The sequence below is a fragment of the Lissotriton helveticus genome, chromosome 6 (assembly GCF_964261635.1).
Source record: "Lissotriton helveticus chromosome 6, aLisHel1.1, whole genome shotgun sequence".
NCBI lineage: Eukaryota > Metazoa > Chordata > Amphibia > Caudata > Salamandridae > Lissotriton > Lissotriton helveticus.
In genome coordinates this window covers 190239195-190383373 of record NC_136067.1, presented here as the reverse complement: position 1 = coordinate 190383373, position 144179 = coordinate 190239195, and positions in this window count along the sequence as shown.

The window sequence follows — 144179 nt, the reverse complement described above, 5'->3', positions numbered from 1 at the left end:
AGGCTGGGCTGAATAGACCTAGCCCTCATTTAGAGTAGTGGGAGGAGATTTCCTTGTGCCTGATGGGCCTGGTCTACCTTGGACAATGCTGTCTCTTCCACCTGCCAGGAAGCTGGGCCAGAGAGGACCAAACTGGTGTTTACCGAGCCCGGAAACTCTCTGCCCAAGAGAATCCATCAATCAATCAATCAATCAAGCAATTTGTAGAGCGCGCAACTCACCCGTGAGGGTCTCAAGGCGCTGGGGGGGGGGGAGGTCGCTACTGCTCGAACAGCCAGGTCTTGAGTTGTTTCCTGAAGGCGAGATGGTCCTGGGTCAGCCGGAGGTGGGTGGGGAGGGCGTTCCATGTCTTGGCTGCCAGATAGGAGAAGGATCTTCCTCCGGCAGTGGCTTTGCGAATTCGTGGGATGGTGGCGAGGGCGAGGCTGGCGGAGCTGGCGGGTTGGTGTGTAGAGTGCGAGGCGGTTGTTGAGGTAGCTGGGGAAACAAATAAATAAAGAGAAACTGAGTATAAATATAGGGGCCCAGACCCCAGAACTGTAGAACTTGCTTGGATCAAAGAAACTGCCAAGAAGAAGAGCTTAAAGAACTACCAGGAGGAATACTGCCCCTTTGATGTGTTGTTGCTACAAGGAACTGCATTTTAAAGTCATTCTTGCAAAGTACATATTTTTGATTACTGTATGTTGGTCTTTTATTGTTTTGGTCTTGTTTCCACAGAAAAATTGTGGTTATTTTTCTAAAAATTGCATGTTTTGTACCGGTATTTATAGAGCGCACAGCTACTTCCCTGAGGTAGTGTCCCGGCGCTGTCCGTATACCACTTAGGAACCCTTCCAGGTTTTCCCTGTGAGTGTCCACTCCTGGGCACCCCCAGGGTGAAGTCAGGCATCCCAGCGCTTTTGGGGCCGTTGTGGAGATTAAGCAAGCTATTGCCCAGAGTCGCAGAGTGGGACCCATGGTTAGAATAGGCACCGAGGCAAGAATTATCAGGTCCGAGGAAATTGAGCCCAAGACCCGCCGAGGCAGGTATTGAACCCTGGTCCCAGGCCAGACCTCTGCATCAGGGTCTGCCGCTCTAACCATTTGAGCCACACTTCTCCGAGTCCTGAAGGCACTGCCGCAATTCGCACCACCACCCTGGTCTCAACGACAACGACGACCGCCACCGAGCCGCAGGTTGCACCACAACCTATTGGCACCAAACTCCGCATTTCTAACAATCTCCCTTACCTGTCTCAATCAATATTGCCACATTTATTATTCAGTACCTTGTAAACCTACCAGGTTTCATCATGGGCAGTTCTCTCGGTCTGTATTCATATTGCTCTATCTGAGCACACAATATTGCTAACTTCTTGCTTCTGCTGAATATTTACAGAGCAGTGATTCCCAACCTTTTGCCCATGGCAACAATCCTAACGTGGTGTTTCATATCTCCAGGAACTAGTATCTATGAAAAGGTTTATGGTACAGAAACACATAATAGTGAAAGTGCATTCATTCCATATTCATCTACATTCTACAATCTGCCACAGCCATATGAAAATACTGCTACATGGGTGGGATTTTAAATGTAAAGAAACAATCAATGCTTTGGTAAATATTCTACTTACAATGGAAAGGCGACAAATATACAAAATAGTGAATTACCGTGAAGTGCACAAAGCACCACAGGTGAAATCACTCAAATAAGTTGCTCTGAGTATCTCTATTGAAATCTGTGATACCACACTGTTTCTTAAAGACTGATCCTCTTGGACAACTGTCACTCTTAAATACAGAAAATAAATCTTCTTGGACAATCTGGTACACAATGCTGCAGAGGAAAGTTGCTCTGCAGCACTATTTATTTTCATCTGTGTAGAGTACTGGGAACTGTTCCTGCTACCTCACTGAATTTGCTGAAATAGCCTTATGAATAGCCAAAAGTCTGTAATGATGATAATTCTATTTCAGATTACTTTATCCTCCTATCCTTCAAATGTCATAGACTCTTCCATCCTGATGAAGATCTCACTTGACTGTATTATTTATACTGGTTGAAACATTGACTTTCTTTCTCCTGGATTGCCTCTTTTAATCTTCATGGTCTTGATCCTCTCATACAAGACACATGTTTTGGCACCATCCATCCTGTTGGATTGTGATGAACTCAATTGGCAGCCTACCTCTGTGATTGTTTGTGATCACTCTTGTAGGCAGACTGAAGATCTGCAATAGTAAAGAAAAGGAAGATTGGCTACTTCATGAATGAGATAGAGGTCAGTAAGTGTATGAAAATTACTTCACCTACTTTGAACCACATACTGGTTTAAAATGACAGGACTTAAAATAATCCGGATAAACCAGGGCATCGTTTCAATGGACATTAAAATTTAAAGAAATGAAGACATGTCTTTCTTAAGTACTGTTGGCAGGTTGTAAATGCACATTAGGTAGTTGTATATTTTAAACATTTGCTCAAATGCTACTGTAAACACTTTAGGGCATTTCAAGTGTGCTTCAGAATTACATTTAAACAGGTATCCAGAGTAGAACCTGGGCTGTGTCCAAGTCAAATGTTTCATTTAAGAACCATGGCTAAAGTTTAATAATAAAGTTGTTAAAGGCCATGCTTTCTTTTTACAAATGTTTAGAGATGCGTTGCCAGGCCTGAAGCTGGCTAGCATACCTTATTTCATGTGAGCATTCCAAAACCTTTTTTACAGATCTTATAAGACACACTAGGGCCCGGATTTACAAACATTTCATTCAATGTAATTTAACAAGTGAATTTGCTGTGCTGCGTTGTGCAAAGAGAGAATAGCTCTGCCATAATCTTCAAAGACATGGTACAGTTTTGCTCTCTCCTTGCACTGGCACACATTGGGCTGCCTAGCACCAATGCAGGCACTCATGCACCATAGTGCAAGGGGTGCCTGCGTTATGTCAGGATAGTGCACAAAAACTGTCCTTGGAGGCTTTTACTCCTTGTATCTGTGCTGCAAGAGGAAATAGGGAGGAGAAATAAAGGCATTTTTCCTTGTTAGGCTAGCCACAGGCAGGCACACCATTTTGTCGCAAAACCCATGTCTACAATACTTTGTAATTGTGGGTTTCCATCAAAATCCACTTGTGAATGCACTGGAATGCTCATATAGAACCCACGGAACGTCGCTCTAATGCACAGCACCAGCGTAATGCCTGTGTGTTGCATTACTTTGTTTTTCACTAAGGAACACAAAATAACATTCATGGTGCCTTGTAAATACTAAAATGGGTTTTGCATCGGGTCTGCATCAAAAAAGTGACTCACACTCCACTTAAAAGCTTTGGGAATCTGGGCCTGCAAGACTATTAACAGGTGGGCCACTTATGGGAGATCAGCCAACTGGCTGACATTTGATGTATAAACTTACATGAGGCCATTCAACCAGCTTTGATTCTTGTTGATGGGAAAATTCAATAACCAAATTGACCACCTCTACATTGCAAACAAGAAAAATGGTCAACTCAAGCTGGCCTCTCTTGAACCACCCAGCATTGGATCACAGAGGACAGTGAAGAACAGTGAATTCAAAGATCAAGATACAAGGTTTACTAGGGTGGTGACATTTAATGAAAAACTTACTTGTACAAATGTCACTCTAAGCTGCTAGAACACTAAATACAGTATAGTGCTGAACAACCACAAAACGTCCACGTGTGATATGATGACAATTAAATAACCGAGTAACAAGCTGGGTTGCAGGGACCAAGTGCTTTGCCGGTGCAATCACATTGCATAAATGGTGTATATGAGCAAAGCAAAAACATACAAAATTACTCACACATTGTGACACCCAGAACTGTAAAAGGACAAATGATTCACTCACCCAGTGTCTGCACTGTTTTGCTAGTATCATGAATGTGCACCTTCATTCATAGCTTCAACTCAAGCAGGCATAGCTCAGGATTTCATTAAAACCCGGACCCATTGCTTATCCTGAATAATAATTATTTTTTTAGGGATAAAAGCACGACTGTTTGCAGATATATCCGATGCTGTCTCTCTGTACTGATTAGAATCCAATTCAAGAAACAATATCCATAATGTTATTACAATTTACCGAGCAGTACAGAGGGCTGCGCCTAGAACCAGTCACTACCGTCTTCCAGGCTAGGAGTTAGAGTAGCAATGTTTCTATGTACTAGCATACATTAAAACAGTATTAATAAGCATAATATCTTGTGGTACAGTACATTATAGTATAGAGAATGCAAAAGTATATTAGATCAAAACGTTTTTATGAAAAGGTTTAATATAAATGGGCAATTTCAACCATTTGCTTTCACTACCGTTACCCAGATCCTAGTATGAATAAGTGTTGATTGTGGGATGCGCTAAATTCTAGACAAAGCAGTAGACTAGGTGGCAGATGCACACAGCATTATGTTGCATCATGCGTCTGTACCACCACAAGGCCAAAGAATGTGACAGCACAGTGGGGCATATTTACAAGGGAATTGCGCCACAGGAACGTCCCTTTTAACAACGTTCCGGTGGTGCGATGCCCTCCTTTATCTTTACAAAGTGGCATTAAGCCACTTTTTGTGGCTTGACGCTGTTTTGTAAATATAGTACCCTTTCACGCAGGTATCTGTGTGAAGGGGGTGTGCAATGAGTGTTGCCGTGGACGTTCAACGGCAACACCCATTGCTCTTTTTGACACTGCCCCAGATTTGCAAAGATCTGTAAATCTGAGGCAGAGCCAAAAACAAATGCTATGCAAGAGCAGGCATTAGAATAGCGAAACTAGGAGAAATTCTTTTATTTGACCTCATTTTTGCTTTTTCTGTGTGTTCTGCATTCTGCAGCACAAATAGAAAGAGCAAAACGCCATAACAATTGTTTATGTGCAGAAAGGTCTCCTCACCTGCACATAAACAATCATTAAATAATTACGATTTGCCTCTTCTATGTGTGCTGCAGCACACATAGAAATAAACAAATCGTCATTATTGATTGTTTATGTGCAGGAAGAGACACCTTCCTGCACATAAACAATCATTCCCCCAAACACAGGCGCCCTTGCTCCAAGGGTGCCTGTGTTGGCACTAGGCAGCCAATATTAGCACCAGCGCTAGGGAAAACACAGGGGTGAACGTATTGTTGTAAATATGGTGCATCTCTGCATTTTGGAAATGGAGCTTGGCGCTGCCAGATGTGGCGCAGCTCCACGCTCTGACTTTTCCTTGTGCATATGACCTTGGGTCTGCAAATCCCACTGCATGGAAGACTATTCTGTCGGTCACTCCCATAGCCTTACCATCTTCCTGTCTGCACTTGTTGTGTGACTGATGGACAAGGGAGATCGACTTGCATATTGTCAGAGTATGTGAGGACTTTCAACCATGGAGAGGAGAGCGGTCCTCCTTAAACCTCACTGTATTCAGAACAATAGCAGTCAAAGCCATGTGAGCGAGCCGGGGGTATTTGCTATTTTATCTTATGCCATGTCTTATTATGCTGTGCCATGTTTTAATATGTGATGTTATGTCATATTGTACTATGTTACGGTATGTATCGTTTTGAGATCCATGTAATGATTAATTTTTTTTACTGCTGCCCCCAGTCCTGCCTTTCCCTCAGTACATTCACCTTTTAGTTTAAAATCTTGTTAATATAAGATAGGCATTATGCAGAAGACTTGGCATAAACCAAAAACAGGTTCCCTTGGAATTTGTCTTCATTTTTCACCCATTTTAAACACTTAACAAGTCGCTGAGCTCAGACCAAAACATGGCCTAGGTATCCATACCTACCTTTCCACTTACATACATCCTTTTCATTACTGTTTGTGCCTCAGATCCCTGGCGTTTGATATCTAGAGAAAGCCTTTCCATTAATCCATAAACATGTTGCTTTATATGAATAGCTTATTTGGTCCTGCCTTTTCCTTTCTATCTCTGTGCTCCTCATCCTTCATACAGCGCTAGACTACCGGAAATGACGGTGTATTTTAACCACGCTGAATGGAAAACTCATATTTGATTGGCTAGAAAAATGGCAGGAGAAGCATAAGTAAATGGAGATATGCTGCCTACCGTGTCATATAGATTGGGACACAAGGGACGGTCTCTGCACAATTCCTGGGTTCCCAAATATACTAAATAATGTCTAAAGATATATTTCAGCTTCACCGTTGACCCTAAAACATGTCAACAACAACAGCGGCGTTGGCTTTCGAACAGGACAGGAGGAATGAGTAATTCCTACCCCTAATTTGTTTTTGATGCGTTTTACAAGCCGAGGTAGAAACCAGATTCCTGAGACGGGAGGGAGGCCTGCTCCTGCAAGTACAAACGGAATTTTCAGACGTGGCCCGAGGACAAAATGGCTGCAACTGTCAGCCTCCTGAAAGAAAAATAGAGCAGTCTGGGATGTTCCATCACGCGGGGACGACGCGGAGGTAGCGCGTGTCACTGACCCTGGTGTGTGCGGAGCATTCTTCACCCTGCTTAAGATTAATGACAGAGGTACTTAGGGAACTTTAACGACAGCTGCTAAAAGGACGTCGCAGCTCAGGTTTTTTCCCCCTTAATTGCACGTATTTATACAGTTAAAAAGTCCTAAATGCATTGCCCATGGCATACAACAGTTGTGAGCGTTTATAAGATCCATTGCAATTAACAGTCTAAACTTTCAAATGATTCCAGCTGGCACACTGATGAACAATTGTACAGTAGGCATGTACTATCGGCAAATCTGAGACTCGGAGAAGTATAGGGGGCTTTTTTCGTAGAAGTGTAAACTTAATGGATTGGTAAATCTATTAGGCTGGGGACTGTGCTGTTAGAGGTAGACATACAAATCTCAATTTCCAACTGTCCAACTAAAAAAAGCATAAGTGCTGTCTCTGGTTGTGGGCCAGCTAGTTAGCTTTGAAGAGTTGGCACAGACCTGTTCTACCTTTACCAGTTTAAATTAGGTCGGGGAAAAAAACTCTCCCTTCTCTGAAAGGTGTGGCTGTCTAGGAAATTGTGCTTCTGAGAACATTCATGGAGAGGAACCTTTCCTACCACACATTGACTTTATATTTGAGTTTGACTTCCTTATGCCATTTTGGCTTGGTTTGTGTTAATCAAATACAAAATACATTTTTCAAAATTCTACATTCACACTCTGTGACGGAGCAGGCTTAACCTACTGCTGTTGGGCACTTGGATAAAATGGAGGAATGTGAAGTTATGCAGCCATTCTGCTCAACATCCAGTTTGTGAGGTATTCTGCGGCAATTGAGTAATTTTCTGCAGGAATGACTTGCTTAATTCCACCACTCTCCACTTGTAGGCAGTCTTGCAAAATCCTTGTCAACCTCACTGAGCAATTGATACCTGGATGCTAGTTGAGTAACTGGTTGGTTGACAGTTTGTGAGACCATTCACATACACTGCATCACTGAAATTGCATTGCCAGCTCCATGTGAACCACATGTATAGACATATTGATCCATGCATAGATATTAGGCAACAGCACTACCATCTTTAAGAATGCTTGTGCCATCCGCAGCCCTGGTGTTAATGTTTGCTGGATGGGTTTTGCTACATATGGGGTTAGAAATAGCAAATATTATTTTTGTAACTCTTGTGTGAAATTTCTGTTGTAAGAGCTTTCCCCTAGTTATGAGCCTGAATACAATTGAAGCTAGAATATGTGAAAGCTGGAAGGAGTACCTTTGTCACAATCATGTACTGCTCAAAAGGGATTTACACCTTCTTTTCACCAGATTTTGCATCTCGGGTCTCATACTGAGCCCTTTGGGTTTAACTGCTAATGAATTCGCCCTTGAAAAGTCTGTCACTGCACCTGGTGTTTTACCCAGCACTGATTTTATCTTCACCGTCTGAAATTGTGAACTTAAAATGAGGGATGGCCCACAGAGATGGAGTTCATGCATCCTTATTTAGGGAATTTTGCCAAAATATCATGGACCTAAATACTGTCTGACACAAATAATCTGAAATAAATACTTCTTACAAAAATGCCCCAGCATTGGAGTTAATTATAGAAAATCTATACTCTCTGGAGTGATACTTTTATTAATAAAATGTAAGCCACTATATTAACCTCAGATTTTTTTTTCTAATTGATATTCTGACACACATCCATATTATCATATTCTCCCCATTAGGAACTGTCTTCCACTTGCAGATTTAACCAGGTAATAACCACACAACTCAGAATACCCTGATCGGCTGCAAACAGTGTTCGTTCAGGACCGCGGTATATAACTGCAACTAGGGCCGGCTTTAGGGCGGTGCAACTGGTGCGGCCTCACTGGGCTCTGACCATGATGGGTGGCACTGACCTCAGGGGTGGATGCTGTGGTTAGCAATAACATAGGATTTAAAAACACCTGCTGCAGAGTTACTTGTATGTCCAGCTTACTGACAGCAAAAAAAACCATCAAGAATATGCTTGTGGTTGTGGCAAAAAATATAAAATAGGAGTTCGGGGTAATTTCTTAACCAAAAAGTCATACTCCTTTCGACCCAAACCCCTTCCTCTATGCCCACTTGTAGTGTTCCATGTATTGAATCTTGGATTGACTGCACCGGATCATCTTTGACATGTCGGTACCAAGTTGTGTTATTCACCTGGTTCCTCCCTTCGCTAAGATACATGTCACGTGGCCAGGTCACTACCGCCTGCCTTTGTCTGCATGCTTAATAATAACAGATGTGTCTGCTTTAAGGCTCTGAATTGCTGCTTGTTGTTTTATACTGATATTCCTTTGAACGTATGTCTTTGTTTTTTCCAGTATATTAATTGATGACAGCAATGTTTGTTAAAATGCAATTATCTCCTTAGGAATATTTTGCATTGGAACAAATTTCGATTTGTTCCTCAAGCCAGTCACCTCTTTATCTGTAGAACCTTCTACAGATAGAGAGGTGACTGGCTTGAGGAACAAATCAATATTTGTTCCAATGCAAAATATTCCGAACCCCTATTTTATATTTTTTGCCCAAGATTCATAAAAATCTGGAGGAGCCCCCAGGGAGACCAATTGTCTCGGGTTGTGACTCTATATTAGAGCCCATCTCTAAGTATGTGGACTTCTTTTTAAAGCCATTCTTGAAAGACGTACATTCATACTTAAGAGACACAACAGATTTCCTCAATAGAGTAGAAGGAATGCCCTTTGATGAAGACACACAATTGATGGTCACACTAGACGTGACATCGTTGTACACACATATCCCTCAAGAGGAGGCACTAGAGGTAATGGAGCTGTATCTAGAAAGCAGAGAACAGCCACATAGGGTTCCAACTTCCTTTATCCTAAAACTTGCAGAAATAGCTCTAAAAAAGAACTATTTTAAATTCGAGGATCAATTCTTTGTGCAGGTGAAGGGCACTGCCATGGGATGTCCTTATGCCCCACAAATGGCAGTGCTCTTTATGGCGCAGTATGACGAAAGATTTGTTGAAAATAATAACCCCTTTCAAGATAAGATCAAACAATGGGTTCGTTACATTGACAACATCTGGCTTCTGTGGCAGGGAAGCCACACAGAGTTAATGGAATTTCATGAGTGGTTAAACCACAGACATGAGGATATTAAGTTTTCCATACAGTGGAGTAAAACGAAAATGACTTTCTTAGATGTTGAAATAACTTGCGCAGGAAATCATCTTAAAACATCTCTTTATAAAAAAGAGACGGACAAAAACACGATCCTACATCACAAGAGCGCCCATCCTATAAGCTTGAAGGAGAACCTTCCATATGGGCAACTCCTTAGAATAAGGAGAAATTGCACAGAGATGAATGGCTTCAAACATCATGCAACAGAATTCTGCAAAGAAATGAATCAAAGGGGTTATCCGAGAAAATTGTTGAACCATTCTTTAAAAAGAGCTAAGTTTACACCCAAGGAAACTCTCCTACAAGTGAAGGAGAAAAAAGAACTTGATAAACTTGTTTGTGTTACAACCTTCGGACCTGACACTAACAAGTTTAAACAGATCGTACTCAAGAATTGGCACCTCCTTGAGAATCTAGAATGTCCTATCCAAAACACAATATTTGCGATGAAGAAAAATCCGAATATAGGCCAACAAATAGTAAGGGCAGATACTTCTTTACCTAAACCGCAAAGTGATTTGTTTTCCCAATGGAATCTGAAACCCGTGCAAGGTCATTGCAAATGTGACAATTGCGTGGCTTGTACAAATAAATCGAAGGTACAGAATTTAACCATCAGGGAGTAGTGTGGAAACATTCTGGTTTTACAAATTGTAAAACCAGAAACGTAATTTACGCCATACTCTGTCCCTGCATGATGTTATACATAGGTAAAACCAACCAGCAGATGAAGGCACGGATTACACAACACAGATCGAGGGTAAAAAAGAAAGTACTCCCTGCCCCAATGGTCGAACATTTCATTGAGAAGGCACACACCGAGAATGATTTTAAATGGACAGTTCTAACCAGTATCAATGCAATTAAGCATCAACTAGATGTTGAGAAAGCACTTTTGCAAAAAGAAGCATATCTAAGTATAAAATTTAATAGTGCTCTGACTGGATTAAACAGTGTGTCGGAGATCACTAGAATATGAAGAAATTCTGAAATGCCTACTGACAGAAAACCACTTTGGTCTTATGCAATGCTATAGAAAGGTAAAGAGTTGTCTGACAAACATCAATGTATTCAGAATTAAAACTTTTTCCATATGAAGAATATTTCGGTGTAAATTAGGCAAATTGACTTTTTAATTGTCGATAACACATAGCAAAGATCATTCCAGTAATGCAGAGTAAATACCAGCCGACACCACGAACACCAACGAAGCAGCCCACAACCTCGCACAGTGGATCACCTACTGCGCCGACAACCTCGCCCCACTGAAGAACCCCCAAACAAGACCGGCAACAGGAAAACATCATGTTTCACAGATGCCCTCAAAGAATCAAAGAAATCCTACCGAACCCTCGAAAAAACCTGGCGCCACGAACGGACAACAGAAAACCTGACAGCCCTCAAGAACGCCACTCGCGAACACCACCAGCTGATCCGCACCACCAAAAGGGCATCATTCAAAGAGCGGCTAGACAACAACACCCACAACAGTAGGGAACTCTTCAGCATCATCAAAGAGCTCTCCAACCCCAGCGCCAGCAACAGCGACATCACACCATCACAAGACCTCTGCAACTCCCTTGCCACATTCTTCCACCGCAAGTTCACAGTTATACACGACAGCTTCGGACCTCAGACTCCGCCTCCAGTCACCGAACCAATGACCCCCACCACCACCCTCAGCACCTGGACCCCCATCAGCACCGAAGACACCACCCACGTCATGAACACCATCCACCCCGGCTCCCCCTCGGACCCATGCCCCCATCATATCTTCAACAAAGCCGACATCATCATCGCACCCTACCTCCGGAACGTCATTAACAACTCCTTCACGTCAGCCACCTTCCCTGAGAGCTGGAAGCATGCAGAAATCACCCACCTTCTGAAGAAACCCACGGCAGACCCCAAAGACCTAAAAAAACTTCTGCCCCATTTCTCTTCTTCCCTTCCCGGCTAAAGTCATCGAGAAGACCGTCAATAAACAGCTCACTGCATTCCTCGAGGCAAACAACTCGCTCGACCCGTCCCAGTCCGGATTTTGAGCCAACCACAGCACCAAGACCGCCCTCATCGCAGCCACCGACGACATCAGGAACATGATGGACAATGGAGAAACAACTGCTCTCATCCTCCTGGACCACTCGGCAGCCTTTGATACCGTATGCCACCGCACCCTAATAACCCGCCTCTTCAACACTGGGATCCAAGGAAAGGCCCTGGACTGGATCACCTCATTCCTCTCCGGCAGAACCCAGAGAGGCCGCCTCCCTCCCTTCCGCTCAGCGGCCACCGAGATCATCTGCGGCGTCCCTCAAGGCTCCTCGCTCAGCCCAACCCTCTTCAATATCTACATGACCCCCCTCGCCGCCATCGCACGCAAACACAACATTAATATCATCTCCTATGCCGACGACACCCAGCTGATACTCTCTCTCACCAAAGACCCAGCCACCGCCAAAAACAACCTCCAGGAAGGAATGAAAGACGTCGCTGAATGGATGAAGCTCAGCCGCCTGAAGCTGAACTCAGACAAGACGGAAGTCCTCATCCTCGTATAATTCCCATCCGCCTGGGACGACTCTTGGTGGCCCACGGCGCTGAGCTCCGCGCCAACACCCTCGGACCACGCTCGCAACCTGGGATTCATCCTGGACTCCTCCCTCTCAATGACCAAGGAAGTCAACGCCGTCTCGTCCTCTTGCTCTAACACCCTGTGCATGCTCCGAAAAATCTTCAAGTGGATCCCCACCGAAACCAGAAAGACCATCACCCAGGCCCTCGTCATAAGCCGACTGGACTAAGGAAACGCCCTATACGCAGGAACCACCGCCAAACTCCAGAAACGACTACAACGCATACAGAACGCCTCCGCACGACTCATCCTCGGCATCCCTCGCCACAGCCACATACCCGCCCACCTGAGAAACCTGCACTGGCTCCCCGTCAGCAAGAGGATCACGTTCAGGCTGCTCACCCACGCACACAAAGCGCTCCACGACATGGGCCCCGAATACCTCAACAACCGCCTCTCGATTCACACTCCCACCCGCCAGCTCCGCTCCGCCAGCCTCACCCTTGCCACCGTCCCACGGATTTGCAGAACCCCACCGGAGGAAGATCGTTCTCCTACCTGGCAGCCACAACATGGAACTCCCTCCCTGCACACCTACGACTGACCCAGGACCACCTCACCTTCAGAAAACACCTCAAGACCTAGCTATTCGAGCAGTAGCAGCACCATCTCCCCCCTTCCCCTCAGCGCCTTGAGACCCTCACGGGTGAGTAGCGTGCTCTATAAATGCATTGATTGATTGAATGATTGATATGGGGTTTGAAAAATTATTAGTCAGATGTCATACACACACAGTAATAGACTTGTAATATTAGCTACTAGAGGGATAGTGAAGTCTATGTTTTGTCATGACACAATTGATCAACTACATGCCCCAGAATGCAGCGCTAGCGTGAGATCACATGAGAAGTGACGTGGTGTAACTGATAAACTTAGTACCTCCCCACAAGATGTCTGCCATGACATTCAGGCAAACGCGAGGGGAAAAGAACTCCATTTGTGAAACAAGGTAACTAAGATTGAATCACAAACGCTTTATTCACAATTGCATGTGGTGGATAGGTCGTTTAGATAGACCTGGTAACACTCGATCTGTGTTGTAGGACCTGCGAAAAACTGCTGAGATAAACAGAAGCTAGTCGAACCCGCACAAATTGGGGTATGTGCTTGACTGCAACAAGTTACAATTGTTTGAAAGAAAGTTACAATTGTTTGAAACAAAGTTGCAGAGTGAAGATTTCTAATTATAAGTTTTGCCATCAGTTTCAGAAGGACAAATGCCAGCTGGTGGCATCTACCATGAATATAACCAAGTTTGTGTGAATAGAACAAACCAAAAGGTACGATTTTGATTCAAACAGTCGAGAATAAAATAAACGCCTCACACAAGTGCAAAGTGTAATGCGAATCTGTTATTCACTTTAGATAGTCAAGTGCGGCCCGATATGACGGAAGTCAAGAAAAAGTGAGAATTGCTTCCCAGTTGTGAGAAACACTATCACATCCCTAATAAGAGACCCCAGGAGGTATGATTTAGAATAAGAGGAGCGTCAGATGCGTCTGTATGTATATATCACTGACAATGACCCTCTGTGTTTTTAACAGAGAACCCCCAACTGAAAGGGTAATCCTCAATTTTTAATAAAAAGAAAAACAGAGGGAGAGATAAAGATCACCCCAGGTGTAAAAAAAAAGTGATGCGAGGAGAGAGTAGAAGTTGTTTAGAGAAAGATTCTTATTTTTTCACTTAAAAAATCTTTTATTTTTCCATACCTTTTGTACAGAGAATCAGAGAGTCCTGATGAGAATCTAGATATTGATTATCCTTGATTCGTAACGCGTCGGCAAAGGAGCATAGAAGAACAAAGGATATTTTCCTATTCTCATGAATTAAATGTTTAACGACTATATGCTCTTACAGTTACATAGATATTAGATTTAAAATCTATGTTTTCTTGATTCATGCATTGCACAAATTGCACTTTAATTCACCAATTTGTTTTTCATGGTATTTGTATATAGCTGTATGTATTGTGATGGAGTATGTATAATAAGTTGTATGTAAATGAATGCAAATGTATTTGTAATATATGTACATTTTGCACTATTTTTCCTTTTCACTACCCTAAAAAACTTGATAAGAAAGTAATTTTCCTAAAAAAAGTTTAAATAAAATAGAGGTACAAACATAAAGAAATGTGTTTGGCTTATGAGCAAAAGGGATAAAAGCTCCAAAATAGTAGAGAGTGCTGCACATTGTGTAGTTTTTGCATTTACGTGGCCCTGCCTGACTCTTGTTCCTCCGGGCCAAACTCCTCGTGTTAGACAAACTTTTAGAAAGTGGGCATTTTCTTGCTTTACCATTCTGTGTGCCTCTGCCTGTTGTGTATTCACTGTTTGGTTTTGCAGTGACAGGAGCTGAGGTTGTGCATTCATTCTAGACAGTCATGAGGGGGGTTGAGGTGTGTCCTGCCTTGCCTGGGTGACTCATCGCTAGGCTGAATATACCTGGTCTGTATTTAGAGTGGTGGGAGGAGTTTCGCTAACACCTGGATAGGCTGTGTCTCTGTTGCACAATACTGTCTCCACCCCCTGTAGTCATGCTGGACCAGGGAGGACAGGAATGGTTTTGACTGGGCTCAGCCACTCTTGCCACAAGAGAACAATAAGAAAATGGGGTATAAGCATTGGACCTAAAGCCCCAAGACTTTAGATTACTCCAGTAAACAAGAGGACTGTGCCAAGAACAGCTGAAGAGCTGAAGAGCTGAAGAGCTGTGTGAGAAGTGCTACATTTTCGGTGCGAGGGGTGGATTAGCCAGCTGCTTATGTCTGTGGTGGAGGAAAATGACTGACCCTTTTTGACCTGCTGTGGTATCCTGCTTGTGAAGAATCTCCAAGGGCTTGTGTGTGGTTGTCTCCTGTTGGAAGTCTCAGGGAGATCAAAGACTTCAAGTAAAATCCTTGCAGGATCTCAAAGGAACCTGCCTCGAAGGAGGGCTGGAAGATGTGTGAGGAGTGTTGCCCCTGATGTGTGTGGGGTGGATTGGCCTGCAGTTGCTGATCCTTTCTAGAGCAGAAGAAGGACTGGACAGCCCTGTTCCTTTAAAACATGCAAGGAGCGCCGTATTCTTTGTCAGCTCAGTGTAGGGGAAGTGCTTTTCTTTTGCTCCCGCCTGCTGTGATAACAATAGCACTGTTCTTCCCAGCCTAGAGCGTGTGGAGAGCTCTTTGCCTGTGGTAAGCAGATGCTAAGAGCTACATTGAGGGAATCCATTTTCATCTACAATTAAGTGTGTGGTGGGCGCTTCCATTCCTTTTTAAAGAGTGACCACCGCACTGTGTAAATCCAAGCAGGACCCAGTTTCCGAGGCGGCCGCATCAGGAGGGGCAGGGGCCTGTGTCCAAAGCTGTCGTTCCAAAATGAGCCTGGATACGACCTCCTCAGCAGTTATAAGGAAGCCAGAGGAGAAAGCGGATGAGCTGTGTTGATCTCCCGTTGTGGGTGGGGCCCATAAAGGAGGCCCACCTGCAGTTTGGTGAGACCCTGAGCCCTGCGAGAGCGTGGGCCCAGTGGACGACTCCACACCCAGGGCTAACCTGCCTGATTTATTTCCAGCTGCAGTCTCTTGTGCAGCCGCATGATGCTGAGGGGGATGGAAGGAGGGGGACCCAGCAAGGTCTCCCCATTGCTCAGAGGGCATTTGTTCAGTGTGGAGGTATTGCAGGGGGGGAACCCTGACAGAGGCCCCTAGTCCCCTGGAAGAGTTATGGACACAGGCCTACAATTACGGCGGATCTCTCCACTACCAGTCACATGTTTCTTTTCGTTATGGGTCATGTGCCCTGTCACTCATGTGTGGTGAGAAGGACCGTGATCCACCTGATGAAGAGATGGGAGTAATGTGCATAAGGTGCTGCCTGTGCAGCAGGACATGGTAATAAATGGATTCTATCCCAAATCTGACCGCCTTCATTTCGTGCTCATAGGTGGTAATAAGTGTCATTTTATGCGTCACTAAAAAAGAATAAAAAGTACTAGTCTCAGAAACTGCATATTATATACAGTGATGGTGTAAGGTGTTATTTTTATATGCTTTACACATTATCTCTGGGATAAGCCTGACTGCTCTGCCAAGCTACCAAGGGGGCGATCAGGAGTTATCTTATCATGACTAGGGTGGTGGGTTCTGCCTGGCTTAGGTGCATACCCTAGGCAACCAGAAACCCCAGTTCTAACAGTTACAAAAAAATCCCTTTGTTAACGGCCTGAAAATTGTATTAGAACATTTCAATTCAATTCCTGGAAATACTCAATGAAAGTTTTTGATATGCATAGCTAACTTTCAAGGTATGATTTCCATGAAGGTACTTTACATTTCAGTGTGTCATCATTTCAAGCCCTAGATTGTTTCAGGGATTCTGGTCTTAGAAACAGAACTACCCCTGGGACCACAGAATATCAGCATGTAGGAACTGAGGGGCATATTATCAAGGGGGTTTATCTCCGCTTTTTTGGCTTTAAAAGCCAAGAAAGCGGAGATAAAATTATCTCCCTATTACCAAGCTGTCGCTAACACCAGTTAGTGACAGCTAATAGGAGATAGCGACCATCTTGGGCCCCGCTTTGCATGTCAGTGATATTTATCACTAATGACATGCAAAGTGGGCGTGCCAAGATGTTAGCGACTGGAAACAGTCGCTAACATCGCTATCTCCTATTACCAGTTCTTCACCATGTTATCCAATGGGAGGTGGATAACATGGCTAAGAGCATTTGCTCGATAATGCATGAATATCGCTGACTTTTCAGCGATATTCATGCATTGCGGCCGTTTTTATCGCATTTGCGATAAACCTTGCTAATAGCAAGGTTTATCTGCGATAAAAATCGCCGATGTGCGGCGATAATTTTTGTCTCTAAACAAGTTAGAGACAAAAATTATCGCTAGTTGTTGGTAATATGCCCCTGAGTCCCCATACTACATCAGTACCTATGGGTCCAAATCCAGACTAGCTCATAGTGCCATACTTGCTCTCCTAACCTTTCCAGAGCAACAAATAAACTGGCACACCAGAGCACAACACTCTAGACCCTCCAAGGGATCATGGTAGCAGGCCATCACCTTTTGTTCTGTCACTCATACTTGTCTACAATAAACAGAATAGAGAATCTAAAAATTGCTTACAATATTTATTGAAACGATTGTGCTTTATTTTGTAATAACTGTGCTGCAATTAAAAGACATTTACAGGTCAAAACTATGATTATCATAATCAACAGACTGTACAGAATAAAAGGTCCTGTCATATTGAAAGACAGATCTGCCAAAGCCTACCCTCACTATTGAAATACAGTGTTATATTTTAGATTTCTGGGATTAGTGGGGGACCCTATACCTGCCATAAATAGGTAGTTGTTCTACATTTGAGGCAGCAGAGCTCTCTCGTTTGGAAACCTTAGCTCTGTGAGAATTTTTCCACTCTGTTTTCAAAATGACAAGTCCCAGCTTATTTGATAAGTGTTCAGAAGACCAGTTGGATTTTTCTATTATGTCTAGATGTTAGTGTCCGATCATAGAGAAAACTGAGCACAGTGTTTTTCGACCTTGTATGAAATTTTCGGTCGGAATCCCAGGAGAAGAACTAAGTAAAAAACATGTGCAGCCTCTCTGAAAAATAAATGTGTAGCACAAAACAAGTGTGTTCCTTTGCAATGTGTGCAAAGCAAATGCTGGCTATTATGTGCAGTTAGGCTATCTTAAGGGAAAAGTGTCTCTAGGAAATACACAACAAGACCAATATAATGAATCTAAACACACATAGAATTATAGATAGGTGACAGGGATGACTAACAGGGATGTGTTCACTGAGGGGCTCTGAGTGACAATAAGTAGACAAGAAGAGTGAAAAACCCCAAGGTGAAAAATATGCCCTTAATTTACTTTTAGCACATACAAAACGTGTTATTATGTATAGCTGCTAAAATCATCCATGCCTCCTTTCAATAGTAGAGGCAGAGGAGCAATGGGAAGCCGAACATACTATGGTTTTCCCTCTCTCTCCCAAATGTAAACAAAACTGGCTACCCACCCCCATCTGTGCTTTCCCTCCCCACCCACCCCTTCTGAAGCTGTGCTTTCTGCTTTACAGCATTGACCTGATAGGTTCTCAGAGAACCATGTCAGAACAGGCTGGAATTCCTTTATGACGCATCAATAATGTTAAACAACAATTGTTTACCACTATTACTACATCATACCAATGATTAACCAGATTTAGAACCTGGTATTTATGAGAGGGGTGCTCAGTGCGAGCCATACATACCAAATTGAATTATCGATGGGTATCGGTGAATAATGGGGATGTTTTCTACCAAGGGTTTCTTAGTGATGTAACTTGGAACACTGAGGTGAAGAAGCTCCCAGTTATTTACTGATAACATATCTATATTTGTATACTACGTATGGCCCTCACCTGTCTCAGCTTTCAGCTGATACACAAGGACAGAGGAGTAATGAGGAATCCATTCATAAAATGGCCACTCTTCCTTGCTAGATAACAAAATAGCTTCCTGCCAACCACCCATACCACCCTCTATGCCTTCCTGTCCTTTCCTGATGTGCTCCCTGCTTTGCCAGTGCTGCACTAACAAGCTCTTTGAGAGCCCTTCCACAATACCCAGGATTTCCTTTTTTTTAAATCAAGAAGGAGTTTATAAAGTGCAGCACTCACATGTGAGGGTCTCAAGGCGCTGATGGGGGAAAGGGTGGTGCTGATCCGTCTGGGCCTGGAGATTCAGTCGAAGAGCCAGGTCTCAAGGTCCTTCCTGAATTGGGTCAACAACGGGGATTGCCTGGAGTGGAGGGGCAGGGTGTTCCCAGTCTTGGCAGTAAAGTAGGAGAAGGATCTTCCTCCGGTTCTGGCCTTGTGGATCCATGGTGTTGAGGCCAAGGAAAGTTGGGTGGAACGGAGTTGTCTGACATATATGTGGAACGCGAGGTGAGGGTGGCAAATTGGGACCTGCCTCATGAACATTAATGAGGCAGGTCTCTAGTGACCCATTTGGGAATCGCCAACAGTGTCTGAGACACTGTTGTACATCAGGTTTTTTAACTCACAAATTTCAAGTCGCAAAAATCACAGTTTGCGAGTCGTAAATGTGGCCACTAGTTACCACCAGCTGGCTGTTAAAATAAGAGGGCAAAACGGATGCAAAACATGCTTTTCCAGTGTTACCATTGAAGTCACAATAAGCAACATATGCACTACCAATGAAAATTGATGTAGCACATATGTTCAGTGAACTGATGCCTCAAAGTGCTGTTAATTGCATGTTTACCATTTTATCATTGCATACACAAACTAGCCTCCTATGTTGCAGAACAGAAGGATGTCCCAAGAAGTACATATGTAAATAAGCAAAGAAAATATATAATAGCTATTTAACTAAGACACATATATAACACTTTAAATACTCTTCATAATGTCATCACTATTTACGCAGTGTCATCCTCTTCTTGATTTGTGTGAAGCAAACAGATTCCTGATTTCAACTGGAACATTATCCTATCACTATACCCTGGCAACCTACAGGAGTTCGACACCAAAGGTATACTTTTAATTGCTGGAATGTGCAGCAGGTGATTAATACTTTTTTTAAATCAAGCATAAATAAACATGGCCTACCATCACCATATTCTCTGGAGGGTCCATTTGCAGCCCCTTCTCACTCATCAGGTGACTGTGGGCTTACTCAAATTAGGAGAAAAGGCACTAATTAATAGTCCCAACTACAGTAACATCACATACTTGAGAAAAATAGTTCTTTACTTTGCCTGTAAAAGAGTTATTGCAAAGCCTGGAGAAGCAGCTACAAGCAAGTTGTTGCCCTTCTTCCTGTGTCATCTTGCCACTAATGCTGACTAAAAAGCATAAGATAAAGAACAAAAATGAAAACACGTTAAACCCCCTACAAAGAAGGATGAACATTTAAAAAAACAGCAGCAGGAAAGAAATGGCACAAAAATAAAAACAACTGGCAAGGAAATTAAAAAAAGAACACAAAAAACATACAGAAGCATGACAAGGGATCAGCAGTAGCAATCAGGGACTTGACAAAATAATTGACTCATGCTTCACCCATGCACACGCCATTTGAGGCAGAGCCTTAGCGCTGGTGGCACCCGGTGGGACAATCTTTTTGGCACCGCCCCCAGGACCTCCTCCACAAATTCCTTCGCTAACACCTTCCAACAGTGCCCTTCATCTCTCCCTGACATACATTTCATTTTTTATAGTGCTACTCATAGTTTACTCACTCTCAGCACTGTGATTCGCATGGTACACATTCTTTGCAGTACGCACATTAACCCTCTGTGCTACTTTACAATGAGTCAGGACTGCACCTAGACAAAACTCAATGTCTCTCCAGCAAGAATATTAATCATCAGAGTTACCTTGACATTTTTATTGTTGCTCCAAAACTGCTGGGACACGAGAGGCCCGATTCATGAAGCAGAGTACTTTTAGTATAGTTATGACTGCTGAGTCTCCGTACTCGGGATGGAGTCTCTGCACTCGGGGAAGAATCTCTGCACTACGCAATGCAGCAGAGCGCAAGTGTGGAGATTCCCTCCCGAGTGCAGAGATTCTGCACCGAGTGCAGCAACTCCACCCGAGTGCAGAGATTCCACCCCGAGTGTGGACATTTAACCTCGAGTGCAGAGATCCTGCACCGAGCGCAGCGATTCCACCCCGAGTGTGGAGATTCCCTCCCGAGTGCAGAGATTCTGCACCGAGTGCAGCAACTCCACCCACATGCAGAGATTCCACCCCGAGTGTGGAGATTCCACCCCGAGTGAAGACTCCACCTGAGTGCAGAGATCCTGCACCGAGCGCAGCGATTCCACCCCGAGTGTGGAGAGTCCGTCACATGTGCAGAAATTCTCTCCGAGTACAGAGACTCGGTCCGAGTGCGTAGACTCTGCATTCGTAACTTTACTAGTTTTAAGTACCATTGTGAATCAGGTCCGCAAGGAACTCTGCAGCAGGCGCCTTTAAATCTATGTTATTTGTAAACAGTGCACCCCCCACGCCTCTCCCAGGTTAGTGTCAGGTGTAGCTGCAGGTATCGCACAGTCATAAAGCCGGCCATGATTTGAGGGTATTTCATATGCTTTTGAAGCCAGCGCATTACTCGCATACATTTACATTGCTAATGATAGCAAAGTAAAGCTAACCAAAGTCCTTTACAGTTACAAACGTGTTGAAAATGGGTATCTTGTGATGAAAAGAATTATGATTGAGTTCTTAATTCCACATCACAAGATTTGTAGTGGATTGCATTTTCCAAATCACATGATTTCCACAAGCTACACCTGAAAAAAATCTATGGGACTTCGTCTACCCAGAAATAGTATGCAATGGAAAACGATGGCATTGTATAACTCGGAAGACGCTATGTGAATCACAAAATTCATTTAAAAAACCTTGTAAAATCGGTATACCCATTCAGTGTCACCGAGTATTTTGCACCATACTGGCCTTGTGCCAGCACAGACTATCACTACATCTGGACCGCATTGAAATACACATCTGGGCAATCTTACTGCTGGCGGAAATGCTTAGATAGCAGTGCACAGAAGTATTCAAGGAAAGAGACTGATAGGATTAAACAGTGACATTTTAAACCACCTTTTGCTTTAAAACGGTCTCTGAACAAACACGCACTTTGTTAGTTATGTCAATATTTCCACGTTGTCTCTTTCTTCCTAAAAGCACTTTTAAGAAGTTAAGTACACATCGTTTTGGAAATTGTAACAACAAATTTAGATGTGTAGAAGGGCAAAGGCATAAAGTGTATAATTAATGGTTGTAGGTTGTAATCCTGGCAAGGGTGCTTAAGCATTTTCATGCTTTGGTGTCTCTAAAGACAAAATTTTTTACTTTTGTGCGAAGTTAAACAAAAAATGATGAAGGCCATTTTATATAAATGATTGCTTTTCTAAAACTGTGCTGTTTTCTAATATATCCCCAGTGCTATTGGATGGGAAAACACATTTTAAAATATTGCTAGCAATATATCTTATTGTTTGTTCATTTACTTACTTTCTTTGATGGCGAATGCTCTAATTCTTTTATATCATATCCTCGTCGTTATTGCATGTTAAAAACATTTTAAAATATTTTTTTATTTTCTATTTATTTATTTATTTACTTAATTTGGTGTCTTATCAACCATTAAAAGTATGCAAGATCTCAAGTGAAGCAGTGATTTTGCATTATGAAAAATTTGTAAAACTGTTGCCATATAGTTTTTGGCACAAGGGCTGGTCGGAAAACTCTTATAGGAGACATTTATTCTCCCTGAACCAGTCTTCTCTGATATTTTGCTTGACATTTTTATAAGGGGTATGCACAAGTGTCCCACAACATACTGACCAACAATGTTTCAGACAATATGCATGATTTTGCAAACATGCATATTTGACGGAAATAGTATAATTTAGCACGCTCCTAGTATGAAGGGGCACCTCCTTTCATGGTGGGCACAAATAATTTCATAGGCCTACACCAGTGGTCCAGTCAGACAATTCTCCTACTCACTATGAAATAAATCATCTACATTCCATCTCATAACTGTACAGACATGACTGTTAACACAGAGATTGCTACACTGGAATGTACTGGAACCTCGCCACATAAGGAACCACTACTTTCATTAATGTTAAAAGGTGGCTTTCTGCTGACATTTTCAGGTCTGTGTAGACTGCACAGCTGTCGCCAGTCCTTAAGTGAGCACCAGAAATTAGCTTTAAGAAGAAATACAGAGAGAGAGGCTTAGGATCTGCCCAAATGTTGAACTTATTTTCTATAGCCGGGTAGCTCAGTGGACTAATATGCCCACTGTACAGGCCTGTGTTTAACATCATAGTCACAGGTTCAAATCCTGGTAGGTCCACTCAGCCTTTCATCTTTCTGAGATTGATAAAATGAATAACATTTGGGGTATGGCTCCGATTGATTCTCTGCAAACAACTGAGAGTAAATTCTTCAAGTCTCTGGTGTCCCTCCCGCAATCGTACTCAAACTACATACTACATATCGAGTTCTGCTTATCCCACATTAATGACTCAATCAGGCTAGCCCCGATCCTCCTGTAGCTCTCCATATGGTATCGGGATACGGTGACATTAACTCAAAACATTATCAGATATTGCCTTAAATTGGAGAATTACAGCAGAATTAGATGGCTGAATTATGTAGAGTGGGAACTGACAAATATGGGACAAAAATAATTATTTAAGGACCTGACAGCCTGCAGAAGAATATCTAGACACAAATTGGCTGATATATTTAACCAGAGGGTCCAATACCTCAGAAGGGAGCGGAACTACAACAAACAGTCGGTTCTTGCCTATCAATTAGTCCTCCCCCTGTTAGAGGGAGGTTACTCATTTTTAGTGGATATCCCGATGTCAAGGCACAAATTTATTTGAACATGTTTTCATTTGAACCTCCTTCCATTGATGCTAGGTTTCCCAACGAAGAGGTTTAAACACTCAGATCTTTCACAGTGCCCTTGTGACGGGAATTCACCCCATACCTATCTTCATTTAATATTCTTTTGCGGGTTTTACAAGAATGAAAGAAAGGAACGTATTGCCCTGATTTTAAAACAGTTCAAGTTTTGACAGTGCCGGGTTGCACTATATTTTTTAAAATCACATCCTGACCCCTTAGTCTGTTTTGCAGTAGCACGATTCTGGTGGGTGTGTAGGGGAACAAGGAAGGAGTTGGGTTTATGATCGCTTTTTTTTCCTTTTAAAATTTATTAGGTAGAATTGTTATTATTTTTAGAGAAACTGTATTTTAACCTATAATTTTATCTGACGTTTGTATGTATTTTTACTCCAGATGGTCGCAACGAATTTTGCTCAGATATTTTAAATGAATATGAACTTGGGAGTGTATGTTGATTATCGCAGTTGGGCCGGACTGCTTTGTTTTTATGTACTTTGATGATCTTAATTGGAAAGATCGAATACAGTTTTTAAAGAAAGAATAACATTGAGTTGGGAAACAATAAATATCTGTTATTTAGCATCAAGATACCCTTCTGGGTGAACGTAAGCTTTACAAATACCCATGTTATGTTACAAGTTTTATGCGGCAGGGTTTGTGTGCTTCGAGTGCAAAAAGAGTGCTTGCATTGCAGTTTCTGCCTTAAGGTTATGCTGACGTTCAGTGCAATGGCCCGAGCTGGTTTTGGTGACACGTCAAACAATAAAGAATCTTTTGTGTTTTTTGAGAAATGTTTTTACAAAAGCAGTAGGCCTGACTTATTGTAATAAGCTTATGTTAAAACCATGGGCCTGTAAGGACAGAATTTTATTACTGTATCCTACAGCCAGCTATTCGTTATATGTAAACTCACAAATCACTGCAATAGGACAATGGTTTTGGTGTTGGTCAGATCCTCTGACAAACCCTGGAAGTAGAAGATTTGCACAGTTATAATCCTTGCTAAAGTATATTGTTTTGACAACTATTTTCCATGCATAGTTGCAATTTCGTTACTTATGGGGGCTTTTTGCGAACGTTTAGGCTCAATATAGTAGGCCTAAACCGATAACTGTGACAAGTCAATGATAAAGACTGGAGGCCTACTTGGGGCATTGGGAAAGGTAATGTCAGATGCCACAGATCTCATATGTTACGAAAAGTTACAGCAAAGATAAAAGGCCTGACATATTTATTACTTATCACCCAGCACATGAGAGACCTCCACTGGCTCCCTATACAGAAAAGATGCCTGTTCAAGCTATTGAACCATGCTTACAAAACCCTCCATGACCAAGGACCTTGAACCACCGCCTGAACTTCCACCAACCATCCAGAAACCTCCACTCCGCTCACCTCACCCTCACACAGACTCCACGCATCCGCTGCTCTGACAGACACTCTTTCTCCTACCTCTCCACCAAGTATGGGAACACCCTCCCCCTCAAACCTTCAAACATCACCCTTGCTGACAGACTTCAGGAAGAAAATCAAGACTTGGCTTTTTGACTGAATCCCGCAGCCCAGCACCTGGATACCTTCACGAGTGATAATCTGTGCTATACAAGTACAGATTGATTGATTGATATTGAAAAAAATTACATGTTAAGACCAATAGTTAAAAGATGGATATTAATATCTTGGTGAAAGTCATAGAGAGCTATTTTGTTACATTGAATCCTTTAGATCTTGTTAGTTCGGGTTGTATAGTGTTTTGCCAACTGTTGGTTGCCTTGTTATACATTTTCCTTATTTTTTCTTACAAGCCTGTGCCTGCCACTTTAAGGTAGCCTTTTTCCTTTTTCTGCTTTATTCTTGCCTATTAAATTCCTGTGGATTTTATTGTGGATGGGAGAGTGGGTGAATGCAAGACTCATTGCATGTATGATGAGTTATTGAGTGTCTACACAAACCTGATGTCTCCTCCTCCTACAAGATGGCCTAGTGATGGAAATGTCCTGCTGTTACCTGGTGCTTCTAGTAGCAGAGAAGAGTGATAGTGCAGAGTGACTATTTCCTGCTGGCACTGGTGCTCTTCAACACAGGACTCCAGGACTGGAACCGACTGATGGTCTAAGGAAAAAAGAAATGTACATGATTTGTAGTTCCCACTGCAAACACATATTTGTACACTTAGGAAGTCACACAGCGTTGTTGGTTCTCTGAGCCCATTGGAATTTGTATACAGTGATCTATGTCCCTGGGACTATCTTTTACATATTATTGGCATAACTAATATTTATAGTATCTGACAATAAGTAATCAATGACCACCTCCATAATTAAATTTTTTTTTTTCCTCAAACGAAAAAAATCCTAAATAAATTAATTCAAAGGATGACACTGTAATAAAGTCAATAGACAATGGAAATCTTTAGATAAAGTTGAGCATTTATTCTAATGTCCCCATCCAAGGAGGACTTCAGGCAACTGACACTCATGGAATACACGGGCTAAACACTCCATGTTCTAACATGGAACCTAAGCAACATCACACTTCTTCCTCTTTACAATTTATAACAAAATGAAATTAAAAGATACAAAGAAATTCTAGGCACAATTCAAATTCAATAAATATATAAATATGTATATATTTCCTTACACCATTCTCCCTCCAAAATAACTGAGAAACAAACTAAAATGCAAAACTAATGTCATAAAGGACTATTTTCTTATAAAATCCTTAAGATACACTGGGCTTTTGCAATATCTTACACTCTAGCGAATAGGATCCAAACACTGCTTTTGCGAAGAAAATTTACATGAACTTTCTCCACTACTTTCACTGTTACATTTAGGTTTTATGTGAACAACACAACTACAATTCCAGATGCGACCATCATTTGTTTTCACTGGATTCTTGAAGATCTTTACCACTGTCTTCTCATCAGTGAATTTAGCCCAATTGAGACAGCCAACAGGTGCTTTAATTCTGACTTTGTCCCTTCTTTGAATGTCACCTCCACAGCTGATTTCCGAGCATCAACATATAACTTTCTTTTCTTTTGTAAATTGACTTCTTTGTTTCTCCACTGACCAATGTCATTATCCTTTATCCCTTTATTCAAAGACATCCATCCTGGGCAGATGATGGTATTAGCAGATCTACCTTTGAACAATTCAAATGGAGTCTTTCCTGTTGATGAACGTGGAGTGACCCTGTACGCTGAAATTCTTCTTTGTAATTCCTCTCTCCAAATCAAACTGTTAACTCTCGCTAATTGAATACTTTCTTTCAAGGTCTTGTTCAATCTTTCTATAGCCCCATTAGTTTCTGGATGATACAGTGAAGTTTTTTATGAACAATGCCACACTTGCTTAAATATCCCTCCAATTCGCATGAACAAAATTGTGGACCATTATCTGATAACAAAGAACCTGTAAAACTTTCTCGTTTAAAAATGGTATCTAACAATATTATCACAGCTTGAGTAGAAATATCACGTACACTACTTACTTCAATCCATCGCGAGTATAAATCAAGAAAAACAATCAAATATGGAGTCTGATGCTCACCATGCAGTGGACCAACAATATCTATAGCTATTTCATCCCAAGGGCACATGGGTAGCTTCATACAAACCATAGGAATTTGTCTGGGTTTAAGTATTTTATCGCTCATGGAACAAGGAACACAGTCACGCACCTTGCGTTTTACCATCAAATCCAGGCCAGGTCACCAAAAGTCCTGCCTAATGCGTTCCTTTGTTTTACAAATACCCATGTGTCCCTCATGAGCCACTTTTATGACGTTGTCTCTCAAACCTACTGGAGGAATCAATCTTGTGCCTCTGGTTAGAATTTCATTACTGTAGCCAATTCATCACACACCATTAACCCAGGTTTTTCCAATGTATTACCTTTATCTTGTGCAATCATTTCCATACCTTTCTGCATTTCCTTATCTTTTTTTAAATTTCTTCTCTCATTCATCTTCTTTGATAACTCCTGAAGTGATTTCACAAACTCTCATGTCAGATTCATCAAACATGTCATCATCCTTTTCCACATCTTTAAATTCAACAGTATCCACCAGACGTGAGAGACCATCTGCAGAAACGTTACTTGCTCCTGGGATATAGTCCATACGAAAATCAAATTCTTGTAGTGAAATCACCCATCTCCTGATTCTAGCTGAAATCGAGTCCAAACCCTTTTTTTCAAAAATCTCTTTTAATGGTTTATGATCAGACCTTACAACGAATTTGGTACCCAAATGAATTTCTTAAATGTATTCAATGCCCAAAAAATGGGTAATGCTTCCTTCTCAATGACTGAGTAGTTTATGTCAGCCCCTCTTAAACACCTTGACGCACAGGCAATGAAACACTCTTTGTTATCTCTTTCCTGAATTAACAATGCACCTAGACCTTTTTTACTCGCATCCATTATAACATATGTCATGTCCACTGGATTGAAAACTTGTAGATTAGGTGCACTTTTAAGACCCAATTTAACATTCTCGAACTCTTCCTCACACAACTTATTCCACACAAATTCTGTCTTCTTACAGAGCAAACTTCTTAAATGACATGTTTAGTTGCAAAGTTCTTTATGAATTTTCCGTAAAACTCAGCGATTCCTAAAAATGATGCCAACTCTTCTTTTGAACATGGTTCTTTAAGACCTACAATGCTGTCTACTAACTCTTTCTTCCGTCTAACTCCCTTTCCTGAAATGTGATGACCTAAATAATCTACCTCTGTCACACCAAACTCACACTTATGAAATCGAAGAGTCAATCGAGCTTTTATCAATCAGTTCAACACTTTTTCAACTCTTCCATCATGTTCCTCAAAAGTCTTACCGTAAATCAACAAGTCATCCTGATAACACCTGACCCCTTTGATTCCTTTAACCACATCATTCATTATTCTCTGAAATACGGATGCGGCTGAGACAAGGCCAAAAGGCATCCTTCAAAATGTAAATGCTCCCATAGGTGTAATGAAAGCAGTGAGTTCCTGTGAACTCTTCTCTAGAGGCACCTGATGATACGCTGACGCTAAATCCAGTGTACTGAAATAGCAAGCACCATCTAAAGTCGAAACCATCTCATCTATGTTAGGTAGCGGGAATTTATCTACCACTACCTCCTTATTCAATGCTCTAAAGTCCACACAGAGCCAAATTTCATTATTACTTTTTTTTAGCTACCACAATGGGAGCCAACCATTCCGTCGCCTCCACAGGCTCAATCACACCTGCTTCCAACAGTCTGTTAATGTCTTTTTGTACTGGTTCTTGTACACTCAGAGGAATTCTCTTCACCTTAGCTGCAACAGGCTTCGCACCTAATTTCAACTTGATACTGTGTACTGAAGTAAAAGTGCTTGTTTGCTTTCTGCACTTAAATTTGAACCACACACCCTCGCATAATTCTTAAACACCTTTTTCCAATTCTGCCATTTCACCGGTGGTGCCCCTGGACTAGTCATAAAAATGGTAGTGCAGTTACATTTTGCATTTTCTAATATTGAGAACAGTCTTTAAATTATTTCCTGTTTGTTTTAACTATGTAACTTTCAATATATCTTAATACTTGTTAACTCAAGATATACTACACCATAAACCTGCACCAACTTTTCACTAAATTATCAAAATAAAAAATATATACATTTTTTTATTTTATTTAACGTGTGCAAGTCACCGTGTTTGTCAGCTTGCAGTAGTGCAATTAAATCTGTCCACCCTACTACAGTTCTCTATGGTGTGCTTGTCACCGTGTTTATCAGCTTCAAGCTGTGTAATCAGATGTGACAAGCTTTTGATTATTTTTTCCTTAGCTGATTGCGCTTGTTTTTTTCCATCCTAAAATGGCCACCACCAACGTCATGAACTCACTTAGTCCTTTTTCTTTAGTTGATTGCGCTTGTTTTCTTTGCGCGAACCTTGCGTCTCATTAATGTAAGAATCTATGATGACTCACCAACTTCCACCTTGAAACGCATGCGCGATCTGCGTTCCAGCAGACTTTCCTCGCTCGCGCTCCTCAGCTCTACCTCCAAATCCACAAACTTTTCACCAGGACGACACCCGCTTCGGACCGCGGCACAGGTAAACTGCTTCCGCGATCTCTTACTGCTGATTTTCTCGTCCAGTGATTTTTCTTCCAATTTAATGATTTGGTCTTCGTTTCACACCTTGCTCCTTCTCCATGTTAGGGTCAGCTCCTTCTTCCAGCAACACACGATCGTTGCCAGTGTAATAAAGTCAATAGACACTGGAAATCTTACGATAAAGTTGAGCATTTATTATAATGACCCAATCCAAGGAGGATTTCAGCCAACTGACACTCATGGAATACACGGGCTAAACACTCCATGTTCTAACATGGAACCTAAACAACATCACATTTCTACATCACTTAACCTGTGTTTTAAAAAAATGACTATACGGCAGAATGTTATATATTGCCATAGAATGCTATTGTGTGTTGGCATACATTAACAATGCTTCCAGTGCCCCTACTCTTTCTTTACTCCTCCACACCATAAACTTACCCATAATTCATTACAAGTACAACAAATGTTATTTGTGGGTTTGGGAATAAGACAGTGTTAGCTAAGGTTGATGTTTTAGGCCAGGAATTGGACCAAGTTTAGGTTTTCTGTGAACAGATTGAGTGGTTCATGGAAGGTAAAAGACGGATCAGTGTACGTAGCCATAAGAGGAAGAAACTTAGGAAGAAGTTATGTTATGTTTTGTTATGTTACGTTAAGGTAAGGGACACTAATGTAGAGCTAGAAAAAAATTAGGAAAAATGATGAGAAGTAAAAAACAGAAGATCATGCTTCATATTAGATGAGATTAGTTAAATCTTGGAAGAACGTATGAATAAACATGACTTACCAGCACCAAAGGGAATGTCTTTGTGATGGCGACAAAGAATGACTTTGTCCTCCACTTTTTTATTTGTCCTAAACCGTGGAAGGAAAAAGAAGACACTAACTAATTGTACTACCTACAATAATATTAAAGTGCATGTAATAATTTACAGGCAAAAAAATCTACTGCTTGACTTATCAATCATAGTCCCCTCTTTGACCTCCGGCCTAAAATTAGTTCCCCGTTGTACAAATTAGTAATATTAATTCGTACAACTACAAATGATATTGCTCCCCTGTTACCTGCATAAATTTTTTGCTTTTTATCACTCTAAAGCAATCTGCCAATTCGCCGATTGCCAATTGTGCAGCGACAGAAGTGTCTTGGAGGACCCCCATCACCCTTGGGAACTTTTCTCTGTCATCCCCACTTGCAGATCCTCTACCCAAGCCTAAACATACCTGGATCCCACACTGCCTGCTGACATCCTTCGTGACTTCCACTTAATGGGAAACACTTATTTTTAGGTCTCGCTAGAGCCAGCGCATGCGCTGCTCTGGCAAGAAATGTAGTAGCTGGTTTTAAAAGTGCTACCCGCAGGCTTTTGCCGGCCACCAGTTTGCCATTACGTGCACAAGCGCGAGCAACGCGCACAGCTGCCATCTGACAAGCTGGTGGCCGGGAAAAACCTGTGGGTAGCACTGCCGTCTTCACGAGTGGTACGCGCACACCCTTTTTTTTCACTTTTGCCATCTTCGCAAGTGGTGCGCGCGCACCTCTGCTTTCACTTTTGCCGTCTTCGCGAGAGGGCTTCCGCTGCTGCCAAGTTGAGTCCAGAGTGCTGCGTGAGCTCATTTAACCCCTCAGGGTGCTGTTTGAGGGAGCACATCTGCTCTGCTGTAGTGGTGGGAGAGCCGCCCCTCACGTACTGTGTGCGCATGCACACTTACTTGCATGCCGGTTTCTTCTGAAAGTCACTTTTCTTCCTACCTCTCTTTCTTCTCGACCTCCAATCACCCGCATGGGACCCATTTTTACCACGGACTCGTTAATCTGGCAAGCTGGTGGCCAGCAAAAGCCTGTGGGTAGCACTGCCGTCTTCATGAGTGGTGCGCGCGCACCCCTGCTTTCACTTTTGCCATCTTCGCGAGTGGTGCGCACGCACCCCTGCTGTCACTTTTGCCGTCTTCGTGAGTGGGCGTCCTCTGCTGCCAAGATGAGTCCAGAGTGCTGCGTGAGCTCATTTAACCCCTCAGGGTGCTGTTTGAGGGAGCACATCTGCTCTGCTGTAGTGGTGGAAGAGTTCAAGATGCTGCCAACCCTCACGTACTGTGTGCACGTGCACACATACTTGCATGCCCTTTTCTTCTGAAAATCACTTTTCTTCCTACCTCTCTTTCTTCACGGCCTCCGATCACCCGCATGGGACTCTTTTTTACCACTGACTCGTCTATACGCTTTTGCCTGTTACTCGCACGGTCTTTCCTTTACTTCAACTTTACCTCTGCTGTTGAAATTATACTCCCCTTCCTGTGTGGCAACGTTCCTCCCCATCTCCCTCTGGGGATATGACCTACCCTTTGTGGCACAGTCTTGGTGTTCCTCATTGGCCGATGGCTGTCCTTGCTCCTTGCAGACCTCCCTGATTGTGTATCGTGACATTCCAAGCTTTTGGTATTGCTTGTCCCAGGGCAGTTGCAATAGGTGCTCCCTACTGGCATTGCCTTGATACTGGCAGGGTTTCTGAACACTGTCCTCTGGATATGGCTTTGATTGCCCATCAGCAGCCTTCGCTGCTTACCATGAACCATGCCTGTCGGTACTGGTCCTTCATGAGGCATGACTGCTGGTGGCCTCGCCAGTCTTCTTCTCGGGTATCCCAGCATGCAGACTGAATGTTTTTCCTCTGAACATGAATGCCACTGCTCCTTGAGGCATCCATAGCGTGCCCAGCCTCGCAGGTTGTGAAGGCCCTCTGTATGGTATGGATTTATCTACACCCCACCAGTTTTCGCTTTGTGGTTTGGTGCCAGTCTCATCCCGTCACAGTGTTTCTGCAGGGTTTCGCACTCTGCATCCTGAGATCGTTCTATGCCCTTCCTGGCTGTTTCTAAATGCTTTCCTTGGCGTTTGACTGCAGTTATATTCTTACTGCCCACGGTGGTACATGATTCCATATCGACCGGTCCGTTTCTCAAGCCTATACCTGGTACAGGACGTGGATACCATGGTCCTTTCTGGGCAGTATGCTACCGCTATTGGAGGGAAGAGATGTGGTCTGATGGCTTGCCTATGGGTTCTTATAAGTGTTTAGCCATGCAACAGTTAATGTGGTTGCACCAAGGATATTGTGCTGCATAACTAAATACTTCTAAGGTCCCAAAAGCAAGACCTATTGTCTATGCCAATGCTTGTTTTGAATCACACTATAAGACTCACACTCCTACTGAAACTCTTGCATGCCCCACTATCCAAACCATAATGTATAATATATATTAGTGTATGTACATTAACTTATGTACACATACAAAGACACAAAATGTGATTTAGCCGCATGGGAAACTGGTGTTCACATAGCTTTCCTTCAAGTGCACTGTAGAGAATTCCATTCCTTGAAGAACTTGGAACATAGTGGGATGTTTTGGCTCTCACATTTATACTCATAAGATTCTTTATTCAGTTAATGATATGACTATAAAAGTCACAAAAACATGTTAAAATACATGTATTTGTGCATGATACCCAGCATCAAATATGAATAACAAAACGTAGCATAATAACAGTTTTAACAGACAACGATTAAAACCTCCCAAATTAAAAATTACAATTATTGCCCTGATCCGTAATCAGCGAGACTATCCCACAGACATTCTATCAAAATACGAGACAAAAGCTTTAAGCTAGAATAAGTTGCGTGGCATTGTGCAATATTACTAGGCCTACACTCTCTTGCTGATCTAGGCCTTGCATCCTCCTGCAGGCAATCGATGTGCGTGATGCTGAGCCCCACAAGAGACAGAAATAAGAGATACTGTTTCGAATATTAGAGGTGCTTATGAGTCCCCCATAAAAGGGGCTTAATCTCATATAGCAAACTAAACAAGCACCAGCAAAGCCAATTGGCCAGGGTTCTAATTAAATGTGCCTCTCCATTGTTGACTGAAGAATTTTTGGCTGTTTTGTTGTATATGGAGGACATATGGATGCAACAATGAGTGATGTGCATTTATTCATCCAGCTCTTCATACTCTCAATTTGTCACTCATACCTATGCACATTAATCCTAAACCTCATTCTTGCTTTCACCCAGTGCTTAATTTGAGCCAGTGGTTGCTGGTTGGGGCCACCGGCCCTCATTTTTAGGAACTGGCACTTATTTTATCGCATCAGACACTTACCGAGAGGGAAAACAAAGAGGAAAGAAGGAGCAAGAGAAACACAGGGAAACCCTGACAAAGGGAGAAAGCGGGACCCTGCTAGAATGAGATAAAGAGGCAGGAAGCGACTAATAGCGTATTAAAGAGACATGAGGTGCCACAGGCTTTTGAAAAGAACTTTCGGCACCAGCACTCATTCATTTACAAATTAAGCACTTCTTTCACCACTTGACTATCCCCAAACCCCCCTGGCCCATCAGAAACACGGGCCAAGACAGTCACCAATTCATGAAGATGCAATTTCAGTCATTAACCAGATATATTGGCTTAGGGAATGCTACTACAGACTGTCATCTAGTTTGCCTCTAATAGCCACTTGCTTCTCGATCTCCTGTGTATAATCACCAAGATAGTTGTTCTGAGCAGATGAGAACATTTAGACCGACCATTTAAGGAGGTTCAGATAGATTTGTTTACCTCCAGCAATGCTCTGCAATGCCCCTTTATCCCGGCACACCTAATGACCTTGACAACATTCAACTTCCCACTGAGGTGAAGGTTATTCCTCAAATCAATCCCTGAGATTTGTGTTCTATAAGACACATGCTTTATGATCTTCCAAACCATTACATATCAGGCATACTGCTACTCACATCACAGCTACTCTTTCCAATTCATTAACATTCTGCCTGCCTCCATATGCCTTAAAACATCTTCCAGAGAACTTCAGTAACATATAATTTGGTTGCACAGATAACTGTTCAATAAAAACTTTATTCGGTCTATTACAACCATCAAAGTATATCAGTAAACAACGTACAACATAACCAGGATGTGCGGCTTCTAAAATAATCTATAAACATCTTAAAACCGACAATCCTGCACAGATAACTGGCCTAGTTTCAATTAAGATAAACATTCTGTGTGCTGTCTGTTTCACGACTGAAGTCTATCTCTGTGGCATTTGCAGAGACTCAGGTTAGTAAGGTGAACACTGGACAGGCAGAGGTTGGACCTGAATATCAACTCCAAAGTTATCGTTTGACCATAATATTGTGGTCAAAATATGGTCAGCCCAAAGATTTTGTGGGATATTACATCGAGGCCAAGTCTTTTGATTTTATATTTTTTAAGTAATATTAATGTTAAAAATGTAATACAATAAGATATCTGTAATATAATGTTATGTTACTGGTTATTTTTCGTGAAATGTGTGTATAAAAATAGCTATATAATGTTATCATCTGTTTCACAACGTTTTTGGGGTTGTTTTAGGGATTGGATGGGTAGTGTTTTACTGACAATAACATTTTTGATTATTATACTATAAAATTTATGTTTTACAAAGTTAAAATATTTATAGGCAAAATGTTTTAAAATGTTTTTGGGTTGTGGGCTTATGGATGGATTTAATGAAATATTAATCAACATGAAATTAATTATTATTGTGCTTGGGGGGAGGTGTGGTTTAGTGGCTAGAGCTTCTCACTATTGAACCTAATAAACCAGACTTTAATTCAGGTCTGGGTGCTTGGTTAAACATGGTGTACATCTGGGCAAATTACTTCATCTTGCTACGCCTACAAGTGTATTTGGTTACTCCTCATTTTGATGTACAGGGCATTATAGACCATCTTCTAAACCCCCATGCCCTTTTCATCACTCCATTGCTTGCTAACTAGCCTTCTGCTGTACCAATACATACATTGTGTCATTTAACTAATATAATAGCCTTTTGTATCGTATTTAGCAACTTAAAATGCATTATGCATTTATTTGAATAAACACTGGAGCTCAATATTATATATTTTAAGAAATGTAGAAAATAAGAAAACGGATTTTCTACTAGTATGCACATTGGGCCCAATTCACAGAAATAACTTAAGACAAAATCCTAAACTTACTACTTTTGGTATTCACAGAAGTTAGGATTTTGCCTTAAGTTTGTCTTAAGACAGACTTAAGACAGACTTAAGTTAGGATTTTGTCTTAAGTCTGTCTTAAGTCTGTCTTAAGACAAACTTAAGACAACATCCTAACTTCTGTGAATACCAAAAGTAGTAAGTTTAGGATTTTGTCTTAAGTTAGTTCTGTGAATCGGGCCCATTGAGAGGGGCAGGAGGGTAAGTAATCCACCTGTGCACAGGCAAGTGGTAAGCAGTGTATGTCACCGAGGCCAAAGGAGGATACAGCCTTTCCTGGGCTAAAACGCATAAATGCAAAACATACTAGTGGGGATACAGGAAGCTGGAAAACAAACTACAATTGCGAGAATGCATTGAGAAAACCAGGGCTGCAAAGCTTTTCGTAGATTTGTGACACCCGCAGCCAGTACTGACTTTTTGGCCAACCTCTTGTTTCATACTGGCTGTTTCAAGAACATACTTGTAATGTATCCACAAAACTACAACTTTCAGATTGCATAATGTATCCACAAAACTACAACTTCCAGATTGCAATGTGTTGTTGTTTAAAAAGACACCAGTGGCGTTTCTTGACTCACATGACACTGCTGTCAACAGACATTTAGCAATTTGTTACCTGATATTCACAATGATGGTCGTTGACTTGCACAGGTAATGTGACAATATTGTTACTTTCTATTTTTTTGACTGAATTGTGACGTTTGTTCAAACGTGTACTTTTCAGGCATTGTTTTTATTATTTCTCTACAATGCTTCATATTTTCACACCAAGATATCTATCCAATGCCTTAACAAAACCCTCACTGCTGTTAGTCAGCTATTGTCCCTAGAAAGAACATTCATTGTCTGCAGTGTTCATCTTCACCATATCTCTTTTAGATGATGACTTCAAAAAAGGTGTTGAGGAATGTGTCAGTTTTTATTCTACAATGTTTTCATTGTACATTATTTTCAAAATGGTGCTGGATTGACAAGGTAGGAGGAGAACCAATGAAAGACATTGCCGGTAAATCTGATTCCAGAATCCAGGGTGCCTAAGAAGGTGGAGTAGTCGATTAGACACAAGGGGCCCGATTCACAGAACTAACTTAAGACAAAATCCTAAACGTACTACCATTTTCATATTCAAAGAAGGCACTTACTCATTTTGGTATTCACAGAAGACACTTACTCATTTCGGTATTCACAGAAATTAGGAGTCCTAACTTTAGGACTCCTAAATGCCTTCTGTGAATACCGAAAGTCCTAAAGTTAGGATTTTTCTCAGTTTAGGAGTAGTAAAGTTAGGACTCCTAACTTTAGGACTCCTAAATGCCTTCTGTGAATACCTAATGTCTTAAAATTAGGATTTTTCTCAATTTAGTAGTAGTAATGTTGAGAAAAATGCTAATTTTAAGACTTTTGGTATCTACAGAAGGCATTTAGGAGTCCGAAAGTTAGGAGTCCTAACTTTACTACTACTAAATTGAGAAAAATCCTAATTTTAAGACTTTCGGTATTCACAGCAGGCATTTAGGAGTTCTAAAGTAAGGAGTCCTAACTTTGCTACTACTAAACTGAGAAAAACCCTAATTTTAAGACTTTCGGTATTCACAAAATGCTTTTAGGAGTCCAAAAGTTAGGAGTCCTAACTTTACTACTACTAAATTGAGAAAAATCCTTATTTTAAGACTTTCGGTATTCACAGAATGCATTTAGGAGTCCTAAAGTTAGGAGTCCTAACTTAACTACTACTAAATTGAGAAAAATCCTAACTTTAAGACTTTTGGTATTCACAGAAGGCATTTAAGAGTCCTAAAGTTAGGACTCCTAACTTCTGTGAATACCAAAATGAGTAAGTGCCTTCTGTGAATACCAAAATGGTAGTAAGTTTAGGATTTTGTCTGAAGTTAGGTCTGAGAATCGGGCCCAAGGAACGACCATGTGTACTGTGTTATGACTGATATACAAACATTTGAAATACATTGCAAACAGAAAGCTACTGAATGTTGCTAAAGTGCCCTGAGATGTGTTCTCTCTGAAAGACACTGGATAGTTCTGAATTAGCCAGAGACAATGCAAGTGATAGTTTGTGTGAGACCTGGCTCCTTGACGTGGGTCTCCCTTCCATTTTTGATGTTGCCTCATGTGTTTTTGCTGGTGTTATATGCTTTGGGCACTGTGCCACTGCTGTCCAGTGCCACAGTGCAAGTGCTCCCTATTGTAAATTGATGTATGGATTAGTGATTACATGATTGGCTGGTTTGGTTTACCTGTCAGACCCTAGTACAGAGCACCAGGAAAGCCCAAGGCTTGTAAACCAAATGCTGCTGGTGGGCTTTCAGCACTGGTTGTGCCACCCACAGAAGCAGCCTGTAAAAGTGTGTCTCAGGTCTGGCATTGCAGAGCCAGTGTGCAGTCTGGTACTGCCATGCTGACTGGGCAAGTGCACCCACTTGCCAGTTGCAAAACCTTCCCTTTTCTTCATATCAGACACCCCTATGGTAGGCCTAAGGGCAGAGTGCATTGTAAGTATAAGGTAGGACAGCCCCTGATGTGTGTGGCATGCCCTAATAGTGAATTACAGCCATTTTTGTTTTTTACTATTGCAATAGGCAGTTTGATTATTACATCTTATAACCCTAACTGACTCAGGGAATATGGTAGAAATTCGAGTTTAGTATGCCTGAACTCAGAATGATAAAATACATCTTTTAGTGAAGTTGATTTTAACATTCTGTGTTTGAAAATACCACTTTTAGAAAGTAGGTTTTTTCTTGTCTAACTATCCAAGCCTGCCTCTGCTAGGTTGTGTTTCCTTGTCTGGAGTTTGAGTGACAGGGGCTGGGGGATTCCAGGAGACAGGGTGAGTCAGCCCAGTGTTCAATAGAGAGATCTGCATCTAGATGGGAGGGAGGAGTTGCACCTGGGACATGAATATTGCTGTGCCTTCCCTCCACAATGTTGGCTCCACCTCCTGTGGTGCGTCTGTTGTCTCGGCCCTGCACTGTGAAAGGAAAGAAGGAGTCATGTAAACAGAGTGCTCTAGGACTGACCAGAACTGGTTTGGACAAGGCAAAGGCCTCTCTACCTTCAGAGAACAAAGAGAAACTGGGTATAAAAGAGGGGGGCCAGACCCCAGAACTTTAGATCACTTTGGGAAACAAGAAGAAACCTTTGCTGAGGAAAGGAACCGGGAGAAACTATCCCTAAGCTGAAGTGCTGCTTGGGGGATTGGCCTGCAGTGGTTGCCTCACTGCCAAAGAAAGGAGAAAGGAACTTTGTGTGCTTTATTGAACTTGTGAAGTATCTCCAAGGACTTCAGAGAAGAGCTTGTCTCCTGCTGAAGTCTCAGGGGCAACAGACTTCAACCACCAGCTCCCCAAGAGTTCTTTGGTAGTGCCTGTAGCTGTTTTGGGCCTTCTGAGGGAATGCGTGTTGCAAGGAACTGGAAGCGCGACTCACGAAGAAGCGTGTTGCCATCGCAGCCGCTGCCATCGCGTCACTGAAACAGGGTGTCACCGCTGGAGCTGTCGCATTGCACCGCATCGCAGAAGCGGCTCGCATTCACGGAGAAGTATGCCGCCGCCACAGCCGCTGTTGTTTCATCACTGAACAAGGGTGTCGTCGCTGCAGCTGCCGCATCGAGCCGAAGCATCTTGCATCGTCGGAAAAGAGTGTCGCCACCAAAGCTGCTGTCGCAGCATCACTGAACAAGGGTGTCGCTGCTGCAGCTGTCTCATCGAGTCGAGACATCCCGCAGCATCGGAGAAGCGTGTCGCATCAAGAAGAAAACACCATCTTTGTTTCATCGCACCGGATCTTCATCGCATCACAGCGTTGTTAGCCGCACCACCACGGAAGCGCAGTAAGAAGCCAACGCATCACCGTTCCTGTGAGCCAGGAACCGACGCATCACCTTCCCTGCAACACTTTCGTTGTATAGCGTTACGCATCCAAAGGTACATTGACTCAAAGTGTCGCATTTTAAGATCTAAAGAGAACTAAGCTAATTCTACCATTTTAAGTACAGTATTGTGGATTTTTGTCGTATGTGGTCTTGTATTAAATCTATATAAAGAATACTTATTTTTAATATACAACTGGTGTGGTGTCTATATGTAGTGTTGTCACTGGATTACTGTATGTGTTCACAAATGCTTTACACACTGCCTCTGAGATAAGCCTGTCTACTCGTGCCAAGCTACCAAGGGGATGAGCAGGGGTTATTTTAGGAGTGTACCCCCCTACCCTGACTAGACGCAAGGGTCCCTATTTGTCACAGGTATCTACCTATGCCAACTAGAGACCCCAAAATCCACAGTTGGTAAACTATGTAGGTGCCTTTACTGTAGACGAAATCTGATTGATTTAAAAATGGCCTGGATTTACAAAAGATTTGTGCTTTGTTTGCATTACTTTTGTTACATTCACTTGATGCAAAGGGTTATGCTGGAATACACTATCCAAAGTAAATCCGGATTTGTATTGGATAGTATCCCAAAGTAATTTATTTAATTTATTTTTTTATTAGTACATAAAACCAACTCACTAAGAAGGAAATGCAGGCAGAGGGTTACAGAAGACAATGCTGCCAGTAAAGCCATTGCATACAAAAATGTTTTTAAAAAATGTAGCCCAATGTAAAACAGTGTCGTGCTATCCACTGCTTCACGGTAATTTGGGACATTGAACCCTTCATTAGGTGGAGCAGGGGGGATTCAATTGCAACCATGCATGGGTCTACAAACATTGGTAGACTGGGAATAGTGCTGAAATCGTATGTTTCCTCATGGCAGGATATCGTGCTCACCATGCCACTGGAGTCAAGCTTTTTAACAAAAAGGGGTTTCGCCCTAAACAACACCCAAACAGGGCCTCTACAATAGTTTCAAAGAACAAGGTGTCTGGGTGTGTGGTTTTGATTGGTGACACGAGTACAAACACCACCTCAACTACTATAGTGGTTTGGTGTTTTTATTACACATTGATGAGTTGATAAAATGTTTTCAACCATGAAAACAATGTGTTGAACCAAAAAACTGAGAACTTGACTATCAATTTTTGAGGGAAAACAACTTTATTAAAAACATTCGAAGTGAACAAGACTCGTTCCAGTCGCACCTGCAGTTCTTGGACTAGTCTGCCCCCATGTCGGGGCAGCTTTGAAATAGTTCGTAACATTTAAATCATGTCAAGACTAAGAAGAACAATTAATTAAAGACAACTAACAGAACATAAATAGCAACAGCACAATTGACTTTAGACTACTTAGAAAACAATAATACACAATTATACAAAAAAAGATGGCGCACAGATTATTTACAATTCCCAAAACTGCAACCTGCCAACAGCAGCTAGTCTTGTATATTATAATTACAACAGGCTGATTGCCCTGTTTGCACACTGTGCTACTCAGTGGCCAAATAGGGTTTGTGACTAGTTGGGTCGGGTCGACGCGTTTTGGAACCCCTATTTTCTTTTTCACTTCTTCTCAGGACTGGGACTAGGTCGAGCACATTCAAAATTGTAAGGTGAGCACGGCGGTGGAGGGCCAATGATGTCACAAATGCCCACTTTATTATTAGGAATATCTCGAGTGAAGATAATGCAGATTTTCCACAGTTTTAATGTAAAGAAAATCATGATTTTATTAAAAAAGGCACGGAGGCTAATATTATGCATACCCTTTTATTACCGCCCAAACACAGCAGCAACAATATCTTAGGATTAGAATATAACCAAAATTCTAGAACTTTAGAACATGTATAAGTCCCTATGACCAGCAGCCATCTTCCTCTTTTGTGACTGCGAAAAAACAATAAATAATAAAAAAGTTCCAAAAATTCCACCGTCACCAAATCTTCTCAAACTTCAACTTCTATCTTCCAATCTCGAACTCCTTCATCATCTTCATCTTCTTCTTTATCCTTTAAAAACAAAACAAACCAATCAATCACAGGGCGGGCACAGCGGAGGGATAATATTAACCTCCGTGCCTTTTTTAATAAAATCATGATTTTCTTTACATTAAAACTGTGGAAAATCTGCATTTTATGTCAAAGGCCCGGAGGCCAACATTATGCATGTTCAAAGTTCCTCCAAAACCTTATCCAAAACATTTTCCACAGGCTTAAAGTAAAACTTCCTGAAAGTAGAATCATTTGACCAATCTGCAGCCTTCAAAATGCCACCCAAACTAAACCCTTTCACGAATGCCTTACTAGCCATAGCCCCCCTAACTGAATGAGAACCAAAAACACCAATATCCACCCCAGACTTGACCATCACATTTCTTATCCATCTTGCCAAAGTAGGGGTTGACACAGCCTTAAACGGCTTAACGTATGAGATCAACAATTGCTCACAATCTCCTCTCCTAAACGCACATGTTCTCCTCTCATACTCCTTCAAGCATCTAACCACACACAAAGAACTTTCACCCTCTAAATAAGGGTAAAAAATCGTCCTAGACATAGTCTTAGTCCTTTTCTTTAATTCAAAACATACTCCCTCAGGCTGATAAAACCTTGAGTTAACATCCAAAGCTCTAACATCAGATACTCTCCTAAAAGAGACCAAACATAAAAGCATCGTCATCTTCCATGTTAAAAACTTCAGATCCGAATCAACATTCCTACCCCAACTTTCAAGCTCTCTCAACACCAAAGAAACATCCCAAAGAGAATCGTACCTCGACTTAGGTGGATTAACCAACCTTACACTCTTAACCAATCTCCTGACTAACGCATGCTGTCCCACTGGAACTCCATCTTCCAAAACATGTCCTGCTGAAATAGCAGATCTACTCAAATTCACAGAATTATACGCCAAACCACCACAAAAAAGAACAGATAAATAATTCGCCACCTCTACCACAGGTGCCGAAACGGGATCCAAACCCCTCTCAACACACCAACCATTCCACTTTCTCCAAGCTGATCCATACACCCTAGATGTTCCCTTAGACCATGACTTTGACACAAGCTCCTCAGCCTCCTTTGATAAACCCTGCATTTGCCAAATCCTCCTGAAATCAACCATGCCATCAACTTCAACTGCCCCGAAACCACAAGGTCGTGAAAATTTCCCTGAACATCCTCCAAAATCTCCTTGCAATCTGGCAGAATTACTGGATCCTCCACCAACAAATCCATTACATCCGGGAACCATACTTGCGTCCTCCAAAAAGGAGTTATCAGAACCAACTCCACCTCCTCTCTTCTGACCTTGTTCAGAACTCTCTGAATCATTGAAAATGGGGGAAACGCATAACTTCTTCCCCCTTCCCAACTTTGCAGGAAAGCATCCACTCCCTTCGCTTCTGGATCCGGCCTCCAACTGTAAAACTCCTTCAACTGAGCATTCAACCTGTCCGCAAACAGATCCACATACAAAGGCCCCACATCTCTTCCAGACTTAAAAATACCTCTCTCTTCAACCTCCAACTGCTCGCATCCCTCAGGTATCTTGAACACCAGTCCGCTTCTACGTTGCTCAACCCTGGTATATATTGAGCCTGCACCACAATCTCCCTTTCCAGACAAAACTTCCAAAACTCCTTCGCTAGTTCTGCCAATCCTCTCGAACGCGGGCCGCCCATCTTGTTTACATACTGAACCGCAGACAAATTGTCCATCTTCAGGAGCACACAGCACTTCATCTTGTCCTTCACAAAGCTCTTTATTGCGAACGAACCCGCCAACAACTCCAAACAATTTATGTGTAAATGTCCTTCCTCTCTCGACCAAAGACCCCCTGTTGAAATCTCTCCACACCGAGCCCCCCAACCATTCAGACTCGCATCCGATTCTATCTCCACTTCTGGCATCATACCAAAAATCGCCCGACCGTTCCAAGCCTCCAGACTCGACAGCCACCACTCCAATTCCTCCTGTGATTCCTGATTCAACACAACTCTCTGTGAATACCTCACATCTTTCCTCAAATAATGTGCTTTCAGCCTCTGCAAAGCACGATAATTTAGGGGAGCTGGGAATATAGCTTGAATCGAAGAAGACAGAAGACCCAACAGACGTGCCAACTGCCTCAAAGTTATCCAATCCGCAGATTTCATTCTCCGTACCTCCTTCCTGATCTTTTTCACCTTCTCCATAGGCAATTTCAACACACAATCCAAGGTCTGAATCTTGAAACCTAAAAACGTCATCTCCTGACACGGAATCATACAAGACTTCTCCTTGTTCACAATAAAACCCAAATCCTCTATTACTTTCACCGCAAACTCCGTTTGTTCCTTCGCCAACACACTCTCTTCTGCCATTATCAAAATATCGTCTAGATATATTATCAGACGAATCCCTCTTGACCTCAACCAAGCCGCAATCGGTCTCATCACTTTGGTGAAACACCAAGGAGCTGACGTCAAACCGAAAGGGAGACTTTTGAACCTCCAGCGCCTCCCTAACCACCGGAACTGAAGATAATCTCTTTGTTCCTTGCACATCGGGATTGTTAAATAAGCATCCTTTAAGTCTAGTCTCGTCAACCAATCCCCTTTCCTCAACAAGTCTCTCAGCATATGTATCCCTTCCATTTTGAAATGGTTGTAAACCACCCAATCGTTCAACTCCTTCAAATTGATTACTGGTCTCATCTTTTTGTCTTTTTTCTCCACGAGAAACAAATTGCTTACGAAACAACCTCGCACTTCCCTTGCATCCTCTATCGCTCCTTTTCTCTCCAACTCTAACACCTCCTTTGTTACCAAATTTTCCATCTCCTCCGAAAACCTTAACACCTTGGGAACCCTTTCCTGTACTGGAACACTGATAAAGTCTATCCTGTAACCAGTTACAGTCTCCAAAACCCATGGATCCTGTGTTATTTCTTGCCATCTGGAAACAAATTGGGCTAGTCTGCCGCCCAATCTTACTTCCATAAAAAAAGGGTCTGGAAAGAAACTTACCTGAGACTCCTCTTGGTCTCCTATCTGATCTTGCTCCTCTTCCTCTCCCCCTCTGTCTTTGAGGGAAGAAACTTCCTTGATTGGTTCTCTGATAACCATATCCTCCTGAATTACCATATCCAAATCCATTTCCATAACTTGCACCATAGGGTCTGTTACCTCTACTATAAAATCCTCTGGTAACTCCATTACCTCGGCCGGGGAACCGACCCCTTGATCTCCCGGCCCATCCAAAAACACGCCTAATGTCCTTTTGAGCTTTCTGTATTGAATTGAAAGTACCTACGTACTTAGCCATATCTTTTACAAAGTCATCTCCGAACAGCAGCCCATCGCTCTGTTCACCCAACTCCTTGCCAGCCAAATCTGCAAGCTTTGGATCTATCTTAAACAAGATACTTTTTCTCCTTTCCAGGCAGAGTGCTGCATTCGCATTTCCCAACAAGCAAACTGCACGTTGAACCCATTGACGCATTTCGCTCACGTCAATTCCGGTATTATTACTGTGTGCTTCCTCGCACAAATCAAATATCTTTGTTAAGGGTCCCAGAATATCAAGCATTCTATCTTGGCATCCCTTCAATCCTTTGTCTAGCCCCCTTCTCGGGTCTCTTCCCCCTCTGTTATTCAAAAAGGTTAACATCCTTGGATCTAATTCAGGAGTAAAGGCCACTTTACTACCCAAAGTAGGCCTTGGGCACTCTGACCGTAGCCGAGTTCTTATTTCTTTCGGCATCTCCCTTCTGATCCAATGTCTTATGTACTTGGCAACATGTTCAATAGGGGACCATTGTGGAGATAGTGGATGTTGTATCAATAATGGATCAAACATTTGATCTCCTTGTGGATCAACAAATTCCTCAAACTCCAATTTAATTTCCTCATCCACTCTCCTTCTCTTAACCTTAAATTCTTCCACATCAGAATCATCCAAACTAGAGCTGCACGTAGTCTCCACATCCCCACTAGTCGAACTGCCATCACATGCCACAGTAATATGTCCTTTCTTCTGTGCCTTTATAGCACCCACTTTTGCCTTTATAGCATTCTCTTTCTGCACTCTATTTTTCTTTTCTTTTGATGGTTTCCCTTTAACCACATTCTTTCTCTTTTCCTTCTTTTTTGTTCCTCCAGAGGAAGTCCCTGCCATCTCTTCAACTTCCTCAGATGTAAAGAAACCATCTTCCTCACCAGATCTCTGAATATTCTCACCTTCTTTTACTCTTTTTGCTATTGTGCTCTCTATTTTCTTTTCCATAGAGGCACTAAATTCTCCAAACATTTTTTCCATAAATCCCTTCATTCTATTCTCCATACATAAATCCTCTTTCTCCATCTTATCTTTCTTCTAAATAAATATTCTCCTTAAATAATCACTACAAGAATACCAAACTCCTCAAATATAAGCTCTAAATATTCTCCACATAAAATCGTTTTCCTACTCTAAAACCACAATAAACCGGCACCTCTCCTGAACTCACGAACTCTGACTGAAACTGACGATCAGTCGACAATAAAAAACATACCCCTAAACATGGCCGGTCACGTTCAATCCTAAAACCTAGACGCTTCCCAAACACCTAAAATGGCCGCCGCACGTTACGCACGTACGGTGGCCCCTCTGTTCCACAACACCTTTCCTCTTAATCTCCGTGCTCGAGATCTCTCACATAACGAGCAACATTCTGCCTTCGCTCTCGTGTCTGCTCTCGCGCTTAGAATCTATTACAGAAACCGACGCGCACAGCGAGTGCTCGAGACCGTACGCTCATCAACTGCCAATTGAAAAAATACGACGGTAATTCGCAATAATATTTTTAACACATATTCCATTACTAAATTACATGCGTTTAACGATATTACGTTCCTAGACCTAAATTTAACAGAATTTAGTTAATTTCACTCATTAGATTATAAAGTCTTTTCAAACGAAAGACTTTTAAATATCATCTTAAATATCATCTCATACTCTCTTACTCAATCATACTCATTCTTAATTTAATGCTAATTAAACAAACTTATCAAAATAATTCAAGAACTCGAACTGAGTACTTATTTTATGTTCGAGCAGCAACAAAAGAGGAAGATGGCTGCTGGTCATAGGGACTTATACATGTTCTAAAGTTCTAGAATTTTGGTTATATTCTAATCCTAAGATATTGTTGCTGCTGTGTTTGGGCGGTAATAAAAGGGTATGCATAATGTTGGCCTCCGGGCCTTTGACATAAAATTAGAACACCATCGGGCGTGCGCAATTTCTGTAGATGCGGGGACGTATTATAGTAAAATGTTCCTCAAGACTCAGGGATGGTAAAAATGTGCAGTTGGATCCGACTGATTGTGTTTTGTTTGACCGGTGCTTCTGATGGAGAAAAGCTGTAAGTCTATTACGCTCTGTGTTGCAACTTTTGAGGTCGGAGCACCTTGTTCAGCTTGAAGCATATCGGTGAACGATCGTTAAGACAAGGTTTTGGCAGCTTCAGTGATTGCAGCGTCCCTCACACCATTCACAACTCTGGCATCTCAAAAAGTCATGCTAGCCTGGCTGATGAGGGGTGACATCCCGAGACCAGAACTAGGATGCTTTTTTGCAATCCAGGGAGGACCTGGCCTGGCAGTTCAGACCGGACTGTTCCCATGTGGCGCAGGGTGAAGACTGATTTGCATATGGCTGGGTCTAAACTGGAACGGAATGGTGTGCAAAATATTTATGGATTTAGGCCCAGATCTCTGAACTGGGGGTGAATGGTTGACATTGTTCAGCATTCCGTCCATCACTTGTTCTTTTTGCAGCGTGATCGGAAGCCAAACTGGTAGACGTGCAGGAAATAGTTAGCATTGATGTGGTCTTGGACTTGAATATAGGCTTCCTTTTCAATGATCTTGCTGATAAGTGAAAGGTGAGTGATGGGCCAGTAGTTGGTGATGTTATCAGGGTCTACTGTCGGTTTCTTTAGGAGTGGGAGGATCTGGCCTGTCTTCTGGGACGGTGCCTAGATTGAGAGAGGCATTGACAATGATAAGTAGGGATAGCAGAGTTTCTTCAGTGAGACCTTTGATGAAGATAGTTTTGTTTTTCTTGTTTATAGATTCTTTTCATTTTATCTTATGTGTGTGGTATGTTAAAAGCCTACTTCCTCAACAGCTAAAATACCTAGCTGGCCTGGATTACTATTTCCAACCATAACTACCTTACCCTAATGTTTGGGAGACATTTTAAGAATATACTTTTGTTATCTTTTCTCTGCTCTTAATGATATTTTATTTCATGAAAAGGATTTCCTTCCACCCCTTGTTCTTTGAAAAGGGAGGAATACGAATGCACTTTCTCATTCCTACTGCAATTCAGTCACATGCTTTAGGTTTGAAAACTAGGGACACTTTATAGATATCGTTACCTGCCTCTTTTTCATTCAAATGCTTTTCCACAAAGCGTTTGTTCTTCCCCTAAGACTCTTGTGAAAACTGGGTATTGTGTAAATCTTGGAATTTAAATCAATTTTAACATTATTTTTTTAATTTTTTACTTTTGTTTTTCGTTTCGTAGAAAATACATTTTCTCAAAAGCTATGAAAGTATATCTTTCTACCGCTCCTGTGAAAATAGAGATGAGTTATTTCAGTTTTCTGCATCATTTACATTTGAACTCCACGATTTTCATTTAGATATGCAGGTATTCCCTAGAGGACAGAAAACTTTAATGTTTTGGCAATGCACATAGGAAATAACAATTGATTTAACCCCAAAACTATGGCTGGGTCTAAACTGGGGTGGCATGGTGAACAAATAAAGAAGGATTTAACCCAGATTTGAATGTTTTATTTGTTCTGCATTCCATCCATCATTTTGGTGTCATTTGCTTTCTCGCCCTAAGTGCGCTTGGATGTGTGTCCTGGGCTCACTGTGACACTGGATTCAAGCTAGCCTGGCTGATGAGGGGTGATACCCTAAACCCGGTCCCAGGATTCTTGTTTCTGGTCCAGGGATGAGCTGGCTTGGCAGATGGGGCTGGACTGTTCCCATGAGGAGCAGGGTCAATACTGATTTGCATACAGCTGGGGCTAAACTGGGGTGGCATGTTGTGCAAATAATGTTGGATTTAACACAGATCTCTTGACTGGGGGTGAATGTTTGATTCGTTTTGCATTCCATCCATCATTTGGGTGTCTTTTGGCAATGCACACCACAGCTGTCTCCTAGTTGCTTTCTCACAGGCTCAGGCCTCAGACAGGAGAGCTCTCTTAGATAGTTTTGAAGGACTGAGGTCTTATTCAGTACATCTATGCCTTCAGGTTACATAGACCAGCAAGATGTGTCTTTTGAAAACAAATATATTACAAAGGAGGCACAGAATTTACACGGTCCAGTTTCACAAAGCATTTACTCATCATTTAGCACATCTTGAAGTTTACATTAAGTACACTGTAATGAGGATAACATATTGAAAATAGGGACATAGAAATTGAAATACACCTGCTCTAAACTACTACTACATAAAGTGATTCCACTGCATCCCCAATCTATAAAGTGCTTGCCCTAAGCCTTGAAAACAAACAAAGGTACTTCACTGTACCTCCGTAATATTGGTAAATGTTTTGTCAATGTGCACCAAGATAAACACATGCACAACAGCGGTAATACCAATAAATGCAATGTTGATGTACGCCATATACTATGCATTGATAACAATGTCAATACTAGTAAAAGCAATGTTGATGTACGCTATGATGACTGTAAGCATAATAATGAGAATGTCAGTATCATGATATCAATGACCACCATGTTCTATGTACACACAATGATGAATTCGTATCGTTGCTGTCGAATACACCCAAGAGGACTTACCCATCAACCAAGAGGCCCTGTAACCAAAACCCAGGCCTACCGAATAATAAGTCACAGGTGGGGTTACACTCAGCCCAAAGACAAACGCGCTGCTCGGGGAAACACTGATCAATCTCATAGATAGGCAACTACACCACAAACAGGTCCAATGAAATTGGCCCTAATAAAGCACGTTTGGCCAAAGGCACACGTTCCCGAAGTACCACAAAGTTAGATGCCAGATTTAGTTAGGAACACTCCGGCTATCAGGACAAAGCATGCACACCACACGTAGTGATCATGGGTTCCCCATGCCGGACATCTGAACACATACACACTGGCCTACACTAGCTCTCCCCGAGGTCTCCAGCCAACTGTGTTCCCTTTATCAGATGGTGATATTCATGATTGTGACTAGGCATGGACCCACATGCTCTCTAAGAATGTGAAATTGTTTTTATTGTACCTCACAAACTGTATTTGTGATCGGCCAAAACTTCTGTACAATCAGATTATCTTCAAACGTGGCTCTGTCGATGCTCTGCTGGCGTCTGCATTTAATTAAACCAACATGTTCCTTTTTTGCCAAATGCCTCTTGTCTTTTAATTTTTTCTAGTTAAATTCATATCCAAGCAAGATTTTGGCGAGCCAGATAGGAGAGATTGGATTATGGAGCCCAGCTGCTGCAGAATGGGAAGGAACCCTGCTTGGATGAATACACATTGGCGCAACGAGACCAGTGTGCAGACACCATAAATGATTACAAGTTCTGCTGAATTCACGGGGTGGCAGTCAACCTGGGGCCCCTGTCACATGGGTAAGAGACTATATCTGATCCTTAGTCCCTGCATGTGGTGTGTGGCAAACTAGGACAAGCACATAGATCACTTTTTTCCTAGTCAGCATGCTAGAGAAGACATGCTAGAGAGGGTAAAGGTAGTTTGTAGTTTTTTCACTGGAACCGCTGAGCATTATACAGCTAGTACACCTGGACCCTTGCTGTGTTATATAGGGCCACATATTTATTTCGCTTAAACAGTTAAGCCCTTGGTGTGTTATATAGGACCACCACCTTGATCTTAATTTTTAGTTCATATATAGGGTGTAATTGAGATGTTATGGAAAAATTCAGACCTTAATGAATAAGGTGTAGCTTGTGCCTGGCCACAGAGGGCCAATAGTTGTCAGGCTTTTCTTTTCATTCCACACAAATCGTTGCTATTTTTGTCTTCTAGCCGATACTGATAGACTATTGGGCTCATTTAGCTACGTGCACCAGACAGAGGGGCATATTCAGAAGGAGATTGCACCACCAGAGCGGTACTTTTTACAGCGCTCTGGTGGCTCAGTGCCCTGCTCCATATTTACAATGTGGCAATAAGCCACTTTGTGTCATACTATTTCACGTAGTTTTCTGCATCAAAGGGGCATGCAATGGGTGTTGCTATGGGTGTTCCACCACAACACCCATTGGTTTTTGACACTGCCCAAGATTTAAAATGATCTGAGAATCTGAGGCAGCGCCAAAAATGAATGCCATTGAAAAGTAGGAGTTAGAGTGGCTCAATGAGGAGAAAGTTCTGCATCACACGTAGAAGGAGCAAATCACCTTTTAAACAAACATCTCTATAATGCACGTACCCTTGCACCATGGCGCAAGGCTGTCTGTGTTGGCAGCTTTTTTAGCACCCCGAGTGGGCTGGGTATGCTCAGACGTGAGACCCAGGCTCTCCACACCACTGGAGTAAAGCTATCCAGGCTGATGAAGGCTGATAGCCAGAAACCGGTCCTTGGATGCTTGATTCCGGTCTGGGAAAGACATGTTTTGGTAGTTCGGACTGGACTGCTCCCATGAGGCACAGGGTCAGAGCTGATTTGCATATAGCCAGTGTCTAACCCAGGGTGGTGTGGAGTGCAAAAAAACGATGGATTTAGGCCCAGATCCTTGTACTGGGATGAATGTATGACATTGTTCTACATTCTGTCCATCAACTGTGTTTTTTGCTTTTTTAGCACCAGCACAAGGGAAAACACAGTGGTGCACCGTATTCTTGTGAATATGGTTAATCACTGCATTTTTTATATGACACAGCATGGTGCTGCTAAATTTCTTTGTAAATGTGCCCCACAGTATCTCCTCTCCTCGGGCTGTAGGAGATGGGAGGGGGCTAAGATTTTTTAGACAAAATAATAAATTGTTTCTGTCAATATTTTGTCTTCTAGTTTCTTTTAGGTTTTCCATTTATGCATTGTTGATGTTTTGGTGCTATTAAAATTTAGCAATTGTGTTTCATGTATGAACGGTATTTAATGTTAGTAAGTTTATGTGTTTATGAAATATTAATTTTTTTCCCCACAAATCACAATTCCACATTTTCTATTTCACTGCTAACAAAATCAACTCGTACTGTTCTGAACTAACCATTGCACTTCGTTAAAGGTTGTTACTATTTAATTGCATTTGTCTCTGTCAATTGTCAAGCGTTTTTGTGCAGAATCGCTATATAGAGCTCCTAACCACAAATTATTTAAAATGTTGATACAGTTAAAAGTTTATAAACTCCCTAACAGGTTTCCTAATCCATCATAGAGATACCACTAGACCACATGCAAGCTAGGTTCCCCACACAGGCTCGGACACTAGAGAAACATTGCCATGAGTAGCATGCCCACACCAAGGCACATGCACCCTGGCCTGAGGGGGGAATGTTCAATACCAACGTCTTAGAACACACAAGGACACACATCCAAAACAAACATATGGGCCAAGAGAGGGCTGGAAGAATAGCTCTGTTAAAACTATGGGCCAACTGCAGGGTGACCCCAACTCTCAACCTACACGGATACAGAACTAGTGACATTGGGGAAGAAGGATTTAGCTTTTTGGAATCCGACAGCGGGGTCGAAAGTATAGGATGGTGTCCGCCAGCAGAGGGGAAAACAGGGAACGCATGCCAGAGGCTAACAAGATACCTAAAAACGCCCTTGCCCCACTAAAAGCCCCAGGCAGCCCTGAGGAGGGCCCTGTGCTCATGATGTTAAAAGGCAAGACACAATACCACTTTCTGGTGAGCATGGGGCGGCAAGGTCAATCTTGGGTTCAGTGGCTGAGGTTCCCCTCACAGAACCCCTCAAATTGGAAATAGGGGAGAATAAGATAAGGGAACAATTGTTGTTCTATCCTTCCTCCCCAAACAGTATACTAGGACCGGAACTATTGTCCAAGCTAAAAATGTCCATCCAGTTAATTGAGAATGGGACTATACCCTGCTCCTCCCCGGAGCCTCCCCTCTAAAGCACAAACAAGAAAACCACTCGGATGCCAGCCAGCTCATCGAGTACCCTTCTGGGAGGTAGTCCTGGGTTACACGGGAAGCCTCTCATAATTATACAAATTAACTCGTCAGTGGCAGGTTGTGCACACCACCTCTTGGTGGAAACTGCCAAAATGAGAGCATGTGAGGTGCGCAAGTGGCAGGAGACTCAGGACCACAATGCGCACATGCCCCTGAATTCACCGAGGATAGGTGGGGAGTCGGCCCAAGGCGCACGTGGACAATGGCGGTAGCAAGCAAACCGCGGGCACTCCCTGGATTACCCGCTTCAGTCTCTGTCTCCACCCTGGCATCTCCCCGAGGGGGCATGTGGCACAGAGAAGGCAGCCAATGCCAAGTGGTATATTCCCCATGCTAGAGGCCCCCTACCAGTTACCAAATGCGGTACCGAGGTGAATGACCACTTTAAGAATTACAGTATGCTGGCGGAACGACACCCCATGGAGGTGTCTGCACCTGCATCACGGCAAAAATACTGGGGCTAAAGTGGGCAGGCCACCATCCACAACCCCCACGGAGTGGCCTCCTTGGAATTAAATGGGCAAGATCACCCCCAAGTGGGTAGCAGCAACAACAAGCGTGCAATTGACACCTGGCTGAAAAAGTCTCAGCCCCAGAACCCCACAGGGATCCAACAGAGTGCCCGCACCAGGGGGCAAAAAGGCTGGCAGCCTCCAATTTCTAGAGAATCCAATATTGCTGCTGAAGAAACCACAGGGCCGACTATTGTCGCCTAAAAGCATATCCCAAGCAGAAAGGAACAGTACCAGGACAGCCACCACAGAATATACATCCCCAAAACCAAACCCAGAGCAACACAAATGCCTCTAGGAAATCAGGCTACAGACAGCCTACCACAACAGGGGCTGCGTGGTTGGCTGAACACATGGCAACTGCAGGAGGCAGGGAACTCAGCCCAACAAGCACTGGGGCCATGGCAGGCAGGAGTAAAATGTCTGGGGAGGTAATACCTCTCAGCAATCGCCCAGTCCAAATACACTGTAAATCTAAACCCCTAATATGACACATCCACTTCATACCTACTTCAGAAAACGCACTCCAACAATGAAGAATAGTGACACATCATTAGAAAAAAAACTCAAGCCTTTACTTTTACTTTTACTTCAGGAAAAACTCAGGTCTGCTATATGTTCGGTCGATCGGGAATCCACACTAAATCCACAATTTTGGGTGCCTGTAGGGGCCTAGGCCCCACTCTTTTGCTAGTGCCTCAGGTCGGGGTTGGCTGGCCATGCCCTGGGAGAGGGCAGTATGACTAGGTGGCAGGGCGGCCCCCGAACAGTGCATAAAAGCGGGCACCCAGGTCCCTTTGCCCAAGTCACTGGTGTGTGCCCCAGATCGAAAGGACTTCATTCTTCAACACAGTGGTTCCCAAACGTTTGACTCCTGAGGACCCCAATTGAGTCACACTGGAAGCCGGGGACCCCCAAGCAATTTGTATGATTTAAATCTCAAATATTAAAACAGAAATTCGAAAACAAAACACACATGTGCACACAAAACAAATACTCAAATTACTAAGGATTTCGAGGCCAGATGTACTACCATTTCATTTAGCGCCTCGTAATTGAAGACACATTGCGAGTCGCTAAATGAAATGTACAACAGTGTGTTTACTGTTTGCGATTCCCAATGGGGTTGCAAATTGTGAGGCTTATTAATATTAATGTGCCTCTTGCTATTTGCGAGCTCTTTAGGAATGCCAGCCCTCCCAGGGATGGTGGCCTGCTGGCCTCAGCAGACCACCATGGCTGGGACTGCTTTTAAATAAACCAGTTTTTTTTAAAAAATGCAGCCCGTTTTCCATGCATTTAAAAAAATAGGGAAAATGAAACGTTTTTGTTTAATTTTGTAGGCAGTGGTCCCTGGAAATAATGTTGCATTGCATTTCCCTTGGGAAACCCCTTACCATTTGCGAATGCATTACCATCTACTTAAAATAGGTGGTAATTGCGAGTCGCAAAACATTTGTACATGGTTTTGAGACTCGCTATTTGGAAGGGAATGCCCCATCCAAATAGAGAGTTGCAAAACCTATTTAGCAAGTTGCAAAAAAAATGCCTCTCGCAGAATAGGCTATGTACATGGCCCAATAGGTTTTTGCATGCACAAACGGGTTAGTGAACTAATTTGCGCATATAAAAACGGGCCGTACATCTGGCCCTTAGTATTTTATACTGAAGGAATTTGCAAAAAAGGGAAAAAATTAATGGGAAGGTTGGTGCTGTATCTCCATGACTAACTTTTAAATTGTTGGTTTTATTTCGCAGTATGAGGCTCCTGCTCCTGCCAGAGCCAGACTGGAAACCCAAAGCAGCCCTGGCAAATGTTTTCAGACCAGTCCCCACACGGTGCACCCAAGTGCGGGGAGTGTGGCTGACCACTACAAAATGGGCTTTGGGAGGCACTCCCACTCAAAATATTTAGGAAACAATGGTGCATTCTACAACACATTTTTCATTATATATTGAATTGTATTAGCTTTTAAAGAATAGTAAATGAAGACCTTACTAAGCACCAGGATGCGACAATCTTTGTTGGGGTTCTTCAATGATTCCCTTATTATTACCCTCCAACAGTGCCTCTCATCGCTCCATATCTCCTCTGTCACATGTATTTAATTTGATTTATAGCATCTCTCATACCATTGTAGGATGCCAGAGCACTTTACATCACACACATATAGGGACAATGAATCATACATGTTTAAATCAGTGTATAGAAAATGTTACATAAGGTAAAGGGGACTACAAGGTGTAGTATTCACATGTCATTCATACTGGTAGGCATTTTTAAAGAGTGCTTGGTCTGCAAAAGCACAAGTTCAGGATTCAGAACATAACACAGTGGCTAGCACTGACTTTAACATAAAAAATGTATTTCCACCCAAATTAACCTTTTTAGCAGCATCAGGATAATGAATAACTGGGAAAACACATAAGTTACTAACTGGTACAATGCAGTTCTTTGATGACAGTTTATAGGTCCCTCTGCTAGATTATCATTGTTACTTATAAAGTGCACAGTAACAAAAGAATCTCTGTGATAAAAGTAGTAACCCACGGACCTATGCACATAAAATACTGCTTTTTAAAATGCATGTTACAGGTTTGTTGCAGTAGGAATATTAACCCTCTTTACTACATTAGTTAACTCAAAGATGCCGCTGGACAAAAACTCCAGTCTCTCTCCAGCAGGTACATTAATCACTGGCATTATCTTGACACTTTTATTGTTTCTCAAAAGCTGCTAATTATACAAGAAATGTTGCTGTGCTTTTCAAACTGCTGCCTATGAACCCCCCGGAATGTCTCACCCGTGAATCCCAGTTTGGAAAAAACTGATTCAACATATTTAAGCCTCCAGCAAATGGAGGCCCCCTATTTACTTCCAAAATGAGGAAATGCTCTGGTGCCGGAAGCCAGATTTTCCATGAACTTGGGTGTTGAGATGACCCATAGAACTCCGTAGAAGATACACAAATTTGGCACCAAGTCAAACGGGAAATCCACCACGGGCAATCAACCCTTTCAGTTTGTTACTCACAGCATGAAAGGTCCCAGCCGCACACCTGACTCCCATTGTAAGCAGGAGATTTAGCTTCCTCTCCCCCAATGCTTCCAAACACATCCAAAGTCTACTCATGGAATCATGCCCCTCCAAAGCAGCAGGAATGGCATATCGTTGAGTAGGAAGTCCCAGTTTCCCGCAGTGTCGATTAATCGCGAAACCACAGTGAAATATCCGCAGCCAGAGATATATCTATAATTTTCAGCATACATTTCTTAAAAACTACTGGACGGATTTGCACCAAATGACAAAAAGCACAAGCTGCATAACAACATCTACATTTCTGCTAAATTTGGTGTCATTCTGTCCAGCGGTTCAGGCTGTAGGCTCTACAATGCATTCCTATGGGAATTAACATTACAAACGCACCCTTTTTATTCACCCCTATTTCTCAGTCCCCACCGCACCAATCACCCACACCCTTTCCATGACACACAGAACCTACTTTGGCAATTTAAAAAAAGTAGTCATGAAGATTGGTCAAACAACACAAGCCTCTTATGCAAGTCAAAAAATGCTTTTCCTATGGAAAATAGGTCCTAAGTATAAGTACCTAATGGCAACTGCCGGTAGATAATATATCTCTACATATCTATATTGCCTAGTGGTGTTCAACACTAGATAGCAATCGTTAGTTTAGCTGTTCCATAGGAAAATCATTTTTTGTGTTGCTAATAACTTTGGCAACGTTTGATGTATCGCCATGAAATTTCCAAAAAAGTGCTACTTTTTGACTAGTTTGGCATTGGAGCATTTCGGGGTGCTACGTCAAGCGGAGGGGGCTGAGATAAAAAAAAAGGGGTCCCAAAATGTAAAATCCCCATACATTTTCCATAGACTTAAAAACAGGCTATAGCAAAAGCTGCTGAATGGAATTACACCAAATTCGTTCCGCAGAGCGTGCTTTTTGTGATTTGTTGCTAATACGTTCAGTAGTTTTTGAGAAATGATAATTGTACATCTCGACGGTTAGGTCTGTGATGGTCTTGAGAGACTCTTGCAGGAGTGGCAATTTAAAAATAGAGCGTACTGATTGACCCATGGAGTGTTTTTCCCTAGGGCCATCTCACAGGAGTCAGGCTCCTGTGGGAACGAGCTCTCTGATTGGCTTCTAGCAACATGACAAACATGTTGTTGGCAGCCATTACAGGTCTTGGGGACCTTGTCCCCTGTCCAGAAATTTAACAAAATAGCATAAGATGGCAGGGTATGGATACCCTAACCCCCCTGGCCCCATGGGCCAGAAGAGAAATAAATGCAGCAATTCCGTGAGACTCTCGCTAGATCAGAAAAAAAATTATGGGCGGGTCGCATTTATTATGTTTATGCCCCTGGTGATCCCACCCACAGGGCTGTATTAATGAAATGGCTGCATGGGCCCCCTCCCCAAGCCTGCAGTGGCCCTGGGAAGCCCACCCCAGGGCCGATATTTGTTTATATGGGGTGGGGGCCTCAGGGACCCCCTACCCGAGCTTCAAAAGCCCACTCTAGGGGCCACAATATAACAAAAAGGTGAGGGGCCCCTGGGGCCAATTACTTTAAGGGAGGGGGGCCTCCCATGCTGAGGCATGCCCTATGTAGGCACCAGGGCACCCACCTTTTACCCGGTTAGGGACCAGGGGGATGAGGTCCCCGGGGCCAAAATCGCTTGCCCCTCACCCCTTGAAATTTATGCCGGGCACCGAGGGATGGGGTCCCCAGGGCTGAAATGAGCCTGGGGAGAGGGGCCACGTGCCCCCTCCCCTTGAAAATGACGTTGTACATTCTATTCAAAACTGGCCCAAGCAATGACAGACATGGGGTCTGCTGGCCCCACCAGGCCACCATGCCTGTGATATTAGCGATTCCCAATGGGTCACAAACGGAGACCTACCTCATGAATATTAATAAGGTGGGTTAATTTGGAACCACTGGGAATCACAAACAGTGTAAAACACACTGTTGTACATAGCTGTTTGTGATTAATAATAGTCAATTGCAAAACATTCGATATTATGTCATCTCAAACCTGAGTCTATGTACATCTGCACCATAATGAACACAAGTCAACTTTCACCAGCACACAGACTTACTCTTCAACATGAAGATTTATTACATGTTCAATATCTCTGCACACCTACGGTGCATTAGGAATACATGCTTTTTGTAAGCACTTAGACCCATTAGCCGGACACAGGCTGTACAAAATTAGGGAGAAAAGTAATATGTTAGTTGCCAGCAACTATGTAAACTATAAAAAAAAACTCATTGAATGATGTCATCAATTATGTCATTTGATATGTCATTAGTGATGTCATAAATGCTGTCATAGAAAATGTCATGAGTGATGTCATATGTGAGGTCATAATCTATGCATGGTGGGGGTGCAAGTTATAGTTAGCTTTGCTAACTAAAACTGGTGAATTGTGTTTTTTTTTGTTCAAAACAATGTTGTCACTGACAAATTCACCTCACTAGAATGCTAGTGAATGTCTAAGTTTTTTTTTTAAATAGATTTTTTAAAATTTTTATTTATTTATTTATTTAGTTGAAGAGTTTTATATAGCGCTGGCTAGACCCAGAGGTATCAGAGCGCTTTAAATGAGGATCAGCGAGTAACAGGTTACATAATTATGCAGCCAAGTATAGACATAGGGGAAAAAAGATGAGTTTACACAATAATATGGGTTATTAGCGCATACACACATCTAATGGTGAGTGAAAGGTAGAGGGGAAATGGTAAAACGGGAGTAAGGAATGCAGGTAGGAAAACACAACGGGGAGACGAGGAAGACAATGTCCGATGTCCAGCTGGGTAGGTGACAGTTGAGGGGTGAACCAGAGCCAATCTCCTCTATAGCTGCATAGGACTACTCCACCAGGCATCAGCCAAGGTTGCTCAGGCACCGCGGTAAGTACAGACAGTTATTGTTTCCGCTCAGGGGGCATCGTCAATGCTCCATCAAGAGCATTGGTCAAAGTGTTACAGGGAAGCGCTGTCAGCCTCATCCTCCAGCTCGCCCCAAGCTCAAGAGTGGTGAGAGGAGAGGAGCGGTGGAAGGGTCAGTTCCAAAGTCTGCAGATCATCCCCATTCTCCGCAGTAGTAGTGAGAGTTAGGCATTTGAATTTTGGGCATGACTTAATAGGTGAAACAACCCCTGCATCAACGCACTGGTTGCTCTTGAACGTTGAGTATACAGCTTTGCTCATCTCTCCCTGTCCTGACTTTTGGCTCAACAAAGACTTTTATTCTGGGCCTTTCAGCGCCCTTCAACATTCTCTTGTTACGGCGCTGGTGTTGTCACATTATGCCTGGAATGGGTGTTCTGGCCGGTGTGTCTTGTCTGTTCAACTCTGGATGGGGAGGGTGGTGCTTAAAGAAACAACTCCTCGTGGCTGCTGCTATGCCCCTACCCCCAACCGCCGAGGTTCATTTTGAAAAGGCCTCCATTTCAGTCAAGCCAGCTGCCATCTTAAGGCCAGGCAAGCCGCGGCGAGTCTCTGCTTACCTGGGGGGGTAGAAGGGGCCCACAGCCCTCTTCTCCGTTACCTCCCAGTGTGCGAGCTGTTGTAAATCACTTCGGCTATGGAGCCACCCCTTCCCCAACACCGGCGCCGAAAATGGCCCGCAATCCCCCGCCATCTCTTGATCACAGGCTGCTTACCGCCAAATCTTCACCGGGTTCCGGGCTGTCATCCCGGGATCGCTGACTTCTGACCTCGGAATTCAGACTTTGGCCTCCTTGGTGCCCCTGGGGGTTCTATAGTAGTCACATTAAGTGAAATATGGCGCAGTCTCTGTATGTGCGCGCCCCAGCGGTGCGGCTCGCTCTTCCGCTGTGCCCCCTTCACCAGTTGTGGTCTGGCATTGGGCCGTTCGCCAGTTGGCCGTCTATTGAGCACTCTGGTTCCTGCAGTTGGCCGTCTATTGAGCACTCTGGTTCCTGCACTCAGGCCAAGCCCCACCACCGCCCCACGCTGCGTACCTCCAACGAAGAGGGCTCACCTAACTGCAATGCTACTTTAACCTTTGTTCTTTTTTTCAGTGAATATATATATATATATATATATATATATATATATGTATATACACACAGGCACAAATCTGTATGTGTATATAAATATATGTGTACACATATCTGAATTTACAATGCAGCATAAAGGCATGTGTTGTAAAGTCGTCTGTGGTATTACAATGTGTTCTACAGGTCAATGCATTGTAATGCCTGGAGGGTAAAGACCCGCCTTGTAACGTCTGATATTTGTCCAAAAAGGATAATGGGAAAAACTGTAATATTGCTTGGTACTGCTGTTTTAAAGTCAGAATTTTGTTCTTTTTGTTAAAGTATGCGTTTTTCCTGGTATTGCAGGTAGCTACCTTTTCTTCGATAGTTTTTTTTTTTTTTTCTTCCTTCGAATGACAGGGACAAGGAATAGTGCTCACCTGCTGCCATCGGATTAGGCCGCGGCTACCTGCAGCCCACATCCCCTTTACCCCAACACCTGCTCCCTCACAATTATTCTTTTGTACCCCACTTTCACCTTTCATCCCTCTGTTGCATTGCATCTAGAGTTCCGCTATACAAACCTATATACACACATACCTGTGACACGAATGTGAACAACTGAGCATGTACCATCAATACAGACTTTCAAACCTCATTGAAAACCTCCCAAAGTCTGTTCAATTACATCTCATCTAGACACTGCACTTTTCTGTGCTATTGTGAATGAGCGAGCAACATTTGTTTTAATACATTACTAATGCACCCATGAAAAGACTGACAGGAAAGCTGTTCTCTGCTTACTTTGCCGCTTACCAGCTGTGCTACAACCCTGAAACTTTGACTCCAGTCCTGCTTAAGTATTCCTTTCATCACTCACCCTGCTGCATGAACAATAGAACCACACTATGGCTGCTGAATGGGTTTTCCATGTACAGTTGCTTTGAAGTATGACTTGTAAACTACCGTGCTGGTTCCACAGGGGATCCCGCTCAAGACACCTGACAGCATCCAAAAACCTGCCTCCCCTTGCAAACCTGTGGGAGATGCTCCCCCATTCAAAGATTGCCCCAAAGGTCATCCTTCAATAGACCTGCCCTGAAATGGAAGCCATGAACCTCAATGCAGCCACAGACTACACAATGGTCTACCTCGGTTGTGTTTTGTTGTGATTCCTACATGTCAGTGTTGGGTTACGCCGCACTACAGCTGCAACTTTGCCGCTTCACGAGACATAGCCAACTTGGAGTTACTAAATATAAAAACAAAAATACACTAGATGGTGTCTTTGGAGGTAAGTGAAGTAACCAACTTTAAACGCATTAAACCTCTAAGGAACAGAGATTGATTGCAAAATACCACTCACTGGTTCTACCAGCTAACTACAAACTATTTTAACTTAAGCTCAAGAAAGAACCGTGTAAAAGATACTATTTCTGCAAAGAGATTGCATTCTCCTCTTGTCTGTTGCCATCAAGGAAACTGATCCCCGCCTTTTGTTGTTGGTGAAAAGTGAAAGATTCATTTACTGCATTACACATGCTGTTCTGGTCTGGCGCCATTACGTCGTCTGCTTCACTTTCGCCCAGAGGTGAATTGCAATCTACAGTATGTCAGACATGAGAAGACAACTGATCAAATATAATGCATCAAAGTGAACGATTACATCACAAGACTGTAGGATTCAACATTCACAGACAGTTCCATGTGCAAAAGGTTTTTCAACTAATTTGTAGGTAAGCATTTGCTAAGTAGGTAGCTACATTAGAGCACTGTTATGTGTCAGTAAAATCACTAGTTTTTTTTAATAAACATGTCCAAATACACACATTGTCCTTTCATTCATATTGAGGATTTACTTGCTAACTGTACTTGTAATTTTATTTCGTTCCTGACAAGCCTTATAAATGAAATTTGAATTAATGTTAGATGCTTCTGTGTTTTGCGGATTGCTCTTTTGCCTAATTTCTTCCGTAAATGACAGGAACACAGATAAATATTAGGCAGAGATGTTGAATTTTTCGCCAAAAAGTTCTGAATGTTCAATTTACAAAAGAATTACAGACTTGAACTGATTTATGGCAGTAAATGTGAGTAACTATTAAGGCCTAAGTTACTTCATATTTACAAAGGTAAAAATATTGAAAGAAGTGAGTTAATTTAGAGCGGATAACATACATGGGCATAACTTACCGACTTTTAAGTTTCCTTTTAAGAGTCACCTGTGGACCTCTTCCCAGTGGTGTGCCAAGGAACTGAAACCCCACATGCAGCCTCTTTTGTGTGTCACTTTCTTTGGATCTACAAAACTCAATAAGGCAGATTGACAAGCCCCTTCCGACAACTTTACGCCACCGTTGCGTGACTACTGTGAAGCAGCGGCGTCGTAAACAATGCGCCTCAATGCGACACATTTACATCTAGGAAGATGCGTCACGTTGTAAAGCCCTGTGCTACCTTATACCTGCGTCATGTATACTGTATGCAGTGTGGGTGTTCCGACGCAAGGAAGTTTCGTAAAAGTGACGCAGTGAAATCTACAATTTCACTGACTCACTTTTACGATGCCACTGTGTCAAAACCTTGCGCCTGCTTGAAGCAGGCGTAAGGAGTGACGCAGCATGATGGGAATAGGCATTCCTTACCATTGCTGGAGTTGTGTCGTGCTTACGACACGACCTCAGCATTGCGCTGTCTTTCTGCCAAAAGATGCGTCACGCATCTGACTATCCTTGCGCCATGGTGCACCGCATTGTAAATGCGACGCATCCATGGTTGCGCAAGGCTTTTTTTACGTCACGCAATTTAGCTGGCGCATCTCTGCTAATATGCAGAGATGCACCAGTTCTTGTAAATCTGCCTCTATGGGCCTTATTACGACAACGGTGTCAAGGTGGCAGTCAGTGGACCGCTAGATTGGCGCAATCCATGGTGGTCTTGCAGTGATGTGAGGCTGGTAATATGCTGGTGAGGCTGCTGCAGCACCGCCAAGCATATTACTAGTTGCTTCACTGGCACAGTTTTCATGGCAGCGAGCCGGCCATTAAAAGTGTGGCGGTGAGGATACAAAGGGAGCCCTACCGGGCCCCCTGTTGCCTCTGCCCCATGGGGTGCATGCAGGGGGTCACCTGTTGTGCCCCTCTCCCGTATGCATGCACCCTAGTTCCTGCAGGGCATGAACTTGACAGGCGCAAGTTACATCTGTTTAGAAAGGGAAGGGTAGTGAATACCACCTAACATATGCAATTTAAAACCATGCATAGGTATAATATAAACGAGTAACCTACAAGAACCAAAAGATAACCTTGTTTCTTAGAGATGAAGCAATACAATAATTTGGAAAGCTAATTAATAAACTCAGTGACATCAGACTACTTTATGATTTGTACCTGCTTAGCAGTTTTGTTCAATCACTCCATTTTCGGTATTTTAGAGGAATTGGTTGATGGTTAATTGTATGTGTTTGTTGTTGATTGGTTTTGTTAGTCAGTTGATACATTATAATGAGTATTCACTTGTTGATGGCATAAGTCGGTTTTCAAATATGAACACATAAACCAAGCTTATATATGATTAAAATCGAAAGTGAAAGAAGAGGTTTCCATTTATATGGGTACTGACGTGGTCTCTTTACCTCCTGATCATATAGTGCAGGATTAAAGATAAGAAAATCACAAAACTACAACGCCCACAAACTAAATGAAATAAAGGAACAATGTAGTTCTTGGGTCTGATTACATGTGGCTAGGTAAATTGTGATCCCTGCACAACCAGTTATTTACTTCCGCATAGTTGCTTTTATTTTTTTGTGGGGCAGTTAATATGAACATAGTATTAGCAGACTGTCCTGCATCTTTTCTTACTGGGGAGATATTTCCAAGAAAATGTTGCAGCGCGTTGTTACGCCAAATTTTGCAACGCAGTGCTCAGATAGTCTCAAAACGCAGAAATGTGCCGTGTTTACAGAATATAGCACACCCCTGTGTTTCCTCCTAGAGAAGGCACAAAAAAGCTGCTTAGTGCCAGTGCAGGTGCAGACACCTTGCTGCCATGCTCCAAGGGTGCCTGCACTGCATGGGCGATTGTTTATGTGCAGAAAGGGACATAGAAAGAGCAAAAAATGAGGAAATATTAATAAGTACTCCTTGTATTGTCATCCTAAGACCGTATATTTCCTGGCCTTTGGTTTTGAATCTGCCCCAGCCTTGGAGTTTGAGTTTATTTATTATTGTGTGGCTAATTAAAGCCATTATAAACAAAAAATCGTATAAAACAACACACCTTAATGTGGTGCCAGACGCTGTCATAGGACACATTTCAGTGTTATTTTGAAATGTCATTAAAAACGAATAACACACATAAAACAGTGTAACCTAATAAAGTGCCAGACACTGCCATATAACTGGTTGCGGTGTGATTTAAAATATCACTACATCATTGTTAAAAGAAGGATTCAATCCACAGGTAACAAGGAATCGACCAAGTCTTCTGTAAAATATAAGTGGAAGGTGCTGAAGACTGGTTCCTGACATGCATTGTGTGACTCAGTTGGGAATCGTCTCTCAGGAGTGCATTCTAACTATGTTTTATTATTAAAAAATGTAGTAGTGTTTTTTCAATCAACCCTTCCCCTAAACGACAACTTTGAGATAGGAGTTCCATATGTGCAAGAACCATGCAAGGTGGGGATTGTGCCCTAGGTGTGATTCCAGTTGGGGAGCACAGCTTGTTCATTGGTCTTTAAGGGGCATGCAGGGTCAGTGCTGGTGAAGGTGCTGGAAGGCCTACAAAGATGCGTGGGGTGGGTTCTGAACCATGTCTATCTCTTGGGCTCAGTTTATTACCAGGAAACTTAAAATGATGTGCAAAGAGACCAGGGCAGTTGGAAAGGGATGTGCAATAGGCCAAAAATAGATCTGTCAGGGGTAAATTTGGTTTAACAGTACATGGGGGCAGATTTACAAGCCCCTTGCTCCACTTTTCCGTCACTTTTAACATGGGAAAAGTGACACAAAAGTGACGCAAGGGGCTTGTAAATCTGCCCCCTGGTTTCTGCAATTAAGGGCAGACCAAGTAAAAACCACCTTTGTAAGATTTATTAGATGTGTGCTAAATATAGATGGCACGTAAAAAGAATGTAGAATCAATAGGGACTAGCCTACCTGTGAATTTAACATAGACTCAAAAGCTGTATGGTAAGGTGCAAAACATTATGTTTGTTCATGAAGCCCTCACCCACCAACCTGGTTGGTGGCATGCTTCATCATCAGGCCCACCCAGTGACACCGAGTGTGTCCCTGGTGTGCTTCGACGCCTGGATACAGCGGGGCAGGTATGTTACTGAGAGTGCAGTATAGTGAAGTGAAGGTGAAAGTTTAAAAGCTATACAGGGATCCCAGTACCCGAGGGTAAAATTATACTTTAATAACTGGGCCACTGTTAGCAATAAAAGAAGGCTGCTGGATGTATTAGGAGTATATATTAGGTTCTCCTGCATCCAAATGTGGTCTACATGTTTCTGCCAGGCCTTATGATTAAAACTGGCTTTCCTCAGGACCCAAAAAAGTGGTGGTGTATAAAGAATGCTCACTGAAATGGGAAAAAACTAATTCATGGACCGGGTGAGCTATAGAGGGAAGAAATAAGATGATACCAACAAGCAGGTGGCAGATCTAATACTGATTGCAGCCGTGTACATATCGAGAGTGCCATGTAATATGTCAATGAATGTTGTTTTGGTTGGGTATGATGGTTAGTGCCATTTGGGGGTGTTGGTATGCGCTTTGGTGAGAGCGCTTGTTTAACCGCATGCGTGCGGCGCGAATTCCCCGCCCATGCTGACTCCGCCTTGCGCGGGCGGAGTCATGACGGAACGGTTCCATCATGAGCACAGCTCAACCGACGCTCATGACGGAACCGTTCCGTCATCAGCATCGAAGGGGTTAATTTACAGTGGGTCGATTTCGGGAGGTCAACTGGAAGGGTGCTTTGTGAATTTGTGCTTGATCAAAGGTGCAAATGAGGGAATGTTGATTTACATGCACTTATTCGTAGAGTGGAGAGGCTTATTGTAAGGAGTGTATTATATAGCAGCATATGTCCCAAGAGAAGTTACTGGTAAAATTGAGGTTCCTAGCATTTTGTCGATTTTCGTCAAGAATTTGACCAGGCCAGAGATTGCTTGACGATAAGAATTGTTCAGAAGGAAATCCACAGCTGCCTGAATAGATTGTCCACAGAGCCGACACTCGCTCGTTGCTGGGCGAGTTGACCAGGGCAGTAAAAGGTCTAGTGATGTGAGGTATCCCATCCTGATAAGGCACTACATGTTTTCTTTAGTGAAGTGCTTTGTTTAACACTTTTTAAACATTTTGGTGTGGATAATTTTGATTCCAGAGAGCTTGCAAATCTTGTAAATCTGGGCAGCCTTAAAAAGCAATGGGTTTTGTGGTGGAACACCCACAGCAACACCCATTGCCCGCCCCTTTGCCGCAGCGGACTGCAGCGGAAAGGGGCATATTTACAAGGTGGAATTTAGCCACGTTAAGTGGCTTAGCATCACCTTGTAAATATTAAGAACGGCGCACTGCCACCGGACCGTCAGAAAAAGTGATGCTCCAATAGGGTCAGGGGCTTGTAAATATGCTCCTCAGTTTGTTGCATACCACGCGTTTCTCCCCTTACAGTGCCTGTTTGGCAGGGCTTTCTGAAGGCTTCTTAAAATAAATTCTACAAGTCATAGTCCTGTGTGTATTCTGATTTAGGTCGAGGTCTAGGTCCTGGGTAAGCCCTGATTGAGTTGTTCATTCTGTCTGCCTAATCAGGAGTCACTGCATCAGTCTCTGCATTTCCACAATACCTGGTAGAGGTTTTGTGGGACCACAGGGACTGATGAAGTGCTAACCTAAAATGCCCATGCAATAAAGCTGATATACGATGCATTTGTTTAGGTCACGTGTGCAGTTCTCTCCAACTTCTCATTCCATATGATCTCTGTTCTCTGTTGGTCTTTGAACTACTATTGAAGCTGTAAGAAACTGAGTTAATTATTGAGGAGGGTGGAAGCCCCACTCAGGCAACAATTACAATCCTTGTCTGGGTGAACCACAAAAGTCACTAAAACAACCTGTGCTTAACCCTCTGGTAGCTTGGCAAAATGCAGTCAGGCTTAACTTAAATGCAATGTGTAAAGTATTTATAAAGCACACATATAGTAATAAAGTAAGATCACAACACATAAATTGCGAAATTATTTTAGAAAAATAGAGTATATTCTTATAAATAAAACATTGTCAGAACAACAGAAATCACTAGAACTGGAGATATTCAGTTTGAAAGTTTTAGATAAATATAGCACCTAAATGTGCAAAACATCACTCGCTGTCAGTTGGTTGTGCTGGACTAGGGACAGTCATAAATTCCGTCCGACTGCAATGCGGGGCGGGTCGGACAGAGGGTACCAGGTTGGGACCCCCTGAAAGAGTTACCTTCTCAATGTCCAGCGCTAAGAGTTCCATTCACAGTGGAGGAGGCCATGAGGAGCACAGAGAATGTCGTAGATGGTGGTCACTGTAGCATGAGGATCCGGCCAGGCAGTGTGGGCTGTCATCACTGTAATGAGAAAAGCTGGTGTGGTATCATCAATGGTTTTTGCTGGAGTTACGCTTTGGTGGGTCAGGGTAGACTGCCAATGATGTATGCCAAAGTGCAAACCTTGCATTGCCACCATGTCTGGACTTCACCTTTTCATCTTGGGAGGAGCTCGGACAGATGCCAGCCAAGGATCCAGGACTTGGTAGACACTTTTTGGCTATGAGGAACTCACTCCAGTGAAGGCCAGCAGGGATCGGGCATGGCCAGTTGTTGGCCCATGCAGGTCCTCTTTCAACAGTTCATCTGGGCAGTTACAGGGAAGCCTCTGGAGGTTGTTCTGCCCCTGTAGCTCAAACAGGAGGTCAGACAACTGACCCTTTGAGTCACTCAGGTCAGCCTGGGATGAAGGTAAGCAGGTCCAGCCTTCCTTCTCAGGCAGCAAGGCAGTCCTCAAGCAGCTGGGCAGTTCTTCTTCTGAAATGTCCACAGGGCCAGGAGTGTTCTGATGAGTGGCTCTGGATATCCAACATTTATAACTGGTGCCTGCCTTTGCATGTGGGAGGACATCCTGTCCTAACCCCCATCTGCTTCTGGAAAGTTCTTCCCTTCCTCTGTCAAGGCTCCAAGAAGTCTAGGCTGACAAAAGCCTGGTGTCAGGTTTCTTTTTGTGTGTGTTGAGGATAAGCTCTTTGAAGTGCAAGTGGGGCAGGACACGCCTATGCCCCCCCCCAGCCATCCTTACATGATGGCACATCCTTCCCACCACTAGTCTCTTTTGTGTTACAGTCTAAGAGGGATATGTGTTATATTTAACAAGGGAAACCAGTGTTATTCAACATGAGAGATAGGCCTTCCAACAGTGAAAAATGAAAATAGGAGTTTTTCACTGTCAGGACATGCCAAACTTAAGTACACATGTCCTTCTTTTGAAACAATGCACCTACCTTAGGGGTGACCTGTGAGTATAAGAAAGGAAAATGTTAAGCCTGGCAAAAGGTTTATTTTGACAGGTTGAAATGACAATTTAAAACTGCACTACAGGCTGTAGCGGCGGGCCTGAGACATGTTTTAAAAGGCTACTTTAGTGGATGACACAATGAGTGCTGCAGGCCCACTAGTAGCATTTTATTTTCAGGCCCTTGGGTACATGCAGTACCATTTACTAGGGACTTACAAGTAAATTTAAAAAAAACACTTAGGTGTAAGTCAGTTTAACCAAGGAGTGAGCACAAGTACTTTAACACTGGTTAGCAGTGATAATGTGCAAAGAGTCCTAATGCCAACAAAAAACAAATTCAGTAAAACAGAAGGACAAGGGGCAAAGAGTTTGGGGAATACCATGCCAGTGAAGCCAAGTCTAACAGTAGCTAAAAGGAACAATAACAGTTAACATGTTTGTTCACTGAAGACTAGCCAGAATTAAGAAACGGATGTCTTTCTTTGGTTCTATATCATAACATTATATACAGAAATATAATTCTCACATAAATGTATGTCTCCTAAATATTATTACAAAAATAACATCCCATTGGGTGTAGATGGTTTAATATTAATGCTAAAAGGGCAGATATTTTTGTAAATTGTATTTAGGACACAACATTTATGTCAGGCAATATTCTAACAACAGTATACTGGTACCACACCCTTACTAAAGAAACGTTTATGTTGGAATGCCAAGTACCTGACAATATGTTTCAAGTTAAATGTCATTATAACAACCATAACATAAATGAAGGGGGCTATTTTGCTAAACAGTCTTGAACTACCAGAATTACATTACAATATTGTTTTCTAGGTAATTCTACAATGTTCCATCACTTGTACAGAAGATTCAAATGTCACAATTACACACATGCACCTGCACATGAAGGATCTTTTTACAAAGTTTACAGTTTTCTTTTACCCCTATCTGAGCTATATTACACCAATGACAGAGTTCTCCACTGAGATCTATCTTCAGTGTACATCTATACTTTAGCGTCTTGGTATAACAGTCAACATATTTTGGACTTATGTTAATATCTTAATTGACCCAATTGTTTCCTTTGAATGGAGAACATTGATTGATTGTTATAGAGATAGATGGCCTGAATGAGTCCTGTTTATCGATGAGTGTGTGTTTTGCCATTATGTTTATTGTTGCCAGTTTCAGAGTGCCTGTCTTTCAGAATATCTTGTGTGGCATCTTAGCTGTTGCTGCTTCGGAAGAAGTTATATAGTCTTAGAGCCGTCTGTGACGGGCACTACCTGCCATTAAGGGGCCGCTCCAGCATTCTGTGAGGGCCTTTAACAAGGGAGCAGGCCTTTACTGACCAGTAGAGCCCGCTGCAGCTCTAATGCTATTAGAACATTCCGCCCCTAAAGGGCAGAATATTCTAATTTGTAAAGCAAAGCCCCCTCGGGCTCCGTGAGGCATTTGTTCACAGCAAACATTGGAATGTTGATGCTCGGGCCATCTACTGGCCCTTTGGAACCCAGAGCTGTCTATTGTCTTCAATGGAGCGCTCAACATTCCAATGTTCTAATATAGGAAAGATGTTGGTGATCAATAAACACTATCACCCTATATCTGGCTCCTAAAAAGTATTGTTAGAACTGGGGGTCTCTAGTTAGCAATGGTATTCACCTTTGTCCAAATAGGGACCCTTACTTCTAAGTCAGGATAAGGGGATTACACTCCTTAATAACCCCTGCTCACCCCCTTGGTAGCTTGGCACGAGCAGACAGGCTTATCTCAGAGGCAGTGTGTTAAGCATTTGTGAATATACACAGTAATACAGTGAAAACACTACAGATGGACACAACACAGGTTTTATAAAAATAAGTATTCTTTATATAGACTTAACACAAGACCACAAACAACAAAAAATCCACAATACTGCACTTAAGATTGCTTTAAAGATGATAAAAGTTACTTAGTTCAAGTTGATGATAAATGCGACAAAGTTCCAGCCGCGGCCCGTAGTGGGAGTACCGGCCGGCCGGTGACGTGGGGAGGGGGAGGGGCAGGGTGGGGGTAGTAATGTATGGATTACGGACTTTAAAAGGTAAGTAAACATAAAAATAAATAAAACGAATTTCGTTGCACACACTGCATCGCATTTGGTGATGCAGTGTGTGCAACTTAATGCGTTTTTTTTTATGTTTACTTACCTTTTAAAGTCCGTAATCCATACATTACTACCCCCCACCCTATCCCTCCCCCTCCCCACGTCACCGCCCGGCCGGTACTCCCACTACCGGCCGTGGCTGCAAAGTTCTCAACAAAGTACCTGGATGCGTAACGCAAAGTAAACAAAAGGCTCGCAAAAGGGGAGATGCGTCGGTTCCATGATCCGGGAGAGATGATGCGTCGTGCCTCAATGCTTGTGCAGAGTAGGGGATGTGTCGTTATCCTTACCGGTGTGGAGGTGATGTGTAGGATCTCGGCCTGCGGGCCCGTAGCAGTGCGCCAGATGGCGCCTTGATGCGATTCGATGATCCGATTGCGATGCGAGAAGATGGCGCCCTTGATGCGGCGATGCAATGACGATGCGTAGACACCCTGGCAGCCTTGCAACGACTCTGTACTTTGGAGCCGCGACAGGCCCTGCGACACGCTTCTCCAGTGATGCGATGGCGACTCTCTCAATGGCGTCTCGCTTCTCGGGTGATGCGACAGCAGGCAGCTTTGAGGAACACACCCTTCCAGGGAGATGCGGCGAAGGCTCGCTTCTCCGGCGATGCGACGATTTCAGCTGCGGTGGCGACACGCTTTCTCTCGATGCGTCGTGCTTCCTGGTCCCAGTGACACACAAATGTGTGGAATTGAGAATTCCCAGCAAGGAAATTCAGAGGGGAGCTGGAGGTGAAGTCTTTTGTCCCCGAGACTTCAGCAGGAGGCAAGCACAGATCAAGCCCTTGGAGAATATTCTGTAAATGATGAAAGTCCTTAAAAGTTCCTTCTCCTTTCCTTGGCAATGAAGCAACCACTGCAGGCCAACCCAGCAAAGAGCACACTGGCAGAGGGGCAGTAAAACTCCTGCAGCTTCCTTGGTTATTCTCCTTGGCAAAAGGTTTCTTGTTCCAGAAGTGATCTAATTTCTTGGGATCAGGGACCCAATATTTATACCCCAAAATCCTTTGTTGTCTGAAGGCAGAGAGGCCTCTGCCTAGTCCAAACCAGTTCCTGAGCACTCTGTTTACATGACTCACTTCTTCCTTTCACTGTGCAGGGCAGAGACATCAGCCGCCCCACAGGAGGTGGAGCCAGCACACAGGAGGGAAGATACAGCTCTGGAGCACTTTGTTGACATGATTCCTTCTCTCCTTTCACAGTGCAGGGCAGAGACATCAGACAAGCCACAGGAGGTGGAGCCAGCATTGTAGAGGGAAGGCCCAGCCCTATTCAGGTCCCAGGTGCAACTCCTCCCTCCCATCTAGATGCAGATCTATCTATTCACCACTGGGCTGCCCCCAGCCTGTCTCCTGGAATCCCCCAGCCCTGTCACTCACAAACCCAGAAAAGGAGTACACAACCTAGGCAAGAAAATACCTACTTTCTAAAAGTGGTATTTTCAAACACAGACTATTAAAACCAACTTTACTAAAAGATGTATTTTATCATTTGTTGTTCAGGCATACTAAATTTGAATTTCTACCATGTTCCCTGAGTCAGTAAGGATTATAAGAATGTAATAATCTTACTGCCTATTCTAGCCTATGAACAGGTAGCCTTCAATAGCGAAAAACGAAAATGGCTGTAATTCACTACTAGGACATGCTACACACATTAGAGCATGTCCTACCTTATACTGACAATGCACCCTGCCCTTGGGCCCACCATAGGGGTGTCTAATATGAAGTAAAGGGAAGGTTTAGGGACTGGCAAGTGGGTGCACTTGGCCAAGTCGACATGGCAGTACTAGACTGCACACAGGCCGTGCAATGGCAGGCCTGAGACACACTTTACAAGCTGCTTCTGTAAGTGGCACAACCAGTGCTGCAAGCCCACCAGCAGCATTTGATTTACAAGCCTTGGGCACACATGGTGCACTGTACTAGGGGCTGGCAGGTAAATCAAATAACCCAATCATGGAATCCAATTAGTACATCAATTTAACATAGGGAGCACTTGCACCGTGGCACTGAATAGCAGTGGCACAGTGCCCAAACATATAACCAGCAAAAACATATCGGAACAGAGGAGGCAATCTGTCAAAAATAGAATGGAAACTCACGCCAATGATGCCAGGTCTAACAGGTATTATAGCAAATCAGGGAAAGCTGCCTTAATGGCCATTATTGTTGGTTGCTGAATTGTAGATCACTACTGGAGATTATTCTTGTTAAAAGAATACCACAATATTTAGCTGCCCAATATCTTTATGCATCTGTGATAAGATTTGCTAATATTGGGGCACAGGTAATTTGTCTTTTTAGTACAAAAGGCCTTTTTATTCTTTGCTGAATACATTTCTTTTTCTTTAGCTTTGGCTATGACAATGCACAGAAGCCACCAGCTAGTATCTCTGATTTAGAATAGTAAAATGATGACATCATCTATGTTTTGCAGACATTATAGAGATGCGTCAAGAAAATGAAAATTGAATTTGTAAAGTGGGTTCACATCATGATTTATTACGTTTCAAATACATGTTTTTACTACGTGCTGGCAGTCATAGCAGTCCCATAATAACAGAACTTTAGGAAAAGAAAAAAATTGAAGTGTTTTAAAACTGTAATGAGCTAAACAAGTGTCAGCTGCCAAAACCTTTATCCAAAACCTTTATCTGTGAAAGCTAATGAATTATCATGTGTCCCAACTTCTTCCTCAATGCATTTCGACTGAGGCACTCCAAGGGTTTTAAGGAGTTTAGAAGTGCGTTGGTATCTCATGTCAAACAAAACCATAATCACTCTCAATGGAGACCATGGGGCAGAATTTCAAAAACTACCCGCAGCACAGGAACCGAAGAGGCTGTGCTGCATTGTGTGACAGGGATGCGAGCAGGAGAGCGCCATATCTTCAGAGATATGGCTCTCTCCTCCCCTCTCCCTAGCCCCGTGCTGATTTCAGCTGCCGAGCGCCATGCACACACCTTAGCGCTGTAGCGCTACAGTACGTGCCTAAGTCTACCATAGGTTTTGTACAGGAGGGTACCCTTCCTTTACAAAATGCCATTCCTAGACAAGTTTAAACGCTTTTCCTACCTTTTATGCTTGCTGCACAGCGCAGCACGCATGCAAAGTGGGAAAAGAAAGGAAGATAAAAACATTTTTCCTATTAGCTCCTCCTATGACATGGCGTTAACTTTTGGCACTAAACCATGTCTACAATTCTTTGTAAATGGGGTTTTGCGTCAAAAGGCATGGGTGGTTGCAAGGGAATGCCCATGTAACGCCCCTTTGGTGCTAAGTAATGCAGAGCAAGTACTGCGCTGGAAAGAAAATTCCAAAATAAAAAACATTTTCTGCTGGTTAGTGTCACTTTTGTGATCCTAACCCATCGCAAAATGTTTGAAATCTATTTTCTCGAGATTTAAGTGGGGGCTAGAGCCAGAAGGAAAGTGACATGCTACTGTTTTACTTATTGTAGACTAAGTTTAGGAGAGTGTCCTCCGTGAATAACTTGATCTTTACAATAAGCATGCACAGACAAAAAATGGTTGCAACTTCATCCTTTCACAAATATAACATGTACTCAGATAAAAATGTGCTTTGTTGAATTTTACTGTGAAACAGTAAAGGTATTGGATCCTACATCTGACCAACCCGGATCTCAACAATAGGAAAAACAGAACAGGGTGGCTGGACAGGATTATTCGTGAAACAATTCACCAGACACACAGTCAATCTGTACCGTGTGACCACTGGATTTAATTTTCCAAACAAGTTTATTTTTCTTTTTTACATTTATCAGCAATTTTTTGAAACACAAGCACAAACAAAACCACTGTCAATTCAAAAGGTTCATATATACAGTATCTACAAATGCACACATTTACAAGTTTACAACAAAGAATCAAACAAAAGATTGATTAGACACACCAAAAGACAATCACAAATGTATAATAATTCAAATAAATTGCAATTATATACAGTGCAGAGATTAATCCATAAGCGAACAAACGGGAACCAGTCCTAGAGATTGAAAAAACCAAGTGACAGGCGGGGTTGAGATCAAAAACAAGCCTGCCTGTCAACGAAAGCCTGTGGTGTAATGTTAAATAGGGTTGCAAGGCTAGGATACAGAGTGGTGGTATGATTTACATCCTAGCGGCACCCTTTGTTGTTGAATTTTAGGCATATTACTTAATTGACAATAAATTTGATGAAAAGTCTTTTGCTTCTCTGTTTACTAACTGGGCTTCTCCCATAGATCCGATATATCATCATTGGTAACTGTATTTCGGTCAGATGACCATAAAAGTGCACATAAAATACATCAGCACAGTCAATAAAACAATAAATAGACATAAAATATTAAAACAGAATTAAACTACAAGTTATCAAGATAGAAATAGAAACAATAAGTAGAACAGTTAAGTTAAAAAAGTTTGTCTTCTACGCCACATGCTAAGAAGATAACGGGAAACAGCAAACACAATGGGGGGATGGGTATCATAAGTCAATATCCTGCAGGCCTGAGTAAAATGCAAGAATCCCAAATTCTTGCAGATAGGGATCAGCCAACATTTTCTGATTTCAGAGTAGGCAGGGCAGAAGAACAGTACATGAGTTACATTCTCATTTTTGTGATTACATGCAGGGCAAACTTCATTTTTATCTTTTAACCATCTAGATGTAAAAGACCTGATAGGTAAAGTACCATGTCTTAGCTGGAGATATAACTTTCAAGCAAACGGTGGTTCAATTTTGTCCAAAAATTCCTCGATCTTAGATTCAGATTTGACTAAGAGGAATTCAGAAGTCAACCTACCCAGTGATGTAGAGCTCGATAGTATCTGAGCATTCAGCGTGCGTATGTGAGAAAGAAGTTCCTTCTTTGATGTCCCTAGGCAATAATTCTCGGGGTTTTTCCACAGTCCCAAAAGGCCTAATCGGGTACTAACCGCACGAATGTGCTGAAGCCAAGGGATTTTTTTATATACAAGAAGAGGCAAAATCTCAGAGAACTCCGCTCTGTAGGCGGCCAGTTCGGGGACTGACCACAACCTCTTCCAGTACATAATTGGCCTTGCACTGATGATCTCTTCTATTGGGACCATGCCAAGGTCCAATCTAAGAGGGATCAGGGGCGTACTAGGCGGTAACCCAACTAGATTTCTCACAAAAGAGTTCTCTACCGTTTTAAGATTCATTATCTGCTTATGCCCCCAAAGTTCAGCCCCATAGATTGCCGCCATTCTAGCCTGGCGGCAATATATTTCCAGAGCAGGGGACACCGGGTTAAAGGTTGACTCCCTAAAAACTTTGCTTATTCCTCCCGCAAGCTGGGATAACTTAAGTGTAGACTTAGAAGTCTGCACGTCCCAATCAAAATTCTCAGTTAGGGTAACACTCAGATAAACAAATGTTTTAACCCTTTCAAGGAGAGTGCCATGTAAGACCGGATTTGGACGTACCCGCTTAGGGGGATTAAAAATCATGAACTTGGTTTTTCCCAAATTGATTTCCAGTCCCCGAAGCTCACAGAACTCCACAAACCCGTCCAGTGTTTTTTGAATGCCCGATAATGTTCTAGACAACAACAAAGTGTTGTCTGCGAACATCAGAGCGGGCACCCGTGGCCAACTTGGGGGCATCGTTATTAACCACACGATTCAAATGTTCCACAAGGCCATTGATGTAGAGGCTGAATAGTGTGGGTGCCAACACGCACCCTTGGCGAACTCCTTTTTGGACAGGAAATTGGTCTGTGAGTTCGCCGTGCCTACCACACCTGACCTGGGCAAAGTTGCTTACATGAAGCCTAGATAGTACATTTAATAGGTATGGCGGAAGTCCCAAGTCTGCCAGTACCTTCCACAGTTTATCACGTGGAACCAGATCAAATGCCGCCCGCAGGTCCACAAACACAAGGTAGAGGCTGCCACCCTCTGCCTTTGCTGTTTTGCAGTGCAGAACCTGCAGGCGAAATATCTGGTCTAGGGTAGATACACCGGACCTAAAACCTGCCTGAAATATAGAAAGGATCCCATTCTCTTCGATCCATCCAAGAATCCTATCAAGGATGACCCTCAATTAAACTGATGGGTCTATAATTAGAGGGGGTTAACGGGCACCCCTTTTTTAATATAGGGACAATTTCTGCTCCTAACCAAGTGGGGGGCAGATTATCTCCCTGCAAAATGCCATTAAATAAAACGACCAAATAAGGAGCCCAGATTTTAGGTTGTGTCCTAAATAGATCCCCCGGATGTTTATCCAATCCTGGAGCCTTATTAGGGAGCAATTTACCTATGGCCGTCTCAACCTTGAGCAAAGTGAAGGGCTCGATTGGAGCGAGGAGCGTAGGGGCTTCAACCAACCGTCCACGCTCCTCAGCCCCATCGACACCATGCAATTGCTGGGGTTCAGGGGTATTAACAAGCGAGGCATCGAAGTCAGGTATACCATATAGAGCAGCAAAGTGACTTTCCCAAATTGTGGGAGCAATGTTGGGAGCGGGCGCCTGAGTATGCCCACTGAGTCCAGTTGCAACTATGGACCAGAATAATTTGGAATATTTGCACCTAAGTGCAGATCCCATCTCCTCCCACATTGTGGATTCCCATTCCCTTTTCGCCTCACAGATTGCCTTTTTATATGTAGTGCAATGCACCTTAATGGCCTCACTATCATTAGTTTTAAGTGCTATGAGCAAGGCCTTTTTGGCCTTCCGACAGGAAGCGTTAAACCATCGGGAAGTCGAAGTCAGGGGATTGTTTGCCCTTTTAACAGGGTAAAGGATATCTTTCAATATGGCAACCAGTTGGTTATGTATCTCAGTTGCCCTGCCCAAATGGCCAGATTTCCCCATCTCTTCAATGAGCGGGATAATGGTCTCATATAATTCAGCATGTTTAGTAATCAATGCTTGTAAATCAGGCCATTTAACCCTACGCCTACAATTTGTTATTGTTAGTGGCACAGTGACACAGTGCTCAACCGAAGTTGAGGCTTTCAGACCAAAACTCCCCGGTTTTAGGGACAAAACTAAGGCATTGTGGTCACTGTCAAACCTTTCAATAACCCTAAATTCATGCAGCCTATCCCAGTGCCTAGCCTAAATAAAAATATAATCGATTATTGAGGTCTGGTTTAGTCGGTTAAAGGTGGCTTTCCCTGGTCTGTCAGGCTCCACCCTCCCATTGCATGCTCGTAATGATGTAACTAGCGCAAATGATTGCAATTGCAAAACGAGAGGGGTCCATACCTTGACCTGAGTGGACAGTTACTCTGGGATATCCCTAAGCAAATCCACATCGTCTGGATCACCGAAGTTCGGATCCAGAAGGGGTTCGAAATGACAATTGAAGTCTCCACCCAAAATTAATGTGGTGGAGGAATCAATCGAATACATGAAGGTCAGCAATGTTTCAATAACTTCTGACTCAAGACCCCGCCTGACTGGCCTTGAATATACATTAATCAAAGCAATATTTGGCCCATTGGGCAAGGTCAACAAAACACACTGGAAATCCAATGAGTTAGTTGGGATTGGTGTTGCCTTCACTCCCAAGTGTGTGCCAACCCATATGGACAACCTGCCCGAGGGCCTACCCCGATCACCCATACTTGCCAAAATATCATAAGTTGCAAAACCCTGGGCTACACTTTCATTTAACGCCCAGGTTTCTTGCAACATACAAATGTCGTGGGAGGCCATAAAGGAGCCCCACTCTGGAATGGGCAATTTACTCTTAAGTCCCGCCACATTCCAGGATAAAATTTTGACTTGGCCATCAACCGGATCTTGCTTGGTATGTTCGAAATCTAAGGGATCAGGAGAATCATTGGAAGCAGAGGAGCTAGCTCCTACACCTTGGTCAAGTTCACATTTCAGTGAGTGTTGATCATCAGAAAAAGAGACAATTATGGGCTGGGTGGTTTGTTCGGTGACCAACTCTTTTGGAGAAAGATTCGATTTTACATTAACAGCTAGGTTATCAGCAGTAAGTAGCATATTAATGAGAGGCACTGTTTGTCAATCGCAATCATCAAAGCCTGAGAAAGCATTGAATCTATTTGCCACTTCCAGCGGGGTAAACGGCAACAGATGTTCCATCATCCTATTTCTATTTCCATAACTCCTAAATGGTACAGTATCCCACCCAGGCAAGTCATCAAAATTCACAGGGTTAAATGCATGCATCCTTTGCCGTTTGATGAAGGGCATAGTGAGATTAGTGTGCAAGCAAGATGGTGCCCCGGGGTATGTTATAGGGGGTCACTAAGGATCTTGGATAGAAATAGGTCAATTCACACGGAACAATTGAGTTTCCGGCATTCCCAGGAAACCAATTTAGAATATATCTAACGGCTTCAGGATCTCTGAAATCAATTACAATTAGGTCTCCCTTTATGTCTTTAGCTCTGCTTCCCAACCATTGGAGTCGCCTGACATGGAGGATATCACCATTAATATTACAGGGTAGTGGCCGATTTTGGCTAAGCCAGTGTATAGTTTTGTTTTTTAACTGAGAGAACCCTTCCCTCTTTCCATCTGCTAAGGTGGGGACTCCCGTAAGGACAACCACATAAGGTACCGCTTCTGGGAGTAATTCGACTTGACGGCCCCTGTGGTTCCCTGCCCTGACGGGGCTAGTGCTTCCCCTCTCATCTCGATTTTCTCCTGTGTAAGATTTTTTATTATCTACCTTCTATACTTGACTAATATCAAGAGATGACGATTTTTGGAGTACATTGGAGGGTATTGCCCGATGCTGTTTAGAGCCTGTAGGCTTGTTGGATTTATTTACACTTTTATGTGAAGCAGGAATAGGAGTTAGCACTGTTGCTACAACGGGCGGTGCTGGCTTCGCGAGGTCCTTGGTTGACCCAGCTTTGTTACTAATAGCCAGCTCTAAATTCCCCAACCGTTGCTCAATCCCCTTCAACCTCTCTATTATAGGTAATACAGATGATTTAATTAAATGTTCCAAGGCTTCCAATGGGGCAGCAGACAGTGCTTCCATTGGTAGGCAATGTGGAGGAATGGCTAAGCCTGATGACGTTAGTACAGGTGTTGTAGGGACTTTTGGAATTGGTACAATTGCTATGGGGGCCGTTAAAGTTGGCACAATTAATTCGATAGCCTTTGTGGTTTTACCAAAATCAGAATGACTAATCTTCGTTCTTGGCGGGTCACCACCCCTCTTCCGTCTTTTACTAGGTGGTGGGCCAAGAACTTTAAGCATCCCTGATTTCTTGTTCCTCTTCTTAGCAATCCTAACTACTGGAAAAGGTGGCTCAACTGGCACATCTGATCCTATGGTAGAATTACTACTAGGAAGAGATATGACATTTGTGTACAGATCGTTGGACACATCAGGTGAGGGAGATGTGTCTCGCAGGAGCAAGGGAATGCTATCTATTAAAAGAGGATCATCAATTTCGATATGGGAGCTTACATCAAGTGGAGTAGTATGTTTCACAAGGTTCAAAGGTGGTCTATTTTTCATACCTTCAACAGAGCGTTGCCGCTCTGCGCGGCGTTCAGCCAATACGCTCTCCCTTTCTATGTCAGAAACAACCTTAGTGAAGTAACTATCCAATGTACCTTTACTAGTTCCTCCTGACTCCACCAGTGGGGTTTTTTCGGGGTTCAAGGACATGGTTACACAGACAAAGAACACAAACAAATAGACCTTAGAAAAATATTAGGGAATAAGCCCAGCCCAGCCTCTTCTGGCCTCTGAGGGCCTTAGAGGGCCCGCCCTTTGCCCGGGCTTCACCCGGCTCGTCCCGCGATGCGCGTTTCCGGTGCTAATTTGAAGCACCTGGTCGGCTCTGGGCGTTGCCGGCGATGTTCAAGGTCCCCCACTGCCTTATGGGAGATGTAGTCAATTAGGCAGTGACTACTCGCTGTTCCCAATGCGAGCGTTTCCCGCGAAGCGGGAAATGCGAGGAGTAGCTGCTTGTGGCGTCCAGTGGGGTTTTTTAAAAGTCAGCCCCTATTCCAAAGTCTGCTTTGGCTGCTGCTCTCACGCTGTGTCTCTGCGAAAAAGGTTTCCCAAAAGTTCTTCCTCCGGTGCTAATTTGAAGCACCTGGTCGGCTCTGGGCGTTGCCGGCGATGTTCAAGGTCCCCCACTGCCTTATGGGAGATGTAGTCAATTAGGCAGTGACTACTCGCTGGTCCCAATGCGAGCGTTTCCCGCGAAATGGGAAACGCGAGGAGTAGCTGCTTGTGGCGTCCAGTGGGGTTTTTTAAAAGTCAGCCCCTATTCCAAAGTCCTGCTTTGGCTGCTGCTCTCACGCTGTGTCTCTGCGAAAAATGTTTCCCAAAAGTTCTTCCTCCGGTGCTAATTTGAAGCACCTGGTCGGCTCTGGGCGTTGCCGGCGATGTTCAAGGTCCCCCACTGCCTTATGGGAGATGTAGTCAATTAGGCAGTGACTACTCGCTGGTCCCAATGCGAGCGTTTCCCGTAAAGCGGGAAACGCGAGGAGTAGCTGCTTGTGGCGTCCAGTGGGGTTTTTTAAAAGTCAGCCCCTATTCCAAAGTCCTGCTTTGGCTGCTGCTCTCACGCTGTGTCTCTGCGAAAAAGGTTTCCCGATATATATTTGTGCAGCAATCGCAAACATTTATTAATCATGATGTCTTATAGGAGACCATATACAGAGATACACAGTAATGCTCTGAGGTATAAGCGTGTATTTCCAAGTTCTGAAGTCACTTTACTATCCTTTTCTTAAAATAAGATGTGCTGGAGATATATCTAAATCTGAGTAGGTATCTATGTGTTCATGCTTGTTAGAGGAAGGCCACTGAGACATTGCATCTTGAACCATGGGCATCCTGTCTTATAACCTACCACTGGCATCCTGACTCTAAGTGCACCATATCAGTGGGAATCTTCACTGAGTGCAAACTACAGGTGCAAATCTAAGGCAACCTCAACTCAGCCTCCCATCTTTACGCAATTGATACATTCACTACTGTTAGCAGGCTTCCTACAACGCATGGAACAACCTTCTCATAAAGCTAGGTTTACAACACTATGTTAATCCACTTTCATACATATTTATTTTGATCGGAAACAATACACAAAAAACTTGGGATTGAAGTGCTAAATGTTAAGAAGGCCTCAATGGTTTGCGTGCTTTCTAGTACCACATCGAGGCTAGACAAGTAGAGGAAATACCTATGAAGACCAGCGCCACTGAACGCTAGTCTTTGAGAGGTTGTTGTCATGTCCTTGGAACATATTCGACAGACACTGTGTACTGATGTAATAACTTTCTTTATTCCTATTTCCTCCTATTTTCCTTTTACTTCATATTCTTCCTTTATTCTTATATCTCTCGAGCCGGAGCTCTATGCAGCACTCACCTCTTTCTTACCTCTAACTAACTAATAACACTCCTCCCTTTCCGGTTCCTGTCTACCGCCTTCCTTATCCAAACCTTGCTCCGGGCTGCAGGGACTTTATGCTATATTTTTAAAAGCAAAAATGGCTTCCTGAATCTATTCAAGCTTTTTTGAGGGATGGCAGTCACAATTATTACTGGTATAGAAAATTAGATGTTATATCATTTTAATGGAAGTTGTATGGTTACTGAATGTGGATTCTTATCATGCCTTTTTTAGTATGCCACTTCGGGACATTTATCGCTTGAGCACAGAGGAGTAATCCCTGACTGGGTAGATATGGTATACTGCTGCTTTGGCCCATAATGTTCTATTCTTGATTTTTTTATTTATCCCATCTTTTGGGAGGACAATTCTCAAGAGACAACATGGGCTTCATGGGTGACTTCGTCTCTGGACACTCTGCTCAGTCATTATGGTTATGAGTTCAGAGCACCCTCAGACAGGATTGGGGTGCAGTTGGTTGATACTGTGTCACGATGAATGCTGCAGGTTGTGTAATAAATTCCAGCATGTTGCAGTGCATGTGTGTCGTGGTATGATTTTTGCTTGGCAGAAGCTCTTTAGCTGTTCCATTACAATAAATATAACTGGGATAAGCAGGAGGGAACTAGGTGTGATACCTGTATCACTTGTTCTCTTAATTACTCCTAATCCTACTGCTGCTTGTCACAGTCCATACATACATCCCACCCTCCCAGGCGAGGCCTCCTTTCAGCCTTCATGGTCTTGGGTAGAAAAAGGGGTGATGTGGAGAGAGGGAGCTATTCCTCGTAGATGGAGCAGAGCTTTGCGAGGAGTATTTATTTCCTTAAATCCACTGCTATTAGTTCCTATTCGAAAAGTGTTCCTTCTGCACCTGAGGAATTTGCAGAGAATGAGGGTTGTGGAGGCAATGCCTGGGTTAAACATGACATGATAAATGTTTGAAGAACATTTGAAAAGGTTATAGCATTCCAAATGCCTTCATAACCCTTTGGAAGATTAATACCTACATGTTTAGTTGATCAGAAACATTTTAAGGATTTAGGGGGCCCTGGGCCAAACGTATTTTGGGGGCCGCTATTCAGAACAGTTCAGAATGTATGATCCAATGGTAGCTCCTTCATGCTATCACTGGCCAGGTCACTGACAGTGCACAGGCACACTCGTCCAATTTCTAAATGTGCTTACATCTAATATTCAGGGACATTGATGTGTTTTTTCTGTATTTTAACACAGCAGCAGGTCACTAATATTATTGCCAATATTCTTTGTGATACCCTCTCACTTCTTATATCTGAGATCCTGTTTTGATCCAAGTTGATAATGATAACTGGGAGTCACTGCTCAAATTGTAAGAAAAAAATAGGGAGGGGTCACATATTTTCTTTGGAGCCAGCTACTGACACTGTATACAGTTTATGTCGCCCTATAGTGCTCTTGTGTGTACTTTTTCATCCCTCCTTTCTGCCTTTGTCCATGTTTTCCTGTAATTCTCTTTTTCCCTCTATGGTGATAAAAAATAATTCACGGTCCCCAAAAATAACTGTTGGTGCCCAGTACCTGCAGCTTGCAGAGAATTGCAGTCCTATATGTAATACTGGCTCGTCATTTCCGGCAAGCACGTCTTGTTTTGTTAAAGACTTACGTCCTTTTCAAATCTGTCTCATTTCGTAGGCATGCACGTATGGTGATGCATGCACGCACCCATAAAGTGATGTGGCCAGTCACGTCATCACTCCTATTGATTTATTTGTTTTCACTTTTGGGCAACAGGTAGTGACAATGCCAACAGAAATCAAAGGCGGGACCCATTGTCTCTCCAAATGCTTCTTTTATTTAAATTTTTCTCATTGCAGTAGAAATATCCTTCCGCACTCTCTACATGCAGGAACCGGGCCATGTAAACAACCCGGTGTCAGCATTGTTTATTAGCGTTCGTGGTTGGGTCAATTGAACAGTTTTATGCTGGCGGTATTTGATTTTGTGAGCACTAAAACAGTTAGTGACATTTTAATTTGTTTTTCAAAATGTCATGTAATGCTATACCACTGACAGAAACCAAATGTACGTTATATGGTGCAATATGGAGCTAAAATTAAGCAGGGAACAACGAACCACCACCATTTGTTAATACCGCTCTCTATTGTCTATCTATTTATGTGACCGAGACAATGACCTCAGTAAATTCAACCGCCAGACAGACAAGCGTACAGTGTATAAATGTTGTACTGTTTGGTACGGTGCAGTCTTTCCCTGCCAAGATAACAAAATATCGCTAACTCTTTCCTAATTTTCGTTAATAACGGTCAATTTCATAATTATTAAATAGAAAAAGATTATCTTTCTAAACTGAACAATATTTAATAGTAATTCGGTCGTTGTTACAACAGTCTTTATGCGTCGTAAATTGTTTTTTTTTCTTTATGAGGTATAAGGCTAGCAAAGTAACCTTAATTCGCAACTGCATAGTTTGTCGCTGCGCTTAGACTCCCAGTCCAGTTTTAATAAAAAGTAAATTAAAATGATAACTTTGAGCATTTTTTTTATAATTTAGGCTCAAGTTGAGGTATGGAATTTGCGCTCAACACAGATGTAATTGTTTTTGATCTGTCTAGTACACACACGCACAAAATGCTGTCCTTTTATGTTGTCGGAGTCCATTCACGCGCATTCCTCCAACAACATGTCGTAAATGCGAAATAAAATGGAGCGGACAAACCCCACCTCAAGAAGCTGCAAAGCAGCGAGCAGAATGCCTCGTAGCTGCAAGTCAGCAGACTTCCATGTCAAGCTTGGCTGACTAATTATTGCTTATAATTTGCATTAGGATTAATTAACTAATTAGAGAGGAATGTCTGAAGGCAAAGTTGTGCCTCTGCTTGTCAAGCTGAGGACTTTAATTATTCTGATATTTTTAATTATAATCAGTTTTACATTGTCAGGCGCACAGAGTAGCTGGCGTCTGAGTAGGCGAGGGGGCCGGATTTCGCAGTGAGTTCGGAGGCGCAGGGATGTTTCAAATCTTGCTCTCGCATGCGAGCATCCGGATTCCTCTTCAGGGGGGATCTCCGCAGAGCTGAATTTCAGACTGCCAGAAGAGGGGTAATTTTCATGCAAAGATGGCCTCATTAGATTCCGGGTGCGGGAACCGTGAACAGGCTTTAGAAAAGGAGAGGAGAAAATGTCTGTGTTAATAAAAAATAAACTAAGTGCTCAAATCTCCCGTTTTGCTGTAATTGCGGAGCACTGATGCTGACTGGGAGAAATGACCATTTCTTGTATGTGGACATGGAAGTGTCTAGGTTAATACCAGAGAAGTTGCTTCGGGGAGCAGATTTGCTTATCCTTTACAATATTTGCATTAGAAAACTTAAATGCCAACTGACAAGCTTGTGATCCATATTAGTATCAAATTCCAACTCTTTATAGGTCTGGGTGGAGTTTGCAGAGTTCCACAAAGTGACCAAAATACTCCACCGCACTACAAGGAGTTCCGCAAGCGGCAGAGTGTGTTAGGCTGCGCTGTTCCTGATGATTTTTAGCGCTGGGTGTTTGTCCCGCTTTGGAAGACCATCGCAAACGGCACACTGCGTAGCGCAAGAGGGGCAGCTTCTTTCTGCCACTCGAGTAGAAGTTCTACTCAAGCGGCAGCTTCTTCAACGCGAACTGTAGGTTTCTCAATGCGAGCAGTAGCGGGTATCTGCACCCGCCCTCGTTGAGAAATCTCGCATTTAGGTGGCCTGTAGTAAGATTTTCCTCATTCGCCAACTTAACATTGCAGAGCGCGAGCGTGCTACACGGAGTGCAGAGTGGGAAAAACTCTACAAACTCTGCGAGCAGAGCAGAATTTCACACCCTGGCCTACTCTTGTATTTAGCAAAGAAGCACTTAATCAAGACATTACATAGGTATGAACCTGCTGCTATTGCAGGTCATATTGGTTGCCTTCATCAGTATATGGTCCGGGAAGATATTTTGATGCTCGTGGAGCATACCAAGAAGGCTCAATCAATTTCCTTCTAAAAACAACAATACTCTTATATTTGTACAATGCATTTCATAGTTCCATCAAGTTCTGCTCTCTTGTATTACACCAACAATGATCCCAATGAATAGACAACGAACTGCAAGTCTCCAATGAGGACTTTTACAACCTGATCTCTCTTTTTGCCGTTAAATGTTCAATGGTGTTATTCATGGGTTTTGCACAACAAATCACATTCCACCATCTTCCAAGTGCTCCTTAGGTATGGCAGGTGATTGGGCGAATGAAGGCAGAGTGCAGCCAGAATGAAGCCTGGTGGTCTGCCTCTTCCTCTGCCTCGCAATATTCGGTTGCTGCCCTTGATGGTCAACCTGAACATCTTTATTTTTATTGTGGTTCTTGACACATAGATCGTTCTCGCTGCCTCGTATATGTATGCAGTGCCTTTCAGAGGCAGAGGCTTCAGAATCTCAGTGCTGGGCCCTGAATATTTTTTTAACCTGGAAAAAGTTGGCCCACTTATGAAATAACCAAATAAAGAACCCTTCATACTGTTTAAGACAGCCAGGTGACATAGTGCACCTGGAATCTAACAACAGCTAACTCCAGGAAATACAACTGCAGTGTTTTCAAGTCCTTCCTTTCCATATTCCAGATGTGGAAGTTATAGAGAGTCCAAAATACCAAATACTATAGCCTGGATATGGGGACTCCTTGAACCCACTTAACCTGTGCTCGCTGTGAAATCAAACACTGGGGCTGAGAACACGGCAGCACGGTAAATGGGGATAAGGAATATGGTCTGACCAGAGTAGGATAGCACCACACATTCAGGATTTCAGTAACACCTCCCAAAATACCACAAGCACTTCAGAATAACAGCCAAAATGTCTTGATGCTAATCCATTACCAGGTTCTTTACCTCCCAGGCTAGAAAAAATGCAGAACTGCAGCAGTAAAGTTGCTTGTTCTATTTAAACATTGTCATTAAGACAACACAACACCGGCTGACGTGCTTTAGGTAAAGCGCTAAAAATCCTGAACTTCCACTGCAAACTACCACGCAGGCAAACTACATACTCCATATTGGTTGGGTTGGAAGATTGCAAGGCTCATCCTACCTTCATGAACACTTACATTAGAATAATTTAACTCTTCAAATTGCCCACCCTCAACAAATGTATTTTGGAATGGGATTTAACAAGTGAAGCAGTTGGATCAATCAAAACCACATGCTAAGGTCTGTACATTGCTCCAAGCAGCAAATGCTTTGCAAAACAAATATCCTGCAGCCTCACATATCTCCAGGTACAAGTTGATATGTGGAGAGGGGACAATTCTAACATGTACCAGGGTGTAGGTGATGCCAAGTGCTCGCTGTAAGTTCATAAGCTTTTTACTGTACAGTGTGATTATATATTAAAAGGAGGTCACAGGCCTATATACCTGTCTCCGCCCTTAGGTGTTACTGATTAGATGTCTGCTTTCTCATGTCTACTTCACACTGGGAAAGGGCACAATGACTCAAAGGTAGTCAGATCTATTGTTTGTTCATGAGAACTTCAGTTGTAATAAAGATTACACGCTGGGACCTGTTTGATCTGTGGGAGCTGACGGCTTCTGTGCAGCAGTGTGACACCTTTTAAAAGAGTGGAGTGGAGAGAAATGATCCCCATTTCCACAACTGCCATGTTTCTGTCATTCAGTTGGTGTTTGTCGGCCAAGGATACATAGGATGCCTTTGGGCCAGAGTTTCAGATAACCTATTTTATTAATTGAAGAATAAATTCTTCACTCCTGATAGACAGAGCTTAGCTTTAGGAAACTTTAGACGTTATCAGAAAGCAGCCAAACTAATCAGCTTTCATCCCGTTATTTCTCAAGCGTATGTTTGCACTAGTCTAGGCAGGCGAGTCTTCATTTTGACACATTTCTAGGGTGGAATTATGGTAGTGTGGTTCTAATGTTTTATAATCAACTTCTAATATATTTTCACTCTGATTTAAGCTCTTCAGGTGACTGTAGCACATTACGCCCTCCAATCTGTTTGCCATTCAGTCATTATGTTGATGTAAATACCCGACTCCTTCTGCAAATGATGGCTTCTAATCAAAACACCAATATGTCATCTGTAATGGTACTCAACCCAGCACAATCCTTATCTTTTCTTCTCATTTCCTAAGTGGGTGTCTTCATTGGGGCTTGCTGGCAGCCTCATTTTAATACATAGGGTGTGGGTTTGACAGCAGGGCTGTCTAGCCAGACCTATTGCTTACACTGTAAAACCAATAGATCCTAGGTCTACCTCTTTCAGCCATTGTTTCCGTGGCCTAGGCTAATTCAGACATTGGTTTCAGACATTTTAATCATATCTTGGCTCTACTCACAGGAGTATTTGATCCCTCATTTCAAGATACCTAGGGCCTCAAGATGCCCTACCGTCACTATTGCGCTGCCGGAACGTCACTTTTTTGACGTTCCTGTGGCGCAATGTGCCACTGACATATTTATAAGGTCACGTAAAGACACGTTACGTGACTTTTCATAGCCTTATAAATATGTGCCCCTTACATGCAGAAACCTGCGTGAAAGGGGCATTCCATGGGTGTTGCTGGGGGCGTTCCCAGCAACATCCTTGGTTTTTTGACACTGCCCCAGATTTACGAGAGATGGTAAGTCTGAGGCAGTGCCAAAAACTTGCATCTCCCTATGGGAGAAACATCATTATTTCTCCTACTTTTTCCTCTTTCTCTATGTGCTACAGAATACAGCACACAGAGAAAGAGGAAAAAGCCTCTTGTGATTGTTTTTTGTGCAGGAAGGTTTTCCTTCCTGCGAAAAAATAATCATTCCCACAATAGGCCCCCTCGCACCATGGTGTAAAGGTGCCTGCATTAGCGGTACAGCAGCAAATTGTGCGCCGGGGAAAGCGTCAGGAATGCTCCGTATCTAATAGATATGGCGCATTCCTGCCATTTTCTTTCACCTCAGGACAGGGCAGCAGCAAGGGCTGCTCCGCTGCCCTATGGCAAAACACCCATAAATGAGGCCCCTATTGTTTGGGCATATATCACAGCCTCCAATGAATTGGGTGCATTCAAATGCATCAGAGACTATTTCACACTAATAAACTACATTCAGACATAATTTTTTGTCACAATCGATTCTTTGTCTACATCATATATACATTGTGTACAGAAATCACTTTTTGCTGCAGCAGGCACCACCACCAATACCACAGCACAACCAATACTGCTACCTATTCTAACACCACCAACCCCATTCACTGCCTATATCACCACCACCAAAACCACCAACACCAATATCACTGTCAGTTAACAACCAATATCACCACCAATATGACGAACATTGAGTACGAATGAATCCCATCTTCATGACCTCTAGTAGCTCCATTACGACTATCGCTGTCTCTAGGAATACTAACACCATCAATATCACCAGCAATACCAGACCACCACCATAATAACTCAACACCGTCAGCACAACTGATTTTTGTAAAGCCATACATCCTTCCATTTGTTTTCATATTAAACCCAGGCTTCTTGACTTTCTTACCTTCTATCACAAAAAGGAGCTCAGAGGGAAAAGAAAGAACAGGGTTGCCCTCCACTCAAAGTACATCAATACCAATAAAACCCTGTCTTGTGGACGCAGATCATGTCAGTGTGCCATGCAACAGATCAGTTTCGTATCAGTGTTTGCCTTGGCATTACCCTCTTAGCTTTCATTTTTTCATGGGTATCTACAGCAATGCGTCCAGCACCTAAACTATTTTTGAGAAAAAACTGTATTCTTTATAAAAAACGGGGAAGAAGAGTTGCTATATTGATTAACATCTCTTGACAGTCACACGGAACGCCACAAAATGACTGAAAATTCAGTCTAAGTAGTGCCTACACCAAATACTATTGACAATGTGTTAAAGCAAATTCTGCAAACAAATCATTTGCCAGAAAAATGTGTAGCGAAGAGAATGACACCTCACGGGAACACCACACTCGGGCTAACTATTCTCACGAGAATGGGCCCCTTTTCTCATCACTGGTCAACAAAAGAAGAAAAATGTGTCCAAACAGAACCCAGAAAAGTGAAAGTGCGCTAAAGCAGAACCGTTGGAACTGCTAGTGACAATGCAGTGTGATTAAAATCAACAGGCACACCTATTCGCAACCTTTTATTCCTAATTTTTAGGCGTGGACTGTCGAATTAAAAAGGCTGGTAGCTAACATCGCATACCATTACCTATCGCCAAAAGACAGGGGGGCATATTAACAAGCAATAGCGATAATTATCGCTATTGCTTGGTTAGAGACAAAAATTTATCGTCGACCTGCGGCGATTTTTACCGCAGATAAACCTTGGTATTACCAAGGTTTATCGCAAATGCGATAACAATCGGCCGCAATGCATGAATATCGCTGAAAAGTCAGCGATATTCATGCATTACCGAGCTAATGCTCTTAGCCATGTTATCCACCTCCCATTGGATAACATGGCTAAGAACTGCTCAGGGAAGGTGTTAGCCTTTGGAGATATTCGCGCTTAGCGCGAATATCTCCAAAAGTTGGTAATAGGAGATAGCGATGTTAGCGACTGTTTCCAGTTGCTAACATCTTGGCACGCCCACTTTGCATGTCATTAGTGATAAATTTCTCTGACATGCAAACTGGGGCCCAAGATGGTCGCTATCTCCTACTAGCTGTCGCTAACTGGTGTTAGCGACAGCTAGGTAATAGGGAGATAATTTTATCTCCACTTTCTTTGCTTTTAAAGCCAAAAAAGCGGAGATAAACCCCCTTGATAATATGCCCCAGGGTTCGAGGAGGCCATCAACCCCCAAACCCTCTATGGGAATTAGAGTGTGAGTGGTGCACGGAGAGTAACAAGAGGATGGAGGCAAGCGAGGATTACAACTTCTAAGTAATGATTTCAACTGGCTTAAATGCAGGGACAAATTAGCTCTCATGACTACTGAATGCTCTGTAACAAACAAATGATGCATATATGGCAGCTAGATTTATATCCCTCCCGAGTCCAAAGCTTTCCCTACTGTTACAGACTGGAGTGGGAATATTAAACATCACATCTCTTGAGCCTAACACTTTTCCTACTGTTGCACAGACTGGAGTGGAATGGTAAACTTTACCCCACCTGAGTTAAACGCTTCCCTTACTGTTGCACAGACTGGAGTGAGAATAGTAAATTTTAACCCTCCTCAGACCTTCGCATTCCCTACTGTTGCACCAACTGTAGGGATAATAGTATATTTTACACCTCCTGAGTCCAACACTTTCCCCACTGTTGTACCAACTGGAACGGGAATAGTACATTTTACCACTCCTGAGTCCCACACTTTCCCCACTGTTGTACCAACTGGAACAGGAATAGTACATTTTACCCCTCTTGAGTCCAATGCTTTCCCTCCTCTTGCACAGTATGGAGTGAGTACAGTAAATTTTACCCCTCCTGAGTTCAACACTCTCGCTATAGTGGCACTGACTCGAATGGGAATAGTTCATTTTTTCCCCTTCTGAGTCCAACGCTTTACCTACTGTTTCGTCAACTGAAGTGAGAATAGTAAACTTTACCCCTCCTCAGTCCAACGCTTTCGCTACTGTAGCACTGAATGGAGTGTGAATATTAAATTTTACACCTCCTGAGTCCAAAGCTTTCCCTACTTTAGCACCGACTGGAGTGGGAATGGTACATTTCACCCCTCATGAGTCAAATGCTTCCCTATTGGAACACAGATTGGAGTGTGAATAGTAAATTTTCTCCCTCCGGAGTTCAATGCTTTCTATTAAGTTGCACAGACTGAAGTGAGAATAGTCAATTTTACCCCTCCCAAGTCCAGTACTTTCCCTACTGTTGCACTGACTGCAGTGGGAATAGTAGATTTTCACCTCCTGAGTTTAACGGTTTCTCCACTGTTTTTACATAGTTAAATGTATGTAATTTGAAAGATATTTTTAGGAAAACTTGTATTAATTGTTATATTGGGAAATTTAACAACAACTTTAAAATTATAATTTAACCATTCTTAATTTACAATATATTAATGTTATATGTTAAAATATTTAAGTTTTACTTATTTAAACTACATATCTACATATATAGTAAACTACAATATTTTTATATCCATTTTTAGATTTTAGTGTAAAACGATATTTTTTTTCTTTGATATTTTTGTACTAACCATTATATGTATAGAAAAACTATATTTTTGTGATCTATATTTTTGACACGATATTTTGGTATCACAATATTTATGATTTCGATATTCAGTGAAACCTTTAGTTTCCACCCATCAATTAATTGACCAAACGGGACCTTCTGAAGCTATCACCCTACTTAGCACCCAAACTAATTTGCCAGTCCCTCCAGAATCACAATATTATACTCTAATTGCTTTCTCTCCCCAGGTTCCTAGAGAAGGTCGCAAAGGTTGGTCGGTCGCAAAGTGGGACGAGGTCACCCACATAAAGAGGGGGCCTCTTTTTATACAAACTCTTCGCTGAACATGATACCTTCCAGACTACAAAGCAAAGTTCACCCTAGCCCCTCTTACAGCCCTAAGTCTACCAGACAAAAACTTCCATTGCTTTCCTCTATAGACATGTGGCAAAAACCTTTTAGGCCCACCATAATTCTCAGCCTATCCATCAGTATTCTACCCAAGTGGGAAACATGAGAGTAATATCTGCATCATCCAAACCAATTCATCTAAATAATCACTCAATCAATCAATCAGGGTTTTTTAAAGCACGGCTGCCCACCCGTGAGGGTCTCACGGCGCTGAGGGCGGGGGGCTGCTGATTCATCTGTGTGTAGCGTATCAGTCAAAGAGCCAGGTCTTGAGATCCTTCCTGAACTGGGTCAATGACGCAGATTGCCTGTTGTGGAGGGGCATGGTGTTCCAGGTCTTTGCGATGAGGTAGGAGAAGAATCTTCCTCCGGTTCTGGTCTTGTGGATCCTTGGATCGAGGCCAGGGTGAGTTGGGTGGAGTGGAGTTGTCTGGCGGGTGTGTGGAAATGGAGGCGGTGGTTCAAGTATTTCGGTCCTACATCATGGACAGGGTCGGACTGGGAACAGAAACCTGCCCTGGCAAACTGCTCAACTGACCCCCCTGGGGTGATGGGGAGTGCAGCTGAGCAGTGTGCGAGCGCCGGTTTTGGCTGATTTTGTTACAGGGGACCGATATTTGCCGACCCCCGGGAACAAAAACGGCTCCCCAGGGACACAAAACTGTCCCTCACCCTAGCTGCCTACCGGGGAAACGCCCAGTGCCCGCTATGGCCAGTCCGGCCCTGGTCATGGAGGGCCTTGTACAAAAACAGAAGAGGGACCCTGAGTACTCAATGGGGAGGAAGAGAGCAGGGAAAATACAAGTTAAGGAACAGTAACTTTCTCCATATAATTTACATGCTAAGGGGTAACTACTCCATGCATAAAAATAAGTTGTCCTGCAGATTAAGAGGCATAGCTACACATAATTGATGCATTTTTATATTTTTTTTATTGATATCAAAATTAGCAAAAGATGAACATTTAAAACTCAATAAAATTAGTTCAGTGATCCATATGTAAGTATGAACGATACCAAAAAGATGGCCAATAGAGGGAAACACAAGCTATCATGTATAACATTACACAATTGACATAGACATAAACACCATCAAAAACATAATGGGCACAAATATACACCTAACAATAATTACCATAAACAAATATACAATCATGGACAATAATAAACAAACTGAGCCTAAGATACTACAAACGCCTACGCGCGTTTCGGAACACACAAACAAAAAATTACAAAGTTCCTTCTTCAGGGCGAAATGACCATGACAGGGGTTTCCAAGGCCTTCTGGTCATTTTACTGGAGCGTCCAGCGAATATGTGGTTTGATAAGCTCCCAAGCCGTTAATTGGGTACAGAATACGTCTCAGATGTCCTAAATTCCTAGGGAGGGAAAAGATTCAGCGGATAATGGACCAACCAGGGACATTCCCCGGGATCTGTAGAGCGGGATCGCAGATTATGGGGTGAGGAAGGTTAGCCAGCGAGTGCATAGTATGACCGCAGATTAGAACTGGAAGTCTCAGTCTAAAAGATCTATCTTAGGTGGTAAAAACAAAGTCTCAATAGCCTTAGAAATGCTTCAAGGATGATGTATACACATCTCGCAACAAAAGTCCCTATTCAGGGCAGCTTCAAGGCGGTATGCCTGGGGTCTGTAGAGCTGGATCACAGATTACGGGGTGAGGAAGGTTAAAACCCTGTAGCCAGCGAGTGCGTAGTGTGACCGCAGATTAGAACTGGAAGTCTCAGTCTAAAAAATCTATCTTAGGTGGTAAAAAAAAGTCTCAATTGCCTTAGAAATGCTTCAAGGATGATGTATACACATCTCGCAATAAAAGTCCCTATCCAGGACAGCTTCAAGGCAGTATGCTGCATAGATTAACAGAAGTTCCTAAAGGGATCTCGCTACCCCAATGGGAACTCATGGAGGGCCTTGTAGGCATGTGTGAGGAGCTTGAAGGTGACTCTCCTATTGATAGGGAGCCAGTGGAGTTATCAGAGGTGTTGTGTCATGTAGTTACGGCAGGGGATGTCAAGGACCAGTCTCTGGCTTCAGCGTTTTGGATGTTTTGTAGTTTCCTGAGCTGTTTCTGGGTGACGCTGGCATAGAGTGCATTGCCGTAGTCCAGCCGGCTGGTGGCAAGTGCATGCGTGACCATCTTTTTGGATTCTGTGGGGAACGATCTGCATGTCTTTCAAAGCAGGTGCTGTGTGTGGCAGCAGGATGAGGATACTGCGTTGATTTGACAGTTCATTGAGAACGAGGAGTCTAGTATGATGCCAAGGTTGTATGCGTGGTCCGTAGGGGTGAGATGGCTTCCTAGTTCAGTGTGCCACCCGGAGTCATCCCAGGCTTAGGGGGTGGGTCCCAGGATGTGTAGTTCAGTTTTGTCCGAGTTGAGCTTTAGGTAGCTGTCTTTCATCCAGGTAGCAGCTGCTTTCATTAATTTGTGAAAGTTGATTCTGGCGGGTGTGGGTTAGTTGGTGAGGGAGCTGATCAGCTGGGTGTCATTGGTGTAGGAGATGATATTGAGTCTGTGGCTTCTGACATTGGCTGCGAGGGGAGCCATGTAGATGTTTAAGATGGTGGGGTGCAGGTTCTTCCTTTGCTGCGACTCATGTCCCTGCCCCTTTAAATTGATTTGTGCCTCCTTTGCACTGTCAGATCACGATGCAGTTTCATATCATCATCCATGAGGTCCAAGACCAACTGTTACGGGAGGAGCATGCAGAGTGTCTCCTCTGCATCCACCACACCACCACTGGTAGAAGAAGAATGCAATGGTGTTGAGATGAACATAAGGGGAAAGGGGTTTGCGAACAAACAACAAACTAAAATAGCAAGCTAAAATAAAAACAAACAAATTGATGATCCACTATCCTCCAGAGTTCCCACTTGGACCTACAGAATGAGCAAACATAAGGAAAATGTTAGTACAGATAACAGGGCAGTTATATCACCCAAAACGGAAACTGACATATGCTACGTAAAGGGCACTTAGCGTTTGCTTAAGGGAGGAAACAATATACTGCACATACTAATCAAGCACACTGGAGGAGCGGCATCACACTATGACCTCCAGATGGTGTACATAAACAAGAATATCACATGTGTATATACATTACTTGTCACAGCTCAACATTTTATAGACCGCAAAACACAACTTGTGTACAGAATCAACCTGCATACTTAGTAGATGCGTGATCTCCACTACTACGCTGACAAAGTGCACACCGATGTTTAGCGTTTCTCCTCACACAATAGCACACCAGTTGCACAAAAAGAAAGAGTTCATAGGGAGGTTGAAAAAGAACCCAATATACGCAATAAACAACAAACTTAGCTATGCAGCTAAATAAACGTAGAATAGCTGTTTTTAGAATGTTCGGCAGGTTAATGTGCAGAGATCTCGCCGGCGGTGAGAGGTACCAAGCTTTCCTTCATCCAAGTTTACAGCCAGATTCCCAAGCAAGGTAACAAGTCCCTTCCAATGAACATGGTGGCAGCTGGACAAATATCAAAGCAGGAGAGTTCTTACTTAAAATACTTATTATATAGAGACGGAGATGTGTGATCCGAATTCGGAGGCTGGGCAGGAGATGTATCACCTGGATTTGTTGATGTAAAGTACTGACTGTTCAGAAGCCCGGCTACTTATAGTTCAGAGTTTCAAAATGGCTGCTGATACTTTGAGGTCTCTCAAAATCTTGTCTGGCCGTCTCATGTTGTTGTTGTGGATGACTTGACAGTTGAGGATGACTCACCCTCGTTGTTGTTGTGGATGATTCACCAACTGAGGATGACTCACCAGTATTCAGACTTCCTTAACGTTCTGCCCAAAAGGTGATCTAAGTGTCGGGCTCTGTACCCTACATACCCAAGACAATGATAAACTGAAAGTGTGTACAGAAGGCCATATGGGTGCAAGCACTTAAGGTGTGGTTGAGAGTGTGAAATTCCAAAGAAGGCGCCAAGAGAACTGCAGGTTTATAGACCAAGGCCATTAACATGATCCTCAGTGACAAGTATAGTGACTACCCTTGAATCCCTGCCACGCACAACCACTGGGAGCGAATACTAACCTCAATTACCTCCTCTTACATTAGGGCAATTTATATGGCAGGTGTCACTAATCTCCAGGCACACGACAGGGAAAATGAGGCTTCTCTGTCCAACATAAGTATTCATTGGATTAGGGAAGTCAGGAATTGCTGCAACATTATCCACTCTAACAATATCAGACAACAACCTAGACTTCATTAAACTACAATTCTCACATCCCTTTGTTGTAAATGGCTTACTGTCCCTAGAAGTGCAAACTCTTTCTCCACGCAACTCCACGATTAGGTTTAAAACTAGTATATTCTCCCCTGGGAGGGCTGAACAATTCCAATCATTTCAACCCTCTTCCCCATGGATTGACTAAGATTGACAGGAATACTGCCGCTAATGGTTGGCCAGGTCCTAAGCCTCCATAATTCAAGGGCATATCAATGATTCTAATCTCATCCGTATTACCCAGCCATTGGCTCCTTCTACCCAGCTGCAACCAATTAGCAAAGACGTCGGTCACCCATAGCCAAAATCCTATAAACATTTTTATCCCAGTGAGTCTACTACTGTACTCCAGGGAAAACAGGTTATTTCTTCTAGTAAAACTAATAATAATTTATCACTCATCTCCTGGAACATTGCCAGGCTTAGGAGTAAGAATGCCCAAGAGGATTGGGGGGCCTTCATTGACAGGGGCGACATCATGTTTCAAGAAACATGGGAAAGTTTACTGACTCATAAGCAAGGTTTTATACCTTCTTAGTTCCAGCATGAACGTCCAAGGCCGGCAGACCCTTAGAGGGTCTTGCTATATGGTTTAAAATCACTCTGGGCTGCCACGTGAAGTAGCTTACCATTTATTCCCCTGATCTTTTTGGGTTAAACTTCTCTTGTTGGAACAGGGAAAATTTATTTCTTTTTAATGTCTACAGCGGGAGTGTTCCAAAGACAGATGAGTCCCCTGAGAGACTCTGCTTCAAAGATGTGCAATGAGGCTGCTTCTATAGTGGGTGGGGACTTTAATGTGAGCTCTGAACCATCAGTCGCTCTGCACTTGTTGGATCTTTACTTTTGCTGCCATCTAAGAGCTAGTAATAGGAGAACAGTGTCTGATATGATGAGGTGTCCAACCTTTAAAAGGAATTTATGCCCGAAGCACGTAGACTATATTCTTGTAGATCTAAATTCCTGGGAAAGACTTATAGACATAGAAGTCTTGCCATGGTTCGAAAGTGATCACTTTCCCCTGTTTCTCACCCTGTGGGGTAATCTAGACAAGATGGACTGACAACAACACTTGCCTTGCCGGGATTTAACAATTACCAACAACCAGAGGTAAGATGAGAGAGTGTTGTCAACAAAGAGGGCCCTTACGCCCAATTATACCAGGGCCCGGTTCCCACCCTGCCTGCTCTAGCAGAGTCTGCATCCCATATCGTTATAAATGCCCATGCTAAGTGCTTTGAGAAATTGAGACACTTTTTCTAATAAACCTCCTCCTAAATGGAACATGCCCCTGGTTGCACACAAAAGGGGCTGCAGGACAGTGAAGCACCACTTAATAAATGCCCTCAAGTCAAAGGTGGCTCCTTTCAAGAAATCCAGACAGCCAGAGTAACCTATAAGTCTGTCCAAAAATATGCTTAAGTACCCAGGGACACAGCTATTTGGAATGACATTCTGAACGCTGTTGGATCTGGCAAACAGGTATGATTCTGGCACATGATAACTGACGGTGCAAAGACAAGCAGAATGAGATATGCTCCTGCAGGATTGGGTTAGCCACTTTCAATCCGTCTACAGTGAACCGTTGACTTTTATTCCCATCACTCTGGAGTTCACAGAAACTAGAACGAGTTGACGACATAGGGGCAGATTTATGAGGCCCTTGCGCCTCTTTGCGCCGCAATTGCGTCACTTAATGTGACGCAACGGTGGCGCAAACAATGCGCCCTATTTACAACGTGACGCATCTAGGAGATGCGTCACGTTGGAAAGCCCTGCGCCATAAGGAGGCGTTCCTGCGCAGGGGGGGGCGTTCCTGCGCAGGAACGCCTCCTAAAAGTGGCTGAGTGAAATCTATGAGATTTCACTCAGTCACTTTCTACGTCAATTCCTTACGCCTGCTTGAAGCAGGCGTAAGGGTGACGCACCATGCATTGAAGAGGTGGCCCCTGTGCATTGCAGGAGTCATGTCGCACTTGCGACATGACTCCTGCAATGCGCCGCCCGTACGCCGAGAGATGCGTCACGCATCTTCACTGCCTTGCACCATGGTGCGCCGTATTGTAAATGCGGCGCACCATGGGTGGCGGAGCAGTGGCGCACTGTGGCGCACATTAACTGGCGCATCCCTGGGGATGCGCCAGTTAACATAAATCTGCCCCTTCGTTTTTTTTACGGTGTCAGAAACAAAACATGCCATCTGTTTGCAGAAGGCGGGTAAAGCTCTGGGGCCAGACCTAATCCCTGTGGATCTATTTATATCAGAACCTATTATTTGGGCACCCTAATTAAATGGTGTCACCAATGCCATCATGGCCGGCCCTCGAATCCCTGCAACTTAGAAAGGTGTAGAGATAATTCCTGTTTTTTAGAAAAGCTTCAAATCTGAACCGGCAAATTACCACCCAATAAGCCTCATTGACTCTAGTCTAAAAATATTTTGTAAACAACATTTTCGACCGTCTCGTAACTTGGGTTGATGACAACAAGATTCTGTCTCAGTGCCAGACAGGATTTTTCTCTGAAACAAGTACTGTTGACCAGGTTTTTAGATTCCAACTCAACAGATGGAAAGTGCTTGATATTAAAAGGAGCAGTCTTTACGTCGCTTTTGTCAGCCTCAAGGTGGCATTTGATATGGCGTCCAGAGAAAGACTCTGGTGTACCCTCAGGGATTTAGGGCTCCCTAGCCCTCTCCTAGCTAATATATTATGCCTCCACAGTAAAACTACGTGCAAATTCACTGGGGAGCTAACGGGGCAAACAACGGACCATATACAAGACGACAAGGGAGTCCGGCAAGGCTGTGTACTTGCCCTAACACTGTTCCTTCTTTTTATTAATCACGGTGTAGATTTCCTCTGGGACTGCAACGGTGACTCTCCAGTGTTAGAGGGTATAAAAACTCCAGCTCTACTGTTCACATATGATACTTTGCTAGCATCTAAAACACCTAAAGGAATTGAGACCCTATTGTCTAGGTTTCAACTTTTTTGTAGCTACCATTGTCTACTCACTAAACTTGATTGCAATTTGGCATCCGTGTGAAAGAAAGATGGCTATTATCTACGGAAGACATTGACCCCTGCAAATTCTCCCTATATTAAGTAAAGGAGGACAACCGCAATACATGGTGGTGTGAAAAACCAAGTTCCCTCATTCAAATTACATAGTCCAATAACCGCGGAACAAAAGGTGAATGGACCAACATTCAGAACCTGATTACGAGTCTGGCGATGCAGCGCCAGGTCCGTTCCACCGCTGCACCAACAAACCTGTGGCTGGGCCACCCACCAGATTAAAAGTGTTCTACTGTCTTGTAGGCTTCTTTTTGCGTTCCCATGGCGGTGCCTCTAAAAATGGGCACCACAATGGGAACTCCTAAAATGCTTGGCAGGACTGCGGCAGTCCCGCCAAGCATTTTGATGCCCCCTAACCTGTTGGCTCCGGCGGGACATTGATGGACCGACCGCCCTGATTGTAATTAAGCGGTCAGGAGACTGCTGAGCCCCCATGAGTCTGGTGGTCCATGGACCGCCAGACTCGCAATGTAGGCCTAAGTCAAAATACTTAGCGACGTGGTGGTATGTTGCGGAACCACTATTGACAGGAGTACATGTGGAACATTATTTTTTAATATACAGATGGTTTTTAAAGAAAAGGGTTTCTCAATAGCTAAATGCTTAGAAAGTGTTTGGCCCATCCGGTCCAAGACTATCTCTAATTCTGTTTCAATAGAGCCAGATAAGATCCAATCAACTGTTCCATCAGAACTCGATCTAATAGGCTACGTCTGGGTCCCTCATGCCGAACATCTGGACATGTTACCCACTGCCCCCATTGTGTCCACGCAAGTATCGAAACCCACCTGTATTTGATATCATAGCCTTTATTTATGACTCCACAGACAAGGACTTCATTCTTTTACAACAAAAGGTTTGCCGGAAGTACTTTATGACACCCAAAAACTGTATAAAGACTTGTTCAGATTGATTGTATTCTGAGGTTTCTTCAGACCAGCTTCTGTAAGTGTGCTCCCGGCTGCAGTGTTTAATTATACCAACTGTTCCTGTTTTGCCAAACAGCTCTTGTCTTTTGTTTTTTCAAGGTAAATTCATACTCGAGCAACATTTTGGCAAGCCAGATAGAAGAGGTTGGTACCTCGGACCTGACTGCAGCTGAAGGAAAGGGACCCCACCCAGACAGATTCACATCTGGCAACAAGGAAGGTGAGTAGACATTTGGCGCATGGCTAACTAGGAAGAAGCGCACTATGTTTACCTGAGCACCCTGCCACTGCCAGAAATCTGGTATGTTATCTATTCTATGTGTCCAAACTGAGCAGTCATAAGGCAGACTCAGAGACGTTCTCGAAGAGGTCAATTTTTGCGATAGTCAGCATGCTCGGAAGGGTGAATATTTGTTGTCACTTGGACCGCTGGGCGTGATACAAATGGTACTCCTGTCTCCTTGGTGTGATACAGGGTTGAGACCTCACTGCTTGGACTGCTTGTCATGATACAGATGGTACGCATGGGCCCTGGGTGTGATATAGGGCCGGCATCTCAATCTTATCTTTTAGTCTAAAGGTTTTTTTCAGTGCTACCAGTTTCTTAAGACTGTTGGTATCTGAAAAAAGTAAAAGGTGTTCTTCACTTGGACCGCTGGGAGTGATACAGATAGTACGCCAAGCCCCTGGCTTGAAACAGGGCGCAATTTGGACTTTAGAGAATGATTTGGATGTGGGAGATCAGGTATAGCTTGTGTTTGGCCTAGAGGGGCCTGTGGTTCATAAAATTATTCCTTTTCTCTGTGAAAAATTTTCATTTGCTTTGTCCCGGAGCCAATATTGACAGACCATCGGGTTTACTTAGTCCTGTGTACCGTACAGGGCTTCCCCTGGTCACAGGATAGCCTGCGCTAGGAACGGGCTTAGGTAGTTTTGACAAAGTAATAATTTTTCTTTTTAATTTTTTTCTTTTTAGTATTGAAATTGATACAAGGTATATTTTATGTTGTTTGATCTGTGGTGCTTGTAAATTAATGCAACTGTATTTTGTCTTGAGTATTGTGTTTTCGTCAATGTCTCAATGTGCCATATGAAGGCGCTGCTATTTCTCACAATCATTATTTCATAGACAAGTAAAATCTGCTACTTACTGCCAAATTTCATGATGTTTTAACAACTGCACTTTCTTCTAGGTTGTGAACCTTCATATACATGAAATGTTTGTATTGATGCCTCTGTAAATAGCGTTGAGCTCATAGTAAGTAGTTAGACCCAGCAACCACTTTGTATAATATTTCCCCACAACAAGAGCAGAACCTAAAAGATTACCTAAAACCAGAAAAGCTAGGGTGCATCTGTCCCTTAGATAAACCCCGCTTATCATGGAGTGGCCACGAAAACACATGCAAACCAAGTTCCCCACACAGGCTAAAACATTTAACAAGTATTGCCACAAATGGCATGCACACACTAAGGTACAGAGACGTCCCAGTGGCCAAAGTAGGGCACACATATGGACCAAATACACAGGACAGAAGGGCAGGGTAGAGAGACACTGTTAGAGCTGTGGACAATCTTCGAGGAGGCCTAGACCTACAATCCAGTCCTAGAGACAATGAGGAAAGTGACCGCACATATGCAGGTATGGAGGTGCCCTCCCTGATGTCTGCTATATCTGTATTAGGATACACCAACCGGCCATTTGAGGGAGCCGGATGGTACCCTACAGAACAACAAACTGTTAGCTGCAGGCATGAGAAACTAATAGGCCAGGAGGCCCAGGCAATCCCAATACAACCACAGTCTAGTGCTGGAGCTCCCTGAAGTTCGACCCCCGTCCATCGCATTCAGCCCATCGAACATCAGCCACGCCAAGAGAATGCACTCCCACCGGGTCTGGTGAACACACCCGAGTGACAGGGATATTCAAAGCGGTTCTGGGCAATGAAACAACTAGCGGGATGAGGAAAGGGAATCCAGTCCTCCGGAACCTAACGACCAGGGTGGGCACTGCCGGTCCCAAGCACATAACAATTATAGTCTGACCCCTAGGGAGTTAGGAGCGATAGATGAAGGAGAAACATTTGCACACCCATTCTGCGACTTGATAGCAGACTGGGCTCAGGAAGGGAACCAGTTTAACTGGTCTTGGCCTAGGGGAGGGTCATTTGAGCCTGGGGACATGGCTATGGCAGATGCTTGCATCAGATGCGAGAGGGGAAATCCTGCTTGTAATTTACCCTACATGCAGCAATGCCTCGTAAGGTGTGAGAGAAGACATGCATAGGAAAGAACAAAAAGGAAAGATAATAGGATGAGGTTGGGACAGAACCAGCACGCCACTGCAAAATCTCTGAGCTGGGAGCAGTCAGTCCTGGTCAGAACAGTTGTGGCCACAATGGCGCAGAAAGCGCCGGCAGGGTTGAAGGTGTCGCAGCCGCAGAGTTTTGGGAAGCGTAAAGCAAGTAGTAGCAGGATTTGAGGAAGCGGTACTGAAAACTCTCAAAGCCTGGACTGGGTCATAATTCCCCCTTCGCTCCCAGAACTACTTAAGCCGCAGAGCCAACATGAGTTGGTACTGCCCTCAGTGGATGACACACACCCACTCTCATGTGCCCCGTGCTGTCAGAGACCCACAGATCCGAGGTAGAATCCACCATAACAGTGCTGGTAAATAACACACCTAACAACTTCCTAATTCACTAGGGGTAATAAATTAACGTCTAAAGGAACGGGGCTTCCCCCTATCCAAAGACTCCATGGACATGCAGGGGTTCTCAGGAATGTTTATAAGGATCCCCTTCATAAAACCCCTGGAGATTGACATGGGAGGTAGCCAGATAAAGGGAGAGCTGTTATATCACCCCTCATCCCCAACCAATCTCCCAGGAAGTACTTAATGGCCAAACTAAACATGACCATGTATTTCTCAGTAGATGGGACAACGACCTGCCCAACCCCTGGGGTTATCCCATCGAGACTCATGTCTCTAACCTGCCTACATCGCACAGACAGGCGATAAGAACACCCACCGACCTGATGGCCTTCACTAATGCTGTCCTCACAATCATTGCTAACTCACCGGAAATGCTGGGTCAGAAGCTACAGCTGCCACGCAAGTTCATGTTCTGCGGAGAGGGTAGCCATGATATGGAACCCCAAGAGTAGGCACCGTTTTGCCTAGAGGTTGTTGAGGTGTGACCCAACTATGGGGTCTTGCTGGTCACTGACCAAGTGATCGCAATGTGGGCATGTATCATCTTCGTTAAGCCTGGTCTCAGTGTATGAGAGGTAACCAATGACCAGCAGTTTGGTGAGTGTACAGGGGCCTCAGAAATTGTCTTCGCTGACTCGATTAAGGTTAGGGTGGAACTGCAGAATGGGGCTCCATTGCCCTTATCAGTGTTAACAACTTGACAGGAACAAAACTTGTAAGCTGTACCACCACAGTTATGGGCAAAGTGGCCCTTTGACTTGGGGCTCAGCAATACCGACAAACAGGTAATGATAACACTGCGAGAACGGGCCATCCTAACCCGGGTGCACCAGTACCCCTCTCCAAGGAAGCAGATCAGGGTGTAGCAATCACAATCCAAGCACTAGTTGATCAGGAGGTCCTCCACATGTGGTCCCCCCCTGCAATATACCAATCTTCCTGGTCAAAAAGAGTAAGGGAGGGACCTGATACCTGGTGCAAGACATGTGCCCCCTTAATGACGTTGTGGTCCTGAAATTCCCTGTAGTTCCAGACACCTCAATCATACTAACAAACATACCCGGAGATGCTCACTATTTTTCCGTGATAGATTTAGCATTCTTTAGCATTCTGCTGCACCCCGATAATGAGTACCTCACCATGTTCACTTTCTGAGGGGGTTCAGCTGCTATACCAGAGGCTACCGGAAGTTTACTGTGAGTCGCCCAGAATCTTCAATCGAATACTGAGGAAGGACCTTGCTAACTTTCAATCAAACAGCACCCTGACATCTTGATAGTACGCAGCAGTCCCTCTGAGGACCTATGTCGTCAGGACACAATAACCCTCCTGACTGTATTTGCCAAGAGTGTGTACAAGGCAGAGAAGGGGAAGATGCAGTATGTGCAACAGGAGGTTAGTCATCTAGGCCAACTGATCTCAGTGGCTAGTCAGCAGATCACACTGGAGTGGGGAGATCCTATCAGGGCTATGCCACCCCCAACCATGAAAAATGGTATGCAAACATTTTTAGGACTATGCAACTACGTTCAGAAGTAGATCTTTGACTACAGCACATTTGTTACCCCCTTACTCGTGGCCATGAAAAAGACGAAAGCTGGAAATGAGGAGTTAGCATAGACACCTGAGAAGAATAATGCCTTTGGCAAACTCATAACAGAAATAACACATTCCCCTGCACTAGGAATGCCTGACTATAGGAAGGAATTCTTCTTATTCAGCAACAGTGATTGGCGAGACATGTCAACAGGTCTGACACAGAAGTATCCCCTGGGCACAAACCCCTTGTGTACTATAGCAGGCTGTTGGACTAAGTCATGCAGGGTCATTTCCCATGTGAGAATGTGCTAGCAGCCTTTGCCATTGTCAAAAGCACCTCCATTGTGATGGGGCACCGCTGACACTGTATGCAGAACATTCAGTGTTTGTGGTTATACAAAGGAGCAAGAGCACACTGACTACACAACAGGTTACAGGGTATGAACTGATGCTCTCTAGGCCATCATTGAAAATAATCTGGTACCATCTAGTAAACACATGCCACCTTTCTAGCTTACGAGATTCAGGAGGGGTATAAAATCCATGACTGTGCCACACACCCCCGAGGGAATCAGCCAGGCAGAGGAAGATCCCATCCTGGACAGTGAAGCATTGTTCAGTGATCCTTCCTCTATGACAGACCAAGAGACCGGGGTAAGGCAGACGGGGTTGCAGTAGTGACGGCCAATAGCCACGAGCCCTCAGAAATGCTGCAAAGCACCTCGCAACTTACTCTCCTACCCCACCTTTCATTACAGGCAGAAGAGCTGACAGCACTAATCAAAACTCTTACCCAAAGCACAGGGTAAACTATAACAATGTACTCAGATTCATCCCATTTCACCACCACTGTGCACTCTAGTATAGGAAGGCAGAAAAGGCGAGGGCTCCTGAAAACAGACAGCATACCGGTTGCGCACAGGGACCTCCTAGAATTACTAATCAATGCACTAACCCTACCTAAATGCATGACTGTAGTAAACTGCGCCACCCACACTAAGGGCAAGGACAGGGGAATGCATAAGCTGACCCGTCTGTGAAGAGGGCAGCTTATGGAATGGTCAGAGACCCACATGCTTTCTTTACAACAGGCATCAGAGATGGAACCCCCACAAGACAAGCCTTATACAGAAACAGCAGGGTTGTACTTGAGGGAGTTGCAAGAAACAGCATTGCCTGATGAAGAGGAGTGATGGGTAGCCGGGGGATGCACTCACCCTCATATACAGACACACTACAGGGAAACCCATCATGTCCCCGGAGCCGAGTTCACATAGCATTGCCACAATTACACTTACCAGCACAGCACATACAGCAAGAGACAACATGATAGCAGAACTTCAAAGCAAGTGGTTTATCCCAACCTTGCCAAAACCGTGACAATGTTTTTAAACAGATGCACCATCGTCCAATTATACTCACCCACACCTACACTAAAAGTTGTGTCATCAGCTATCCTAAGACCAACAGGGCCTTTCAGGGCGTTACACATACACTTGATCAACATGATCGATCCATGTGCTTACTACAGATATCTGGTTGTAGTAGTTTGCACCAAATCTAGGTGGATCAAAGCCGGTCCTTGCATGCACTGTGATGCTATGTCAGCGGCGACGTTCCTTGTAAGGGAAGTAACACCCAAATGGGGGGTACCAGACGTCATTCGGTCAGACAACGGAAAGCACTTTGTCAACTCCATGTTCACCGTCATTTGCCCCCTTATGGGTATAACTCATAAACTGGCCTCTATGTATCATCTCCAGAGCAACAGCGTCATTGAGAGACTTAATGGGCTGTTGAAAAATAAATTAAGCAGAATTTGCACCAGCCTTAATAAGAAATGGCTCCACTGTCTGCCTCTAGCCTTGTTTGTGCTAAGGAACTCACCCAGCAGTGATCACCACCTCACATGACTCCAGATTGTGACTGGTTCATTGATGGGGACACCTATCCTAAACACCAGGACCAAACTGAGCTCCAAGAGTAGCAGTCAAGCATTAGGGGACGAGTTACATGTGTATCTCTCTGAATTAACCCAAACCACCATACTGCTATCCCCCAAGTCCACCACCAGAACTCCAAGTTCACCAACACCAAACTACCATACCAAGCACCTCAACCTTGACAGTAAGTCTACATTTGAAACTTTGTAAAGAGTTGAAAGCAAGCCAAGTTTGAAGGGCCCTACAGAATAGTTTTAACAACACCAACCGCCCACAAGGTAGAAGGGAAAAATGTGTGAGTCCACTGCTCCAACATGCAGCGGAATCCTTACTTACAAATCCCCTATGAATTGCACCATGAACTTTTTATCTTGAGGTTTTTATTTCGAACTTTCAAGTCAATAACCCCCAATCACCAGAAAACATTTCCCCTGGACTCATCCCAAAGATCTACAATGCTCAATAAGTTATGTATTGTTGCAGTTCTTTGTACCCTTTGTTTACTATGGGTGTTTCCGCATACATTCATCACCAAAGTACTGCCTATTCAAGTGGAGTCCAGCTTGAACCTATCACCGTGCTTGCATGGGGCCTCTCTCAAATCACTTATAATTACATTGAACCCAGCCATAGCATGCCACACGCACTACACAACCCCCTATTGCACAACAATTGGTAGGTATCAGAACATGACCACCATGGGCTGCAAGACAACAGCCAGGTCACGTTACATCTGTTTGCTGATACAGCATGCAGTTGGCGCAGGCAGGCTTTACTTGTACCAAGAGGTAGCCCCAAAAGAGCAAAATGTCTTCTCCACCTATACCTGTGTAGTATTAGGGCCATGATACAACCTAGCAGAGTAGAACCCCATAAAGTAATTGTGAATCTGACCCAATACGAGACCAGTCCCACAGCATTGTAACTTTCACCAAGCCTAGCGACATTCAGACTGGGCTAGATAAGATGCTCAGAATGGACATCATAGGAGAGGATATTGTTTGGCCCCAAGACTTTCCAGAAAAGAGTTTCTTGGAGGCAGCAAATCCACTGTACCAATACACAAACATGTCCGCTTCCGCTTCCATCTGTGGTCCCAGGATGGACCTTAGCATATCTGGGGCTGTCTTCTTTAATAACAAATTGACCTCAGGCATTGAATTCCAGTGTAGGGCCATACAAGGGGAAATGAGTCTTGCAGGGGAGGGTTGAATGACAGCATAGATAACCCATGTCAGGAAATCTGGGATACTGCGGTGAATAGGTATACGTGGATAGTCAGGAAGGGGCAACCCCTATTTGTATGGAAAATTACACTGTATTCCTTTCGTTTCAGAGTTAAAGTAACCATTCCACTGGGAATGAATGAAAACTATGGCACAATACTACTCATTGTGGACATGCAATGGGGCCCACCAACGCTGATGGATACCCACTGGCAATGCAGCAAATTTGCCTACACTCAGCTCGTACCCGGATGGCGGTAGAAATGGTGTTTCTGGTTGGCTAGGGTATGCACCTAAGCCAGGCAGAGCCTACTACTCTAGTCAGGGTGTGGGAGTTACACACCCAAGATAACCCCTGTTCAGCCCCTTGGTAGCTTGGCAGAGCAGTCAGGGTTATCCCAGAGGCAATGTGTAAAGCATTTGTGCAATACACACACACACCAGTGACACATTAGGCACACCACAAAAAGAGACTCTACACAAAGTTATATAAAATATCCTTTGTATTGTTCAAAAAACACATTGGACCACTTTATAACAAATCACTGTGCTACTAGGCACTCGTTATGACTTCACGTAGGCCATAAAACCACTTTGGCAAGCGGGCAATTGTCATAAAAACACAAGTAGTGCATTAAAGTGGACACCTTATAGGTTACACATGTGTCAAAACACCTTACACCAAGACTGTACATAGAATGCAGTTCCTGAAAAATCACTCATTATTATGGCCAATAGAAGGTATCAACAACTGTCATACATCCATGTCAGAACACATATATGTAATATGTGAGGTAGAAACACAGGTTATGCCAATGTTACTATCCCTGCCAAATACTACAGCAATATGCAACATATATCAGGGCATAACATAAAAGACTTATCAGCATACACATTACCATGCATTACAACAACACTATGAGCGGGACCTGCGCTTCTATGATGGTACCTAGTGTCCTTGTGCCCTTCCTGTAATACCAATTATACTGGTGTTGCAAAAGCACCAGTGTAGGGTCAGAGAAAAGCAGTGTGGCAGGCGTGCCACGAAGGAACAAACGGGTACATCCGCCCTGGCCCCTTGGGACCAGGTGGACAACTGTGGCATTTGCGGGCATGTTAGGCAGCTCAGAGCTGCGGGTGGGACCTCGTAGAGGAGACCGCCTCCATGGGGGCAGGGCCTTCTGTCCTAGCGCCCACAGGCTCTCCTCCGTGCAGAGAAGAACCCCCATTGGGTCGGAGCCTCCGCCCTGGCTCTTCGGCTGTGGCTGCCCGCAACCACGCGGTGTAGCCGCTCCGTTTTGGCAAGGGGCACCTGCTCCCTGATCCTTGTGGGCGATGGTGCAGAATGAGGCCTCCCTGCGGTGGAAGAACATGGAGCAAATTCTCCATTGGATCCGCTCTCTTCTGCCCTGCCCTCCACCGCAGCTGGGCCCAGCCCACAGTGATGCTGGCATTGCTGGGCAACGCAGAGGACTTCCTGTGCCGGGATTCCTCGCTATTTTTGTGCTGTTTGGCAGCATGGGGCCAGGTAGCAGAGCCCTGGCTGCAGATAAACCAAAACAGACCAATGCTGGGGACACAACCAGGAGAGGGAGAGTGCCTCTTCCACCTCAGCTCTCTCCTCCCATTGCTCAGGCCCCTAGAGGAGAGTTCTGCGCTGCCCATGCTGCAGGGCAGTCAAAAGCACTCCTCTCTGGTTTAGTGCAGAATTCAAAGCGCTCACCAAGTGCTACCGGCAAAACAGGGAAAGCTGTACTCCCCAGTCCCTGGAGAACAACTTGGGGGCACTTAAATCAGGGAACAACCAGCAGACCAGCTCATCAGGGTCACTTTACAGCAAAGTGTCTCCCAGCAGGCCACAGGTCAGCCCAGCAAAGCAAGCAAGTTCAGAAGGCGGTTCCTTTTGGCAGTGTGCAGTATGTAGAACCAGCAGAGTCTGGTTACAAGTCCCATGCCGTGTCTAAAATCATTGGGTCACAGCCCCTGTACGTATACTGCAAACTTCTTTGTTCTAGGGCACTTGAAACTATTTAGAAGTGCACAGCCTCCCTTTTCAAATCCCAAGCCTGGTCCCAGACACACTACAGGGGGCAGAGGCAGCATTGTAAAAGGCAGGCACAGCCCTATTCAGGTGCAGTTGCAACTCCTCCCACCCCTCTAAATGCAGACCAGGCCTATTCAGGTGCAAGGGAAACTTGTCCCACAACTCTATCTGCAGCCACGGTCTATTCAGCCTAGCACTGAGTCACCCAGGAAAGACAGAGTGAAACAAAAATTTCCTTTCTGTGTTATTATGCTTTTTGCTTAGTGACCCAAAGGCCTACACCATAGGACATAGTCAGTTTCAAAATTATACAGTACGGGTAGCAGAAAGGTGTCGGACGGTAGCGGGACGAGGAAATTGAAGATATCAACTTGGCAGTGGTATCGCCGTCCCTAAAGTGACTGACGTGGGATTACAACGCAAGACAGAGTAATCCACATACCGTGAATCAAAAAGGCATTTCGGGATATATGAATTAAAGGAACCATCGTGTGCAGACCGAATCACAAAGTAACTTGAAGCATAGACACCACAAAACCAAGCAGACCCGTTTTTAAAACATCTACTACAGGAACTATAAGTACTTTCCACAAGATTCCTGAATATATATGAACTTTTCGCTGGCCCTTAAAGACAAAGAAGGACCGATATACATATAACCTAAAAAGAAGATCACACCTGTTTTTAATAAAAAATCCGTCCGTCCTGAGGAAGGTGTTACAATACCACTAACAGCACCAAAACGCGTCGACAAAGGACTGTTTTATATTTAATTTTAATAATTGAATGATTTGTTTATGTATTATATTGTAACGTGAGCATGAATTGTGTTTAATGACAGAAGGACCAGTGTCTCTGATTAGTAAACCGTAGATCGGGATTGTTAGCATAATTTGTATATATGTACCAGAGCACAGGATCCTGATCTCGTAGTAAATGAATGCCATATAACATTGTGGTTTTTTAACATAATTAAATGTTTTAATTTAAATAAAAATCTGAGAACGTAATACTGAACATCTTTTGTTGTGTAACATTGAATGAATTGGGCCTAAATGTAATTTTGAAACTGACTATGTCCTATGGTGTAGGCCTTTGGGTCACTAAGCAAAAAGCATAATAGCACAGAAAGGAAATTTTTGTTTCACTCTATTGATACCCGGTCCTTTCTGGTTTCTGGGAAAACTCTCTTATTTTTAAGACCCAGGAAAGACAGGACACACCTCAACCCCCCCTTGTGACTGTCTAGAGTGAATGCACATCCACTTTCCCCTGTCAGTCTAAATCATATGGTGAATACACAACCAGGCTGGGCACAAAGACTCATAAGCATACAGAAATGCCCACTTCCTAAAATGGCATTTCTAAAATCGTAATAACAAATCCACTTTCAGCAATACGCAAGATTTATTACCACTATTCCAAACATACCAAACATGGTTCCGCTACCCCTCTCATGTCAGAAATTACCACTGAAGCACATATCAGGGAATCCCCAATGCAAACCTTTTAAAGGACACCTCACATCAGTAAACCAAATAGGCTGTTTGTCACTACCATGGCATGCCACAAAGTTATGGCACATGTCCTTCCTTTTACCTACGCAGCACCCTGCCCAAAGTGCTAGCCAGCGCCTACCTCAGGGGTGACTTATATGTCGTAAAAAGGGGAGTTTCAAATGAGACAACCACTTTTAAGTAAACACAAGGACATGATAGATGGAGTGCTGAAACCTTTCAAACACTCACCCTCAGTCACAGATCTGGGTTGAATCCGTCATTCTTTAGCTCACTTCGCCACCCCAGTTCAGACACAGCTATATCCAAATCTGTCTTGACCCTGTGCCTCATGGGAACAGTCCAGCCCGAACTGTCAAGCCATGTCTTCCCTGGACCTGAAACCAGCATCCTGGGACCCGTTTCGGGGTAACACTCCTTACCAGCCAGGCTAGCTTGAATCCAGTGAATCCAGTGGGAAAGTGGGTTTGACCTGAGGTCGGGAAGTGAGCTAAAGAATGCAGAAGGACTCCTTGATCCAAGAGGGCCCACATAACCACAGAAGTCTGGGCCCAGATCTAGTGCTTAAAAGGCTACGATGAGGACCTAGGGCTGAAGGACTGACATGAAAAGTGCAAAAAAGTGAGACTTAGTCATTTTTTCCACCTCTGGTGGACTAGAACCAGTGCTAAGGCTTACTTAGAGAGAGATCATGTGCTAGGCAGGTGCATTGCTCTCCATCACTGACATCGGGCACCTGGTGGTATTGGTCCTCCTTGACCTATCGGCTGTGTTTGACTCCATGTACCACGGCACTCTACTGACTAGACTATCTTCAGTAGGCGTTGGGGGCCCGGTGTTAAACTAGCTAAAGTCTTGTCTTGACAACTGCTGTCCGGATGTAGCCATGCCCCCGTTCCGCTCTAAATTCAGAAAAATTCAAAGTGTTGTTTCCCAGGGATCTTCCCTTAGTCCAATCTTGTTTAATTTTTACATCAAACCACTAATTTCGCTCATCAAATCTTACAAGATTAAGGTTATTAATTATGTAGACGACACTCAATTCATTTTGTCACTGAACAATAATCAGACTGAATTGATCAGAAATTTTCAGGCCTAATTATTAGATATATTTAGTTAGATGAATATAAAGTCCCTCAAACTAAATGGAGGTAAAACGGAGGTCCTGTGCTGCCCCTCTAGTAAAATCCCAAGATCCCTACCCGCCAATCTCTGGCCTCTATCCACAGAAACCCCGCTTGGCAATTCAACTGTAGTCCGGAATCTGGGAGTAGGGCTGCATGAGGACCTCTCATTGGAAAAGCATGTGAATGGAGTAGCTGTTTCTTCTTGATTCGGGGTCTCAGGAAATTGTACCCGATGTTAACTGCCCAAGCAAGAGCCCTGATTTCCAGAGGATTAACATTAAGTAGACTGGATTATTGTAATGCTCTTCTGTTGGGAGCCCTAATTATCTACTAAAGAAATTGGAACACGTTCAGATTGTCATAGTTAAATTAAGGCTAAATAGATCTCTAAATTCTTCTGCCTCTGGGGTTTTCAGAGATCTTCACTGGCTACCCATTAAACAGAGGATTATTTTTTAAATCATTCTGCATTGTTTTTAAGGCATTGCATAACAAAGGACCAAAGCCACTGCAGGCTAGACTAAGGAACTATAACCCCTGTAGGTCTCTTCATTCTTCAGCACTTAATTATGTCAATGAACAGAGATTCAATAAAGTACGGCAGGGAGGACACGCCTTCACTGTGAAAGCAGCGTAGCTTTGAACAAGCTACCAGTCTCAGTAAGATTCCAATTCGATCTGCATAAGTTTAGGAAGGTCATTAAAACTTGGTTCTTCCCTCACTAACTACTATGATGAAACTCTGGTTCTCTGATTGCAATACCTTCTTTTCATCACCTATGTCCCTACTGATGAGTCTTCCGGCTACCTACAGCCAGGATACCATTCTGGTCACAGTGCGCTCTATAAATAACCAAATACATACATACATACTGTGGTGCGGAATCTCAAAGTAAAGTTTGACGATAACCTGTCCTTCACACCACAGGTGTAGAGTGTAGTTGAGACTTGTTTTGGCCTTCTTTGTTTCCTGAGGATATTTTTGTTCTAGTTCAAAGCTCCTTGTCAGAAAATGGTAGTCCATGCCCTCATAAAATTCCAGCTGGACTATGCTAATGCATTACACTGGGGTCTCCCTTTAAACCAACTCAAGAGAATCCAGTTGGTGCAGAATACTGCAGCCCAGCTCCTGCTTAACATCCCGAGGAGCATCTCTTTCCAGGCCCATCTCAAAAGTTGCACTGGTTGCCTATTCGTGAGAGAGTGAAGTTAAAGGGACTTGTGTTAGCCCATAGACCTTTCTATGGCCTCGGCCCCAACTATCTAAGAAAACTCCATACTATCATCCTTCTAGAACTTTACGTTCTGTTGGTTCATTACTGGCGGTGATGCATAAGACGAAGAGGCTGGAATGCTCTTCCCTTGCACCTTTATGCTACTACGGATGCTGGTTCCTTTAAACGTGGCTTAAAAACTTGGGGGAAAGTTTACAAAGATTTTGCACTGTGTTTGTATCACAAAAGTGACAAAATCGGTATTAAATCTTTTTTGCCCAATTTATTTTGCAGCGCTCAACTTCTTTGTGCAATGGGGGCATACCAAGGGTGGAGCATGAGTGTTCTCATGCAACCACCCAAGGTTTCTCACGCTAAATCGAATTTACTAAATAAAGTAGATTGGGTTTAGTGCGAGAAAACTTCACCCTTTTCAAGTAGGTGCAAGGAAGGAGAAATGCTTTAATTTCTCCTTCCTTTTTCGACTTTGCATGCGTGATGCACTGTGCAGCACTCATACAAAGTGGGAAAAGCTTTGCATCATGTCTGGGCATCGTATTTTGTAGAGGAAGGTTGACCTTCCTGTACAAAACCTATGCTAGACTAATGCACACACCCTAGTGCCATGATGCTAAGACCAATGCGTGGCGCAAAGCCACTGAAATTAGCGCCAGCGCAAGGGAAAGGGGAAGAGAGAGCTCTGGGAAGAGAGAGATATGGCTCTCTCCTGCTCCCTCCTTGTTGCGTAACAGAGTGCACCCTCTCGGCGGGGCTGCGCTGTGTTGCATGACTTTTCGGTAAATCACCCTCTTGGTTATTTAACTGTGCCTTCTAACTATGTTCATCTCTTGTAAGATCAGTGGTTAATGAACCTCTAGTGCTGGGACACTCTATAGATTAGCCGTGCGCTTTACAAGTGCTGTTTGATTTGAAGGGGCCTAGGGATTCTATGGGAAATCCGCTTTGCCGATTTACTACCCCAGTTTGGGGGAATGGCAACTCATCAGTGGTTTGCAATCATAATTGTAGTCATAAACCATTGATACGTTCCTTTCTAAATCACAAATAGGAGTGGGCCGCCACCTTCTATTTAGAATTCGGAAAGGATCAGAAAAATCATTTTACAAGTAAGATGGAATTTTCCAACTTGTATAAGTTTTTCTGTACAAAAAGAAAAGCACTTTTGCACTGTTGCAAACCCAGTGATTTTGTGAATTGCAAGGTTTCCAATAGAAAAAGTGTTTGTACATCAGGCCTTTAATAAGGTCCCATAGAAGGTTGAGGTAGACACTGAAAAGTAGGGAAGAGATGATGGCGGTACACCAAAGTCAATGAGGAAAAATGTTCATGTGAAATGGTGAAATGAGGTAGTGCTTGATCCGTTGGCAAGTAGGAGGAGATCCAGATGTGTATGTCAACTTTGTCAGTGTTCCATAGAATAGTAGGATGTTTAACTGTATCAAAGAAGACCGAGAGGACCAGGAGTAGAAGGATGGCACCCGAATGATTACAGCATAAAGGAAATGTGCACCAGCTCTGTAAAAGGAATATTAAAACCAAGAGGTAATCACAGCCCTTCTATGAAATGTATTCAGAGTAGCCTGGTAATCCTGATGTGGCTGCTAAAACTATCTTGACTGGGATTACAAGATGTGTTGCTTCATCTAGAGATTCCAGCTGTAGAAATGCAGGGTGAAATTGAGACAATAATATAGCAATTGGCTTAGAAGAAACAGTTTCCATATGTTGTACTGCAAATACCAGAAGCTAGAGTATTTGGGCATGCCAACGTTACCGATGCCCCATGTATTGTAACTCTGGAGGAGGAGCAGGGAATATGGGGCTAAAATCCACACACATGGATGTGAATTTTGCCTTTAGTATACTAATTTAAAGTTTGACTAGAGGAACATCAGCATCAAATAAATATTGTGTTTTGTTGAAATTTGCCATAGCTATGCACTGTAGCTTAATACTAAACTTTGTCTACTGATACCTGATCATCATAGCACATATTTTTGGAGCTTCAAGGATATCCTTTTAAACAGTACATTGTCGCCTGTATTTTCTGGCTTCACATTGATCAACTTTGCAGATTCACTGAAGACACATTAGCTAATCTTTTTACTTTGAAGAGGTGGTATCTTTGTGGTTTGTGTAAGTCATTGTGGACGAGTTCTTTGAGGTTCCTGTTACTGGACGTAGCAGACCTTTTTCTAGATTCTTGCGGTGTGAAGCCCTTTAAAGATGGACCTTTATGCCTCAAGGTCAGTTATCAGCGCTTTTGTTGTATAGTTGGCTTTTAGATAGGCTGTATCCACCACAGACACGGTGCTACAGAGTATATTTTATGAGTGTATTATTTCTCAGCTTTTCCAACCCATTCCCTACAACCATGTTTGCTGCTGGTTAATGTGTTCATTTTGACTTTCAAAACACAAGCTGTAGGTAGAATTATGAACAATAGCTGCATCAACAGAGCCATCTTTCAATTTACAGTTGTTTAAGAAGCACAGAAAAGGCAAGGCAAATTGTTATTGTGATGCGTTTTGGTGAAATGCATTAGCTTAGAGATTTATGCTGTATTTTCTCATGGTCCATGCATAGGCTAGAAGAAAGAGCAGAAGGGAGGTGCCTAAATGGAACAGCCCCTGGCGTTGTCTACTGACAGCAAAACCGAAAACGATCCAGAGAGCTGTCACCTCAGTTATTGTATCTATGCTTTCATCATGCCACAAAATTACTTTAATGAGCAAGATTAGTAGATTCATAGGGCTTAAGAAACTCACACAATGACTAAAAGAACTACCTTGAAGTATGTGTATTCCGCTAATGAAGAAATACCTATAATTGAGAGAAGGACATTTGATGCCATGTGATTAACATTCCAATGTTAGTTTTATATTATTAATTAAATTAAATGATATCATTTAAGTAAATGCACAGTCAAAGAAAGCAACAAGCGCTTAGAGACCCCCGGGTGATAACGCGCTATATAAATTGAAATAAATAAAAAATATGCTTTATTTCGATAGAAGTGCACTTCCTTCCTAGTCTTTTATTTTTAATGAAAAATTATCTTTTTAGACAGCTTTTTCTACTACAGTTCTTGAGTTTGATGAAACAATGGATAAGCTAACCTGCAGCACTGCATCCTGCCAGCTATTCAATTGGTATTATCATACTTAGCAAAGTACATGCAATATAATATTTTGCTTTTGATGACACAAAGCATATTAAAACAATTGTTCTAGAGCATCTATACTACAGGACAAATTCGCCAAGGCAAAGATTTATGCACTCTTCCTAAGTACATTTTTATAAAGATGCAGTTCTTTCACACTCATACTTTATGATTCTGAGTTTTATAATGCGGGAAATTACCAGAGAAATGTTGTATTTCCAGTGCTTAATTTGAGCCAGTGGTTGCTGGTGGGCCCACCAGCACTCAATTTAGGGGACTTATCTTTTCTCACCAAACAATGACAGAGAGAACCACCCAAATGGGATAGATGAAGAAAGGGAAAGATGAAAAACCATCATCAAGGAGAAAGCAAGAGTGAGATAAAGGGGCAAAGAATGTTTGATAATGTATTAAAAGGCTTGAGGCGGATACAAGACTAAGGGTTTGATTACGAGTTTGACAGTCTTCCATCTGGACCGCAGCCGTGGCAGTCTGCCGCAGCATCTTGCCCACCCATTACAAATTGGTATGTAAGCTAACAGGGCGACGAAAGTGGTCTCACAGCGGTGCTCTCATAGTGGTGGTATGCTTTGGCTGAGGATTACAGTCAGTAGTCATGCCGTTGCTTTTGGACCTCTGCCACGTTGAGTGCACTGTGTGGTATGCACAATTTCATGCATGCCACACAGTGCACGCACGATAGTGAAATTCTACGGTGGCACAACATGCGCTCCCGCACACACCCACATAGGCAGATTCACTCGGGGGCCCTGTTTGAGCTCCCATCCCTGCCTTTCCACCACCCTTTTCATGGCAGGGTCCTTACCATGAAATAGACAATGGAAATGCAGGTCGTGATCGTCTCAGTGGTGTCAGCATCATCTCCGTCACCATTTACAGCCCCTCTCGCCACAATGGGATCATGGAACCTACCGGAGGCACCAGTCTTATGGTGGTTCCACCACCACCATCACAATTGGGCAAGAGGCCTGACGTGATGGTGACGGTCGGACCGCCATCCACAGGAATGACAGTCCCAGGATAGCTGTGCTTCTAATTTGGGTCTAAGCTGCATTGGTATACGGCGTATCAACATTTTAATGGACCAGCCGAGGTCTTCTGTTCTGGGCAGAGCTTTGTGCACCAGCATTTGTGCTTTCACAAATTAACCACTGGCGTATTACCACATTTATTTCAACAGGAAATTTTGAAATTTCATGCCATTTTCGGGATACCAATCCTGTCAGACTTGGAATTGTGAAACATGTCCTTGGAAAACCTTGTTTAGTAATAATGCATGCAAAATAATGCATTTATTTGAATACCGATTCATGAGAAAACGTCAGCTTCTGTCCAAATTGATTTTTTTTTTATAATGCTTTTTATTGATACTATGACATAGTCATATGGCAATGGGACAAGGTATTCAGATGGTGGCTAGAATTATTGAAATTGCCTAGAGCCACCAATCCCTTTTTACCCAAACTGTTAGGGGATGCGTCCCAGCAGCCTTGTTAGGGCAGATTAGTATAGATAAAAAGTATATCAGCTCTGTGTATCCTACATCCCCTAATTTTTCGAATGTTTTTTGCCACAGCTTCTTCATTTATGCACCTCCTTTTCGGCTTTACAGCAGAAGATCATACCTCTACGCCAGATAGACAATGAAGGAGGATTTGAAGATCTCAATTGCGAGCAATGTCCCTTTTGGCCACAGGCTATCCAATGCCTGCAAATGATCGATGTGTTTAGCATCTTCCCATTCATCCAATATCCCCAGAATTACTACTTTGGGGTTTAATTCAGCTGTAATATGCTGCATGGACTGAGATCCAGGAGGTTTTTTATGACGGATAGGTCCAGACAACATGGTAGAAGGATCCTACGGGGTGAACACATTGTGTACAGTTTGGTGAGCTCGCACACCCCATCCTCCAGAGAAGAAATGAGCTGTAACATATACAGTGAGACTAAGAATATTTAATTTGCTGGAGATTGGAGGGGATGGCCAGAGTATGCGTGGCCATCTTCGCATTTCGCCACTCCTCATCACCAAGTTCCCCCAGATCAATCACCCAGTTCTCTCAGAGCTTTAGGAGTGGGTCTGGGGCATTCAGAAGAAGGGATCTGTATAGTCAAGCTATTCCCTAGTGATCCACTTGCTCCATCATTAGTTTAATCACCAGGGGGTTGGATCTGGGCATCAGTTCTGGTCCAACTCACCAGAGGTTCGATCACCATGGTGAAGAGGAACGGGGGTAAGGGGACACCCCTGCCTCATGCCGAGTTGGATCGGGAGGGGTGTGTAGAGGCTTGTTGACCTGGACTCTCGTGATGGGGCAATCATATAGTGCCCCAATTAGGGTGAGGAATCTAGGGCCAAAGTTTGTGCGTCAGAGTATTTGAAATAAGAAGGGCCAGTAGACTGTATCAAATGCAACTGTCCAAATTGGGTGTAACTTTGAATGAGGGCCTTACAGTGCAATATTAATTCATATACATTGCTGCATGTTTACTATTGTTTGGGAAGTCATAGGAATGCCATTGTGTTTTCTATAGGGATAGATGTGGGTAAATGCTTCATACAGAGGTCCTTCGTTGGTGCATTTTTAATGATAACTGACTTTATTGTAAATTGGGGCTTATCAATCATGAAATGAAAAATTGCTTAGGCCCAGATTTGAATACAACTGGTTGCAAAATACTGGTTACAATTTACGACCAGTATTTTTGCGATCAGTGTGGTAATTTGCAAACCAATCAATTCACTAACAGGTCGGTTTGCAAATTATTGTTTCATAGTGGGTCACGATTCGACCTACCTCATGAATTTTAATGAGGTCGGGTGTAAATTGCAACCAACTATAAATGACAGCCATCACAGGGATGGTGGCCTGCTGAGATTAGCAGCCCACTATATCTGTTATTTCTTTTAAATAAAGTAACCTTTTTTCTTTAATGCAAGCCATTTTCCTTTAAAAAAATGTGATGCGCTCAAAAATAAAACAAAAAGTTAAATTAACATTGTAGGCTACGGACTATTGGGCTACTGCCTACTCTTAACAATTTTCTTTCTCAACATTTACTAAGGGGAATGGGTCCCTTGGAGACCAATTCCCACTTGTGAATGGCTTACCACCTCCTTTGAAGATGTGGTAAAATGTTAATGTTTACTAACCAGAATTTAGTTACGAAACATTAGTACATACCACGCGATTGGAACATAACAAGCTCCTTCCAAATACATCAGTATTGGGGTTGTAAACGAAAATTGTGATACTGTAACTTGTTACCCAACCGCAATTTGTGGTTTTGTTCATAAGAAAATACATTTTTACTGTCACTAGCGGACTGATTTCTGCACCATAGTTTCTTAAATAGACGGCATAGCTACATAGCTAAACATGCATCCTGCAAAGGCCCTCAAACAATGTTGGATTTGCTGTTTACAAAAAAGCTTTGTGTTACAGAGAAGAAATGGAACAGAGAGTAGCTCTGGCTTCAAAACCCTTCTGTGAACATGTCCACCTAACGCATGCCTACCTACTTCCAAATTGAGGTTATCAATTCAATATGGGTTACCTTTGAACAAATCCACATATATTGCTCTTGAGCAGCTCCTCCACTCTGTGCCTTTGTCCCATGATCAATCAGCCATCATATTCTAAGACACCACAAAACTTGCGTATTGTGCTGGCGAAACATGACTTTAATTCAAATTGTATTCATATCTGCAATGGAGAAAGTAGCTATGGCTTTTAGGTGCCATTCTAAGATGTGTCTATCACAGTGTCTCTCAAACTGTAGTCCCACTATATCAAAGGTAAGAATATAATTTTAAGTGTTGTTTTTTTATTTTTACAACAACTTTTATTGGGTTATAGCCATATAGTAGAGCCAAGTTGGCCTGCATACATATACAGGATTTTGAACAATAAAACCCTCCCGGCCACCACCCCCCACCTCACATCTCCAACAAGGATCTTATTCCAATGTTCCCTAGACCTCAACCCCTCCCGCTTGTGTCATGGCCGTATTAAGTGTTATTTTTAATATTGATGTAAAAAAAATTGATTTAGAAAATATCATTGCGTCTAATATTGTTTGTAAGTGTTATTTTGTATGCAATTTTTTTAGTGTGTTTAACTATATATATTTAATCAATTTCTTATGTGTGTTTTTTAAGATAATTTATTAATTATAACATTGTTGACATGTGTCTTTTTAGTTGTATTAATGTCTAAAAAAATGTGTTTTTTAAGTGTTTCTAGCAGTGGGCTATTGAGTTTTTAGGGAAGAGTGGTGGTGAGATTTGTAAAAAGTGAATACTTTAGTGTAAATTTAATGTTAATTATTTTAATGATATGCAAAAACATTTCATGTATTTTTTACATTCACAATTTTAATAAATACTCATTAATGATTTTTTAGACTATATGTCAAAACATATTACATTTAAAATAAATATTTAACTTAATATTACTATAAATATGTACATTGCAAGAAAAGTAACAATTATATTTAATAAAAAAACAATTTAACAAAGTTAAATAAACACTTAATTATATTATTTTTGTTGATTATCAAAATGCAAACATTGTTTTTGTAATGTTGAAAATTATAATGTTACTGTAAAAATATTGTTTGTTAAATCTAATTTTTTGTATTACATTTATTTGAAAATATTTTGAAATTTGTAAGTAAATTAGGCAAATATAATACAGATTTATTATTCATAATGTACAAATGTATATTTTGTAACAGTGGCTTAATAATGAAAACATTTGGTAAAATAATTAGGTAATCATGTAATATGTTTAATACTTAATTAAGTTTTGGTTTTATGAAAATATTTTCTAAAACGTATATATTTTAATTTGTTTGAGAAAGAAATTAAAAATAGTTTTTGGGCTTTTTTTTAAGAATTGTTAATTTTGGACTATGATTTTATTTTCTTTAGTTTAGGAATAGTAGTGAATATTTTTTTAATATGTTAGTTATTGACAATGACAAAAATAATCTTTTATATGTTTATATTTAATTATGAAAGCATAGGTTTGTAGTTTTGATTAGCATGTTTTTTTAGTCAATTTTAGTTTATTTTATAGATAAAAAATTATGTGTGAGTATGGAGTATTGATTGTGTATATAAAATGTTTAGTTGGTTTAGAGTGAAGTGGGAATAGTAAATGTCTCCCCCTTTTAATGGCCAACACCTTCCCCAAATGGGTATAGCATGCAGTAGGAATAATAAAAAGCATCACTTTATTGTTTAACACCGTCCCCCCGATTAGTTTAGATTGGAGAGGTAATATTAAACGTCACCCATTTAATGCCAAATACTTTCTCCAAAATAGTTTACTTTGGAGTGGGAATAGTAAATGTCACCCCTTTATTGTCCAACCAGCTTCACCAGATTGGTTTAGATTGATGTGGGCATCACACATGTCACCTCTTTGGTGTTCAACACATTCTCCAACTTGGTTTAGATTAGAGTTGGAATAGTAAATGTAACTCTTATGGCGTCGAACACCTTCCCCAAATTGGTTTAGATTAATGTTGCAATCTCTGCAAGCATTCCCCAAATCTATTGAACCAAATAATTAACTGCACCCGCTGTTACTAGGGCCATGGTGTGGTTTTCCATTGAATACCAGCAAGCTTTCCCCAGAATCCCATGAGCCAATGGCAAGCCTTGCTACCGCTGTTACTGGGGTGTTGGTGTTTTCTTCCATTGTGCACGTTTGAGCGAAAACTATACATTTGTTTCCTGTTGTTTGGTTCCAATGAACAAGTTACACCTGCCCATTCTGTAAGGTGAAAGCGAGAGTACAAACAAGTGTTGTCTCCAATGTTCAAGAACCTTTCAGGCGGCTATGTGCCCCATGTGCTGAAAGTGATTCAGCTAAATCGATTGAGCCTTTGCGAGGGTATATGAGCCCTGCCCAGACCCAAATTGTGGCTTGGCCTTGCTCCCTACGGAATAAGCGTCACCCTTCCCACTCACCTGAAGAATCCGGTTGGAACCAAGAAGCATTCCAGTCTCCTACAAATCCATCCTAACATGTGGTTTCCGTGGCACCAGCTCCCTTAACATCTTCCTCCTCACTCCCTCCAGCATAGCTACTCCAGACCACCCCAAAACTTCCTCCTGAGTCAAAGCCTTGAGATCTTCTTCAAACTTCAGTCTAGTGGAAGAACTAGTCTAAGTACTTGGTATCAGGTTAGTGCACAATAAACCTCCTATAGTAGTAAACATGGCTAAGTATTACTGTCTTCAAAAACTAAAGACTTTACCTCCATTGCCCATCTGTGATCTACTCCAGCACTTCTTGAGTGTTTATACTTGTGACCCTTCCTATAACGTTGGTGCTAGAACTGTGTTGCCCAAGGATTAAAGACTTCAGCTCAGTGTTTCTCTGGTGAACAGTAGTGCCTACAGGAAGCACTTCAGAGTCCTTAATGTATGTATGAACCTTGTACCCCACCCTGTGTTCTGGGTGTATTCTTGAGAGTGCAGGTAACTCCAACCTTTGCTCCAAGTGTATTCTTGGGAGTGCAAGTAACTCCAACCTTTGCTTCGGGTGTATCCAAGCGTATCCTTGGGAGTGCAAGTAACTCCAACCTGTGTCCCAAGTGTACTCTTGTGAGTGCAAGTAAATCCAACCTTTGTTACCAGTGTATCCATGGGAGTGCAAGTAACTCCAACCTTTGTCCAGAGTTTATCCCTGGGATTGCAAGTAGCTCCAATCTGTGTTTCAAGTTTATTCCTAGAAGTGCCACACTCCAAATAGTGATTTTGGTTATTCTGCTCTCATGCAGAGCTGCTGATGAAACCTGTAAGTTTATGTCACTGGAATTAATGCATGTTTATTGTATGTAGAGGCCTGTCAGTATACTGGTGGTAATGGCCCGCTTGTTATTTCCAGTGCACAGCATCATCAAAAAGCCAGAGATTCTGGCCCAGTGCTCATCTACCTCACAAATGTAGAAGGTCTCACAAGTGAAAAATCCTGTTACCGAGTGTTGTGCAGCCACTGAGAGACCCAGTACCACAAGTCTCTCTGTTCTTATTTGATCCCAATCCTGTTTTTCTTCAAGGGACAATGTGGGATCTACCATTTAGGTTCCTCTACCTGCCAATTGTCCTCAGGAGGGATTGGATTTCCATCCATCAGCTCCAGTGTTGTCTCCACGGTTGGGACCAGGTGAGTGTATGACACCTAAAATTGAAATAGATTGGAGTGGGAATAATAAATGTATAACAAACACGAAGAGATGATGGACAGAGTGGTTAAACTTTTCAGATCTGGGTTAAATCTATCATCGTTCTTTAGCTCACTTGGCCATCCAGTTCAGACCCATCCATATGCAAATCAGTCTTGACCCTGTGCCTCTTGGGAACAGTCCAGCCCGAACTCTCAAGCCAGGTCTTCCCTGGACTGGAAACAAGCATCCTGAGACTGGTTTCAGGGTGACACCCCTCATCAGCCAGGCTAGCTTGAAACCATTGGCAAGAGACCCTCGTCTGGGCATAACATGCCAACTTAAGGCATAGACAAAGAGATGATGGACAGAGCGCTGAAACTTTTCAGACATTCACTCCCAGTCACAGATCTGGGTTGAATCCATCATTCTTTAGCTCACTGTGCCACCCCAGGCCAGACCCAGCCATATGCAAATGACTCTTGACCCTGTGCCTCATGGGAACATTAATGTATACATTTTTATTATGACATTTAAATCATAGTTTTCAGTATATATAACATACTTGTATATTGTGTATACTAGTATATAATTTATACTTCACAATTTATAACATTATTTTACAGCATTTTAACGTGTTTTATATATTTTATAATTTTATTATATTGTTTAATACATTCAACATTTTAAAAACATTTCCAATTCATTTCTAATGGGAGATATTCTTTCTCTCAGTTTCATTCAACAGTCATTTCTTTACCACTAACTTCTATTTTGAAGTCTATTTGTGTCATTTTTTGTCTATATTCTGGGATCCAGTTAGCAGTAAGGTGCTACTTTTATCAGAACAGGTAACAGTGCGCCGCCAGCCTGCGCCTACATTGGGGTTGCCTACCATTTTGAATAACTTTTTAAATTGCTTGATAAAATTGCTTTTAAATACTTTCCACTTATCGTGTGTTGTTTTCTGCTCTGATCCGCCAGTCCCCGGCCCACCGCAGCGTGTGCTGTTTGTGTGGAGGGGCGTGGCTCTGCCCTCCTCTCCTCATTTCTGCTACCGGGGGATATATAATTCGCATGTCAGCCCGGCCACGCAGCGAACTGGTGCAGCAGGCACGGCACCGGCGTGCCTAAGGCAAGCCCGTCTGCGCACGTCCACGCCCGTCCGCGCCAGCAGCTAGACATACTGCTAATTCTACTAAATTGCGTCACACCTATGCCCGGAATGAGTTGTTAGCACTCAGGACGCTGTCTGTTAAGTGTCAGGTCCATGGTTTGCGGGGTTTAGTGGGTCCTTTCAGCTGTAAATGCTGTGGCTTCACATCTATCATACCTGTAGTTTTACATGCCTGTCCCCCTTCCCCAGGCAAAAGTATGACTATTTTCTTTCTGAATTGTCACTTCCTGGTTAAACATTGCGTCGATGTTTATGATCTTTTAGAAACTGAGGGGCTCATTAGGTTAGCGTGCGGAAAATCACCCCGACCGCCATGGAGGCGGAAAACAACCACCCGCCTGGACCGCGGATACACCGGCGGTCAAATTAGGATCAACCACCCTAAAAGACCGACCGCGGCGGTAGCGGGCTAACAAAAACCATCCGATGTGTGCGGTGATGTCTAAAAAACATCCCCTGCGGTCGGAAAAGCAGCGGAAAAGCAAGCATAGCGGAGACACTGCACAGGAAATTACGATTTCCCCGATGGTCCCGCGGTACGAACCGCTGTTTCCGACCGCCGCGGTCGCACACTGCAGTGAATGGGAGAGACAGCGGAAGTGCTGCAGCATTGCCACCGCCGCGGATGGTACATGAAAAACATGGTGGACGGAGAAAAAACACCGCAACGATGCCCAACAGAGCACAAATCAAAGCCATGCCACACAAATAAACAAAACACATACCAATGTAAAATAAAAAAATTAAAAATAACAAACTCCCATGACAAAACCCACAATACACCTCACAGCAAAGGCCCAATTGGACACACCCACACAGCTGAGTATAAATACAGGTCCTTCACTGACCACAATTCCTTGCAAGACTCCAGAAGAGAAGGGCATACACCTGATCTGAGAGGAGAGGCTAAATAACACAGCACACACACATCACCACCACCACCACCATTACACCATTACCAAAAACTCCCTAGCACACAACACATCTTACACCTCAACACCACCCCCACCACCCCCACCCCTGCACCCACAAACACTGCAAACACCAACCACCATGGCAGCACAGAAAATGCAAAAATTCACAGAGGGTGAGTTGACAGTCATGGTCAATGAGATAGTGAGAGTGGAACCACACCTGTTTGGTAGCCTGTTCCAACAGACACCATTAGCCACAAGGACACAAATGTGGGAAAGGATAGTCCAAAGGGTCAATGCAGTAGGGACCACCCCGCAATCCAAGAAGGAGATCATGAAGTGGTGGCATGATCTGAAGAGGGTTGTCAAGGAGAAGAGGAGCAAGAACTGGGAGCTGGCGAACGTGACTGGCAGTGGCCCTCCCATCCCACAGAAAACATTCACACCATGGGAGGAAAAGGTGCTTGCCATACTGCATCCTGAGAGTCTCACAGGAGTAGCCAGGGGAACGGAGGCTGGTAAGTACAAACAAATGCCGAACAACACACTGATAAGTACTTCCCTTCACAACCCAAACACAATTGCACTGTTCAGCCTCACCTAACATGTAGCCAGCCATCTTCACTGTGAGGCCTGTTTGGGGGAGTGAGGCCTGCACTATCACTCCCAGCATGCCCCCTGTCCCACACTCCAGCAGCATGGAGGCCACCTAACCCAGGAGCATGTGTCAGCCATTGCACTGTTCACCATCACCTACCAGGTAGTTAGCCATCTTGTAATGGAGGACTGTTTGGGGGTGGGAGGCCTGTATCACTACTCCCAGCATGCCCCCTGTCACACACCCCAGCAGCATGGAGGCCCTCCAACCCAGGAGCATGTGTCAGCCATTGCACTGTTTATCAAACAGACTCACAGGTAGGTAGCCATCTTGTAATGGAGGACTGTTTGGGGCTGGGAGGCCTGTAATACTACTTCCAGCATGCCCCCTGTCACACACCCCAGCAGCATAGAGGCCCCCCAACCCAGGAACATGTGTCAGCCATTGCACTGTTTATCAAACAGACTCACAGGTAGGTAGCCATCTCGTAATGGAGGACTGTTTGGGAGTGGGAGGCCTGTATTACTACTCCCAGAATCCCCACATGTCACACACCCCAGCAGCATGGAGGCCCCCCAACCCAGGAGCATGTGTCAGCCATTGCACTGTTTATCAAACAGACTCACAGGTAGGTAGCCATCTCGTAATGGAGGACTGTTTGGGGGTGGGAGGCCTGTATTACTACTCCCAGCATGCCCCCTGTCACACACCCCAGCAGCATGGAGGCTCCCCAACCCAGGAGCATGTGTCAGACATTGCACTGTTCACCATCACCTACCAGGTAGGTAGCCATTTTGTAGTGGAGGACTGTTTGGGGTGGGAGGCCTGTATCACTACTCCCAGCATGCCCCCTGTCACACACCCCAGCAGCATGGAGCCCCCCAACCCAGGAGCATGTGCCAGCCATTGCACTGTTCAGCATCACCTACCAGGTAGGTAGCCATCTTGTAATGGAGCACTGTTTGGGGGTGGGAGGCCTGTATCAAGACTCCCAGCATGCCTCCTGTCACACACCCCAGCAGCATGGAGGCCCCCCAACCCAGGAGCATGTGGCAGCCATTGCACTGTTCAGCATCACCTACCAGGAAGGTAGCCATCTTGTAATGGAGGACTGTTTGGGGGTGGGAGGCCTGTATCACTACTCCCAGCATGCCTCCTGTCACACACCCCAGCAGCATGGAGGCCCCCCAACCCAGGAGCATGTGGCACCCATTCCACTGTTCACCATCACCTACCAGGTAGGTAGCCATCTTGTAATGGAGGACTGTTTGGGTATGGGAGGCCTGTATCACTACTCCCAGCATACCCCCTGTCCCACACTCCAGCAGCATGGAGGCACCCCAACCCAGGAGCATGTGTCAGCCTTTGCACTGTCGACCCTCACCTAACAGGTAGGTAGCCATCCTCACAGCTGTAGCTGTTTATGTCTGGGAGACCTGCAACACTACAGAGGGCACCAATTGCATGCAATGCATTGACACAGGATATGTATGAGTTCATGATTTTGGCATGCACCATGTAATAACAGCCAGTATTGCCTGTAACAAGAATACACAAGTTTTCTCAATTGTGTAGTGTACAGACAGCAGATGAGATGCAGCTAACACAATCTCTGCACATTGCCCCAACACTGACCATTTTCCATATAATCCACAGGTGGGGAAGATCTTGCTGCTGCGGACAACATCAACCAGCAGAGCCAGTCTCCACCCCCGGTGGAGTCTCGGATGTAGACTCCCAGGACAGTTTGGACGATGAGCTCCAGGCCAGCCCATCTGGTGTACCAAGGCCCAACCGGGCCCAGGACCCCATCCTCCCCACCACCACGTCTGCTGCAACAACATCTGCACAGCAGACCCCTGCAGTCACGGCCTGTGCCTCCACCTCTGCCATCTCGGACACCACCACCACCACCAGCACCCTCCCTGACCAAGGGGATGAGCAGGACAGACCACCAACTGTGGAGGGCAGGGAGAGTGTGCGAGGACCCATTGTGGCGAGGCAACAGGTCCGTGGCAACAGGGCAGGTGGGAGGGCCAGCGTCCCCCCAGACTTCAGGAAGTTGGCACACCGTCCCTCGACCACTTCACCCGAGTCATCGGTGCATATGAACAGGTCCAGGGACAAAGTGGCCAGTCGGACGAACTATTAAGTGAGCTCATCCTGCTGATGAGGTCCATCGACAGACGTATGGGTCAAATGGTCGACCTCATGGCCCAGCAAGTGGCGTTGCAGAGGGACAGGCCTGTGTCCCAACCAACACCTCTGCCCCCTCCTGTTGTGCCGCAGGATGATGTGCACCATACTCCCCTGCGCCAATAGAGAGGGGCGAGTCCCCTGACGCCGCTGGCCAGTCAGCAGACCCCCCACCGCCAAAAAGATCAAGGGGGTGTCCAAAGAAGAGCCTGGGAGTCTCCGGAGGCAAAGCACCTGCCACACGCCAGTCACGGAGCCAGACCTGATGGCAACCACCTTCTCCACTGCATTGACTGTTTGGACTGTATTTCCCTACATTTCCTTGGCAATGGCACTTGTCTGTTGGACTGGGTCACCACATCCACGTGGTGTCTACTCTTGCATCTCATTGACCATGACTGTCAACTCACTGCTCATTCCCCACCTTCATGTAAATATTCGCGCACAAATCACATGTCCACTTTCCAAATAAAATACCTGATGCACCAGATTTTCTGCAGTATTGTCTGTAGTGCAATATTTACAGTGTTGACAATGTCCATGATGTGTCCAAAATATGTACAGTATGTAGGGCTGGATTATTTTGTAGAACCTAGGGAGACACAACAGAACAACAGTCACTAGTGTCATTGTGGCAGCACAGACAGAACACTACACAAAACATACACAAGAGACTACTGGCATACAAGACAATGGGCTTCAGGTGTGAGCAAATAGAGTCCAGCATACGTCCCCATATGGAACCTCAATGTCACATGTACCACACACAGGTGACTGAACGTGTGCCTGTCTCTCCCATCCGCAGATAGCCCTGCACAACAACTACCAACACAACAGATAATGTACAAGTTGAACATCTGTACACACCTTCAAGTGAAGTAGCGGTTGATGAGCTGTTGACAAATGTCAACTCCTTCCTCCTCTCTACTGTCCCTATCACTGGACTCAGGTCCTTGGGCAGGTGCGGGCCTTGGTTCCTCTCCATCATCCAGGAGCAGGGGAATCCTCTTGTGAATGGCCAAATTGTACAGCATACAGCATAGCATGCCACAACGATCTTGCAGACCTTCCCAGGCGAGTATGCCAGTGCTCCTCCAGTCCGGTCAAGGCAGCGGAATCTTGAGTTGAGTAGCCCAAAAGTCTGCTCAATGACACGTCGGGTCCTGCCATTGGCCTCATTGTACCTGACGTCAGCCGGGGTCCTGGGATTTCGCACTGGACTCAGCAGCCAGGGTCAACTGGGATATGCTGAGTCACCTAGGAAATAAGAACACACATTGCAATGTCGCACAGGCTGAGTGCAGCACGTCCCCAACACACCTCACGCCATATCACAGGTCACACTTACCCACAATGCAAGCACGGTCGGGATGCAGGTTAGTCATCATACGGGGCACCATGCTGTTCCTCATGACGTAGGAATCATGGGCAGAGCTGGGGAATTTTGCACACACCTGCGAAATTGACATGTCCGCAAGGCACACCTTCTACACATTTATAGAATGATAATGTTTCCGATTCCTAAAAATGTGTTCATTGGCCTGTGGCACCACCAGACCTACATGGGTGCAATCAATGGCACCTACTACATGTGGTATGTGCCGAAGGGCATAGAAGTCACCCTTCACTCCTGGCAATTCAGCTCCCCTTGGGAAATGTATGTATTGATTTTTAAATAACATCATGGCTGCAAGAACATCCCTCAGCACCATGCTGAACATGGGATGCGACATCCCTGCAGCGGCGGCCACGGTCTCCTGGAAGGAACCAGTAGCAAAAAAGTGGAGGGCTGCCATCACCTTGTATGTGGGTGTGAAGGCAGTTGGGTAGTGGCAACGAGGCTGCAGGTGGGGCTCCAATTGGTCACAAAGGGTCTGGAGGCTCGCACGGTCAAGGCAGAACTTTGGGATTATCGCAACATCCTCCATGTCCCCCAGCACTGTCAGGTAGCGTATGAGATTTGGCCTCCTCCTAGGTGTGATGTACATGGACACATGTCAATGACAACCATCAGGAAGTTGACCCAGAACATACCGTGGATCATGTTACTCAAAACATTATAAATTCCATGTGCGATGCGTGACACACAAGGTTACATGTGTATAAATTGTTGATACACCAATCCATTTATCTAAAACATGTCCCACAGACACAACAGAATATCAATGTAAAAAGCACAGTTTGTGTACTGGACATTCAACATGTGCATAACTCACCCAGTAACATCCACAAAAGTGTGTGAGATGACCATGAATGCCTCACACACATCTGCTTTACCTGTCACACCTCAATGCATCATGTGAAGCTAACACGCACATCAAGAGCACAATGATGACAGTCGATGTTAAACTTGTGATCATGGGCATATATGGCAGCACAAGTATGTAAGGACAACATACAGTGAGACATGTCTTGATACGGCAGCACAGACACACAGCACAGTGGTTGGTTACACATAATTGAGACAAGCTTAACACTGTCTGCCATCATCAACCATCAAATGCATCACTGACAAGGCAGGAACACAGAGCAATGTCCGTCACACATACCTTGCAACCACCTGTGCCTGATACCAAGAGATGCAATTGTATGTACAATGATGTGCCATTAAACCTGTAGCTGCTGGGTACTGATGCTGAGTTCACGGTTCAAATTCACATTGCATGTGACCTAATTTGCAGAAACTACCGCCTGTCCACGGCGGTGTGAGGCCAGCACCACCCCCGTCCACAAGTGCGGTAGCTATTGGCATGGCTTGCTGGCGGTGGGCAGGCTGCGCCACACCTATGGCGGTTGCTACCGCCTGTCCACAGCGGTGTGAGGCCAGCACCACCCCCATCCACAAGTGCGGTAGCTATTGGCATGGCTTGCTGGCGGTGGGCAGGCTGCGCCACACATATGGCGGATTCTACCGCATTGGATGGGTTTGAAAGATGCACCATGGCGGTAGCGCACCCCGGGCCCCTGCGGTGCATCACCGCCATGGGGCATAGCCTACAGCCAATGGGAGCGACGATTGCGGTGGCATGATGCAGGTTTGAAAATAGCGGAAGGCGTGCTTCGACACCGCGGAGCCCGGTATTGGATGAGTTTGAAAGATGCACCATGGCGGTAGCGCACCCCGGGCCCCTGCGGTGTATCACCGCCATGGGGCATAGCCTACAGCCAATGGGAGAGATGATTGCGGTGGCATGATGCAGGTTTGAAAATCGCCGAAGGCGTGCTCCGCCACCGCGGAGCCGGTCATTGGATGGGTTTGAATGAGGCAGACCTGGATAACCAATAATTGTAGCTTTGCACCTCACAAACAAGCCCATGGGGCTATAAATCTGTGGGAGTGAGCCCAACATTTCCACTGCTCTGCTGCTGCCTGGGATTCTCTCCTGCTGCTGCCTGGGACTCTCGCCTGCTGCTGCCTGCAACCCTCTCCTGCTGCTGCCTGAAGTGCCTGTTTCCTGGGACCCTCTCCTGCTGCTGCCTGAAGTGCCTGCTGCCTGGGACCCTCTCCTGCTGCTGCTTGGGACCCTCTCCTGCTGCTGCCTGAAGTGCCTGCTGCCTGGGACCCTTTCCTGCTGCTGCCTGGGACCCTCTCCTGCTGCTGCTTGAAGTGCCTGCTGCCTGGGACTCTCTCTTGCTGCTGCCTGGGACTCTCTCCCGCTGCTGCCTGAGACCCTCTCCTGCTGCTGCCTGGGACCCTCTCCTGCTGCTGCCTGAAGTGCCTGCTGCCTGGGACCATCTCCTGCTGCTGCCTGAAGTGCCTGCCGCCTGGGACTCATCAACACCCACTTCAACCACAGGTCTCCCTTGTCCACAGGGATGGCAAGAACAGAGAAGATCCATGCCAGCCCATTAACAAGTGAGGAGCTGGAGGTGCTAGTGGACAAGGTACTGGCACAGTACCCGAGGCTGTATGGTGGCCCCAATGTCATGGTAAGTATCATTGAGTGTGCTGTTGGGCGGGGGGGGGTCATACATGCATGGTCCTGGTGATGTGTGCGACACACAGAGGACTTTCATTGCAGTCATCCTGCATGTGTGTGTGTTTGGCATGTAGCATGTACGCCCTCATGTTTGCATGTTGTGATGACTATTTGGCCCATGCAGAGTGCCCTTGTGCGGTGTCCCCCAGTTTGGGTATTTGTGGGATTCCAATATGTTCAGACTCTGCAAAATGCTCCTGTAGTAATAGATGTGTGAACATGACACAGTGCAACTGGTAACTTATCCCTACTTTTCTCCCATACCTGCAGCTCAAGGTACACCAGCCTAAGGCCGTGTGGAGGGCCATTGCTGCCAAGGTACGGGCCCTGGGGGTATCAAACCGACATCACACCCACTGCCACAAGAGGTGAGATGACATCAGCCTGCTGGCAAAAATCGTGGCCGAAATGACCTTGGGGCTGCTACCACGCACTGGGCGTCTGGCACGGCGAAACTTAACACCACTGATGTACCGCATATTGGCAGTGACTAATCCGGATTTGGATGGACGTCTGAGGGAGCATAGGCAGCAAGGCATGGGTGAGTTTTGGGTGAGGGTGACTTTGCCTTGGAGCCAATGCATGTGTACAGAGCTAGTTGCAGCGGGGAGCCATTTAATGTTGGCGGTCTGGTGCAGTGATGTGTCATGTGAGTGGCTGCAAGGATGTGCCTAACAGCTCATGAAAAGGTTGATCATCCATGCTGTGCTTAGTCATAGCCAGGTGTGTTGGGATACACATGGTCATTCTGCATTGTGATGGTGTTGGAAATGTATTAGGGGGTGAACAAAAGGGTCCAGAATCTGAGTGTGAACTAATGTATTCCTACTTTACGTGCACCATGATTGATGAGGGTCACACGTCTGAATACAAGGTGCCCCCGAGTAGCACATGTTTATTAGTATGGCCTACTTGGCATTGTGGACTGTCATGTCCTAATAGGTGTGTGTCTCCTCCCATCCTGTTCCATGGAGGTATCTCAATGTCACAGAGTTTTGGTGCATGATACTTGTGGTCATGTGAAGTTGTGTTTGGTACACTTCATCCACCGGCAAGGTGTTGTGCTGTGTGGCCTGAACATGGCTCAGTCATGGCAGGTAGTCAGTGTTGCAGGCACTATTGTAGTGTATGTAGTGTGTTGCTGAAATGTTTATGCAGGGTGTGGTGGTCAGCATGTTGATTTGTGCATCCCCTGTGTGCATGGTTTAATTAGCTTGGTCCTGATGATGTCATTTATACAACCCTGCATCTGTCTCACGTGCAGATTTGCCAGTGTGCACGGAGGAACCGGAGCCGGAAACCAGTGGAGGGGAGAGTAGCACTACAACTGCACCGGAGGCCAGTGACACAGAGCTCACCAGCGCATCTGAAGGGGACAGGAGTATGCAGGAGGAATCCGTTGCGGAGACACAGAGTACTACATCATCTGATGCAAGTGGTGATGCATCCATGTGGTCAGGCACAGGGAATGGGGGGTCTGCTACATCATCTGACACTCAACGGGCAGTGCCCAGCCTCCCATCCACTTCCTTTGGTGCTGCCCATGTCCGTAAGAGGGGACGTGTTATATTCACACCTGGCACCGCTGAGCCTGTACCTGTCCCCCCTGCTGCCCTCAATGCTGAGTGTGTAGAGCTCCTGCGCCAGCTTTGTGTGGGCCAGACCGCCCTGCTCAATGCCTTCAGCGACCATGAAAAAAATTGGGTCAGGTGGTTGCCTACATGGAGGGCATACACTCAGATGTGGGTGGGCTACACCGTACAGTCCAGGGTTTGTCAGCCGCAGTGACATCTGCCCTTCAACAGGCACATCCTCACATTCCTGTTCAGGTGCCTTTGTCCACCCCCCAGTCAGTGGCCACATCAGAGGACAGTGACCATGGTTCACATACATCACAGAGGCGATACAGCTCAAGGAGCACAAAGCAGATGCAAGCCAAGCAGTCCCGCCCTCAGACACCATCCCCCCAGAAGAGCAGAGCCAACCCAGAATGCATAGACAAGAGCCCTTCGAGGAAGAGCAAGGCAGAAAAAGCAATGAGGTAGACAACAGCCTCACAAACCTCAGAGGCATCTCCAGCAAAGGACTCTCCTGTCCATAAAACTTCATGTAGAGCAGTGTCTGTGTCCACTGAGGAGGTGTTGCATAGCAAGGGTACACCTAGGAAGGGCACAGGCCCAGTTACCCCCACCACAGCAACTCCAGTTCAAAGCCCAGTGAAGCAGGTGGAGGAGGGCACTTTAGTTGCCACCCCAGGCAAAGAGGCAAAGGGGGCACTTTAGGTGCTACCCCAGGCAAAGAGGCAAAGGGGGGCACTGTAGGTGCCACACCAGGCAAAGCGGCAAAGGAGGGCACTGTAAGTGGGACACCAGGCAGACAAGCAAAGGAGGGTACTGTAAGTGGGACACCAGGCAGACAAGCAAAGGAGGACACTGTAAGTGGGACACCTGGCAAGCAGGGTAAAGTGGTCCCGAGGCGTAGCCAAACAAAGCGTCCTACAGGATCCAGCACATCACCAGAGGGAGTGCCAGTGTCTGAACCAGATGCGGGCCAGTCGGTGTGTGTACCTGTTGTGTCATCACCTGTTCCCATTAACCCCAAGACAGGGAAGCCATTCCGTATTCCCAAAAAGTGGAAGGGTACCCCTCCAACCACTCCCACCCACACTGTGTCCCAGGTCTGCATGACTCCACCTCCACGTGCTACTATACCACCTGGTCCAAACAGCCCTCCATCTTCCCAGACAACTGATAGCCCTACATCACATGTTTCTCTGTCTCCCCAGTCAGGTGTTCCTGCTGAGCCCGAAACACAGCCCGCTCCAAGTAAACCTGACAGCCAGATGTGAGTGTTAGTCCCCCTCATATACCTGTCTCTCATTGAGGTGTGCTAGTCCTGACCATCGTTTGCCACATGGTTGTGTTACTGGCTATGAAAGGGTACAGTCATACACATTCACTGTTCAGCTTCTCATGTCCTGACTCTGCACTTGTCCCTGGCCACTGACCCTGTTGCTCTGCTGTGTTGTACTCTCACCTGTGCCATGGACACTGACCCTGTTGCTCTGCTGCTGTGTTGTACTATCACCTGTGCCATGCCCACTGGCCCTGTTGCTCTACTGTGTTGGAGTCTCACCTGTGCCATGGACACTGACCCTGTTGCTCTGCTGTGTTGGAGTCTCACCTGTGCCACGGACACTGACCCTGTTGCTCTGCTGTGTTGGAGTCTTACTTGTAACATGGACACTGACCCTGTTGCTCTGCTGTGTTGGAGTCTCACCTGTGCCATGGACACTGACCCTGTTGCTCTGCTGTGTTGGAGTCTCACCTGTGCCATGCCAACTGGCCCTGCTGCTCTGCTGTGTTGTACTCTCACCTGTGCCATGCCCACTGACCCTGTTGATCTGCTGTGTTGTACTCTCACCTGTGCCATGGACACTGACCCTGTTGCTCTGCTGTGTTGGAGTCTCACCTGTGCTATGGACACTGACCCTGTTGCTCTGCTGTGTTGGAGTCTCACCTGTGCCATTGACACTGACCCTGTTGCTCTGCTGTGTTGGAGTCTCACCTGCGCCATGCCCACTGGCCCTGTTGCTCTGCTGTGTTGTACTCTCACCTGTGCCATGCCCACTGGCTTTCCTGTTTGTACTTTGCATGTGCAGGATATCTTGCTTTTGCTCTGCTTTTTATACCTTGATGTTGTGTACAGTTGTTATACTTTCACATCCGTGCAATTTGTGAATAACGACAGTTACTCCTGTTGTGTCTTTTGTCGGTGTCCTTGCTGATTAAAGTTCTTTTTGTGTGTGCATTTAGTTGACTGGGCCACATGTTCTATGTATCACTTCGACATTTCTAAGCTCTTTGTCCGCATCACATTTGTAGACAGGGGTCACAGGGGCTTCAGTCCATTCTGACACTGATACTTGTGGTACCTGTGTTGGCTCGTTTAGCTGTCATGCTGTTATGTTTTGAGTGGTTTTCTGTTGTTGGCTATGTGGTTGCCATGTCAGTTTGGGGTACACTGCCAGGGTGTGATGCTGTGCCCAGGTTAGCATGCTGGCTGCGCACTGTCATGATGTATATGTGCTATTCCTGTATATATGCCCAGCTGTGTATGTGTATGGACATCCTGTATTGGCCCGTAGTCCTGGTCCCATGGCATACATGTGATGTGTGCTCTTGGGTGGTGAGGAGGTGTGCAGTGTGAAGGGTGTGATTTTGTATTTGTTGTGTATGTGTGTGTGCCCCTGGATTGTGATAGACACACATGTGTCAGCCAGGAGTTGTGTGCCTGTGCTTTTGATTGTCCTATCCTGTGTAAATGATTTGATGCTTTTGTGTGAGTTGTCTGTTGTGCACTGTGCAGTGTGTTGGTGTGTCCATGCAGTTCTGTGTGACTCCTCCTTGTTGTATTTGTCACTTATGTGTGTGCAAAGTGTGTTACTTGCACACCAGTGTTGTGGTTGTTTGCTCATCAATGTGTGTTGTGTATGTTTGTGTGGACTGTGTGACCCTGCTGGTCATCACTGGCATTGTCTGTGACTTTATCTAGCAATGCAGGCACACAGTGCCTTTTCTCTTCCTGTAAGGCATGGTATGTGGTGTGATGCCATCCCCTATGTGTGCCACTTGTGCTTCGACATTGTGGGTCTGCATTCACACTATTTGTGTATTGGACACACCTCACATGTCTGATACTGACATGCAAATCAGTTGATTTTGAAGTCAGCTGCCCCCTTTGTTCCCATGTCTATGTGCCTCCCATCTCTTCATTTGTGAGACTGTCCCTTGTGGTGGATTTTTTGGGTCAAGTGTGCTGTTCCACTCTGGACATGGCTCCATTGTTTTATGTGTGATGTTCTTGTGGTATTCATCAGTGTTGCTTGCACTTGTGCATTTGGGCTGTGTGTGCTGCCCAGTGCTCTGGTATTGCTAGGTCTGCTGTTGTATCCCAGAGTGGTGCATCCTGTTGTTGTTGTGTCGGGTATCTGTGTGTTGGCTGTGGTGTAGCTTCACTTCCTGGGTGTGCTGTTGTTTTTTTTTTGCTGTGCTGCTTTGTGGTGTGTGTTGTGGTAGTGTCAGTCATGTCTGTGTGTATCCGTTGTGCTTGTTGTGCACACACTGCCTGTTGTGCGTAAAGTGTTGTGTGTCTGTGTGCTTGGCATTGGCTGATGTGCATCCCTTGATGTCCTGTGGTGTTTGTGTATAGTTTTGTGCAGGCATCTGTTCAGGCTACCCTGTGTGTGTGTGTTCTGTTTGTGGTTACACCCAGGTTGTGTGTATGTGCTGGGACGTATTGTCAGCCTTGAGTGTGTGTGGCACTGGTGTAGTGTGTTCCTTGTCAGCTACTCCTGCAGTGGCAGTCTCCCTGGTTGTCTGTTGTGTGGTGCATGGTGTGTATTGTGCTTGCTTGTACCTGTGCTTGTTGCTGTGCATGGGTGTGTACAGGATGTGCACCTGGCCTGTGACTTGATGGCGTGTGTTGATATGTGGTTGGAGTGGTGTGTCCCTGTGATGTTAGTGCCCTGCCCATGCCTTGGACTGGCCCTGCCTTCTGCATTGTGCGCATCTGTCGACCGCGGCGGTGACGTGACCAGGAGCGGGACGTTGCTGCTGGTTCGCGGTCATTGTGTGTCCCGGATGCAGAGGGGTGACTTGTTGGCAGGTGGGTAATATAGGGGTGCCCTTGTAGATGTGTTGTGACCCCCAGCAGGATGTCTGTGGTGGACTTGGACCCCGTGTCGGGCCGTGTGTTATGTGTTGTATTGGTGTATTTGCGTACCTGCAGCGTCGTCCGCAGTGGCCCTGTTGATGGCAGTGCAGTAGCAGGTACATGACTGGATGCATGTGGAGGGCAGGGTCCATGGCGTTCATGGCCGGGTCTCGGCTATCGTGCTCTGCTATCGACTTTCCGCCGGCTCTGGTTATGCGGTGTCTCCGCTGCGGTGCTTCTGCCTGTTTGGACCATCCTAATTTGCGGAGCGGTGCGGACGTCATTCCGCACGGCGGTGAGTCTCGATTGGCTCACACCGCAGCGGTGGCGGGCGCACTTTGATGGCGGTGTGCGTTGCTCTCCGGCGGATGGGAAATGACCTATGTTTTGCTATACTAGTGTGGCGGACGTGAGTTCCGCAGCTCGCGGGCGGAAATAGGTGTTTTTTCGCCCCGCCACCACCGCCCGACATCCTAATGGACCCCTGAATCTCCTGATACCTTGTTTCTAAACGAGACCTGGCTTTCTGAAGACTTGGTGGCGATTCCGGGGCTGGCACTCCCGGAGGGTTATGTTATCCATACGAGAGGCGGGGGTATTGCGGTTATTGTCAAAAACGGCTATCCCTGCAAATTCATCAAACAGTCCATCTTGGGCTGCGAATGTGCTTGTTTTGAAACTGCTTTTAATTCTAATTATACCATGACTGGTTTACTTGTAAATCGTCCCCCGGGCCCATCCGAGGCTTTCAGAGAAGCTCTTGGTGAAACCGTCAGAACTTTGGCGGTCAATGCCTCTAATTTTACAGTCTTAGGAGACTTGAACCTTCATTTTGATAACCACCTTGATGTGGATGTGGCCAACCTGGTGGCGGATTTAGCTGCCTGTCAGCTCGATCAGCGTGTCTCTGGCCCTACACATTTGGCTGGGCATCTGTTGGACCCTGTTTTTACTAATATTTCATCCCTCACAGTTCAACCGCCGGTCCCTATGGTTTGGTCTGACCACTTATTAGTCCCCCTGGCTATTCAGGGCATAGTACCTGTGTGCAAACTAGACACCCCTCTCTCTCTTAAACGGCCATGGCATAAATTAAACTGTTGTCCATCTTTCTACTTCTGGTCTTGTGCTGCCGATGGATCCTGACAAGGCTAATGTAGCCTTTTCTGATTGGATCAATCAGCCGCTGGATAAGCTGATCCCAGCTAAATGGTCCCGGAACCGCACTTCAAAATCTAACCCGTGGTATAATGAAAAATTAGCTGTGCTGCAGAAAACCTGCAAAAATCGTGAAAGGTTTTGGAGAAGGGATTTTGACTCATTATCGAAAGAGCGCTATTGAGACGCAGTAAAGACATCTATAAACGTTTTCCCACAGCCCATTCCGGTTGCCCTGAGATATCCAATAATGGTACAATTGCCACCCTAGAGGTTTTCCCTCAGATTCAGCAGGACCGTTTACTTGCCCTCTGCGCTAAAATTAAGTCAGGCTCACCGGCCGACCCACTGGAACCTGATCATTTCAGGAAAATGTTACCAACCATTTCTCCTCTGCTAGGTCAAGTGATCAAAAAATCGCTCAGCTTAGCTGTTGTGCCCACAGCATGGAAACAAGCTAGGGTGATAGCATTTCTTAAAAAACCCTCATTGGATAAAAAAAAAAAAAGAATTTTTAGGCCACTTTCATTGCTTCCGTGGCCTGTCAAGATCACAGAGGCATATAATAACTCCATTCTCTCAGACCACTTGACCGTCAACAATACTTTAGAACCCTCGAAAAATGGCTTTCGCCCTGGCCATAGTACTGAGTCGGCGCTTTTGGCGGTGACAGAGCATCTCTGGACAGCGTTGGATGCAGGATCTCTTGGATCTCAGTGTAACATTCAATACTGTGTCCCATGCAATCCTGTTACGCCGTTTGAAAGAGGCTGGCATTGGTGGCCTTGCTTTGAAGTGGTTGGCGTCATTTCTCTCCGATAGGACCTATCAGGTGATCACTCCTCCTTTCTCTTCATCCGCCTTTCCCATCAAGCACAGGGTGCCACAGGGTGCCACAGGGTTCTTCTCTGAGCCCTCTGCTCTTTAAGTTGTATGTACGACCTTTGGAGGCAATTGCCAAGAGCAGAGGACTGACTGTGGTCTCCTACACCGACGACACTCAGCTGGTGGTAGCCCTCTCGAGCAACTCTAAGCACGACGCCTCTAGGTTTCAAGGCGATCTTGCTGCCGTTGCCGGGGTGATGACAGCTAACTGCCTCCAGCTGAATGCCAGCAAGTCGGAGGTGTTGCTGGTGGGTTGGGATCATGGGTTATGGAATGAGCATTGGTGGCCCATGAATCTAGGCACCCCCTCCTCCTAAACAGGTTGTAAAGAACTTGGGGGTTTGGATGGACACCTCTCTCAGTTTTCAGACCCAAACGAAGAAGGTGGCGGGCACCTGTTTTGGTTTGTTGCGCGGGCTTAAACCTATTTTGGGTTTCTTTGACGCCCCGACCAGACAGACTATCATTCAGACCCTGATTAGATCTAGGCTTGATTACGCAAACTCTCTGTATCTGGGGACTAACAAAGTAGAAGTACACAGGCTGCGGAGAGTACAGAACGCCGCAGTAAGAGCTCTTTTGAGCCTGCGCAGAGTCTGCTCTGTGGGAGTAGTAGTGCAGGCCACCCTCCCCCAAACAGGCCTTCCAGTGTGGATGGCTACCTACCTGTTGTTTTCCGCCTCCATGGCGGTCAGGGTGATTTCCCGCACGCTATCCTAATGGGGCCCAAAGTTCCAAAAGAGACATTCGAAAGCCTTTTCTACACTCAGAGCAATTGCAGCAAAAGGATGGTCCAGCGTAGAGGCTTTGCTTAGGATGTTGAAAAGATCCCGATCATTATCTCAAGCCAAACAACCCTAATGAAACCAGACTGTTCAGGACCTATTATATCAGGTAAGATAGGATCAATATGTATAGTCAGAATCTTTGCAAACATTTTCTAATCGGTATTGACTAATGAGACGGTACGATAATTCTTGCATTGTCTGGGATCTTTATTATCTTTAGGAATTGGCTTCATGAAAGGAGCCAAGAGAAACCCTTTCAGTGACAAAAAAAGTTAAAATAAAATAATAGGTTGGGGAGAAGAAGTTGTACAAAATGGCTATAAAATTCAATAGTGAAGCTGTCAGGGCCTGGAGCTTTCCCTCTGTGTAAGACGGAAACTGCATGGGATAGCTCTGAGAGTGAAATATCAGCCCTTAAGACCTCAAAATCAATAAGATGGGAGGAAAGAGAGGCAAAAGATTGAAAATATTTAGTCAAATCTGATTCTAATGGTTACATTTCTGGATAATATAAAGAGGTATATAAGTAGCAAACTCATGTAAAATATCCTTATGTTTAAATAGAGTAGTCCCTGCAGCATTTTGTAAATATTCTGTTTTGGTTCTATCTTTCCTAATTCTTAAATAGTTTGCAAGTACATTCCCCATTTTATTTTGACCACCAAAGTAATGAGCACTGCTTTGCAACAAGAAATTGGAGGCAGCATTTGTAGTTGATCTATTAAAATGAATTGTGACTTCAATTAATTGTTGCAAAGAAGTCTCATCACCAGATTGGTAATAGTCATGTTCTAATTTCTTAATAGTGGTAAGTAATTGGCTTGAGTGAGATTGCATACATTTTTTCTTTTGTGAGACAACATGTATTATAACTCATCTGGCCGCTGCCTTAAAGCAATCCCAAACCACTGCTGAAGAAAAGTCAGGTTTGTTTCTAATAGTAAAAAATTCAGAAGCGAAGGGTTCAATTTGGGAGGTGAATTTAGTGTCCACAAGAAGTGCGTTATTAAAACGCCATCTACCTGCATGAGGGGAAAAAGGAATGAGATTGAGTTCTGTACATGATCGAAATGAGTATAGGTCCTATGTCAGAGTGAAGAACATGTTGAGCCAAGGATTTACTTAGGAAAAGATAACCTATGCAGGACTGTGAATGATGTGAGTCTGAATAAAAGGTATATTCCCGGAGATCAGGGTAGCATAATCTCCATTTATCAACTAGTGATTTACGCTGAATGGCGGATGTGTACTGTGAAAACATTTTAGTATGGACAAATGTAACTTTTGAATTTCTATGTAATACAGAATCATAAATTTGATTGCAATCACCACCAAAATATAATATGTTCATTGCCACACATTGTTAACTTATCAGATATTCTTGTCCAAAAAGTATTATCAACTGAAACTGGACCATATACGTTAAAACCTGCTAAAGGCACATTATTACGTGTCCCTGCCGACGGACCCACGGATGCTTCCCTCAACCAAAGCACAGAAAAAGCCATCACTGCATGAGCGCCCACCTACCTGCGGAGACACGGGCCTGCAAT